Source organism: Rhipicephalus sanguineus, chromosome 10 (genome assembly GCF_013339695.2).
Source record: "Rhipicephalus sanguineus isolate Rsan-2018 chromosome 10, BIME_Rsan_1.4, whole genome shotgun sequence".
NCBI lineage: Eukaryota > Metazoa > Arthropoda > Arachnida > Ixodida > Ixodidae > Rhipicephalus > Rhipicephalus sanguineus.
Genome location: NC_051185.1, coordinates 48,714,041 through 48,858,219, shown reverse-complemented (window position 1 = coordinate 48,858,219; position 144,179 = coordinate 48,714,041). Strand labels below are relative to the sequence as shown.

The window sequence follows — 144,179 nt, the reverse complement described above, 5'->3', positions numbered from 1 at the left end:
CGAGTAATAAAGAAACGATAAACGCCGAATTTCCGCCGAGAAAGTTAACTCGGAAAAACACCCTCCAAATTTCAAGAAAAATAAACTCCGAAAATACGGAGCCCTAGATATGACTATCTATCTATCTATCTATCTATCTATCTATCTATCTATCTATCTATCTATCTATCTATCTATCTATCTATCTATCTATCTATCTATCTATCTATCTATCTATCTATCTATCTATCTATCTATCTATCTATCTATCTATCTATCTATCTACCAGAGACACAAACTGTATCCCTACGGTAAAATCATCTATTTGAAACATCACTTTTTGAAACATATCTGCAAAGTGATGGTGTTTTACTCGCCACCGGTCTACTAAACACGACGGCAACAGTTAGCCCAACAAATAGCTGACGACGTTAGTGGAGGTAAAACACCCTTCCCAACATGCAGTAGGGAACTGAAACCGGGAGTGTAAGGAAGAAGATAAAGAAGAAAAAAAAATCACAGCATATCCACGGAGTGAATGATGATGAGTGGGCGAAGCTGCGGAGGTTCATCGGTAAACCGTGAATCTTCCGTGAATTCTGCCCAGTACATCATCACCGACGTGAGATCGGGCGGGTTTATACTAAAGGTTCGATGGGAGTTATGACGACTTGCAGCTCACTTTAATTTTACATGTACGCTGTGAATTTTCATTGTTTAATCACGCACAGGAGAAATCGCAGGAGAGGAGAAACATCTGGCGTCTTTCGTTAAGCAGCTGGCGTCTTTTCGTTTTGCTTTAGAAACATCTGGCGTCTTTTCGTTTTGCTTTTAGAAAACATCTGGTGTCTTTCGTTGGTTTTTTTTCATCAATCAACGGCGTTTTTAACAAAATTTTTATTGTTTAATCATGCACAGGAGAAATCTCAACAGGCACTACCTTGGAGGTAAACAATGGCTGCTAATGGGAATGAGAGACAGAAGAAATCGGCTTTTAGCTAACACTTCCACTTCTACTTCTACTAACGTTTCCTACTGGAACATGCCAATGGCTGCTAATGGGGAATGAGAGACAGAAGAATTCGGCTTTTAGTTAACGCGCACGCTGCGAATTTTTTATTGTTCAACAACGCACAGGAAAAATCTCCCACCGGCACCACCTTGGAGGTCAAGATCTGGTACTAGCGTTAAGACTGGTTACGCACTACGACGGGGACGAACGGGTGCCGCTCTAAGGAGCTTCGCCCCTAAAAGAAGCACCTTAGGGTAAGCTGTATTCCAACGCAGTTTTCCGACGACGTTAGTGGAGCTGAAACACATTTCTCTATATGCCTGGTTAAAGCTGGGTACTAGTGCCTCATCAAAGAAATCTCTTTCAAAATAATCTTGCAAATTACCTTGGTCAGGCCCATATTCTTCTTCTTCTTCCTCTCTGTCTTCTTCTTCTTCTGTCTCTCATTGCCCATTAATAGCGATTTTGCTGTGGGAAACACAGGCGCACACTGCATGCCTCGCCCCTCCCCAGGTTTCAAGTTAGTGGAGCTGAAACACACTTCCCTACAACCTTCGCCTCTCCCCAGTTTTCTTCCCTTGCCTTCTTATGCGTTGCTGTTCATAACTACGGCTTCATGTTTTCGGACAAATCCGAAAAAATCGCATAAACACTCATCGCTAAAATTTTTGACAATTGGAATTTATCCGAAAGCTCCGATTTTAGAAGGGAATTTTCAACGTTCAAAGGGCATTTTCAAAGCTGAAAATCATCAATTGACACGAGGGCACCTCCATCAGTGGCAGCAACCTCGCAAAGCATGCTTGCGCCTATTACAAGCTTCAATGTTGAAATAGGAACAAACGTAGTGTATTTTTTATTTAAGTATTTGTGCTAGTTTGTTTATGTGATTGGGCGTTCAAAATTTCCAGACATTTGAAATATACTTAGTGTGTTCACATGTTATCGTGTTCAGATATCATTTCATCTAAGATATCGGAGTATTGAGAATAATATTAATAATAGGTGCTTCATTTTTCATCTAGAAGATGAGGGAGGCTGGGAGGAAAAGCTGAGAAGCAGCTTGACTAGCTCCTGCGCGCCCCAAAAGTACACTTTGGCGAGTTTACAGCAGTGCACATCAACAACCTAATAACAAAGAAAATTAACAGCAAGTGAGAAAAAATGAAACGATGGAAAAACAGGATTATCAGCGACAATACAACGCATTTGCATTTAAAATAAAAATAATAAAGAGACATTAAAATAACTTATAATTCAAAATGAAAGATCGAATTTCGGAGAAATGGAGATTTACGAGAAATAAGCTCCGACAAAGGCCGAATTTTCTCCAACAAAAGTTAACTCCGAAAAGCACCCTCCGAATTTCAGGAAAAATAAACTCCGCAAAAGCGGGGCCCTATTCGCAACTACCGAGGGTATGTATATTTCAAATGCGTAAGCATTTCTACGCTGACTTAGCACAGGCATAAGTGTCTAGTGTTACCGGTTTTCTTGTAAAGCCGCTAATTCTCGGCAGATATTATTGGGGATCGTGTGATCAACACTGCTCTGGATGCGTTATTTTCTTCGGAAACAAAGATCTCTTATTTTAGCACATAGACATTTACCGCCCTTCAGCGTCATCAGAAAATTCGTGCCAGCCGGCGTTTACGTCGTTTCATCTCGTTCAAAGACAGGCCGTAACGCAGCAGCTCCTTGAGACGCTCAGACATGGCGGGACACAGCGCCTCGCGCACTACACAAATCTCGTTTCTTTTACCTCTTTTTAGATGCGAAGCATCTTATGGCGGAGTTCAATGCGGTGGTGGTGTGCGGCGTGACCACCCTTACTGCGCATGCGCAGACCCTCTCCACACACCTCCTCTCCACTCCCCTATCCCCCTCCCCACACAACTCCCCCTCCCCCCTAGCCCTCTTCACTTCCCCTCCCCCTCTCCTGCGCAACGCCGTGATGAGCGCCGGCGCATGCGCGTCCTCTCCCCCTCTCTCTCCTCTCCTACGCTCCCCCCCTCGCGCGCCTGTCGACCGCGTTCCCCGCTCACCCTGTGTGAATTAGCGGCCAGGCTAGAGAGAAGACAGGACGCGCATAGCGTTCCTCTTCATGTTGCACGACGCGAGGTCGGTAGCATGCCCAACGAACGCCAACGGAACGCGATCGTGCAAGTGCTCCGGCTTCGCATCGCCTCATGGTCCCCTTTAGCGGGAGATGGTGTAATTTTTTTTATCTAAAGGTGCGTGGCTGTACACCTACTATACCAGCACACATTTTTTTGGCAATGAAGCGAAGGCCACAGAGGCAAATCGCGTGTATCCTACCGCTAACGAATGTAGTCCTCCAATTTCGCCTGTATTTTCTACGTGAGATATCGAAAATACTCCTCCATCTAACACATGTAGCTCTTTGAGAGAGGATACAGCTCACACCAGTGAGATACTTTACACCTTGTCACTTTGCGTTTTTGCTTGCGTGAGAAAACCGCGCCTTTTACGCGTACTTAGAACGCTAAGCGGCGTCTGTGCCGGTATGAAACGCTGAATGCGCGTAGCCATCATTTTCCACAGCGCTATGAAACGCGCCCCAAACCGGACTCCTTCGCGTAGGAATACATGTGCAGAAGCTCCGCCGCCTTAGCTTTCCCTTAATTGCCAAGAAAAGTTGTCCGTGGCTTGGACGGCACTGTCAACACAGCGTTCCCGCTTGTGCCCGTGCGTTTCAGCGCGACAGAATTTTTGTTGTTTATCGAGTGGCCGTGGTCTAGTGTCACATTGAATACAATTAGAATTGCAAGAGTTAAGACAGATAAGGTAGTTCACTGCTCCATTTTTCACTGATGTTGGGCCTGCTTATCTTTATGTTCCTAGAAAAAAGAATGTGATCTTAGAATAAAGACTTACGCGGAGGTTAGTTTCCAGATGCGTTGCCTGATTAGCATTATCGTGTGTTCTTAAGTTCTTCGGAAATGAGGAAAAAACATAGGTCACTGCTGCAGAGCATGAATGAAGCTCTCGAGAAATAAGAGCATGCCATTTCCTATGTCTCATTGGCAGAGGTGCGACTTCGTTCGTCTATGAAATAAACTTTTTCTAAAAGCACCTTAGGGTGTCCGCGTGCATCGTCGTTTGCTGTCAGGACGGTCCATTTGCTTGAGCGCAAGAGGGCGCCGCCACCTCAGCGCTCGCCGTGTGGCGACAAAAAGCGAACGGTGCGCGTTGACTATGTAAACGCTCTTTCTGCAATGAACGCTGAAGTGCCAGCTCACGAAGAACGAAAACGCGCTCTCGCCCGTGAGAGACAACGCCGATGCAGGCAGCTCCTGCTAGCGAGTTTCTTGACTTAGAAAACCGACTGCGCGCGCTGCACAACCGTTCACCGGCCATCCCGTATAAATGGAACTGGATCTTGACTTTAAATGTAGTGCCGGTGGGAGATTTCTCATGTGCGTAGTTGAACAATAAAGATTTGCAGCATGCACGTTCACTGAAAGCGAACTGCGGGTCTCTGTGTCTAATCTTTCTTCGGTCCCTCATTGCCCATTAGCAGGGATATTGCTGTGGGAAACACCGGCGCACACTGCATGCTTCGCCCCTCCACAGGTTTCACGTTATTGGAGCTGAAACACTTTTATGTACATGCTCTCCCCTCCCCAAATTTCTTCGTGACAGGGACGGCGTACTGCGCTCCCATAGTGGAGTACTTACAGATATTAATCCAAATCGTTCACCAGTTGATAAAAACACATCACATAGCGACGAAACCCACAGGCAAAAGCGTTAACGCTGTGTAGACAGTTCCGTCAGGGTTGGCGCTATTAGACGTATAGCCACGCACATTTAGAACAAAAAAAAGAGGCAAAAAGACAGGGCTGTGGCGTGCGCAAGACGTTGTATCCCGCCATGCATGGGCGTGACGAGGAGCCGCTGCGTTTCATGGCGTCTTCGAACGAAAATAAGTGATCACTACGCCGCGAACCACAAATTTCCAGGCATTGCAACAGCAGGCATTGCAACAGCACGTGGTGTCGAGAACGCCTTGGGGATGGAAAAAGCCAAGGGGGAGTATCAATGCACCGGGAACAGAAGAAAAATAAAAAGAAGAAGAACAAGGAGAGAAATTCGGCCTTGTTGTTAAGACATTAGGAAAAATTCAGCGCAAAATGACACAAGGACGAGAAGGGGGGCTTTCGAAGAAGAAGAAGAAGGCTTTCGCGTTCGGGCCGTCTTCGGCGAATGTATGAGCGACCGTGTGACATTTAAGATTGAAGCTTTACTTAACCGACCCTTCGCCGTCCGCTGGTGTTCGCTCAATGCTGGCTGCGAGGTCTTGATGCACTCTCTAGCCGAGCGAGTGGCGAGGGTAATACTCGGTTGAGAGCCGATGGGAGGCGGGCCTGTAGCGGCGAGGGTAAAGCCCCCTCATCTAGGGGGGGGGGGCTTTAGGCGAGGGTGATGCTCGGCGGAAAACGCGTTAGAACGCAGCTCTCTGCTAGGAGTAGGCTCAGAGAGGGAGTTTAAAGGTGGTTGCCGGTTCTGTGTGGTGTTCGCTCTTTGAGGATGGCCAAGGCTACTTGTACTACAGAGGAAGGCACTGCGCGACGTGTTACAACACAGAAACACTTAAAAAAGAGCTGCAAGATATGATAATATTTATAAGGACTTGAAAAGCATAGAAGTTTTGGAAATATCCCGGCGAGGTGGGCGCATCAGTCTCGCCGTTTGGATTTCTTTCACTTAGAGTAGCTGGCTGAACTTCTTTTCCGTCATGATATCTTGTTTTGTGTCGTTTTCGTTGGATAAAACCTGCTCGCCAATAAAAACGGAGCTCACATCCTTTGTCTAGTATGCACGAGGAATGAGAGAAATAGCAACAGCCGAACATATTGCACTTGCGTTTAACTGCTTAACTATTTAATTTTAACTAGCCCTTCTGGCAATCCTCTATCGCAGATCGTGCAGCGAAGGTCGAAAGGTTGCGTCGTTTATTGCTTTTGTTTTCCGCACCTGTTGCCCACTTCAAACGCGTATGAACAATGAGGCGCCTGCCTATAGTCTTAACTCACTAGATGCACTACGCCATTCAAATTGAAGAAATACCTGCAATCACAGGTGCAACGTGGGCGGTTATGTCAAAGTACTAGTAGACACGCTGCAAAGTACCCCCTTTTGTTTACTGGCCGGCAGAGAAATATGCCTGGCGCGCAAACAAGCGTTTCCATTCAACTCAATCGAATTTGTTCACTAACAACACGCGAAGGCGCTAAGTTTTAGAAAGCACGTAAAGCTTGTGAAAAAAGTACACTTCGTCGAACTCGTATCCAAATCTTGCTAGACTGATGTAATTCCGTTTCCCGAATGCTTCGCGCAGAATTCTATCGATTGCTAACAAAAAAAAGAACAAGAAAGAATAAAAAAGATAGTCAGGACTCTCAATCCTTTGTGCGATGCAGCCAGGCACCTGGCTTTGTTCAATCCCCGTCACTCCCGAATAAAACTCACGGATCGTTGCTCGCACAAGAGAAGTTCGAAGCTTTGTCTTCGTAAAGTAATAAATGGTAACGCACTGGAACTGATCGACGCGCATGGCGGGTTCTGAAACCCGCGTGTTTGTTCCGGTTGATTATATCCTCTCCCGAAGTGCCATGCTGTCTCAGCCAATCAAAAAGAAGAGCGAAGCATGCGAGCAAAGAGAAAAAAAAAAACCAGGTACTGCGTGCGCTTCGCCGAAACTAATCATGCAGTCGAGTTCGGCAGGCCTGTCGCAACTTTGCAAACGCAAACAGTCGCCGTTGGGACGCAGCAACCAGGTGAATGCGTAGGTGACAGGTTGTAGTTTTATCGTCGTGCAGACTGAAATACGGGGGTGGGCGAGGTAGGCGGCGCTGGTAAAATACGCGGGGCAGTTGTGTTTCTCTTTTTACCGGTGACGGCTTGTCAAACGAACTGTCATACAAATCCATTTCACGGCTCGCAGACTTCTATGATGGAGTGTGACAGATATTGCCACGTGCGCCCATTTCTTTATACAGATGTCAATGACTGGTAACAGTCATTGTGGGCTTCACCCACAAATGACTGTTATCACCGCTCGGCGCAGGCCATGCCACAATATCTGGAAACCTTTTCGATTGTTTTAAACTATTTTGATAAGACTGCGCGCACGACATGATAACGTGCAGTGTTATAAATATATTGTAGTGTTTCCCGTATCAGTTTACATTGCTCTGAGATTGGCTGACGGATCGGCGCGCCAACTATATGACTGGTCCTTCGCGGTAAACGATAGAAACCTCGACTAAGGAAACACAAAGGACTTTTCTCTATTAGAGGAATCATCTTCGGTGTTTCGAGTGTTTCTTACACTTAATACATTCGTTTATTCATTGTCTCGTCTTATTTTACTGCGTAGCTGTGCGGAGAACCGGGTCCGCAACAAGCGTGTCTTTGGAGGCAGCGTAGTTCACACGGGAAAACAAGTGCTGTCGTAGGCAACATACCGGTAATTCGAGTCTTTTCTCAGGCTTTACTGCTCTCGCCTAATGAATACCAAACTCCAGTACACATTAAATAAAGCAAGAACGCGTGCTTGTGCGGTACTTTGTGCTTACGTTAAAAGACGGCACTCCTAAGGTGCCTTGGTAGGATTGCCGTTTGTTCGCGTACCGTTATAAGTTTCCACGTCCGTGAATTGGCGCCTTATTTGATGTATTAAATATGAACCAACTCAATGCAACAATGTTCCAAAAGCTGGGCGAATTCGTGATTGAAAAACAAAGGTTTCCCCTGACTTAACATAACAGGTTAACAAAAGGTATAGACGTTTCCAAGGACGTGTGTGGCGAGCAGCATGTTCCATCTCCCCTCGTTTGTGTCAGTGTATGCTGAAGATGCCACTTGCGAAGGTGGCCTTTTGATGTTCATTAGTAATTAAGTCGGAGTGAACCTCCTAAGGCGAAAGCCATAAGTATCTCGTTGAGCCCCCTTAAGCGAAACATAGAAGGACAACGAAGTGGTACAGAAACCCACGTGACCTACCTCACAATGTTGCGGCATGTTGACGTCACCGATTGTAAAATTTATGACGTCACCGTCACGCTATCCTGGCGTGAATAATGACTTCATCGCTTGACGTATAATATAATTGCTAGGATTTAACGTCCCATAACCACGATATGATTATGAAAGACGCCGTAGTGGAGGGCTCCGGAAATTATGACCACCTGGGATTGTTTAACGTGCGCCAATATTTAAGTACACGGGCTTCAAGCATTCTCGCTTCCATCGAAAATGCGGCCGCCGGGGCCCGTATTCGATCCCGCGACCTTCGGGTCAGCAGTCGAGCGCCATAACCACTTGATCCCCGTGGCGGAGGTCGCATACATCGTCACACTTGGTCAAAGGTAGGCCAATCCCGGAGGCAGTGTGGCGCTGAGTGAGGGGCAGAAATCTTCATGAGGGGGGGGGGGGGAGGAACAATGCAATCGACTGAGAATGTTAAGGTAACACAAAGCGTGTCTCTAACACTGCGGCTCATGTCTTACAAGAGGTCTGGTACCCTATTGCATAACTTAACGCATTACCACTTGGGCAGCAGGTTTTCTTCTTAAAGTGTTACAGCCTATACCATGCTGCCGAACTTTTTTTTAGCCATGAGCCGAACCAGACAACAACATTTACCAACTTTTTGTAAACGCTTTAAAGAAATTTCACAGACGTTACCACGAGACATTAAACTTCATTGTCTGTCTGTCTGTTACCACAAGCAGTCCAGATACCTCGTCAAAGAACACGGCATCTACATCCGGCCACGTGACAGTTCAGCTTTCGCGAAACTCTGTTCTTGCGCAAATTCACATCCTCGCGTTTTCTGCGCACGTCACAAACGAGATCGGCACGATTGTTTGACGTGACATTCATGCCGACCAGAGCATCGCCACTGCACTAGTTTAGTTCTTTCTCCGGTATGTGCCGAAACGGCATCACTGAGCTATCGTTCGGCAGAAGCTACGTATTTTAATCGATGGCCCTTGGGATATTAGCTTCGCAATCCTCGGAGCAAATGTGATCATTAATCAAAGCCTCCAGGGTGCCGTACTCCTTCACGCGTCATACGTGCGCTCGGTATAGGGCGCTAGCTCTTTCGCTTGGCTGTTTTTGTCGCAATTAACAGGCCTTCAAAGTTCATGTTAGAAGTTCATTTTTCTTTCTTTTGACGTTTAGAAGCAACGCGATCGACTAAATAAAAAAATCACAGTTTCGCCGCAAGGGCGAAGCAATGAATGCGATAGCAAGAAACTAACGCTATACGAAGTGAGGCTCGCCAATGGATACTCTCAGTTTGAGCAGCGCTCCTGTTGCAAAGGCGGCCGAAGCAGCGAAGGAAACTAGCGTGCTTCAAGTGTCGAGCTGTGACACTTGATAGTCCGCGCTCATCTTCTGTTTGATCGTTTAGCGGCGTCCCTTGAGCTCAAGTGACTTTCGTACGCTCCGTAACATGAGTGCGGACATCACGGTGAAAACTTGAAACATCCCTCTTGCCTTCACCACGAGAAAACCGTGCGAGCAGACAGCGGAAGGCCAAGGTTCTTCCTGCGCAAATATAAGAAGCGAGCGAGCGAGCCGACGACTTTTAAATGCGCCCGTCGCGCTCCTAGTGCCATCTTGCTGGTAATGAAGAAACGCTTATAAGCGCCGGCCGTCTCTGAGTCCGTCCAGCGGTAAAGGGTGTGTATATAATGCTCGCCGTTAGCTAAGTGGAGGACCTGCGTTCCGTGGCGTAGTGGTTAGCGCCACTCGCTGCGGAGCAAGAGGTCCCTGGTTGCCTGGTTGCGATTCCGTGCTTCGGAAGCATTTTTCTGAATTATTTTTCTTTGGGCTTTATATATATATATATATATATATATATATATATATATATATATATATATATATATATATATATATATGGACAGTCTCGGCTGGATTTTGCCGTCGCCGTCATGCACCGCATATGTATATATTATGTATGTATAATATATATATATATATATATATATATATATATATGGCATGTGTGGTGCGTCACAATGTAACTATTGCTTGCTAGCAGAGCTCTGGGCTGAATGAGGAGCGCATGCGCGCACGTGTGCTTGCCGCCGCCGCTGGCAAGTCCGGCGAGAAACCGCCTTCGCGGGCAGCGTCTGCCCCCAGTAACGCATAGCTCAACCGCGCGAGCGTCGCGCCAAACTTGATCTTGGGTTCCCTATAGTATCGTAGTCAATCCACTACAACATGCAGCGTTCCTTTCGCAGAAGTTACACGTAGCACGAGCAACCAGTGAGACTCTTGTTTCTCTTTGAAGCACTTTTGGTCGAGCACTTCCGGCTTTCCAAATCTTCAGAAAAATATTTAAAAAAATAAGAACTGGCACGAAATCGATGGTTGTCGTTCATGTTAAGAGTTATATTGGATACATATGATATAGCATAAGTTTACTTAAGATAAGGGTCAATTAGCTGTCAGGATAATGAATGAAGATTAATTCAATAAGTTCGTTCGGTGGTTATTGTACCCAGAAAAGTTTGTAAAACTTGTTGGCAGCCATAGGTTCTGAACAGTGCATAGAAAGAGCGCGTATCCACGTGCCGTGCAGCTAGCCAATGACGCAGATGAAGGATTTTGAGGTGCTCAGCGAAATCATGCTCGGGCACCATGACAGAACGGAACCACTGTGCACAATGAACGCCTTGCAGGTCCGTGACCGTTGTGTAGTGTTACTGCTTGTTACAGCGAACAAAGCATTTGTGCTCCGCAAGACGAAATGGGGGCATTAGAGATATAGTTTCGTGTTGCATATGTTTACGGCCACAACTTGCTGGTGCGTATTAGACCTTTTGTGTTTTGCTTACGATGCTCGTTCCTAGCAGTGTACTCTTGGCATTAGAGCACGCGCGTTCAAGTGTCATTCGCACGCTTGCACCGTGTACAAGGTCACAGGTTGCACAATGCTATCGCCGAGGCGCTTTTTTTAGAACATAGGTACGTGACCGGGCGCCGCGTGAGAGACGCCATCCAACCATCGAAGCCGGCGCGTGGCTGATTGTGTTTTCTGCACAGCGCGTGAATAAAAGTCGTATGAACATTGACACCACGTGCCGTCGTCCGTGCGCCTTTATACTCCACGGCGTTTTATTGCGCTTGCCTCCTTGTCGACGCTCTGTTGCCGGCAACATTTCCCAGGTGCGTGGCCGCCCGAAACTTGTTGAGTATGTTAAATCGATTCATTAGCCACGACCAAAATAGGTATTTTTGCTCTTAAACTGAAAATGGTTTAGCCATGGATCTATATGTCGGAATGTACGCACGTAAAGTGGGGATGGAAAGACATCATCAGAGTTTTCATCGCGCTCTGACCTTGGTGGTAATAAAACGACGCTGGAGTGGATCTTGATTGTATCATGGTTTACTCTAGTTGCTTTTTATTACCATCCAAGTTGCAACCGCTTGAAAAGGAATGCGAAACAGCAGATACTCTAGATGCCGCTCTGTTCGCGTTACTTTCCATCCCCACTGTACGTGAAGTGCCAGTGATGCCAGTCATCGCCAAGCATTCTTCAATGCCGTGAGATTGCGCGGGCTTTTTCGTATCCCCGCGCTAGCCGGCAGGCCGGCTCAAAGCTCGAACAGATGAAAACAAAGCAGCAGCATAAAACTAAAGCGTTTTTAAAATGCTATGCAAATTGCAGGCGCTTGGTCGTCGGAAGAGTAACTTGGCTGCTCCGATAAAGCATCTTTATTTACACATAAACTAATAAAAGCAAGATATTACAGTATAACTTACAATGCTCATATCAACTTTCAGCTCAGGAGAAGAATACTCAGGCGAAATGATTTCGCCAACGTTATCGCGGTGGCCCAGCGTGCTGAGCTCCGTTCCCTTGGTTTGGGATCGCCACGGTACGCGCGCCGCGCAATCCACGTGACTTTCGAACCGCGTAGACACACGTGGCTTCTACTGCGGTTTTCGCATGTAAAGAAGTGCGGAGAATCTGCTGGGTCAATATGGCCGACTGCCGTCTTCACCGAGGCTCCACAGAGAATGGCGTCAGGGACTGTCGTCAGTTTTTCCTTCCGCCGAGATTAGCCACCAGTAGCGGACTTTGTGATTCTCAACGCGAGATAGGCCTGCCTCTCGCTGTGATCCGTACTTCTGAGCAAGAATAAAGGATAAAATATTTGCTTTCAGGGGATAAAGTAATGCACCCTGCTAAAAGAAGCAGTGCTTTGCTGGAATTTTTATTCATCCGCTATCGGCATCACGTTTTACGTAAGCATCAGTGGTGTATTTAGCGGCAAGCCGCATGATATAGGTGTGAAGATACCGCGGTAGAAGAGGATAAGGGTTAAGTATACTATTTTCTGTTGAGCGGCCTCAAGCGCAACCGAACAGTTCCGAAGGCGTAGGGGTAGCAGCACACAGCTCTCCCATATTGGAGTACATAGTACTGAAAAGTATTCACACTTTGCTGTAAACTGGACCTGTGCGCCGCCGCCGCCTGTTTTCGCTCACGCCGCAGAGGTCCCGGGAGTGGTCACGCCGCCACCGCCGCGCAATAATTGCGGCGCGCCGCCGTTAGTATTTTGTTTTAAGGCAAACGGGCAATGCGGACACAAGATACATCACTTCACCGTGGGAGCTCTTCTCGATGTGTCTATGTAATGTACTGTATATTTAAGCGGACGCTGATTGGCCGGAGCTCGGCGAGCAGCGCACCCTCTGTTTCTGGTTTTCTTCTGCAACGTCATTTTGACGTCGCGAAGCTTTCACAACTCTCGACACAAACGAGAGGGACGGAATGCGCTTCAACCATTGTAGAATAAAACGGATACCTGAGCTAGTTGTTAAGTATTCATGTTAAAAAAGACAGGACGTGCAAACACAGGCACAAGAGAGAAGTCAAGAGAGTGAACATTTATTTCTCACGTAGACCGTCACTCGCACCTGGTTGATAAGTATTGCCTCTTACCTGGGATTGCATAGATGAGTATTTGTGTCTACCTTGTTTTCCTCCGCTGTATGATTTTTCAATTGTTAGCGGTGCTTGTGGTGTCTTGACTACTCTCTGCTGTCCGTGTTTGCATGCCCTGTCTAGTTAAAGGGCCCAGAAATGGCCTCTGAAAATAGAAAAAAATGTGGGCAGTTTGCACTCAGGTCACGCAGAGCTTGCAGAGCGAAGCATGGGCCCGTCGCCGCTCGCACGCCCCGTCGACCGACACGTCTAGCTTCGAGATGCACGGCTTCCTCCTCGGGTGTACGCACTTTTTCTTAGGACGCCCCATGACTCTCTCGACTTGATCGGGCGCAGCCAGGCTATGCACTATAGACCGGAGGATGCACGCGATGTCTCCGTCGGTAGGCTTTGCTTGCTTCCAAGCCTGCCGACGCGATGCTTGCTTCCTCTTTCTTTCTATCTTTTTTCTCTCTCGCTACTTCTTTCGCTCTTTTTCGTTAATGTTCTCTCTGTCTCTCTTGTTTGTTCTGCATTTCATTCGCTCTATTTCTTTCTTTCTCATTCTTTCTCTGCTACGCTTTACTGTCTTCCCTCCTCCTTTCCCTCCTCTTGACCATCACATCTCTCCTCCTCATACTCGCTTCTCTTTCCCTTGCTCCACTATAGAATACAAGGCTATGCTATGCTCTGCTAGCGCGCCTGAATCATAGAGTTAATATACGGACTCTAGAGGAAAAGCTCCCCATGGGGCCATGCATTGAAACCTATAACCGCATGGGTTCCGCCATGATGGAACAAAACGAACGTTGCCAGACCCTGAGACTCTCTGTATATTTGACAGTAGTAATCAGTTTTAATCTACCAACCTAAGTCAGCTACGCGCTGTTGGCGCTATGTCAGGGAACACAGCTGTGTTGTGATGCGTGAAGCCGTGTGTTAGTGTAGCGTTGTCTGTGCAGCTGGCCCGATTTATGATAGTTAAAATTTTCACCTGTTTGTGCGTGGTTTTTACTAGGCACGCCTTACCAATAATGCATAACGAATAAGGTATCTCCGTTCGCTGGCACAAGGGTCACCCGACATATTAGCACCTCGAAACAAAGAGCGCAGGCCGTGGTCGCGCGGTGCTTCGACTTGAAATGACGAGACACCTGTATCCACGTTCTTCTTCAGCTCATTGCTGCCGTACTTCAGCGCAGAGATTCATAAAGCAGAAAAAATCACAGCATATCCACGGGGTGAATGATGATGAGTGGGGCGAAGCTACGGAGGGAATCATCTGTAAACCGTGAAACTCTTCCGTGAAATGCGCCCAGTACATAATATAAAGAGTGTGAAACATCGTGTATATATTAAACATCAAACTTTTATTGTACTGTTGGTTTACGTGCTCCCTTCATTATCACTTGTGATCGGTGAAATGCAAGGAAGAAGTCCGCTCCCGAGCGAAAGAGCGCCAAGAGCGACCGCATCACTGGTAGGTCTCTTCGTATACCTCCCATAGGGACGCGTAATTCAAACGTTCTGCGACGCTTGCGCCGAGAGCGCCAAGAAAGCCGTTGAGTTACGGCCCTGGCGAGTGGAAGCGCTGTAATGGCGGCGATGACGCAGCGGTTACGTAACGATTGCGTTTTTACGTCGTCGGGGCAACAGTAACAACAGCCGCTCGCTTCTTCTCGCCCCCCCCCCCCCTTCCCCCTCTTCCTCACTCGCACTCCTCGCGGCGTTTTCTTTTTATTTTTTCTTCGGACGCGCTTGCTTTTTCTCCTCTCTCATGTCGGGTGCCGTTTTTTTTTCGCCTTCTTTCCTGGCGGCTCCTTTTTCTTCTTTCATGCCGCGCGCCGTTTTTTTTTTTTTTTTTCGTGTGCGTGGCGCGTTTTTTTTTTTTTTTTCGCGTGCGTGCGTGCTGTGCTTGGTCGCGCATTTATGTTTTTCTGCCCGCTCGTGGTGCGCAGTGCGTTTGAATGCTCGCAGCCTGCATGATCCAGAGCATAAGGGATGACTTCCACCCACAACATATCTGTGACTTCGTTTTATTGCTCCGTTTCCAAAACTCAAGATTTGCACATAATGGGGCACGATACAAGTTCCTGAGAAGAAGAGAATTAAAGAATGCACAGTGTGTCCATGATTAAACAGCACAAAAGTTCATTGTAAAGTTCAGAAATTGGAAATTAAAAATCGAACACACTGAAAATGCAGGCCCTTTAACGTATACACATATAAGTAGCACGATGTGTTTAGTACAATACTGACCAAAGTGCACAAGAGCTGTTGATGTGACAGAGTCATGAAATTTAAAGAAATGTAGGCGAAATGTAAGTGCATGGTAAAAACAATAAAGATGCGCAAAATACCTAAATATGGAATAATATTGCAATGAACTACTTATTAACCACTGTACTAATACGAAACACAAAACAACTAGATATATATAAGCAGTACATCGCACTAAAAAGGGAAATACACATTATTTGGCACTTGACCACTACTTGACAGTTAGATGGCGGCAACGGCTTGAAGGCGATGGTCCGTTTATGCAACAGCACATATAACATTCGAAGAAACGCGTATTACCCAATGGCCAGGTGAAATAAGTCTACTACACAGCCTTTCTTTCACCGCGAATACAATGCATAGCTGTAAGATAACGTCACTGAAGTGAGAATGTCATGCCCTGTACACTGAGCACTTCATTGAGATAAACACAAACAATAAAATTCTGCATATTGGACACTTGCAATACTCAAGGCTCACCAGAAAAAAAACAACTCTCATGTCTACACATGAAGGTTCTTCGAACGGTTTTTCTATAGGTAATTACAGAGGTAATACATAAACACAAAGAGTACTTTTTCAGCTGTAAGTACATATAATGAACATAACATTCACGCACCGAAAGAAAGCACTGGGGGCAGAGTAGAAAGCTGGTGCACTTGAGGTTGCGGATCGAGACTTCGCAGAGAGCAGATTCTATAGTTATTAACCCTTCCTTGGGCAAACGCGTCACTTGTGGCCTTCTCCATAATTCAGAAAACGTTTACGTCCTGCAGAAAAGCAGTTGCAAACCGAATTCAAATGACAAAAATTACGCAGTCACATCACGCAAACGTAGTTTCGTCGTCTCGGTATAGTGCAAGTTGAGATACACAGACTCAGAAACGCGTATTTAAACGAAGGCGAGTGATAAACAGGCCAAAAAATGCAAAAAGCACTTCCAAGGAAGCAGTCATGTCAGAGACGCAGAAGTTAAACTATGAGTCTAAAGTGCTTTATTTTCGTTACTTCTTGGTACAACGATGCAAAATCGTGCTCTTCACGATTCAGTCACGTTTAAAAACAACTGTTGTCCAACTGCAATGAAGCTATATATGTGTGGCTGCGAACGCAAACCGCATACTCACCTATAGTTTTTTCGAACAGGGAAGAATCTTGCGGAACTCGGTCTTGAAGTATCCGTGCACCGCTGCATGATGTACGAATGGCGTGTGCCGTTAACCATCACGGCGGCAAGAGAGCAATCCACGGAAACACCGCAAAAACTGCACACGCCGGCCAACGGTCGCTTCATGTAACGGAACATCACGAAACTTCACATCAAGGCCGGCGACTACGACGGGCTCCGATGTGGCGGCGGCGGAGCACGGCTGACCATAACGACCGCTCCAATAAGTCTCAAAAGCGAACAGTGATCCGCCAACCTCAACGAGAGACTTGCAGGTGTCCCCCAAGCATAGCCTGCCTGCACGGACAGCCTGGTGCCCGCGCTCAACGCTCGCTTCATGCTACAACGGAACTTTCGAGAAATTCAAAACTAGCGTTGCGGCGCGCGCGCGGCCTCGGCGGCCGGCGCGGGGCGCACAGCTTTGCCGGCACGGCGGCGGGCTGCCATTGGCTGCTTTCATTTTGACTCGCCATCGACTCGAGCGCCAATTTCGCCTTCAGTTATCGCACTTCTGGTTGGAAGCTCAGTTAGGCTCAGATTCAAGATGGTGGTGATGACGTAACGATGACGTAATTCTTTGGGACTCTTGAGCGGCAGTGTTTCCGACCGTTGACCGCATTCCCCGCTCGCCCTGTGCGAATTAAAGGCAAGGCTAGAGGGAAGACAGGACGCGCGTTCCACGACGCGAGGTCGGTAGCATGCCCAACGAAAGCCAACGGAACGCGATCGTGCAAGTGCTCCGGCTTCGCATCGCCTCATAGTTCCATTTAGCGTCCCAAAACCAAATATATTGCTCAAGGTGTGCCTTGCGTTTTTCGTAGAAATAATTTCTTTATCATGTACATTAAGACGAAAAGTTGAAAGCTCACTAGAGTGTATCGCCCGCAAAGTATGTCTTTTAGTGTGATTTAACTCTCGTACGGCAGGGTCCTCGCGCCGTTGCCGGTCCACCTCGCCCGTTGACGATCGGGCGAGGTGGCTACATACAACTACTACTACTATACTTTAAGAAAAACATCTGGCGTTCTTTCGTTCTGCTTTTACAAAACATCTGGCGTCTTTCGTTGGTTTATTTCATCAATCAACGGCGTTTTGAACAAAATTTTTATTGTTTACTCACGCACAGGAGAAATCTCACCAGGCACTACCTTGGAGGTAAACAATGGCTGCTAATGGGAATGAGAGACAGAAGAAGTCGGCTTTTAGCTAACACTTACACTTCTACTTCTACTAAGGTTTCCTACTGGAACATGCCAATGGCTGCTAATGGGGAATGAGAGACAGAAGAATTCGGCTTTTAGTTAACGCGCACGCTGCGAATTTTTTATTGTTCAACAACGCACAGGAGAAATCTCCCACCGGCACCACCTTGGAGGTCAAAGCGTAAGACTTGTTACGGACTACTACGAAGGGTCGGTTTCTTCGTATACCTCCCATAGGACGCGAAATTCAAACGCTCCGGCGACGCAAGTGCCGACAGCGCTGAGAGCGCTATTGAGTTACGCCAGGTTACGCTCCTTGCAGAAGGCCGCCAAGCTCAAAGGGCGATGACGTAGCGATTACGTTGCTTACGTCGTCAGGGCAACAGTAACAACAGCCGCTCGCCTCCACCCCCTCTTCCTCCCTCTCCGCGCGCCGTTTTCTTTCTATTTTTTTTTGTGCGCTTGCCTTTCCTCCTCTCCCATGCCGCGCAGCGTTTTTAACACGAAAGTGTTTTATGCCGGGGCCCACCAAGTACATCCGTCACGGATATGACGTTGATAAAATGGACACCAACGGGTGATACAGAAAAAAACCAAGAAAAAGATACCCAGCTGGGAATCGAACCCACGACGCTGCGGCCGCGACGGCAAGCGCCCGACGCGCTACCCACTAAGCCATCTCGGGAGATGCTAGGCACGGCGCGACCGCGCCTTATATCTTTCATACATTCTCTTTCGCGGCGGGCGGAGCGGGGCGGTGCCGCCGTCTGTGAGAGGTGAAACGAAGTAATACTTCACGATCGACACTTACTAGCGCTTACTCCGAGATTGCACGTGATATCTGAGGTCATGGTTAAAACGTCTCGATACCAGAGAGGTAGAGTGACCGCGCTGGCGTCGCCGAGGCACCCTTGACGCAGTTACGTTCTTTGCCTTTGGCTTCGTGTTAGCGTGCGTCGGCTCATCGGAGTAGTGCATCTATAGTGTACTAGTACACTATAAGTGCATCTTTCACGTGCACCAACGGGATTTCTCCGCCGCCGACTGCTTCAATTGCGAGAGCACCGACTAACAAAACTGCGGCAAGGACGCGATTTCGACGGGCGAATGTCGTGCCTTGGTGGAGCGAAAGCAGGGCCTGCGAGACAGAGGCCAGCGGGACGCACGCGTTTGCGGCTCAGGCTAGGAACCTCTACCCCCCGTGTTGCTGAAGCGCAGTGCGTGTTATGTATGCATGAGCACAGGCGTCGGCTACCCATTACTAGAAAGCGCACACCGTGCCGTTTCTCTCCTTAATTGACGACGCTTTGAAGAAGTGCATACCGGGTACCAGTGTTGATTATGAGCTTGTTGATATCATCCTTACGCGGGATTCACGATTCGCTGTGTCCAAATATATGTTCACACCGTCAGCTACAACAACAGTTTAATCATGATCATGGGCGTTAGTCGTCGCGATAGAGAGATGCTGTCAACATGGGTGCATCCACGTCAAACGGTGCTATAGCTGCCAAACACGAATAGACATTGTACAAGCTCTGATATATCATTACACAATAAGCACTACTTCTGTGTAGACACGTTTCACTTTCGTGTTATACCGATTCCTATGACGGAGGGATCAGCCATGTTTTTTTATTTCTTACGCTTGCTTTTTCTCCTCTCCTATGCCCCGCGCCTGGATTTTTTTTTTTTGTTCGCGTGCGCTCGCGCGCGTGCTGTGCTTGGCCGCGCATTCGCGTTTGCCTGCAGCCAGCATGTGCTAGAGCATAAAGGATGAATCCACCTACAACATTTCTGTTACCTCTTTTTATTGTTCTGTTTCCGAAACTCAAGATTTGCATGTAATGGGGCACGATACAAGTTCAGGAGAAGAACAGAAGGGAAGAATTCACAGTGTGTGCATGACTAAACACAAAAGTTCACTGTAAAATTTAGAAATTAAAAAATCGAACACATTGGAAAGGGTAGGCCCTTTCACGTACACACATATAAGAAACCCGATTTTCATTTGGTGCAATACCGAGCAAAGTGCAGAGGAGCCTCTGATGAGAGGTAATCATGTAGTTTAAAGAAATGTCAGTGCATGACAAAAACATAACGAAGCGCAAAATATGTAAATATGAAATAATATTGCAATGATTTACTTATTAACCATTGAAATGATACGAAACACAAAACAACCACTTACATATTTGCTCAGATTTTGCACAAATATACATGAAATGCTGGACAACTTCACCAGATAAACAAAATGAAAAAGATAAGATTTAGCACAGTAAGTAGTACATTGCGCTAAAAAGAGCAAGACACAATATATGGTACTTGAACACTACTTGAAAGTTAGTTGGTGGCAACGGGATGCAGGCCATGGTCAGTTTATGCAGCAGCACATGACATTCGAAGAAAAGCGTATTACTCAACGACCAGGTGAAATAAGCCTATACGCAGCTTTTCTTTCACCGCGAATACAATGCCTAGCTGAATATAACGCCACTGAAGGGAGGACGTCATGTTGGGTACACTGAGCACTTCATTGTGATAAACACAAACAGTAAAATTCTGCATATAGGACATGTCTCATGCCTACACACGAATCCTTAGAGCGGTTTTTCCATAGGCAATAACAGAGACAATATATAAACACACAAACTACTTCTTCAGCCGTAAGTACATAGCATATTCACGCACCGAGAAGAAGCACTGGGGGCAGTGTAGAAAGCTGGTCCACTTGAGTTGCTGATCGAGACTTCGCAGAGCGCCGATTCTACAGCTGTTAACCCCTCCTTGGGCAAACGCATCAGTTCTTGCTTTCTCGAATACTCCGAAAATGTTTCCGTCCTGAAATAAAGCAATTGAAAACTATTAATTCCAACGATACAAATTACGCAGTCGCATGAGGCAAACGTAGTTTCGTCGTCTCGGCTCAGTGCAAGCTGCGATACATTAGGCAGTTTTAGAATAGCGTACGCTATTTTAGCGTTTGCGGCTCGCTATTTCCGTCACTACGGGAGCCCGCAAGCGGTTATAGCGTACGACGCATGACAGTTGCGCGGAAAGCCAATGCAAAGCTTTTCGTACGCTATTCTAAAACTGCCTATTGAGTCTCAGGAACGCGTATTTAAACGATGGCGAGTGATAAACAGGCAAAAAAAGCAAAACGCACTTCCATCACACAGTTCTGTCATAGACGCAAAAGTTAAACTATGAGCCTCAAGTTCTTTAATTTCATTCCTTCTAGGAACAGCGATATTAACTGCAACATCGTGCTTTTCACGATTCAGCCGTAATTAAAAAAACAATAACTGTGTTGTCCAACTGCAATTCGTAAATGTGTGGCTGCGAACGCAAGCCACATGCTCACCTTTAGTTTTTCGGAACCTCGAAGAATCTTGCGGAACTCGGCCGGTCTTGAAGTATCCATGATGTACAAACGGTTCCATGATGTACGAATGGTGCGTGCCGTTAACCACCACGGCGGCAAGAGCGCACAACACGCAAACACCACGAAAACTCCACACGCCGGCCAAAGGTCGCTTCATGTAACGGAACATCACGAAACTTCATATCAAGGCCGGCGACTAGGACGGGCTCCTGTATGGCGGCGACGGAGCACGGCTGACATAACGCCCACTCCGATAAGTCTCAAGAGCGAACAATGACCCGCTAACCACAACGGGAGACTTGCAGGTGTCCGCCAAGCATAGCCTCCCTGCACGGCCAGCCTGGTGCCCGCTCTCAGCACTCGCTTCATGCCACAACGGAACTTTTGAGGAATTCAAAACTAGCGTCGCGGCGCGCGCGCGGCCTCCGCGGCCGGCGCGGGGTGCACGGCTTTGCCGGCACGGCGGCAGGCTGCCATTGGCTGCTTTAATTTTGAATCTCCATGAACACTAGCGCCAATTTCACCTTCAGTTACGGCCCCTTTTAAAAGGCCGCCGAACTAGCAAATTATTCAAGATGGTGTCGGTGACGTCATCATGACGTAATTCTTTGGGACGCCGGAGCGGCAGTGTTTCCGGGTATTGCTACTACGATGACGACGACTACGAGGGACGAACGGGCGCCGCCTTAAGGAGCTTCGCCCCTAAAATGTCGATTGCAGCATGCAGCGGCGAATGTGAGTGAGACGTCACCCGAAAGCTTCAGTCAAAACTAGAGATACACGGCACACAAAATTTTAACGCCGTTAAAAGGCTAAAAAAAAACTTCGGTTGCGCCTAGTTGGTACATAACTTTCAGTGCTTGTCACATCTCTCCTTTGCGTCTGCCCCGGCTTGCACTGAAGTTTTCAGCTTGAAAGAAAAAAAAAAGACTGTCGCATGAAGTCGAGTGGTACATGGCGACAGAAAACGCACACAACGGGACACTATGACAACTACCAGATACACGACGTAAACGAAATTTCAGGGGCTTTAACACGACGCGGAAACCAGCGCAATCGGCCGCGAGCGCACTCTCTCGAGTGTTGGTGTTGATATGATGGTGCCATGTAGTAAACCAGCCTGCAAACGCTCCTTTCCGCGCACAGTAAATTGCATAAATAGCCGTCGTATTCTGTCGAAAAAGTATTCAAAATGAACACAAGACAATATCCGCCCGTTTTTAATTGTGAAAATGCTTCTTTAGGATTGATATGTGATGGCAAGAATAACAACGTTCCAAGATGTCAGCGTTCTTGCGGTTAGCGGTCTCGCGGCCCAGCTTTTCCTCTAGAGTCAGTATATTAATATTATGGCCTCAATAGCCGAGTGGTAGGACACTCGCCTACGGATCGAGGGTACGCGGGTTCGAATCTGGCCTCGGCAGGAACTTTACCCTTTTAGATGCTAAGTATCTTATGGCGGAGTTCAATCCGGTGGTGGTGGTGGTGTGCGGCGTGACCACCCTTACTGCGCATGCGCATACCCTCTCCCCTCCCCCCTCCACTTCCCCTCTCCCCTCCCCCTTTCCACTCTTTCTCTCAAACGCGGGCTAGACATGCCGAAATTCTCTTCTGCGCAACGCCGCGATGAGCACCAGCGCATGTGCGTCCCCTCCCCTCTCTCTCCTCTCCTACGCTGCCCCCCTCTCGCACGCCTGCCGACCGCGTTCCCTTCTCGCCCTGTGAGAATTAACGGCCAGGCTAGAGGAAAAGACAAAACGCGCGTAGCGTTCCTCTTCGCGTTCCACGACGCGAGGTCGGTAGCATGCCCAAAGAACGCCAACGGAACGCGATCGTGCAAGTTCTCCGGCTTCGCATCGCCTCATGGTCCCCTTTAGCGGGAGATGGTGTAATTTCTCTTTCTTTATATCTTTCTTTGCGCATCTCTGTTTGTTCATCTCTGCCTTTCTTTCTCTCGCTCTCTCTCTGTACTCGTTCTCTCACACATCAGGGTTACTATACAGTACAGGCCACGCCGTAGCGGGATTTGCCCAAATTCTGAGGCTCGTACTAGTTCATGATGATGATAGTTTTCGGGCACGGTCAGACACTTTAGGCCGTGCTAGAACAGCCTCGCTGTTAAAAAACGAGCACGCGTTACCCTCTTGGCGTTTCTCGTCTTTTTGGCGCACTTAGTGACGTCAGAAGAGTGATCCACGCGACACCATTGGGGTACATATTCTCGATTGTTCCATATACGAGAAATATCACTTGTGAATTGTCTCTCACCCTGCTTTGCCATGCAGTCGCCCACCTTGTCTTCCTTGTCTCGCATGTACATCGTGCGCGATCGGCTGCTTTCGTTGCATTTTGAGCGTTTTCGACTACGCAAGCGTAGACAGCAGGGAGCCGACAAGCGCGATATCCTAATGGGCTCAACGCTTAGTGCTGACGTTGTACGCGTGTTTCATAAGGAAATAAGTGGCGAGGAGATATCATCTGTAAGAAGAGTAGTGAAGGCGGGAATGAAACCAATGGAAAAGGCGCCGGAATATTTCATTCTTCCAACGGACGAACTCTTTACAGCGGAGACAATGCAGGTATGCAGAAAAAAGGCGAGCTCGCATCCGCGGTTTTCCTATATTTTTTTCTTGCGTAAGCATTTATATGGACACTTTGGAGAGGTTTTCATCGACGCCGTCATGTTCCGTATAAAGTCAAAATCGATAACATCGCTCCGCACATCGTGTGTTCTACCCACGAGTAAAAGTTGGCGAGCGCTTGCGAGGAACATGGCTGAAGCAGAGATGAAACAAGCTGGTCATCTCCGTCGCACGGAGAGCGCATGCGATAACATCAGCCCGCGTGCGAGGCGTCCCGACGATTGCTTCTCAACCAGAAAGGAAATACCCCGCCCGTCTTTTGGTGGGTGAAGGAGCATGAAGGGACGCTGAGGGAGGGGGGGGGCCGCGTGGCTCGAATAGAAAGTGTGAACATTCACTATTAGGGCGCGGCCGGGAGTACTCTCGCGCGCGCCAGCGCTCGCCCCGACGCGGGAAAGCGCCCCGACCCGGCGCGGGAAACGGCTCGTATACCCTTCTACGCGCTGCGATGTCACCGCTTGGTGCTGTGAATAATGATACGACAAACTGCACGAAAACCGCTTCTCTCCCGGGAGCGGCCGAATTCCAATACACCAGCGCTTTTTAGGGTTACGCGAGATCGGATCAAAAAGTTGGCTGCTAGCCATAGTTCGTATAACATTAATACAGGTTGCTGTCGCATTCACAGCTTCGATTTTCGTTGAAAGAGATTTTATTTTGGAAATTCCAGGGACAAACTTCTCGCCCCGCCAACAAAACAAACTCTGTCTCTTATAATTACTCTTTCTGTTCTGCATAGAGTAAACACTATGCAGGCGCATGGAACTTAGAATTTATTCATTTATTTGCAACTTGCTTATAGCCTGAAGACCAAGCTAGATAAGGAAAATACTGTGCTCTTATTTTTGTTTTATTGCTCATTCAAAATAACATTATTCATTGTTCAATAATAAAAAAACCATGTTAATAATACCGCTTTTCTACCAGTTGGCTACAGATGAGGCGATAACATTAACTGGCATGGCTACTATGGCTACATTTAGCTTGAGTTGTGGCTCCTGTTTGAATCTATCCAACAGCAATACTGCTTGCGATATTGCGTAGCGCGCGTTCTCACTGGCAGAAAATACGTTCTTGTGTGATTACAAGAGGCATGAACAACGTTTTAGGCTTCCAACGTCGTAGATATAGGCACAATAAGTTTTTACACAAATTCAAGTAACATCAAACGAAGACGTGCGCGACCTGTATGTACGACAGGAAAGCAAGAAGTGGTGTTGTTGATGATGACACAAGGGCACTAACAGTTAAAAATAGCCGTCCTTTATCCCGCACGGTTCACAGAACACGTTATCTCAGTTTATTTTGCAGCATGGTGTGTCAAGTGTCCACTCTCCAATCACCACACTCCAGGGTGTCTTTCTTTTCGTCATGAATGGGAAAGGTAGAGCAGGAGCAGATAGCAAGACAGATAAAATGCCAGAACGGAGGGATGGCTTTTATGGGCCGGGTCGAATCGCGTAGAGCCAATTTCTCTCCTGACGGTGAATATCTTAAAATGTAAACCACAAACAAAACAAAAGCCGTGTGCACATCACATTTTTCTTTCTTCTTTTGCTCTTCACTGTCCTTTCCCGGCGGCTCTCCGCGGTTTCGCATTCGCCAACCACTCGCGCCATGTAAGCGCGGTGGCGTATACTGGCCGGCGCGTCCCGCTTCACTGCTGCTAGCCAATGTTTTCCGGGAGTTGCTTGAAGTACAGGACTAAGTTGAACCCCCTAGAGTTCTGAACCGTCACCGTTGCCCGGAAACATGAATAACGGTCTCATACTGCACGCAAAACGAAACTTGAGGTTGAGAATAGCGCTCATATAGGCACCGATTTTGAAAATAGGCATTTAAAAGCATTTATATGCATTTAGGCAACAAACGCCCAAATTGATACTTATTAGCACTACAAAAACACTGTAATAGACCTTAACCGCTAATTCATGTTCATAAATCAAAGTGGTTTGATAGGAGCGCATGGAATAAAAAAATAGGGGTGCGCGAATAGTGAATTTTCGAACCAAATCGAGCACGAATGTAATACTATACGAATAGTTTTTGAATAATGGGCCAATTTTTGTTCTTCAAAACAGCTTTCGCAGTTCACTACATTTTATTTGCAACAAATGCTTTCAAAGATTAACAATGGAAAAGTACGATTGCTTTTAATAAATCACAAATACTCCAGTTAAGTAACCTGATGTAAGCTGGTATAGTGCACTAACTGTAGCCTTCGAGATAGTTTGGAAGTGTAAATTGCAATAAAGCATTGGCTACAGTATTCAAGGTGGCATGTACATTGCCACCAGCTTTTCAATAAAGCGGCGACATAAAGATTTAACAACGTAGAACCAAACACCAAACATTAAACTAAATATCTATAAAACAGGTAAACCACTTATCACAGCATGAGCAGTCGCACCAAAAGCAGCTGACCATCAGTGTCGAATAATGCGAACAATTTACACAAGCAAGTCACTTGCGTCTGTTGTTATTCATGTAAACCTGTGCAAACGTGCACTTCTGAAGCTAAATACAGCTGCGGTCCTCACCTTCTCATGATGATGATAGTAGATTGATGACGCCTTCGTTTCGGCGACACTGGAGTTTTAAGCAAGAACGCCTTCATCCGGCAATTAATATAGCGTCGATAGCCCGGCAAAAGCTGGCGATGTCTGCACCTTAGTAAATCAGTTATTAAAACAAGAAAGCAGACCCCTCGTTATTCTAGCATATCTTTCCTTAGGGAGGTTTCCCGTTCGGTCCTGACTATTCGAAAAAAAAAAATATTCGATAAATATGCGGTATTGCGAATATGCATGATTCGATTCGTAATTCGAAATTTTCGAATATTCGCGCACCCCTACAAAAAATGCATTTGCCTAAAATACGCTGTTGTGTGATTTCTCTTCCTCCGGCAACGCACCATTGCTATGACCGTCCCATTCGGGCTAAGAAAGAGCACGATACATTGAGCTTTGGGTGAACTGAACCTCCTGCATAGTGAATTTTTCTTCATTTAACTTCATTTTGCAGCGTACTGTTGCTTATGACCACTTTGCTGAAGGCACCACCATATTCGACGAGTCGTTCGACGTGCTGCTTCCCGCGACCCACGTCAAAAGTATAATTTTCTTTTGCCCAACATGGACATCACCGAAGACGAGTTTGCGCTTTATCTCTAGCATGAGATTTAATTAATTCTGTTTATGCAAAAACAGAGCATGAATCGCTTCCGAATAAATAAGTATGTAATTACAAAGCAATTAGGAATGATTACTATAACACACATAAATTAACGTATTATTACAATATTTTTGTTGCAATACAGTATCGAGTGCCTTGAAATAACATTGTATCGATATGACGCATTTATAGACAGTTCTTCATAGGTGGCGTCTGAAAGGGTTAAGGAAGAAGTTCTGGAAGAAGCAAGCTCGAAGAGCTGAGAAATTCCTCAAGACTTCGAAACTTTAGCTCCAGCGACACCAGTTGTTCAAGTAATTTTCACCTCTTTGTTTCTTACTCCTGACGTTCGCAGTTTGCAATCATTATTCGCGCTTTTTAGCACCAGAGCTGTTTAAGCCGGCTGTGAGAACTTTCCAGTCCGCAGCAAACCACAGGTGGTTATGCGCCGCAGGAATTGCGCAACCCCACCACCGAGTACAGCAGGTGCGAGCGTTAAACAAAAACCCTGCTTAGCGAAGTGGAGCGCGTGAAACACGCGAAAAAGAGCAAGAGATAGAAAGAAAGAGAAAATAGAGAGAGAGGAAGCAAGAGAGAAAGAGATAGAGAAAGTGATAGAAAGAAAGGGAAATAGAAAAATACACAGAAATAAATAGAATAAAGACATAAAAAGATAGAAAGTCACACAAAGGTATAGAAAGAGGGAAACAGAAACAAAAAAGGAGAGAAAGAAGCAGAAAAATAAAGAAAAATAAAGAAAGGAAAGAAAGTGAAATAAAGATGGAAAGAGCGAGAAAAAAAGAAATATATAGACAGAGAAATAAAGAAATAGGAAGCAACAGGTACAAAAAAAGTAAGTTTCACCGCAAGGGCGAAGCAGTGAATGCGATAGCAACAAATTGTAATGCTATACGAAGCGATGCTGGTGGCAAACTCTTTTGGGTCCCATCTCGCGTAACTCTGAAAAACGCTGGCGTAAGAGGATACGGCAGCTCCAGGGAGAGATGCTCTTTCTGCGCAGTCTCTTCGCGTTGAGAGCGTTGAAGGGGGTATATGAGCCGCCCGCTGATAGCGCGCACGTCAGCGATTGCGACCGCACCCTTCGAATCAAAGCTCAAGGTTGCTGCTCGAGTGACGCCCCCCCCTCCCCCCTGGCGTCTTTTCACGCTCGACGGCAGGACTCCCGAGCGGGGCGATATTATCGCATGCGTCCTCCGAGCGATGGAGATGGGCCGGCTCGTTTGATCTCTGCTTCAGACGCGTTCGTCGCCTCCGCTCGCGCGCTTTTACCCGCGCTAGCACATACGATGAGCGGGGGGATCTTATCAATTTGGACATTCTACAGGACATGACGGCGACGATGACGACGATGGCAAAAACGCGTCGAGCTTGTCTATATAATTGCTATCGCAATAAAACCTATACAAGAAACACAGAGAAAGAGAAAAAAATAGAAGAAAGAAAGAAAAATAGAGAAAAACCGGGAAGATCACCTAGGTTCACTCTTCGTTCAGGCTTGACACCACTAAGGCGAAGCCGTCCTAATTGCGCCCCTTTAAAGCGTGCCCCCCCCCCCCACTTTACCCCCACCGCAATCCCTGCGGGATATTTGCAGTATCAGAAATAAATAACTAAATAAATAAATAAATAAATAAATGTACGCCGCCATGTTACATCGGAATTCCAGCCAACAATGTGCCAAAGTCGTGTTGAGGAATTTTGGAGTAACCTTAACTGCAGTGATGAAACGTTTTCAAGTGCGAAGAGCACTTCTTGACTTAGCAAGGGTGTGTGCGTCACTCCCTGTCCCATCCTCGTCGATTCAGTACTGCGCTTAACGTTATACACTTCTTGACCTTTCAAAATGGGTTTCGGATAGGTGATGCGTCTGTGGGGTGACGCACACACGAACACACGCACGCACCCACAAAACACACACGTGCTATGCTAACGCTGCATACATTCACACCAGATATACATCAACAATAACGCTACAATGATTAACAAGTGGGCCCTTACCCGATGGTCTAACCACAATGCCGTTGGTGGCTGCCTCATCAGAATGAAGAAAAGTTCGGCAGCATGTTGAACGCTCTGTAACACCCGAAGTAACACCTTTACGCTCTGTAACACCTTTACTTGTGGCAATGCATTAAGCTATACAGTCACTGACCAGCCTTCTTTCGACAAGAAACCAGCTGTGGAGTGGGAGACACGCGTTAGATTACATTGAAGTCCTCAGTCGTCGCATCGTGCCCCCCTCCCCCCCCCCCTCCTTAACAGCTTTTAGCACCGTATATGGTGTGGCGCTTCCTTCGGTGACGGTGCATTGTGTCGTTATGTGGCGTCGCATTACATGAAGTCAGGAATTCTACCTGTCTCGTCATAATAAATTCAACATGCCGTAACTGGTGGCACATGTCAGGTTGGTTTTTGTTCCACTCCATTCGGCTGCCGTGTTTCGCTCAGGGGGCCGCGAAGCGGGACAGCTAAATCTTTCACCTTAAAAAAACAGATCCCTGCGTCATAGGAATAGCTATAACACGAAAGTAAAACGTGTCCTAACAGAAGTAGTTGAATGTTTACTGTACATTGATATAAGAGGGCTTGCACAATGTATGTTGATGTTTGGCAGCTACAGCAACGTTTAACGTGGATGCACCCACGTAGACGCTCGGTGGCACATCTCCAACCCGACGAATAGCGTCTATGATGAATGAATAAACAAACATTTGTGGTAGCTGTAGTAGTTAACAGTGAGAGCGTAATCAGAGAAAGTGGTGTGACAGCCAGGAGAGCATCGCTGATTGGACGCAGAACTTGGGCTAAGATCGCCATCCCAATTGAACGCCACGACCGGACTAAAGGGAAACGCAACGCGCATCGGGTATCCGCTCTAGCCCAGCCGTGCTTTTTTTCGGGGCGACCGTAAGCGGGGAACGCATTGTTACAGCCAGGCGAGGCAGGCCAAGGCAGGCGTGCGTCGCAGAGCTATTTTTAATACGGACGGATGCTATGAGGAAGGATGCTATGAGGTCAAGGGTAAGGTCGTCACCTCGTGGTCTGTCAAGGCATTCACAAAGTTGCAGTTCTCATAATGGAAACCTGCCGAATGGGAAGGATGGGTAGCAACGACGCGTTGCAGGTGTTAATCGCGCATGTCACGTGTATCATGCATTACTTCACTTTACCGCTCCCAGACGCCGACATGACCCCGCCGACCTAGAGCACTGCGAGAGGAAGTGTGAGATATAAAAAGCGCGTTTGTAAAGCCTCCAGAGTGTGTGGCCGTGGCGCAGGGGATAGCGTGCTCGGCATCTGTTGTCGCGGACCGAGAGGTCGTGGGTTCGACTCCCAGTGTCGGAACTGTCTTCTTTGCCATCTGATTATGTGCATTTCTTTTCACGTCATTTCCGTGACGGAAATACGTCACTGAAATCTTGGTGGACCCCGGCATACAACACCATCGTATTGAAAAACGTTCGAAGAATGTCCCGCGTGCAAGCAAGCGCGTACAAGACACTTGGCGCTTTTCCACGACGCAGTCGAAGTGTTGCCGAGTCACCGTTACCCTGTTCGCATGGACGATGATAATTCAGACCAGAGAGTTTACGCTAGAATTTTTCGCTTAGCCGAACTTGGAGACTGATGTGTCAGAAAAAAAAGAGGAGTGGTGTTCGGCGGCACTGTTGCCTTTTTTAGGATTTCTGATACTACAGCGCTTCTCGGCTGTAACTTCTCAACAGACTGTTCAACAACTGAAACACGTGCCCAAATAAAATAAAATCAATAACCTAAATTTTATGTTGTATACAAAGAGAGAGAGAGAGAGAGAGGTCGGTAGATGAAGTCTGGAAGCAACCCTGCCCTAAGGTGGTCAAATAGGGGTTGGAAAGAGGGCGCTGAGAGGGAAAGAGATAGATAATGCTTGAGAGAAACGAGGAAACAGGAAAAGAAACTCTTGCAAATATATTTAATTAGCCGACTGCAGCGGAAATTGTGATTATTAATGCGAGTGAGGTCCGCCTCTGGCGGCAATCTATAGATATGTGTAAGTAAAATGAAGAAAGATATGCTTTCAGGGAACCTAGCAAGGCACTTTGCTGAAAGAGGCAGTGCTTTGCCAGAAGGTTTATTCATTTTTGTATCGCCGCGCCTATCCCGCAGGCTGGCTGAAAGCCCGCACCGATGAAAACAAAGCAGCAGAAAACTGAAGTGTTGAAAAAAAGCTTTGCAAATTGCAGGCGCTTGGTCGTAAGAACAGTTATTTGGCTGGTCCGATAAAGCATCTATATTTTCACATAAGCTAATAAAAGCAAGATCTTACAGTATCATTTACGATGCTCATATTAGCTTCTTTCAGCTCAAGAGCACAATACTCGGACTAAATTGTTTCTCCAACGGTATCGCGGTGGCCCAGCGTCTTGAGTTTCGTTCCAGCCGCGCAACCCACGCGGCTTTTGAGCCCGGGAGAGAGACCTGCCTTCTATTGCGCTTTTAGCATGTAAATGAGTGTGGAGAATCTGCTCAGTCAATATAGCCGACTGCCGTCTTCACCGAGGCATCACAAAGAATGACGTGAGGGCATGGAGGAAGGAATTTCCTCCATGAGTCAGGGCCTGTCCCCAGTTTTAGGGGCGAAGCTCCTTAAGGCGGCACCCGTTCGTCCCTCGTAGTCGTAGTAGCAGAGAATATCTACCACTTTAGAGAACGGAAACTATACCTTTGACTGTAGTACAGAAATAAGGGTAGCGGCGGCGTACTGAACTGCAAGAGCGAGGCGAGATGGCGCTGCAAGTACCATCATCATCATTAGACAAACGCGTTTTTGCGGCTGGTTCGCCCTGGTCGCGCTACTGCGCTTTTTGCTCTCTGTGGTATTTTGTTCTTTGTCGTTGCTAAATCGCGGCTCGTGTGTGTAATAGTTATCGCCAGGTGACCAAACTGGCCTCGACTGGCAAAAACAGCGTCAAGCAGGTAAGGTTTGCATCGTTTATTGTGAGTGCCCAAGCTGGTACAAGCAATGTATACAGTCAGGTTCAAGCAAAACAAGTCACTCATACACGTCGAAAGCTTTCAACCCGTACGTGTGTAATCAGTCTGAAAGCTGACAAATATGTGCATATAACTGAACACCGAGATCGCTGAAAGAACGTTGCTCTCATTGTGTAGCAGCGTCCGAGTTTAACAGCGTAGCTTTAGGACAAGGGTCTTATCCTTCCGTTAGTTATGCGGCGCTTGCCAGGTTGTGTTGATCTTTGAGTGCATGGTGTGGAGTCGGAAACGAAACGTGCGCTACGCCGACAGATAGTTGGCGCAGTGAGAGCAATGTAGTTTTGATTAATCTTTTACGTTAACAATCGCGGATGCGTACAGTTCTGCATCTTTCTCGCTCTGCGATGCCACCTTGAATGCGTTACAAATAAGGAATATCGCGTTGTGTAACTTCTCGGCAAAATTCTCGGCCGTGAAGTCGTACCATAGGTATTACGTATTCAGGTAATAGGTGGAAGAAAATATTTCAGGCTCGTTTGTTCCTAGTCATAGTTCAGTTACACAGTTTCTACCGCTAGAATTTCTTGGCGCTAGTTGTAATTTGACTGCTGAGTATACATCGTAGATGAATTCGAAAGAAACAGAGATATAGGGCGAGTGCTTACAGATTCTAGAAGCACAATTCTAAGAAAATAAGCTTTAGGCATGCAGTGTACATCTTTGTTGGTGTTCGCACAGAACACTAAACAACTGCTCAGCCGTAAGCACAATCTCTATCACATAGACATGTCGATACAACTAGCACTCTATTGCGAGCAAACACTTACGAAATCAAACTGTGGGGCATGATGTGAACGTGTGCCAATGCTGGATAAATAAAGGTCATACATATATTGCATACTTGTTATTGTGTTATTTACTTTTTCAATATATTTGTCCTTGGAAGCTCAAGTATGTATTCTCCCTGTACTTTTAGAAGCTCCGGCTTGAGATACTTCACACGCGCTCCTTTCTTTCTATGTTTTCTGTCATTGGTCCATTGCACGTGTAGTTTTACCGCGTTGCGCAAACCGCGCCAGGATGTCTGGGAACATTCCAGATTATTTTAGGATCTTCTGTTAGGCTGGAGCGCGCAATCGCGAGCAGCTCAGTTTATTCTCGAACTAACGCAGCGACCAGCAATAAGGCTCGAATGTTCAATGCCACAGGTATAAATGCCGATGCATCTTGCCACGGATCAGTTTATTGACGGCCAACGCTCTGTTCGCCGCTGTCAGTGTGCAGTGTGTATTGCTGTAGTTTGACTTTTCGTTTCCCGGCCAGAAGTTCGGCCAAATGAAAAGTTTCATCCAAGACACACCGACTGCTGCCTTCGTTGACGTCACGACCCCGTGACAATACGTAAAATCTTGTAGTGTGGCTGTGGATAAGTCAAGTTCATGTATGTTTTAAATTACCTCTTCAATTTCCTAGGTTTTTTTCGTGACTTTAGGTCACGGACTTCATAGTGGTGGCTGCTATATTTGTGACATGTTAATTTAATCAAACAGCAGAAGTAGGTGAGCTCAAAGAAATTTGGGACGTTTCTCTGCTATAAAAAAAAAAAAAACACTACCATATTCAATAAACACAATCTCACTCATCACGTCAACGTGAATGTGCTTGGTGAAGCTGTGCAGGAAGAAGTGCTCGTCACATTTCTATAAATAATTTGAAGGAGCCCATTGAACATGTGCGCAAAGGCTAATGTAATTGAGCACAGCCTTGTAAAGCTTTGTCGCATCTTTTTGTAAACTTCTATGATCTTAACACAGATAATTAAGGCAAAACAGTTTTGAGCGTAGTTTGTAAACTGTCTCATAAGGCACAACTAAATGCTGCATTTATGTTGCGTCGTGGCTGCATTTTCGATGGAGGCGAATATGTTTGAGGCCCGTGTACTTAGATCCCAGGTGGTCGAAATTTCCTGAGCCCTCCACTACGGCGTCCCTCATAATCATATCGTGGTTTTGGGACGTTAAACCCCAGATATTAGATGTTGGAAAGACTGTTAATTCCCTTCACTACAGTGATGTTCGTTTTGTAATGTGATTTTTAATTAAAAAAACTCACCCTACGTTTCGAGGCCCGTTCGGTCTCTTAGTTTTTTTAAACTAAAAAGATTAATGACTAAACGTGGCTGGAGAGTATTTTTATTCTTATAATCTTGCCCAACCAGACAGACTTCTGTCGAATATGTTTACCTTTACATTTATAATTTCTGATGATTCACATGCAAACCATGATATGATTATGAGTCATACAGTAGTGGGCAACTCTAGATTGATTCTAACTGCCCGGAGTTAAACAAACGCAGTTGTAGCCTTGAAGGAAACAAGACTGCTTGTCGAAACATTTGCTCCAGCGACACCTCTTGTTCCCAAATTTTTCGTCTCTTCAAGCTTTCGTTTTTCACTGAACTTCAGACGCAAATCTGACCACACGAGGGTCCTTGCATTTCGCCCCCAATGAAATGTGACCACCGTGGCTGGGTATAAAACCTGCGTCGTTGAGCTCAGCAGTGCCACGTAATGTAACTAATGCACGGAGATAGCGTTCAGTTTCAAAGCTATTGCGGTGTAGATTGCATGACACATGACACAGTAAACAGCTAATGCTTGTGGACGATTGTAAGCAGCCCTCCATGAGATGGCTGGTAAACCATTCACAAATACAACATTGCAAGCATGAGGTTCAAGATGACCTGTTGTAGCAGACATTCACATGTTTCACCGCACTTGCAGAGTGGACATTCGGGGGTAGTCATCCTGTCGTTGCCCGGCAATCCTGGAAAAACAATGACATCACCAGATATTGATAAGCATAATCAATGAATATTAAACTTTGCAAAAGTAAACATATAAACATAGTGAACAAAAAACAGCGGTTTGTTATACATATATGTAAACGTACCTTATAATGCATGTTGTTTCACTCGGGCTAACTTCTTTACAGGCGTGCCATGTAACAGGTGCCTTGGTCATTGCACACAGCTGTTTCCTTGTCAGGCCAGGACAAAACAAAAATATTTCTGATTATAGTGCCGGTTTCGTTATCACAATAAAGTGAAAGTGCACTCATAATTATGTGAAGCTTTCGTTTCACTAAATGTGTAGTAAAAATAACCTAAACTGACAACAGGAGAAATGAGACCTCTAAACCTGGCTTCTCAAATGCGACTGCGGCAAAATATAACTCGTATCTTTTTTTCACTGATATGCGGGCTAGTTACGAAGATACATGCGAGGCGTTGGTGATGCAGTTGCCTTTCTTTATTGCAGCGGCCTGGTTAATGTGAACCGAACGATAAAGTCGGCAACTTGCTCCCACTTGAAGCCACGCCGCAAAGATCGCACGTTTTCTCATCGACAGAGTTTGACACGTTGAAAATTTTAATATTGCAGTGCGTCGCCTCCGTGTGACACCCACACAGTCATTGGTAAAAAGCTGAAGCAGTGGGTTTTTATACTCACCGGTTCGTATATTCTCGGGCTTGAAACGAGTGTTCATCTGGTGAACGCTTCAACCGTCCCTTCGTTCTCCCGAAGTCTGCTGAATACGCTTCGCGAAAGCATTTCAACGAGTCAAAACAAACAGAACGAAAGCGAGTGTCTCGGCCGGCAGTGGCTGGAAACTTTTACAGCGAAACGAAAGAGCGCGAGACCCATCCGAATGCACCATGAACCATTACCTGCCGTTACGCCGCTTACGCCGCCGTATATTTTGAAATGAAGATAATGATGTCGATAGGCTGCTGACAACTACGAGTCAGCTGGAGCAAAAACTATTACAAAAGATTGATGCCGTGGTACCTGTCCACTTGATATTGGCCACTTGATATAAATAGCCATTTGTTTTATTGAAGTGTAGCATTACAAAGATGTAGCCTTCGGTTATTTGAAGATTATTTTGAATTGATAATTGGCTCCGACGAGGGCGCCCCTACGAGAAAGTGCAATAGAGCGAATGGCGGCGCCCATGCGACCCTAACACAGAAGTTAGTAAATCCACTCCCGGTGTTTGAAGCCGGAACGCGCCGCGGTTGATTTTTTCGCCCTCTGCGGCGATCGCTGGAACTTGAGACTTTCCGGGGCCTGGTAGTAGTGCGTAACCAGTCGTAACGCTAGTACCAGATCTTGACCTCCAAGGTGGTGCCGGTGGGAGATTTTTCCTGTGCGTTGTTGAACAATAAAAAATTCGCAGCGTGCGCGTTAACTAAAAGCCGAATTCTTCTGTCTCTCATTCCCCATTAGCAGCCATTGGCATGTTCCAGTAGGAAACGTTAGTAGAAGTAGAAGTGTAAGTGTTAGCTAAAAGCCGACTTCTTCTGTCTCTCATTCCCATTAGCAGCCATTGTTTACCTCCAAGGTAGTGCCTGGTGAGATTTCTCCTGTGCGTGATTGTTCAAAACGCCGTTGATTGATGAAAAAAACCAACGAAAGACGCCAGATGTTTTCTAAAAGCAGAACGAAAGAACGCCAGATGTTTCTAAATCAAAACGAAAAGACGCGAGCTGCTTAACGAAAGACGCCAGATGTTTTCTAAAGCAATGGTTTTCTAACCAATGAAAATTCACAGCGTACATGTAAAATTAAAGTGAGCTGCAAGTCGTCATAACTCATCGAACCTTTAGTATAAACGCGCCCGATCTCACGTCGGTGATGATGTACTGGGCAGAATTCACGGAAGATTCACGGTTTACCGATGAACCTCCGCAGCTTCGCCCACTCATCATCATTCACTCCGTGGATATGCTGTGATTTTTGTTTCCTTCCTCCATGATTAGCCACCAGTAGCGGACATTGTCATCCTCAAAGCGAGACAGGTCACCTCTCGCTGTAATTCATAGTTCTGAGCAAGAATAAAGGTCGAAAAATTCACTTTCAGGGGATCCAGAAGGCACTTTAATAAAAGAGGCAATGCTTTGCTGGAACGTTTTATTCATCCGTTATCGGTATCACGTTTTAGATAAATATCAATGAAGTACTTAGCTGGAAGCCGCATTATAGAGTTGCGAAACTATGGCGGTCGATAAGGATAACGATTAGGCACAACATTTCCAGCGAAGTGGCTCAAAGCGCAACCGTCGGGCCCCGGTATGCAGTGACAGCTGCGTGTGATGGAGTACGTAGCGTACGTAGTACTGAAAAGCATTCACACTTTGCTCTAAACACAAGTTCAGCTTCTAAGCGCTCAGCAGGCCGTAGAAGCGCAGCACTGTTCGTGTAAGGGTGCCTGTGTACAGCTCTCGCCAATTATACAGGTTGTTTCAGATAAAAACCACCAAGCATTCAAAAATTGAACATATGCGCTACGCGTCTCACATTAGCGCAGTATTATTCTGTGCCATATGGAACACGTCCGAAATTTTTTTTTCCAATAAGCAAAGCTCGGCAATTAACAGATTGTTTAATGAACTTCTTTAAATATTAGCGCTGCAGAAAAAAACTTCAATAGAAAAGGTGTAGCGCTTGTTCAAAAACATCGAATTTTTCAATCAATGGTAAGATACCTCCCCTGCTTAATTTTTTCCTTTATAGCGCGACAATTCTTTATAGCGCGCGAATTTCAAAAAAAAATACCACGTGACTGCCGCCTAACGCGCGGCGCTTTTAGTGCCCTAAAATATAAGTTAAACGAATTATCACCCCCTGCTTCGCGCACGGATATCGATTGAACAGGGTATCGGTGACTGCGATGGACTTTAAGCGACAAAAATAGCATACCGTTTCAACAACAACAACAACAACAAAGAATAATTCAATGAAAAAAAATCACGCCGTATCCACGAAGTGAATGATGATTGAGGAGCTGGCTCGGAGAAAATCAGGTTTTGCCTGCTTTATTATCATCAAGGCTTTCGAAGAACAAGATGAAGAAGACTTCTCTTTCGCGAGCGTGCGCATGCTACAGTTTCCTATGCTATATGTGGTTTTGCCGGCGTAATGTCATCATCAAGGCGCTCGAAGAACAAGAGGAAGAAGACTTCTCTTTCGCGCGAGCTGCGCCTGCAGCGATCGCCTGTGGAACTAAGGTTACGCTTATGGCGCGGGAATTTGCCCCAGCTTAGTAACCTGTCGAGCCAGCTGCTAAAAGCGGTAGTGACGAAGCAAGTGCCACATTAGACCGCAGGCAGCATTTGATGCAGCGCAGTCATTTTTTTTAGGTGCGAAGCAGCTCTTGCTCTGGGCTGTGTCCGTCCATTGGCGACATATAGGGAACCCAAGCTCAAGTTTGCGGCGCGACGACAGCGCCGCGCCAGCCGCGCTGCGGTTCTGTCGGAAAGCTCTGAACCTTCGCGCGGCCGACTCAGCCCCTTTCACGGTAGCGGTAGCGCACGTGCGCACGCGTTCTTCTCTCGGTGCGGGTAACTGGGGGGCCGTCAGCTGGGTACGTTGAACCGAGAGGCTTGCTGTGCGAAGCTGCGCATTTCCACGATGGCAGAAGCGACCCCGCAGAAGCGCAAGCGTGGTCCGAAGTATTGCGGTTTAGTGGCCAGCCACAACAGTGCAGACAAGGCACACTATTCACGTGTTAAACTGTATCGGTTCCCGGGCGTGTCGCACGATAAATAAAGGCGGCAAGCGTGGATAGCTGACAGCGCTGTCTCGCCTTCTATTTTGGCTGTCTGAGTTCATTACTTTCGTTCGTTCCGACTACCTGAATCGGTAAGTAACGGGGCGCATGCACGCAGCGACTACAGTAATGATTACTCGCTGTCTTCTCGCATTGTGAAAGTCCGGTTACGGTTGTATGTGAAGCAACTTTGTGTTTTGATTCCCCGTGCTCGTGAGACCTACCCGTCGTTGTTGAACGTTCACATTCGCGTTATACCGTTAGCGTTGCGCGGTTGGTTGAATTCAACTGAACTCCGCACAATGTCAGAAGTTCGGCGCCTGCATTTACGCGTCGGGAAGGCTGCTTTATCACGCCGGAACGGACGTCTGTGCATTTTCAGCAAGCTTGACATCGTTCTGCAGGTTTGCTTTGTTTTTGTCACTTTATTGGGGTGATATATATTTAAGCCGCTAAATATAACTGGCACTTAATACATGCATTGCAATTGCAACCTTGAAGTAACCACCTTCTGACTTTGTGCGATTTTCTAGCCGCGTTCACGCAACAGGTTTTATACGCCTGTCAAGTCGATATCATAAAAAGAGACAGCAAGCATGACGCGAGAGCCGAAAAAACGAGGCGAGCAGTTCATCTTGCTTCACAGTGGTTGAAGCTCAGCTAGCTGCCTCGCGTGTTAATCGGCGGGTGATTCTCCAGCGGCACGGAGGACGTGACTCTAACCTTCTCAGGAAGCAGTGCCATGGCCGTATAATCTTTTTTTCGCACGCCGCAAACGTTTGTTCACGTAAGTACACGGCTGCTACTGTAAGCATGCCATATCAAAACAACAATCATATGATTCGTAGTCCACGCCGCAGAACATCGATAGCGCGTACGGCTTCATTTCGGAGTGCATGTGGACCATTATTCATCTTTAACATGACAGAATGAGACTTACCTCGAGGTATACGTCCTGCACGGTGTAATCGCGACTTGGGAAATGCATTTCGCTTTGAGTCGGGCGTGGTTGTCGTCGATCGTCTGCTCCTCACCGTTAACGTGATTGACGAGCCTTTCTCATTTTATCAAGTTCGCTTTTCGGAAGTGCCAGTCAAGCTTGAAAATCCTTTTGAAGCCGCACTGCAAGCGGTACGTTGCGAGGCGCCGAAAGTGCACCGCGAGAGCTCTGCACGTGCACAGAAGCGCGCAGCAACGCGGTGGAGAGAAGGGAAAACGCGCGCTGCGAACACCCCAGTTTCTGTTTTTCTGCCAGAGATGGCGCTGCCTGTCAAGAGCAGCAGCGCCGCTAAGCGTTGCTTGGGAAGTCTATTGAGCGCGCGCTCGCGCCAATGAGAAGTCTTCTTCCTCTTGTTCTTCGCCCGCCTTGATGATAATTCGTGCAAAGCACCTAAAACGCGCGTTGAACCAACGCGTTGTATCCTAGTCAGAACTCGCTGGCACGCGCTAGCGCGTTCGGGCCTGTGTAAGGGGCTGGGTAAGACGCCGTGGCCTCTCCCTCCCCCTTACGCTCTCTCAGCAATCACGTGATGGCGTCGGGAAACGAGATTCTGAAGACGCGCGATGAACCCGCCTGGCCTGCTCCAACAAGAGTTCGGGACGAATAATAGCAACAGATACTACAGTGAATTCATGGTGTGCTCCACTTGCAAGGACGCGTTAACCTCGGGCAAGGTGCCCGTGTTGAACGGAACTTAAGGTCGACCCATGCGCTGCTTCGCATCGCCGCATGGTTCCCTTTAGTGGGAGATGGTGTAATTTTTTTTCTTTTCGCACGAATGAAGAAACACATTGAAAGGTGTGCGGGTGACTGCGTGATGAAGGACCGAGATAAAAGATTCACTCGTACGTGGAGGCCGCTCTCTGGTAGATCGACTTTAGACGGTACGCTTCTACCGTCATTTAGCGTCCATCTCAGTCACCGATAGCCGGCTCAATCGACCGTTTCGGACCTTAAATTTGGGCAGAAAGTCCGAAAAATCGGGCGCCGAAGATCTTTAGCGTCCGAAATTTCAGATCATAACATTGACGTCTATAGGATAGATTAGGAACTCCGGACTCGAAGGGAGCGCGCCCTTGTGCGCCACATCAATTGGGCTTCCACATAAGTTGAAGGAGGAGGAGAGGATGAGGAAGTAGCGTCTTTTCCTTTCACGTGTAAAGTGTTGTCGACACCACAATGGTGGCACCATATCATGTAAATAAATACAAGTCGGCCTTTGCATGGCTTCATTCTCGAGAACTTGTGAACACCACCCTTCCAGCGCTTCACCAACCTAGCCAAAAGAAAGAAGCACCTCCATGTTGCTATCTCATAAGGATATGCTTAGGGATCCCCTGCAACATTGTTAGATACGAAGCAGCTTATGGTGTAGTTCAATCCGGTGGTGTGCTGCGTGACCAACTTTACTGCGCGTGCGAACCCTCTCCACACACGCCCTCTCCTCTCCCTTTCCCCCTCTCGCGCGCCTCATTCTCTCCTGTGACGAGTAAAGCCCCTTGATGTTGGAAAGTAGCGACGCTCCTTTATCCACGCCGGCTCATCCTCGCCGCGCCGTCAACCTCCTCTTTTTTCACCCTCTCTTTCGCGGAGCCGGCGCATCCGCAACGCTGAATGGCTGCGACGCGCGATAGCTCCCAGTCAGGTGACCCTGACGCCACGAGAAGCGAGCGCAAGCAAACTTCGCGCGCTTTCAGCTGCTCACGCCCGCCATGAACCCTCCAGGCGCCAACCCTCCAGGCGTGTGTGTACGGGTGTGTGCAGGTGTATGCGTGTTTGTATGTGCGCATATGTGCGCCTGCGTTTGTATGTGCGTGTGCGCACGTGTTAACGTGTGAGTGCATGTGCGTGCGTTTGTGTATTCGCGGTGTTTGTGCGTGTACGCACGTATGTGTATGCGTGCGCCTGCGCGTGCGTGTCTGTATACTCTGTATCACTTGTGCATGCGCGTGCGTTTCTGTATCGCTGTGTATGTGCGTGTGTGTCTGTATCGCGTGTGTATGTATGTGCCTGCGTCTCAATATCGCGTGTGTATTTATGCGCGTGCGTGTCTGCATCGCGTGTGTATGTGTGTGCGTGCGTGTCTGCATAGCGTGTGTATGTATGTGCGTGCGTGTCTGCATTGCGTGTGTATGTATGTGCGTGCGTGTCTGTATCGCGTGTGTATGTATGTATGTGCGTGCGTGTCTGTATCGCGTGTGTATGTATGTATGAACGTGCGTGTCTGTATCGCGTGTGTATGTATGTATGAGCGTGCGTGTCTGTATCGCGTGTGTATGTATGTATGAGCATGCGTGTCAGTATCGCGTGTGTATATCTGCGTGCGTGTCTGTATCGCGTGTGTATGTATGTATGTGCGTGTGTGTCTGTATCGCGTGTGTATGTATGTATGAGCGTGCGTGTCTGTATCGCGTGTGTATGTAGGTAAGAGCGTGCGTGCCTGTATCGCGTGTGTATGTATGTATGAGCGTGCGTGTCTATCGCGTGTGTATGTATGTGCGTGCGTGTCTGTATCGCGTGTGTATGTATGTATGAGCGTGCGTGTCTGTATCGCGTGTGTATGTATGTATGAGCGTGCGTGTCTGTATCGCGTGTGTATGTATGTATGTGCGTGTCTGTATCGCGTCTATATGCGCGTGTATATGTATGTATGTGCGTGCGTGTCTATATCACGTGTGTATGCGCATGTGTATGTAAGTGCGTGCTTGTCTGTTCGCATGTCCACGCACGTGTCTCTATAATACGTGTGTACGCGCGTGTGTATGTATGTGCGTATCTATATTGCATGTGTATGAGCGTGCCTGTATCCCGTGCGTATGATCGTGTGTATCTATGTGTGTGCGTGTCTGTATCGCGTGTGTATGCATGTCCGTGTGTGTACGTATGTGCGTGTCTTTATCACGTGTGTATAGGCGTGTGTGTGTGCCTGCGTGCATGCATCGTGTGCGTGCGTGCGTGTCTGACAGCGGCATTGACACAAAAAGGCTTCGGGCTCACTCATTTGGCCCAATTTTAGTAAACCACCACATTCCTTCTTGGGGGCCTTCTTTTAGCTCATCAAGACCACAATTATGAAAAAAAATTCTCGCCTATACTTTATGCTGGTTGCATTAGATGCGTTAATACACCATGTTAAGGACAGCCCAGGCGGCGACGGGAAGGTAAACCGCTCAGCCGCCAGTTGATATACTCATTTTTTTTCGAAGCGCTTATTTGTATATACCGAAGCGTCTTTAAAAATATATTTGTCACTTTGTTCTATCGGAAGCCCACTTTCGTCATGACTATTGCTTAAGAAACAGGTTCTCATTTGACGCTTCAAGGGGCCGATTAAACAAGCGCGCGCAGTGATTTTAATGCGGCTGCGGCGAGCCAGTGGAGGGTTCAGTGTGCCGTGCGCAGCGCGCCGGCCAGGGGAGGGGAGAAATCCGAGGAGAATTGAGGAGGAAAACGCGCGCGCGGAGGAGAGTGTCGCTACTTTCTAGATCAAGGGACTTTAGTGACGAGTAGAGTCACTGTATATGCTACCTTTAGGTAGCAGAGTTGCGCATAGGTCCGGCTAGCAACCACAACTATGCGGTGAAGTCGCACTTCGTTTTTGCAGGCGGCATGCCTACCGTGCCGCCGATTAACCTGTCTGGCGTGTCGAAGACCGGCGATAAACATTGGCTGTCGATGGCGAGTGTTAGTTCAGTTCGCTGCAGTGGCGGCGTCGAGAAATAAAAAAAATGGCCCAAACGGCAGCTTCTCCGCAATGCATGGTTGCTAGCGGCGTTGGAAGACAGATGCGCAACTCTGCTACCTAAAGGTAGCATATACAGTAACTCTAGTGACGAGTAGGCAGCAGCGACGCCTCCGGCGTCTTGACAAAACAGAAAGAAAACATGCGTCCGACTCGTCGTGCCCGGTCTCTGAGGCCCCCACGTCGCAGCGCCTCCCACGAAACTGCGGCCGGCGCATGTACTACAGCCGAACGTTGTCTGGGCGCGCTCTCCGTCGCGGCGGGCGGAGATTGTCATCTAAATGATTTTAGATGCGAACCACCTTATGGCGCAGTTCAATCCGGTGGTGGTGGTGTGCGGCATGACCACAGCTACTGCGAATGCGCGAATCCCCTCCCCACACCTCCTCTCCCATCTCCACATCCCCTCTCCACTCCCCTTTCCAATTTCCCCCTCTACACTACACGTTTCCTCTCTCCACTTCCCCTCTCTACTTTCTCTCACCCCTCCCCGTCACCCCTCCCCCTCCGAAACGCGGGCTCGACATGCCGAAACGCTGCTTCGCATCGCCTCATGGTCCCCTTTAGCGAGAGATGGTGTGATTTTTTCTTACTCCGTGGGCTCTAGACGCGGGGCGCTCGTGCTCTCCTTCCTCCTACGACGAGCAGGCAGCAGCGACACCTCCGGGGTCTTGACGTGGCGCGAGCGGCCGATGGCCACCTCAACTTCTGTGGCTCTAGACGCGGGGCGTTGGTGCTATCCTTCCCCCGCTGAAGAATCGCACGACGACACCAATGGCATGGACTGCACAGAGGCAGACGCACATGATCTTGCGACTTTGCGGGAGTCGAATACCTCGTACGCCGGCAGTTCCACGCAGCGGAACCGGAAGACAGTGGTGATTCTACGCCAGAGGAAGGCACAGGCTCGAGAATGCAAGAAAAAAATACACCATCTCCCGCTCAAGCTAACCATCTCCCCGCTGCTTTGCATCCATACATGGTTCCCTTTAGCGGGAGATGGTGTAATTTTTTTCTATAGTTTCCTTTGAAGCATTCGAAAAAATATTCGGGAACTATTCGAAAAATATTCGATTCGATTCGCACTCGAACTTTAATATTCGAATTCGCTGCGCACCCAAAATTTTGCTATTCGCACAGCTCTATTTTCAAGCAAAAACACCTTCATCCGGTAATCTTATAGCGTCAATAGGCTGCAAAAGGGCTTTTGCCGGCTAAGGCGCTAAGGCAAAACCCTTGGCGCCTTAGTAGTTGAATCATTAAAACAAGAAAACTCGCCCTCGCTGTTCTAGCTCTTCGTTCTTTGGCGGTTTTCCCGTCGGTCCTGATTATTCGAAAAAAAAAAAATATTCGTTAAATATGCGATATTGCGAATATGCACTACTCGATTCGAGCATCGAATCGAATATAACGCTTGTCGATACGTTATTCGAAATTTTCGAATATTCGTACACGCTTAAAAAAAAGATTTTCCTCAAATGCGCTCTTCCATGATTTCTCTTCATTTAAGGAAGAAGTGCAGGAGAAGAAGGAAGTGTGAAGAGCTGAAAAATTCTTGAACACGTCGAAACGTTGTCTCTAGCGGCGCCCTTTGCTCATGACTTTTTCTTCTCCTCGTTTGTTACTCTTGATTCCCTCAGCTTGAAACCATTATTGGCGTTTTCTTTTTTTTGATAGCGGAGCTGCTTAAACCGGCCGTAAAATCTTTGGTATCCGCAGAAAACCACAGGTGGTTATGCGCCACAGGAACTAGGAAAGGCCCACTACCGAATGCAGCAGGTACGAGCGTTAAACGAAAACTCTACTTTGGCGAAGGGGAGCACGTGAAACACTTGAAAGAGAGAGAGAGAGAGAGAGAGGAAGAAAGAGAGAAATAGAGAGAGCGAAAGTGATATTAACAGAGAGAAATCTAGGGAATCAGGACTTAAAGAGATAGGAATACGGAGGAAGACATAAAAAGACAGAGAAATTGGAAGAAAGAAACCGACACGAAAAAGAAACACACGAACGCACGCACGCAGCCACACAACGCACACGTGTGACGTCAACGCTGCACATACTAACATCGGCTAAACATGAGCATCAATGTTACAGTGGTTAACAAGTGGGTCAGTACCCCCTGATCTAACAATTACACCGTTCGTGAGCGCCTCATCAGAATGGAGAAACATTTGGCAGCTTGTTGCACGCTCTGTCACACTTGAAGGCGAAAGCCTCCTTTGCCCGTCGTAAGGCATTAGGTTATACAATCACTGACCAGCCTTCTTTCGATACAAAACGAGCCGTGGTGTGAGAGACACACAGTAGATTACATTTAAGTTCTCAATCGTCGCATCGTGCGCCCAGCCCCCCCCCCCCCCCCCTTCCCTCCTGCGGTTTTCGGCACCTCACTTGGTGTGGCACATCCTCAGGGATCGGCCCACCTTTGACCAATTGACGAAGCATTGTGATGTCGCAATGTGCCGTCATATTATACGACGTCACAAATTTTTGCGGTCTGTCTCGTCATGATAGAATGAACATGTCGTCATTAATGACACATGTCAGGTTGGTTTTTGTTCCATTTCATTTCCATTCGCTCAAGGGGCCGCAAAACGGCACAGCTAAGCTTTTTGCCCTAAAAAAGAATGCTGTGAAGAATGTCCCGCGCGCGAGCAAGCGTGTCCAAGACGCTTGGCGCGTTTGCAGAATCCAGAAGTATCGTCGAGTCACCGTTACGCTGTTCGCGTTGACGATAATAATTGAGAGCAGCTAGTTAATGCTGGAATTTTTCGCTTAGCCGATTTCGGGGACTGATACCTCAGAAAAAAAAAAGAGGGGTGGTGTTGGTGTTTGGGGGTACTGTTGCCGGTGTTAGGATTTCTGATATTGCTACACGGCTTGAACTTCTCAGTGTGCTGTTGCAACAACTGAAACACGTGCCCCAATATAATGAAAATCAATAACTTAGATTTTATGTTGTAGAGAGATAGAGAAAAATATAGGTAGGGGATGTCCGGAAGTTACCCTGCCCTGGGGCGGTGAAATAGGGGTGAGAAATAGGGCGCTTAGAGATACATTAGGGGGCTGCGAAGATTGAAAAAGTTCGAATAACGAATTGAATAGCGTCCTCTTCGATTCGGCACTCGAATCGATTAGTGCATAATCGAAATACCGAATATTTTTCGAATCACCAGCAACGATGAAAAATGCTCGAATGAACAAGACGTTACCTGGATGCATGCAGCCCATATACTTACGGGACTGTCGACGCGATGTTGTTGACCGGACGAAGGCGTTTCAACTTAAAACTCCAGTGTAGCCGAAGCGATAGTGCCATCAGTCCACTACATGACATGATATGACACCAATGCACTGCCATCACAATCATGACAATGTTAAACCATGAAACTTGCCTAATATTTATGTAACAGTTTATTTAAAAGCTGTTGACAAAATACCACCTTAAATACTGCAGTCACTGCTAGATTTCAAACTACAGTTATAAAACATTTCGAAGGCTCTAGTTGCTGCTGTGTAAAAGCTTGCCTCAGTTTAAATTAAGGCATCTTCACCCTAGTGGTGTCAAGCCTGAAGGAAGTCCGGAACTGGGCAGCCTTCTTTGTTCCTCTTCGCTTTTCTCTTTGTTTCCTCCTCTCTTTCTTTCTTTTTCTCTTTTCCAGTTTTTTTTTTGTTTTTCTTTGTGTCTGTATTTCTAATTAGTTCTCTTTTTATTCCTATTATCCCTTTCTTACTCTTTCTTTCTATTTCTAGCTTGCATCCTCTGTTTTTCTATATTTATACGTGATTACGCCAGCGTTACGCCAAGCGACGACAGCATACGACAGCCCGGGCCACTAAAGTGCTCCGCGCACTTTAGAACAAGAGAAAGAACAAGAGGAAGAAGACTTCTCCTTCGCGCGAGCGTGCGCTCAACATGCTACAGATGGCTGTGCTGTACGTGGTTTTGCGCGAGTTATGCCAAGCGATGACAGCATACGAAAGCCCGGGCCCCTAAGGTACTCCGCACTTAATGATTGTGGTTTTCTTTTCGTTCAAAGTAATCGTATTGTCTTTTTGTTAGAGCTTGTCAATATTTGTTTCAACTAAAATCTCGTGTAATTCTTTGGCTGTTTTAAAAATTGTTACCTTACCAGTCTAGGGCTGCTTTGCGTATGGTTGTCTTACTACTGGAAAACTATTCTATAATGTTCTAAAATTCATTATTCGCAGACCCCTAAGACATATATATATATATATATATATATATAGATATATATATAATATATATAGATATTGTGTGTTCTATCCACCTCTCGTCAATATATAACAAATTGCGATATATATATATATATATATATATATATATATATATATGTTCTGCCCCTCCCCTTGTGTGTGTGTGTGTGTGTGTGTGTGTGTGTGTGCGCGGCCGAAAGCTCAGAATAAAGTTATGTTTTTCACTGTGGCTTCCTCTCATATATATTTAACTGATAGCCAGGAATTCTTTTGAAACCCTAGACACAGGAAAAGAAACTCTTGCGGATATATTTAATTTTTGGGAGTTGTGATTCTCAATACTGGTGTGCTCCGCGTCTGACGGTAATCCATATATATGCGCAAGTAAAATGAAAAGAATTTCACTTTCAAAGGAACCTAATGAGGCACTTAGCTAAAAGAGGCAGTGTGTTTTGCCAGAAGGGTTATTCATGCGCCGACGGCTATCTAGTTTTAGATAAATGTCAACGGCGTTGTTAGCGGAAATCCGCATGATTTATTTGAGAAACTATGACGGTAAAACAGAATAAGAACTGAGTACGACGTTTGTAACTAAGCGGACCTTCGATCGCTCTTGTAGTCACCACAAAATGAGTTCGGGGTAGACCACTGACCTCCATTAAAAAGGCTGACGACAGCTGCACACAGCTCTCCCACTCTGCGAGACGGGCGCTTGTGCTAAAAGCCATTTTCAGGCGAAAGGTCCCCTGTTAATGTCTCATAGTCGCGGCGTCCAAAGCTGGCGTCTTCATCAACCAAAGGTCCAGGTCTCAGATTTCGTACAGGCTTCTCAATTCAATAGACCATATTCATACTATCAATCAGGTTGATAGAGAAATGCGCGGAATACAACCAACCCCTATACATAGCCTTCTTTTTTATAGATTACGAGAAGGCATTTGATTCGGTGGAGACATCAGCAGTCATACGCAGGGACTGCGGACATCAGGACGCATCGACGAACGCCTATATAAGACGATAATGGAATGAAATCTACAGCGCATCCACAGCCACTATAGTCCTCCATAAGGAAAGTGACACCGAATCCCAATAAAGAAGGGCGTACGGCAGGGAGACACGATCTGCTGTTATTCACCGCGTGTTTACAGGAGGTTGTCAGGGCCCTAGATTGGGAAAATTAGGGATAAGAGTATGGAAGTATCTCAGTACCTGCGATGCTGATGACATTGCATTGATGAGTAACGCGGGAGACGAATTACAGCTCATGATTAGTGAACTGGATACGGAAAGTAGAAATAGGTCTGAAAATTAATATGCATAAAACTAAAGTAATGTGGAACAATCTTGGCAGAGAAGACGACTTTTCGATAGGTGGCGAGACACTGGAGTTGTAAAGGAGTCGTCTACAGTTGACAGGTAGTAACCGCGGAGCTACATGAAGAAATAACTAGAAGAATAAGGTATGGGGCTCATTCAAGTATTATTTAAAAAAAGAGGAGTATATAAAAGCTCTCTTCCGTACTTACCTACGGAGCAAAAACGGCGGAATCTTCCAAGGTGGCTTCACGCCCGCGTGCTCGATGCGCCATCCAGCTCGTCCTAGTGGAGATCAGTGGTCGTGACCTTGCGGGGTAGACCGATAGCTGACGACAGCTGCACACAGCTCTCCCATTGTAGGGGACAAGGTGCTAACACCATTTTGAGGCGAAATCCTTTATTGTCTCATACTCGCGGTGTCCGTCCGTCCGCCCGTGTCCTGGCACGGTGCAAGCTGTGGCCTCTCCCCCTCACACTCTCTCAGCAATCACGTGATGGCACAGCGGCGCATAGCAACAGTTGCACGTTGCGCAACGAGGCGGCGGCGTCTGTCGGCGGCGTCCGTTCATGAACGCGCAACAGTTGCGTGTTGCTCCTTCCAATGCACGTTGCTTAACTGTTGAGCAACGCGGCGGCAGCGTCCGTCCGTCAACGCGCAAAAGTCGCGCACTGCTCCTTCCAACGCGCGTTGCGCAACTGTTGCGCAACGCGCGTTGGAAATATGCGGTTCTCTAGCTTCCCTCAGTTCGAGAAATTCAGGTTCCCTTCATGTTTTATTGCGAATCACGACGTCACTACCCAGTCAAACGTATGATTTTTGATTGAAAGGAACATCACTTACTTCCCAATGTTCCCAGCATTTACATTGGTAGAGAGAAAGTACTCCCACTTGAAGCCGAAATCGGCTGGCGCGACTCTCTCACGGAGCCGAAGGGCACGTGCAGTCAATTCATTGACTGCAATGAGATGAAAAAGAAGACGGCTTTCGCCTTTTAGTCGTCTTAAGTGAATTCATAAGAGACCGTGTCAGTTTTTTGTCTTAATATTTATACGGTGTGCATAAGAACGCGTGGCTCTGACGTCACTTGCGGCGTGCGCGGCTGCGCTGACAGCTGCCACAAAAACGACGTGTGGTGCGCAGGCGTTAAATGACGTGACCCGTGAGGTACATCACCCATTTGAAACGCATTTTGCTACTTATAGAAATGTCATTCGTAATGTATAAGACGAACCACTTCAGGTTGTTGCTTATGTGTAGGTATACGCATGCAGGAGCGTCCTTACTCCGACATATGTGGCCAAAGACACAATTTCTGCTTTTGAGATCTCTTTACATATTCTACTCTCACGACAGGAAAAATTAGGGGATCAATGATGAAGTATACATGTGCCTGAAAGATTGCAGCAGCTTACAGAGGGTGTTTTTTTTTTTTTTTACAGCACCGACCTCTTTTTTTTTTTTAAGTACGCAATGTATTTCCGCACCTGTCATCTGTGCAGACTAGCTCTATATCGAGGCCGAAGTTTCAGTATCGACACCTCATCACGGTATCGCATTGCAACAAAAAAGGACAGCTTTTGAAACCACAATAATGCCAAGGAGGTGCGCTGCAAGTTTGTGCTAGTATCTGCCACGTGCCATCACGCAAAACACACAAAACCATTGGTTGTCGACAAGCGTTGGCGCCCTGTAAGGATTCTAGTTGTGTCCCTGACACAGAACTAGAATCCTCACAGAATCCTTAGCGGATAGAAAAAGAAAGTCACGCGATACCTTATGCATTCGCTTAAGACGACTCGAAGGCGAAAGACATCCTGTTCTTATTTCTCTTCTCAGCCGATCGTATTTACTATGCTCCACGAAACCACTCTGCGCCTCACGTGGTTTTGCAGTGTCTCTAGGATCGGCCCACCTTTGACGGGGCGACGATGTCATATGATGATGTCATGATGTGACGGCACGTTAAGTGACGTCATGATGGCGGCATAGGGTGACGTCATGCTAGTTATAGACCATGATAGATAGATAGATAGATAGATAGATAGATAGATAGATAGATAGATAGATAGATAGATAGATAGATAGATAGATAGATAGATAGATAGATAGATAGATAGATAGATAGATAGATAGATAGATAGATACGCTAAAAGTCGCAGAAGCTCGCTAATTGATGCTTCGCACTTAAAAATAGGTACGCGCATCAGAGACGTTTGGCGCGTCTTATCGACAATGACGGAGCGTCGTTGAATTGCCTTCTTCCTATTCGCATTTTCTGTATCAATTGACACCTGCCAATTTTTGCTGTAATTTTAAAGCGACGCTTTTTATATATCACTGTTTGTGTTCGTGAGTGCCGAAAACGCACTGCAGGAAAGCCAGCTTTCACAATGAAACTATCTGCGCACAACTCGCAGAACTATCCGCGTACGTATCGTAGAACACTACAGTCTACATTTGAAGTTCTACCGATAAGAAGAAGGGTAGCTACAACACCATGCTACCCAGCCGAAGCTTATATAGAGAGAGTGCATTACGCGCGACGCTTCCGATCGACTCTGGTTCGACAATGAGGTGTCCTCACTCTCAGGCATTCGTTCGCACGATCAGCCCGGCAAGCATTTCGACGTTATCGCGAGTACCATCCGGGTCTCGGCGATCCAGCTGGGGTTCGAGCGTGTGGCACGTGCAAGGATACCTTGTTGTGCGGCACGCTACTTACTTCAGCACCACGAATAGTTAAGTGTACCCTCCGATGCTACATAAGCTAAATGCCGTGGAGGAGCGACTGGTTGCGTCTGCGCTGCCGTTCATGTGGGTTCATGTACGTGTGAATGATCGACGATCTGTGGCTTGATGCAGTACTGACCGTGGTTATGAGTCAGGCGCCGGATGTACTCGAACGGCAGTAGAGGCGCAACAAATCACTCCTCCACGGCGTTTAGCTTGGCTAGAGCTTCGGGCATGGAAGGCTACGCGTAACCGTTCGCGGTGCTGATGGCAGGTAGTTCGCCGTTGACCTTGTAGGGAGTTGATCACGTTACGATGGCTGAGCCTCTGCCCGTCCACCACAAGGATAACAAAGCAATACTGTGTAAGTGTAGAGTCTTTCGTGAAAGTGTGTGCGTGTAATCAACGACTACGTGATCTAAAATAAAAACTATGCAGTTTAACGAAACATCTCTTCATTTAACTTCATCCATAGGCGTGCGCACAGGGGGGGCAGGGCTGGCGGCCGCCCCCCCTAATAACCAAAGAGGGGGGCGCAAAATCTGCCCCATACACTGACCCCCCTAGTCACCTAAGAGGGGGGGGGGGGTGCGCAAAATCTGCCTCGTACAGTGACTTACAAGGGGGGGGGGCGCTGCGATGAACCTTCGCCCCCCCTGATGGTGAACCCTGCGCACGCCTATGACTTCATCGTTCAGCAAACACGATTCTAAACAAGCAGTCAAATCACATATACATCGCTCAGCATTTCTTTGGTTTCGTTGCATGGTCATTGGTTTTGGACTCTTGACTGTGATGCAGTTTGCATGGGGGAAAGCTTCGCGTTCAACCACCTTTCTTTAAAAAGGGGTCTTTGATTGTTTCACGTATGTCTGATCTGGCTCCTTGCCCATTGCAGTGACACTGAATTATGTAAGAGTTGAAAATTATGATCGACCATGAAAAGAAACTGCTTCTGGAAGGTTCTCTTGTCCAGTGTTCGCTGATGCGCCGAAGTTCTGACTGAAAGTGGCTCCAATATAAAATGCCATTTTCCTTTTAAAGGAAAGCCAAGAGAACGACGTGTTTATTTTCTGTGTCTGTAGACGAAGATTAAAATACACCTGCTCTTAATGTAAGTAGAGCCTCATTGACACGTTCCTGTTTCGTACGATTGCCCAGTGCTAACGTTCGCGATATCGTTATGAAGGGAAACGGGGCCATATTTTAGTTAATTCAGATTGCGCGTTCTTCCTCATAGTACATTTCTAGAGTGAATCGGTCCCACGCTAGCCTGTGCCGGAGTAGTAGTAGTCGGCGTCCGGAGAAAGCTCTTTGGCTAAGCCGGCAGGTCGCGTGATATTCCTTTGACCAATTGGGTGTAAGCGCGCACATTTCAAAGCTGGTGACTGATTTACGTGATATCGCTAGCGAATCATAGACTCGCGCGCTTTCCTAACCACACGAACTTCGCTCGGCCCCTAAAGGGTTCTTTAGGGGGCGATTTTAGGGGCCTAGATGGTTCTTTAGAGGCATTTACAAATAGGAGGTCAAGCACGTGCACTGGTGTACGTCTAGGCACTCTCACATCGCGCCCATCTCGCGAGTATTGTCGGCCGTTTGTTGGGTAAAACCATTACTGTTAAACTATTTTTTTTTTCAGTGAAGGTTCATAGCACCATCCCCCTAATCTGAGAGTTCGCGTTCTCCTATATTGGCAATAAGGCTGACTATTTGGCCCGGTGACAGAGTAACCAGCGTGTCGCCGGTTCGCCTTTGTCTCGTGATGGCGGGCACTGCCAGGGGCTCCCGGGTCGCTTCGGGTCGTGGCTGTCCACGCACTGGCCACTGTTGCCTCGTGGGCCCAGGAAGGAATTGGTTTACGGCCAGAGTCACCGGTCGCACGTTGCTCAGCCGAAAGCCCTTCAGCAGCCTCTGCACGCAGGGACACACACACACTCATCGTAAATAACAATGACGTCTTCTACGACTAAAAAAAATTCAGGCAGCTCCACGCTGTGAAAACCATGGTGCAGCAAAACCGTAAGCGCGCGAATGTATGTTATTGGCTAACGGGATCACGTGATGTCGTAAATCCGCCGCTATAGATTTGAAGTACGCGCTTACAACTGATTGGGCAAGGCGAGATCACGTGACCTGCGGGTTCAAGCAATGCCATTTTAGTGAACGCCTCGCCGTCATGTGATTTGCCGCCGGCGCAACCGGAACCTTGCCAAGTGCGCGCTCCCTGTTATGTACTACGTGCCCTAATACGCGTCCATGTGACTAACCTTTCTTTGCTACAATTTATGCAAATAATAAAATTGCGAAATGCTTTCCCGCTACTTTGCACCGACAGCCATCCTTATCATTTCGCTCCGAGGATGTAGATGCGGTCACTGACCAAGTGAAGGTGATGAACACAGAGACGGTTACATCCGAGAAACTGGCAACTTCACCAGGAGATTAAAAGAACATCAAAGGGACGTGAGCAACAAGAAAGCGTCAAACGCCCTTGCTGAGCACGCCGATAATCACGGTCACTTCATCGATTGAGACAACGCCGCTATAATAGCCAAGGAAAAGAATTCGACCCCGAGACTACTTTTGGAATCTCTTTTTATCCAGACGACTGAGGACACTATCAACAGGACAGACGTAAATCTGCCTGCTAGTTACACCCGTTCGATACGTCACATTTTAGCATAAAAAAGCGACACACGGCTCTTGCCTGCTTAGTGTGAACAAGGAACCCGTATGGGTCCCGAAACGTCTCTGTGTTCTAGCTTCACCTTGACTTGGTCAGTGACCGCATCTACATCCTCATCATGATACCTGACCAAACGAACTTTCGTCGAACTCTTGACTACTATCATTTCGCTCTCCTCATAACTGACGGCTTTGCGCGCATGAAGCTTCAGGTAAAATTACACAAGTAAATGTTAATGTATTCCAGGTAGTACATGTTTTTACAACTAATATCGCACGAGGTCGCACAACTCGGATGCTCATATGACACGCAATAGGCTGCTTACAAGACACTAAACAGCATGTTGAACACTTCTCCCCGTAGTAAAAGTACGACTGATATCACGAGCACTCTTATTACCTACACAGCTAGGATGTAACTTACAATAACCTACCGTGACGTTGACCTGCACCGCGCGCTGCTCGATGGACAGGTGTTCTAGTCGCAGGAGAACTCTGGTACGCGACAGTGCTTCTAGCGTCAGAAGGTGCACCGTGGTGGGCAGCACTGACCGCAGCCCGGAGAACTGTTAAGGAGATCAATGTTGCAGCTTCTGTAGCTTCACTAAGCCAAAAGTCTGAGATGCCTCGTCAAACGCGAAAAGTAACTGGTGGTGTCTGCTTCAACACGAAGTGATGCAAAAACAATCATATAATGATGTCATCATGATGTCACAGATCGCCGAAATATGTGACGTCATCACATCACATTGTCGTTTTGCCTGGGCCGATCCCGGAGGCTCTTCAAAAACCACATAAGGTGCGGAAAGGTCTCGACAATGGGGGGTGGGGTGGTCAATACAACTAACTGTGAAGAAGTAACAAGTTGCGATTCGCCTTCGGGCCGTCTTAGGCGAATGCATAAGGGACCGCGTGACATAATTGCACAACACTGCAAGAACTGGCATTGCAGTTGGATGTGCAGGGAAAAGTGCATTCACCTAGTCTACTTTGGTTTCTCAGAATTATTGAGAAGCTTTTTTTTTTATCTTTTTATCAGTGCGGAACATGCTGTCGGATGTAAACTGGAGTTTCAGAAGCAGCTTTCGGTTCAGCATCAAAAAAAACTTAGAGCTAAATTTTGGGTGGCGGTCCGGAAATCTTTAATTAGTAAAGGAGGACATACATGCTGTCATATAAAAACTAATCAAGGGGAAATATACAATATAACTGCTGTCGATTTTGAGAAATTACACAGCAGGAGTATGTTGGAAGCCTAGTATGCTGGCTCGTGTTGGCGCAGGAGTATGTTGGAAGCCTACCATGTATACTTGCATATAATACTAACAATGCCTAATGCTGACTCGTGTTGGCTAGAGCTAGATACGGTTGGCGATCCGTTCTTATAACGATGTAATAAAACAATACATCTCTACTTTCTACATTATTTCTAAGTCACTTCACTAAACATTCTTTCTAAACATTATTTTCTAAACATTCACTGAACACACTTTTTCTGCCTTTTGGCGTGAGGTAGCACGTGACGCCAAAAGGCAGAAAAAGAGTGTTCCACACTCGCCGCCATGGCTGCGATCGGCGCTGACTAACACTCCTAGGTTTAAATGCACATATATACCCTATAAAATGTACGGGGGATGACCGCCGCCGTAGCTCAGTGGTAGAGCATCGGACGCGTTATTCGAGGGTCGCAGGTTCGGTCCCTGCCGGCGGTAAGTTATCTTTTCGTGCACTTTACTTTCTTCACATTTATATTCGAATTATTACAATTAACATCTCTTACACTTTCCTAGGTAATATTGTCTGTTAGTTCTGACAAATGCGCATATGTAATCTGTAGGAGAGCCTTAGGATGGAATAGCAAGCGCAGAAGAGTTAACACAGCTGCGTACCATCTCTCTTCGGGGTTTCCACTGTGCAGCTGCGAACGCGAGCAGCGGTCGGTAGACGAGCTGCAGCGCCTGCGGCCGGAGCAGTCGCTGCGCCTCGGCGGCCGTTCCCAGGAACACGCGGTGAGTTCCGCTCGCCACGAAGTTCCGCTGCGTCATTGTCGGTTCCCACGTGCTCTCGGGGTTCCCGAGTTCGTCGTTTGTAGTGTGCCAGCGATTCAGCTGCACAGGATGGGAGAACACGCAGGTGCACGTCAGAAAGCGTAAATGAACGACTTCTACGGTTGGGCAGTTCGTAATGCCGCTGTCATATAAATGCCGTATATTTACGTAAGGACATATTGAAATATTGGAGTGGCATATGAAACGCTTCACTAAGCCTATTTTCCTCATTTACACCAAAACAGGCTGGTTCATAATTAGAGTATAAAATGGCTGGTCAATTTGTCGCTCTTTTTAAATTCGCGCCGTTATCTCGGGGCTATTACGTCAGTATATCGTCATGAATTTTAAATTGTCTGTTGTGTTTGGGACGTTGTGGATCTGTAGATGCTATTAATACTTCCAAAAGTTCAGTCTTTCGAACGTTTAGAATAAAATATTCCTCTGTGCGTGCCGTGACGGCCCGGCAAGGTGCTATGGTAGCGGTAAGATTCTCCGCAGCGTGCCCACTCCAATTCGTTGCACAGAGAGATTTACCCGTGTGGTCAGCTGTAGTATGTTCGCCTATCAACTATCGGAACCCACCATAAGCTCAATGTGTCCTTTCTTCAGGCTGCTGCCGCCTTGCGGGCGGTCCGGAAACACCGCCATGGTCAGGTCACGGCTGATGTCCTGCGGTCAAGAACACGGGTGAGTCGTGTCTCGCAGTTACTAATTTATTTATCGATTTGTTATTGCAACAGCGATTATATGAGCACACCAAGGGCTATAGCGTCGAAGGGTGACAACGTCGCCCCGCGCGTCATGTGCTCGACTGTGTGCGACTGTGCGACCGTGTGCCACCGTGTGCGACTGTGTGCGTCATGTGCTCGACTGTTTGCGAGTGAAAATGTTCCAGGGCAGTCGACGATCGAGGCTAAAGCGGCCAGGAAATGCGCCGGCCGTCTTCTGCAGCGTGAAAGGCCATTGAAGGAGGAGGGAGGGCCCGGGAAGTAACTGCGTACTGTGATCAAACAAGCGTGGTCGCGCGCGCCCTGTCTGGTCAGGGATTACCAGGCGGCTCATGCCTTTGAGCGTGGTGTGTTCTCACCGCTCACTTTGAGTTGGAGGGACAGACAACACGAGGGTCGCTTTGCTGGCTGCGGCGGCCGCGTTTCTTTACGCCAGCGTTTTGTTGTTTCATCAGGTAGGATGCTTAGGAGTTGGATGCTAGCCTTACTTCGAATAATATTCTAGTTTGTCACTATTACATGCATTTATTCGGCCATGCAGCGCAACTGTGGCTTATTTATTTATTTATTTATTTATTTATTTATTTATTTATTTATTTATTTATTTATTACAAACGTTCCCAACTTTCACTTAGCGGTGTTGCATAGCTCATTTTCTGCTAAACAGACAGATATCACTTAAGGCAATGACCCGACAAATTCACACACGCATGCAGGTGCGTACACATATGCATACAAACGCACAGGTTTGGATGTATGATCAAAAATTGCGAACACGTGGAAAGATGAGGAAGCACAACTCGCCTGAACGTAGATCCACGAGACCACCGGATAGTAATTGGATGGAACGGGAAGCTTGTCCTCCTGCAAGGTGACACTGCGGGAGATACAAGCGAGCACGTGACTAGGTTCTCACACAGGAGGAACAGAGAATGTAGGGAATTTGATTGTCGGGGTCGCCTAGCCTTTGGGCCTTCGAGCTGCGCCGTTCTCTTGCACTCTCAGCGCTTCCTTCTATTAGACAGCCGCCGCCAAGTTGAGTACTAAAAACGCAAGAGCTGAGGTGTGTAAGCTGCTTGTGGGTCCCGGCAAAAAACTATCTACTAGAAAGTTTTAGTGCCGAGGATAAACTATCTATGCTAAAGCTATGTGCTATATATATATATACTGATATGACGACTGCATGGTTGGCTGCAGTCGGGGCGTATGGACGATGTCGGCGTACGCAGCCGGCACACTCGCTTCGAAGGCCTGAGGCCTGGTGACGGCTACAGCGTATGTTAGCGGGGGCACCACAGGGAGCGCTGGGGGCGGCCTGGCTGCAACTTGTGCGTAACTGAGCGGCGCAGACGCCGGAGGGGGCTGGTGGTATTCCGGCATAACCTCCGCGATTTCCTGCTCGATAGCCCGGCGTAGGGGAGGCAGCAGTGTGGTCGACGACTGTACAACATCCTGCGGGTGAGAGAAGGCCAGTAAGGAGAACTGGCGGGCAATTTCCTCCCGCACGAATTACTTGATTTCGGCGAGTAAGACGGAGTGGTCCGACACGGCCGACAAGCCAGCGAGATCGGAGTCGCGTGATGGAGGTCGACGCGTCATCAGCCGCTGCCGGCGTAGCTCCTCGTAGCTTTGGCACAGCGTGATGACCTCTGCCACAGTGCGAGGGTTTTTGGCGAGTAGCATGGTGAAGGCATCGTCGTCGATGCCTTTCATGACGTTCCGGATCTTGTCGGCCTCAGACATGGTTGCGTTGGCTTTCTTGCACAAGTCGAGCAAGTCTTCAATGTAGCTCGTGAAAGACTCGCCGGACTGCTGGGCTCGTTCACGTAACTGCTGTTCGGCTTGCAGCTTGCGAACGGCAGGGCGGCCAAACACGTCGATGATGGCGGTCTTGAAAGCGGACCACGTAGCGAAATCGGATGCGTGGTTGTTGTACCATAGACTTGCCACACCCGCCACGTAGAAAACGATGTTGCTCAGTTTGCCTGCCTCGTCCCATTTATTGGGGACGCTCACACGCTCGTAGATCGCGAGCCAGTCCTCGACGTCGGTGCCATCCGCGCCGGTGAAGATAGGAGGGTCGCGGATGCGGGGGACACCCGGACATGGCGTCGGTGCAAGAGGAGGCGTTTGCTGGGCGGCGTCTTGAGTCATGGTAGCAGGCACGGTACGGGATCGAAGCTCCAAGGGCATCGAATGCGGACCGTAGTTGTTTAAAGGGCACAGCACTCTCCACCAAATTGTCAAGACGTTTATTAACGGGGACCCAACCACCACTGCGGCAACGTCCATATCGCGTGTCGCCAACAGAGCGTCGTGTAATTACCGAGCAAGTCGAAGACATGCTTCGCCGCGATGTTATTCGACCCTCAAACAGCCCGTGGGCGTCTCCTGCCGTTCTCGTTGCGAAGAAGGACGGCTCTGTGCGGTTCTGTGTGGACTACCGACGACTCAATAAGATCACCCGTAAGGACGTCTATCCCCTACCTCGAATAGACGATGCCATTGACAGCCTGTAAGGAGCAGAGTTCTTTTCATCGCTCGATTTGCGCTCAGGGTACTGGCAAGTCCCCATGGCTGATGACGCTCGACCGAAGACAGCGTTTGTCACACCCGACGGCTTGTACGAATTCAACGTCATGCTGTTTGGGCTGTGCAATGCGCCCGCGACCTTTGAGCGCATTATGGATACCGTTCTGCGCAACTTGAAATGGCACACGTGCCTATGCTACCTCGACGACGTCGTCGTTTTCGCCCCGGACTTCTCAACACACCTTCAACGCCTGCGGCAGGTTTCGACGAGCTTGAGCGACGCTGGGCTACAACTGAATCTCAAGAAGTGCCGATTTGCAGCACGCCAGCTGACGATACTAGGATACGTGGTGTCCAAGGACGGCATCCTCCCAGATCCAGCCAAGCTTCGGGCCGTGACAGAGTTCCCCAAACCTACGTCCGTCAAAGAACTGCGCAGTTTCGTAGGACTATGCTCCTACTTTCGGCGCTTCATCCGAAACTTCGCGACTATCATATCACCGCTGACGAAGCTGCTTGGAAGTAACGGGCCCCTCAATTCGTGGCCGTCAGAATGCGACGACGCTTTCGCAAAGATCCGTCGTTTGTTGACGTCTCCTCCCATTCTACGCCACTACGACCCTACGGCCCCTACAGAGGTACACACGGACGCCAGCGGTGTTGGCCTCGGTGCTGTCCTTGCGCAGCGCAAACCTGGGTTCCCGGAATATGTTGTCGCATATGCAAGTCGTACGCTTACTAAAGCCGAGACCAACTACACCGTCACGGAGAAAGAATGCCTGGTAATCATTTGGGCCCTTACAAAGTTCCGACCTTATTTGTATGGTCGCCCATTTGATGTCGTCACCGACCATCATGCACTGTGCTGGTTGTCGTCATTGAAGGATCCCTCAGGCCGTCTTGCCCGTTGGGCACTTCGCCTGCAAGGCTACGACATCCGCGTGCTGTACCGCAACGGACGTCAGCATGCTGACGCCGACGCCCTGTCGCGCTCTCCCTTGCCTGACGACAATGCCCACAACTCAGCGTCTCACTTTGTCGTTTCTTCCATCGATATTCACACCATCGCTACCGAGCAGCGCAAGGATCAATGGATTGCCTCACTGATAGACTTGCTGACTGATCCATCGGCCACACCATCCACTCGCTTGTTGCGTCGTCAAGCCCACCATTTCGCAGTTCGCGACGACCTGCTCCACCGACGCAATTACAACGGCCACGGCCGCCAGTGGCTACTAGTAATACCCCGCAGTCTGCGTTATGACATATGCGAGTCGTTCCACTCTGATCCGCAGTGTGCACACCCTTGGGTATCGAAAACCTACCACCGCATTCGCCAACGTTACTTTTGGCGAGGGATGTACCGCTACGTGGAGAAGTTCGTTCGCTCCTGCATCGATTGTCAGCGCCGCAAAACTTCAACGCACCTATCGCCAGCAGGTCTGCAACCTCTACCTTGCCCTGACCGACCGTTTGGGCGCGTTGGCATCGATTTATATGGGCCACTTCCTCTGACGTCCGCTGGTAACCGCTGGGCCATCGTCGCTGTAGACCACCTCACGCGATACGCTGAAACTGCTGCCCTCCCTGCGGCTACAGCGAGCGATGTGGCCTCTTTCCTGCTCCACCGATTCATGCTGCGTCACGGTCCACCCCAGGAGCTGCTCAGTGATCGAGGCCGTGTCTTCTTGTCGGAAGTCGTCGAGGCCATTCTCAAAGAGTGCAACGTTGTTCACCGCAAAACTACTGCTTACCACCCGCAGACGAATGGCCTCACCGAACGCTTCAACCGCACGCTAGGCGACATGCTCTCGGTGTACGTCGCCGCCGACCATACGAATTGGGATGTCATTCTGCCCTCCGTCACGTACGCCTACAATACCGCTCCTCAGAGCACTACTGGTTTCTCACCATTTTTCTTACTGTATGGCAGGCACCCGTCGCACACCATTGACACAATCCTTCCCTACAAGCCGGATCGATCTGAATGTGCGCCTCTTTCTGCCACAGCCAGACTTGCTGAGGAGTGTCGCGAGCTCTCCAAGACCTTTACTACGCATAGCCAAGAGCGGCAGAAAAGCATTCGCGGTGACACCACCAGTTCTGCGTCCACGTTCCTTCCTGGAGCGCTCGTATGGCTCTCGGTCCCTACCACTGCACCTGGCCTCTCTTCCAAACTACTGCCCAAATACGAAGGCCCCTACCGTGTCGTCGAACGCACATCCCCGGTGAACTACCTCATCGAACCCATCGACCCATCCTCGGACATGCGCCGTCGAGGGCGCGACATTGTCAACGTGGCGCGCTTGAAGCCCTACCATGACCCGCTCATAGTGACAAGTTGCTAGGTCGCCAGGCGGCTCCCTTTTCGTAGCCGGGGTAATTGTAGCGAAGCGTTCCTACTGAGTAATGGGTCGTCCTCTCGAGCGCCTTCCAGTGGGTCGTCCTCTTTTCTGAGAGCACGCTCCTCGTGCAGAGAGTCGGCCCCGCTTTGACTGTCGCTGCCGTGCGCCGTCGCTGAGTCCCCGTTAATAAACGTCTTGACAATATATATATATATATATATATATATATATATATATATATATATATATATATATATATATATATATATATATATATATATATATATATACTCGCTTACAACGTAAGAATAAGTGCAACTGCCACCTGCAGCCATCACTGTCCTTCCTACATGGAATTTGCATAGACGCTCCATCCAATCACATTTGCTTATTCCCATGGCGTCAAGCACTTTCCGCCTGCTTCAGATACTGGGTGCTGCCATGCGTACGCATTTTCGTGTAGCTAGCTTTAAGTCGGAAACTTGCCCTGGCAAACTTCGGTAGAGCTGCTGACGTCACTGCTTAGCCGAAGGTCATATTTTAGGTAGGAATGATGAACATTTAGTTTTCAATATGCGTGACATTTACGTTAGCACAGAGAAACGTACTTACGCTTTGAAAGCGAGCCAGCTTGCGCGACTCTCTTAGATAGGTGACTGACAAGCGCGCCGCGGTTCTGTGAGCGGAGCTTGTAATTATTCTTGCGTTTTAAGCGACTATAGAACGTTTTAGTGGTGTGGCCTCCAAGCAGCCTACACAAGTTCACCTAGCAATAGTCGCCCCTCAGTTTGAGCTTCGTTTGAACCGCCTCTGCGCAAGGCTTACACAAGAAGCCCCGAGCTGTTTAAACTAGAGGATTCGGATGTTATCTATTCTGAGGCACTTGGTGGGGACCATGAACGTCATCGACGCGATGCAGTGAAGAAGTTTTGACATTGACTAACTGTGTTTTCGTTAGTATACTTAGCTACATCGTCACCTATGGTATTTGCGTTGGTGTGCGGATGATGGGTGAAAGCGTAACACCGCGCTTCAAAAGATTTGCGCTGTTATGAAGGTGGCGACGATAGACTCACACCCTGCGCATATTTCTCCAGCCGTTGCCGTCTGTGTAGAACCCCTCGGTGTCCAGGTCGCTCTCGTACCGCACGACTACGTCTTGTCCGATGTCCTGGGCATAGCTGCGCAGAGCGGATATACAAGTCATAACGGTTGTTCTTTTCTCAAAGTGTGACTAGATAGCAGCGCTTAATCAGTTTTGGCTGGCAAAGTACACTATGTAAAGTAGAGTTATTTTGGGATGGTCAGGAGGAGTTCCATTTCCATTTTCTGTGACGTCTCAGTTCAGTACACGCAGCGCTCAGAATATCTATCTGAACTTGCGCTTTATTCATCCGTACTTCATTACGTTGTTCCTGAATCACTGCCGATTTTTAAAACAAGTTTGATTCCTCTTCGAGCTGACCAAAATGCGCAAGAGTAATTGGCTGACACATCTACACATAATTATGTCTGAGCTTCACGCCGGTGTATCAAATTGGTAGCGCTTTTTTTTATTGCGATAGCAATCATATGGACACTCTCAGGCAGATTTTGGCCGTCGCTGTCATATTCAGTATAAGTCCGAATTGATAACACTGCGCCACGCATGGTATAATCTAGGCGCGATTAAAAGCACGCAAGCGCTGGGGACGAACGCGGCTGAAGCAGAGATGAAACGAGCCGGCCATATCCGTCGCACGAAGAGTGCATGCGAGGTGGAGGGACTCTAGTCTGGCAGAGATAATCTGCCTTTAGTTCGTTAAACCTAGGCAATATTTTGTCTGAATAAATTGCACTGAATTGAACTGAATAACATCCCCAAACGTGCGAGGCCTACATTAGGTGGCTCTTAGCGCAGCGAGGAAACGCCCCGGCCGTCTTTCGTCTGGTCTGGCGAAGAAGCGTGAGGAGACGTCAAAAGGGGGGGCGCGGGGGGGGGGGGGAGGCAGTTGCGTCACTCGAGCAGCAACTGCGAACTTTGCTTATAAGGCCGTGGTCGCGAGAGCTGGCGCACGCACTATCTCGACAGACGTCAGGCGACGGCTCGTAAACTTGCTGTGCTCTGACCGCTTACTTCGCGTTGGGAGAACAGACAGCGCGAAAATCACTTCGCTCACTGGAGCGGCCGTATTCTCTTATATCACCATTTTTTGTGTGTTTTTTCTTGTTTTTTAGATACGAGCGATCGGATCCAAAACAGTTAGCTGCTATCCTTCCTTCGTATCACGTTTCAGTTTGTTGTTATCGCATTCATTGCTTCGCTCTTGCGGCGGAACTTGATTTTTTTTTGTTAAATGTGTTTAGGGAGAGCTTGGTGCACAGGGTTGTGGCTTCGGCTGCTCCTCTTCTCCCACATAATAGTTTCCATCGTAGAAGTTGTCAATAATCACGAAACGGTACTAAATTTACACATTAATGGACATTCACAAACATGATCCTAGTATGATATTGTTGTCCACGCAGCAGGATTGTTCACACGTGAAATGCTCACACGTATGAAACGTCCACACATTACCGAAGAGTTCATCAAAGTGATCACAGCTGGTCACAAGTCGCATCGGAGAAAACAATGGCGTGAGTTTCTCGCTTTGAACGCCACCCGTAATTTGAGCGCCGGCACTTCATCGAAGGCACGCCCCGTTGCGACCCGAGTTAGTCGTTCGCGCACAAAAAAATTTGATTAAACTGAACGAGAAAACGTAAGCCTACAAAAGTTTTTCAGACACACGTGGCTTACGCGGTGGGCGGAGGCCCAATTGTCCAGGTGAACTCGATGAACTCCGAGTTCTTGTGAAGGGTGACAGCTTGGGAAACGTAGTCGTTGAAAATTTGGTGAATTTCTTGAACCAAGGGACCCTAGGTGAGAGATAGAAATTAAAAAAAAGAAAGAACCAGCTACGTTGTTTTGTGATGATGATAATAATGATGATAATGATGATAATGCGCACGCATGCTGCGGAAAGAACAACGTAGTGCCGATTCATTGTTGTTAATTCGGAGGGAGATGGTGTGTGTGTGGGAAGGGGGGGGGGGGGGGGGCTTATACCGTAGCGCTATCACAAGTGCATGACAATTCTTGACGTCATTGTAGATACAAGCCAGTCTTCATCTGAGTAAATATTTGTGCAGTTCGTAAAACAACACTTTCGTTATTAGCGGCACAAGCGCCAAGTGACACACTTTTTTTCTCTACCGCGCATTTCCAGTTTTCAGAATACTCAGAAAAGGTCTTCTAAAAACAAAACTGGTACAAAATCGAGGGTTCTGGTTCAGCTCAGGAGTTACGTTGAATATTTATGATATCGGAGCCTAAGTTTACTTTAGATAAGGGCCAATTACATGTTAGGATAGTTGGTAAAAGTTAACTGAATTGGCTATTTGAAAGTGCACGCGCTTCCCTTGATAGCAGCTGCGATTGCTGCGGCACCTGGTGGATCAGATCTCAACCACGCGCTTCGTTCCAGGTGGCCTCTGAGATCCGCTTCGTCAGCGTGACGAAACACAAGGTTAAACCTAGGAATACACTAGGGCACATGAACGCCGACGTGCGAGTGCCATTACCAGACATATAACTCTAGGAATCATGGTTTCCCCTCCATAATTTTTTTTCTCCTATACATTTTATAGTACTTGTATTTCCGCATCTTGTCAAGAACTGTGACGCATTCTTTTCTTTTTTATTGTATTCATCCTAACACCTACACTGACACATTGTTGAATTGACAGTATTAGGAAGCAATAATAAATAATATTAATTCGAAGCTCCCGCATACGTCAGCGTGGGCGAAGGGCTCATCCGTCGCAAGTTAAAGGGACCGACAACCAATTTTTGTTACCTGTTTTCTTTAGCTGAACAGAAAGCTTAGTGGTCCGAGTGCCTAATCACGGAATGGTAACGCGGGAAACGCCATGAAACCTTTATAATCGGAGTTTTCGGTCTGCGGCAATTATTACGTTGTACACACACAACGCATGCTGCAAACCGTGGCAGGTGAAGAAGACACGCAAATTACGCGAGTTGGTGAGGTTCCATGGTAAAAATATAAAACAGAGCTTTCTTAAACACAAGACGAAGGAAGGAAGAATATCAGCGCTGTGTGTGTCACTTCTTCCTTCGTCTTGCGTTTAAGAAGCGCTGTTTTATGTTTTTACCAGTGGGAGGTGAGCGCGAGAGCGGGTCGTATTTCCGGCTCACTACGCATACGTGTATTCCGCGTGCACACGCCACGGCTCGACATGTTCCACTAGTTGCCGCAAACGCAGCGCCGCTTCTCAGCGTGCAACTTTTTAGGGGCGAAGCTCCTTAAAGCGGCACCCGTTCGTCCCTCGTAGTCGTAGTGCGTAACCAGTCGTAACGCTAGTACCAGATCTTGACCTCCAAGGTGGTGGGAGATTTTTCCTGTGCGTTGTTGAACAATAAAAAATTCGCAGCGTGCGCGTTAACTAAAAGCCGAATTCTTCTGTCTCTCATTCCCCATTAGCAGCCATTGGCATGTTCCAGTAGGAAACGTTAGTAGAACTAGAAGTGTAAGTGTTAGCTAAAAGCCGACTTCTTCTGTCTCTCATTCCCATTAGCAGCCATTGTTTACCTCCAAGGTAGTGCCTGGTCAGATTTCTCCTGTGCATGATTAAACAATAAAAATTTTGTTCAAAACGCCGTTGATTGATAAAATAAACCAACGAAAGACGCCAGATGTTTTCTAAAAGCAAAACGAAAGATCGCCAGATGTTTCTAAAGCAAAACGAAAAGACGCCAGCTGCTTAACGAAAGACGCCAGATGTTTTCTAAAGCAATGGTTTTCTAAACAATGAAAATTCACAGCGTACATGTAAAATTAAAGTGAGCTGCAAGTCGTCATAACTCTCATCGAACCTTTAGTACAAACGCGCCCGATCTCACGTCGGTGATGATGTACTGGGCAGAATTCACGGAAGATTCACGGTTTACCGATGAACCTCCGCAGCTTCGCCCACTCATCATCATTCACTCCGTGGATATGCTGTGATTTTTTTTAAAGAGCGAAGCTCTTCAAGCCAGCCGTAAAACGTGCGCGTTTCACGAAACGTCATGCGCCGTAGCGACAACCACGGAGCTGCCATCGCTAAGCCACGCCCGGCAGACGGAGACACCTCGCGCAACCGACTTCCGCGAAGATTTCGCCTCTCGATCAGCTACAGCCATGGGACGCACAAAGAAAGTACGTACTCCCGAAGGAGCAGCGGCGCGTAGTGAAGCGAGGCTTGTCGCTCTACGAGAACGGCAACCGCAGCGACGAGCAGATCCAGAATACGCGGCCAGGGCGAGGGAGAACAAGAGACGACGAGAAGATACTGCCGATCACCGTGAGTGGAATGCTGCGCATGTGCGAGCCCCGAAAAGCCATGAAATTGGTCAGCTTGGCTGTGTCTCAAGCTTTTCGCTGCCTAGTGCACGCTTTCGCAATATTTTTTACCCTGTAAGGAGCACAAAATAGAGCGGGGATGAATATTAATATGCAGTCTAATTCTGAGCGCTGTATGTGGCGCGCATGAAAGCATCAAGCTACATAAAGCAAAATTAGCAAAGTAAACGACTCCATAATTAAGCTTCAAGGTTCTTCCGCTTGGCTGCGCGACATACCGGTTTCTTGTAAAGTCCCCCTATAAATATAGGGACCTTAGTTTCTTGTGGCTTTTTACCGCGATTTAAAAATAGAAATCCTGCTCAGATCGCGGCAAGAATGCTTGAATATGTCACTATAATTGACGGCGTTTTTATTTCCACCAGGTTCTAATCACATGCACGTTCTGGCCAATTACTCGTCCCTTTAACTGCCGTCTTCAACGTTTCGGCTCACTGGCTTTACTCAACAATAAAAATAACAAATCATGGACGTTTTTCCAGCTATGTGGGTGGCATCGTCAGTACAGAAATGGCGGCGGATCAAAGAATGCATCCTACTTATTTTATATCCGGTCGTAAACCTTCCGCAGGGGGCCACGATTACTATTGCATGAAGACCGATTGCGATGGATAAACCATAATTCCGCCAATTTTCTTGGGCCCTATTGTTGTTCCTGTGCCAGCGTCGTCACATTATCGAAGTCGATCACGTGTCCTTTTGTGAGAAAATGATCGACGAATTCTGTCTTAGCACGTGTTCCATGTGTGCAAGACATGCAAAGTGTGCAACACGTGCATGTGTGCAACACGTGATTCGTGCTTGCGCAGTACGCTACCGGTTCCCTGAGCCTCTTTGCCTCTTCTGTTCACCCTCATCTTCTTGCCCTCCACTACGTACACCTCTTTCCACGTCATCAATTTACGTCATACGAAGTCACTTCCTATGCCTCCTAACCACTTCAGTTTTACCAATATACCTTCCGTAATAGTCTAAACGCCTCTAACAGCGCAGCAAGATGAATAAATTGATTAGTTAGTATGCGTTCATCTTCAAAACTTATTAGATAGCTTTAGTGCCGGGGCCACAAAGTGGCTTACGCACGTAAGCCGCTGCGTTCTATTGAATTCTCCTTGGGTGCGGCTGGAAGTACACAGGAACGCAAGAGCGTGGATACGTAAGCGCCTTGGGGTACTCGGCCTTAAAACTTTCTATTAAACTCAATACGACACTGTTACGCCTACGTTTTGGAGATCTCTTCATCTTGACTACTGACCGATCAATACTTTTGTCCGCTTCGAGCACCAGCGTCTCTGAAAGGTGGACGCCATATACGCTGCGCACATATTCTGACATTACGTTATCATTGCAGTGATGGAACGCCGCTCGGCGCCCACCTGTGTAGTATGGCTAACCTTGATGACTCGGTATGCGACATGGTCTCCCAGGGCTTGCGCCTCGCGGTGCGCGCTGAAGACGTAGTGACCCGGAAACGGAACGCTGAAGTCTCCCTGGTCCTGGTCGTACGAGGCGAACGTCTGTCGAAGCGACACCGGCGTCCAGTCAGGAGAGTCACTCGGTGTGTCTCTCCTCCAATGTGGAAGCAGGATTACGCGGACCACGAGTCCGGACGCCGGGTCGAGCTCGATGCGGTACCTCTGCGACGGTAAGGGAGACGGGGAGAACCACAAAATCATCAACAACCATAGGTGCGCGCACGCGTTGGGGCAGGGGGCGCCCCTCCCTCAATGACCTATAAAAGGGGGGTGATTGGCCCACCTTTGACCAAGCGACGAGGACGTGTGATGACGTCATAAATTTTCGCGATCTCTAGGGCCACGATAACGTCATATGGTGACGTCATTGCGTATTGACTTTTTGCATCACTCGTGTTGACGCACGCTCACGGTACCTTCTCGCGTTTGATAAGGCATCTAAGGCTTTCGCTTAAAAAGCGTCTTTCGTTACGAAGAAGCATAAAACAATTTCGCGCAACCTTACTGCGAAGCGGTCGACGTTAAAGTGATACCGACACAAAATTTTGCGACTGAGATGGTCTGCGGGATCGCTTCTCGTGAACATGCGTACATCGTCTACAAAATCTCAACAACGAATACAGCTGGGAAGGTAATTTACATGAATTTTGAATTTTGTGCGCCCGATCCAGCGCTATATACGCCGCACCTCGCGGCACAGACATCATACAAAGCGACCTGAACGGGACCTCCAAACTTCCGTGACGTCACCACTGCGGCCGAACTCCGAGATGCCCAGTAGAGCACTGCACGGGCCGTAATTCTCGGCCCGGGCCCGGCCCGGGCCCGGAACTCGTTCAAATTTACCCGCCCGAACCCGGCCCGGTGACTCAAAATGAGACCCGGGGCCGGCCCGAACCCGAGAAAAAGTTTCGCCTACCCGGCCCGGCCCGGCCCGACCACAGATCAGGCCCGACTGAGGCCCGACCCAGTAATCTAGGGGGTGTTGCCCGAAGATGGAATCGACAGCAAGGTGTTTTAAGTGGCAAATATCTACGCTTTTTTTGGCGTATGTTTCGCTAACAATTATACTTTAACATAGGGTAATTTATTGTAAAAAGGGGCTCACGGTGCAAACAGTTGAGCGGACATATTGGATACAATGATTGTTTGTTCGGTAGTGGTATTCTATACCCATTTTTTCTGCAAATACACTGGGGATCGTGAAGGGTGCTTTGTAGCTGACATTGTAGCAAGGAAAGTGATTTGCAGCACGAGTTCACTTTCGATAGGGAGCGCAATAACAACAAAGGATGGATTGATGGATGGATAAACTTTGTTGTGGTCCATCGGAACGCGCTCTATCGCACGTTGCGGGCCGCTCCGACATCGGAGCGGCATGACTTCGCCGCCGCGTAACACGGAGCACCGCCAGAGCATGTGTTCTAGATTGGCTTGGCAGAGAACAAAACGTTCACTTCACTTTGTTTTTATTGCACTCTATAGCCTATTGAAATTTATAGCATGCTCTAACCACAAAGCCAATCGTGCACCGTTCTCGATATGTAGAACCTGTTTTCACCATTGTAGCACCTGTCCACAGCAAGAGAAACAAAGAAAAAAAGACAAAGTTTGACCGTTGTTGTAAATACACTAATCTATAGGTAAAGGTGTGGAACCGCGTGCACCACGTGTATGCGTATAAGCAGCCGAAAGGAAGAAAAAACTATTTGTCATAGCATGATTTTCATATACCGCACCACTGCTAGTATAACTATACAGTCTATAAGTTTGTTATGGCATAGTTTATAGTTTACTTCTTCACATGTTATTGTGCTAAAAATCAATGTATCAAGAGATTCCTGCTTTAAGCACGCCATGCGCTGTTGCATCACATATCTTTCCGCGCTAAAGCTCCTTGCACTGCTCGCGCTGGCCGCACGGGTGCACCACATCTGCCTTGCCAATAGCGAAGCGTCGGCAGTCGTTGTTCTTCCACCATTGGAGCAAATCTAAGATGTCTTTGTGGACCTCTGCAGAATGACCATAGGTGTCCAGCTCATGCCTTTCGTTCCCGAACATCGTGCCTCTCTTGAATGCCATCTATAAACCTCCTCTTTGAGATCTTCTCCTTGATTTTTCAGCAGTGTATTTTATGCACGGTTTGCACCGTTCTCGCTTTTTTTCATATTATAATGGCTTATGCCTTCCCAGCGATGTTGCACCGGTAGAAGGTGGCCATTGGACTACACGTTTAGGGCTGGTAGGAGGTGGACGAAGCGATTTCGATATATTTTCGGGGTTCGTTCGGGTTTGGTAATAAAGGTGCGACTAAGCTTCTCGAAACTTACTAATTGAATGCATATGGTTCGAGGTAAGGGGACATCACCCGGCACGGAATCTGTCATTGTCCTTTTTCAAGCCAGATATTTCGTCAAGCGAATATAGTTTACCCCACACCTTGTTTAATGGACTTATTCTATTCCTGCACCTTCCAACGCCGTTGCGGCAGTATCATGTAGCTCTCGCACTATATAGCGCACTATATAGGGCCTCAAACACGCGGCTCGCGGACCTCTCGCTAGCGGCCATCCGCCCGCACATGATTGTCTTCATCCCACTTTTTTTTTCTTTATAAGTATGTTCTTGAGCTACACAGACATCACTGATCTAAAGCATACTTTTCGTGAGGCACCTCCTGCGGTCACCGTGTGTTGATACATAACCGTGAAACAAAAGCTATATTTCAGAATCGGCGTCCACATTTTAGTCATTATGGGTGATACGAAATGACTGGCTCCCCAGACGTGAAAGAGAGACATCCGTTTAATTGTAATACTAAAGGCGAACTGCTGCGCCGGCCACGTGCACGTGCCTTCGATGCCCCTCGGTTTCCTCTTCTTCGATAGAGTCTGGCGCGCTCCAAGTTGCTCCGTTCCACACTATTTTGCAACAATGGGTATCGATATGTCGTTGGACTCCTGCCGCCAAATCCCCTTCAGAAATGGTCCCGTATATGAGATATGGGAAAGGTCTGCTACGAAATGACGGTAGTTTTTAAAACTTGTTCCCCCCTCCCACGCTCCTACCTTCGTCATTGCCCTAGCCCTTGCGGGAGTAAATTTTCGTGAATGTGGCCCGTTAGCTTAGGTGAGTTTGAGACCCCTGATATGACGGAACAAGACGAAAGCTCAGACGATAACAATGTGGGCACACAAAGCAGGCTGTGTACGTCCATCTCGCGCCACATGACCACTGGGAGCCGTCACAGTCACATAAAAGGAATATGCCTTTATAGGGATTCTATGTTTCAAGACTCCGTGCAGTCCTTTCGTTTTAAAGGGGGACTCTAACTTTCAATAACGTTTCCCCGCTTTGGAGCTCTATGATCGCTCTTGCGATTACATCTCATAGGTATAATTTTATTATATTACATTTATTACTGCGATTACAGAGTAACATTTGGGATATAAAATAATAACCAAAGCAAATAAAGCACAAAATAGCGAGATGTTACATATAAGCGCCTGTTCTATTTACTTTTAGCTCGCCCGTTTCAGATAAATCAAGTAGCTCATATGCAAGAAGCAAAAGAAGTTCAGCACTTATCCCTCATAAAACTTCTCCAAATAGCTTATCCACATAAAAAAGCGTTTTTTCGAGATAAAATATGGGACTTATATGTATGCACAGCGTATGCGGAACAAGGCACATTAAAGAGAAAAACGATTTTTCTAGTACCAGTAAATTACTCTTTTACCATTCCAAAAGCACCACGCTCGCCGCAACAAGACTCTTGCTAAGAGAGAAAACTAGCAGGAAAATACAGGTAACGACGCCAACTTGAAAATCACGCTGCAAACGCCGTGACGTCATAGATTCTGACGGCATCTACTGGGCCCTACGTAGTTTATAGTGGGTAAAAATGAAGTACATTGACCTCTGAGAGGCCTTAACAGACTTAACATACCAAGTTTCTGGAAATTTTGTTGAGCCAAGGTCCCCAAAATACGACGAATACAGTTTGAAATCCGTGACGTCACGTGCGGAGATTCCAGCGCGAAATTTCAAAATGGAAATTTGACCTTGATTTTCTCCTTTATTAGTAAACTCATTGATGGTGGAATTGATGACGTTCGGGTTCTCAGAGTACACTTTATCGGTCTAAACCAATTCAGTGTTTCACTTTAGTGTTCCTTTAAGAACGGAGCAAGGTTTAAGCCCGGCCCGACCCGAGCCCGCCACCTCAAACCCGGGCCCGGCCCTAAGCCCGGAGCTTCAGGCCCGAGCCCGGCCCGGGCCCGCCGTGAAAACTACTTTACCCGGCCCGGCCCGGCCCACGGGCCGGGCGGGCCCGGGTTTTCGGGTAGGCCCGAGCCCGTGCAGTGCTCTAATGCCCAGCTAAATAAATCATGACAATATAGTCGCCATTGCACTTTTGCCGTGCCTGCGCTGGCAGGCTACTATCGGGCGGATGCTTGCGTGTCTGTGCCCGTGGCGAACGCGTGGAAGCCTCAAGGAAGTCTTTGCCACCAGGTGATGATGATTACGATGACGGCAACGACATCATGCTGACCATGCCGCATGCGAAAGACCATGCAGGCAGCGCGAAGTGTATCGCAGTTGTGTATGCCGTTTCACACGCTAGATGGCGCTAATTGCACACGGCGGCTTGTCGTTCTCGTAGCTCTCCCAAACCGAAACTTAGACTGGTCGGTAACGAACAAGCTGTAATTATTTATCTGTGGAGCGCTCAATCGAGCGATGTGCCGTGTTATGACAAATAGGCCTCCATCAACATATTGCAGCAAAAAAACAGCATATCAAAATTTTTGTGCGAGTAGCTCAATAAGATAGATAGATAGATAGATAGATAGATAGATAGATAGATAGATAGATAGATAGATAGATAGATAGATAGATAGATAGATAGATAGATAGATAGATAGATAGATAGATAGATAGATAGATAGATAGATAGATAGATAGAGTGAGGTGTTTCCGTCTAGTTTTCTACGTTGTCGCTGAATCTTGTGAATACTATGGAACGCACCTAAGCGATACCGGTTTTAGCAATATATCGGTTATAACAATGATAAGCTGCTGCGCCGTCAACCTTTGTGTGTTTTATATGGTCAGATAACCCGCCTTCAACAATGACCCTATGCCGCATTATCGGTTTAACAAGAATGTCTGCTGCTGGGCGTCCGTGCCGTACGGTTATGAAATCGAACTCGCTGAAAAGAAACACGAAAACGAGAATTTTTTAATTATTTCTTTGTGCCCTCAATCTCCTAGTGCATTTTTCAACCTGTTCCCCTCTCCCAGAAGATAGCAAGTAGGCGAACTTATGCTGGATGAACATTATAATTTCAGTGAAGAGCTTTCTCTCTCTCTCTTTCAACGTATAAACATTCTATTTAAGTAGTATAAGGGACTCGCTTTCGTCTGCACTCGTATTCGTTGTTGTTGACTCTTGCGAATATAGAGAGTTTGAGAATTGGGGACCCAAGACGCTGGGCCCCCAAGCTGCGTTGGGCAGCCTGATCTTGCGTTCGGATGATCAGCAGAGTTTGAGAATTGGGCCAACGCACGCTGCGTTGGGTCAAGCGCACGGAGCGCCACGCGTGAGAAAATTTAAAATCATGCGAGACGCGGGCCATACTGCGCCGTGGCCCGCGCTGCGTCTGTCGTCTCGCTGGTGACCCAAGACGCCTTGGGGCCCCACGCTAGTTTTCAATTTTTGCGTCTCGGGTCAACGCGAGCGCAAGAGCCCAAGAGTGGCTTGGGTTCTGTGCATGCGCCCTGGCGGCTCGCGAGCTTCTTGGGTCCCCAAGCTCCTTGGGGCCCCAATTCTCGAACTCTCTTATATTTCATTAGCCTTCTGCAGTGGACATTGCGACTCCCAAGGCGAGTGAGGTCCTTCTTTTGCTTTTACCCGTAGCTCTGTGCAAGAAAAAAATGCCGAAAAAAAATACTTAAAGGGAAATCGAGCGATGCGCTTTGCTAAAAGAGGCAATGTTTTGCTGGAATGATTATTCATCCTTCATCATTATCACATTTTACACGAACGTGAACAGCGTGGTTACATGGAAGCCACGTCATTGAATTGAAAATGTATGGTGGTTGAATAGGATAAGGCTCAAGTAAAACGCTTGTTTAAGTGGCTGTATTTGAATTTCCTGAGTCAGGGACTGGTGTGTATAAATGTTTCAGAGGCGAAATCATTGAGCAACATAGCAAGCGTAAATAGCACACACTCTCATTGCACCATGCAGCCCGCAGGATTGCTAGCGTTCGTAGTGCTCGTAGCGGCCGGCATTAATCGTGCATCAACGCGCAGTCGCTGCGGAAGGAGAATCGAGGAGAGATAGAATAAACACTGACTACACGTTCCGTTTGTATTCCTGAGGATGAGAAGAGGAGAGGAGGGTATCGCCACTGTCGCTGCTTTCAAATATTCAGAGGCTTTAGAAGGAGTATCAACTCTGCCTCACTCCTCCATCACCCTGTATATTTGCCTACGCAGCACAGAGAAGGAAGTAAGGGGAAGAGGTCGCGCTATCAGCTGTTACAGATCGCACCACGAAGTCGCCCGCTACTGCGGCCAATTGCAACACACGTGACCATTGGGTGCTGCTGGGCTTGAACTCGACCGAACGACGGCAAGCCCGACTCTTTTGTGTGAGCGGTTAGCAAGAGCATGGTGCGTGGAGTTATCTTCTGCGTCTCGTGTGGTCGCAGGCCGGCGGGAAGAAAACGGCTAACACGGGGGCTGCTTCTGAGCCGTGTACCGCCTGTTTCACCATGCTGCTTCAGCGAGAGATCTGCGTGGAATGCAGTGTGAATTATTGCGATGCCTGTGTCCACTTTTCCTGTGTGCAAGGTGTATTTGCAAATGTATGCGCGTTATCATACAGGAGCTGCAGGGTCATTCATGTTGAACGGTCTGTTGCTGCCTTCGTATGCTTGTTTTGGCCGCACATGGAGTCGCCTGCAGTGATTACTTTATCTGGAAATATGTGCCCTGCTTCGAACTTATATCGGCTCTCAGTGGAATGAATTATCTATGACGGGCGCGGAACTTGAGATAGCAGGTGCCTTTTTGACTTTAACGCGTGTGCTGTTTCAGAGGTTATTCAAGCGCGGAGGCCAACTTGTGAGTAATTCAACTTCAGCACACCCACAGGTGCTGATTCAGACTTTCGTTTTGGTGCAAAATGAAGGGGGGGATGGGCTGTAAAGTTCAGTCGACTTTCTCACAGCGACGCTGTTTAGCAAATCCTTCCTTGTGAGTCGATAGCAGAAAACTGTCATCCTCTTAACGGGTATGTGCCACTGTGCGGCTACCTGAGAACGAGTACTCAGAAAGAAAGAAAGAAAGGAAAAAAAAAAGGAAGAAAGAAAGAAAGAGAAAGAAAGAAGGAAAGAAAGAAGGAAAGAAAGAAAGAAAGAAAGGAAGAAAGGAAGAAATAAATAAATAAATAAATAAATAAATAAATAATGTTAGGGAAAGAGAGCAATTCTTGCCGAAAAAAAATTCTTCACACTTCACGTGGGAGGGATCCGAACGCACGTACCCTCGATCCGAAAGCGAGCGTCCAGAACATTCGGTTATCTAGGCACGCTAGCAAGTCATCGCATAGCCTTGTATAGTAGTGCAGCAAGGGTGTGGAAAAGAGAAGCTAGCGTGAGGAGGAGAGATGTGATGGTCAGGAGGGGTGAAATGAGGGGGGGAGAGTAAAGCGTGGGACAGAAAGAATGAGACAGAGAGAAATAGAGAGAAAAATGCACAAAGAAAAAGAGACAGAGAGAACATCAACGAAAGAGAGAGAAAAAAGTAGAGAGAGTGGAGAGGGGTCAATCAAAGTGGAAGCAAGCATCGCGTCGTCTATCGACCACATACCGCACCACCTGGCCAAGCCGCGCATGCGCAGTAGCTAAGCCACGCCCACCGACGGAGACATCGCGCGCAACCTCCGCTCTATAGTGCATAGCCTGGCTGCGTAGTCCCCAGGAGGAAGCCCCGCATGTCGATGCTAGGCGTGTCGGTCGACGGGAAGTACGAGTGGCAACGGGTCTGTGCTTCGCTATGCCAAGCTTTGCGCGAATTAGTGCAAACTGCCCGCATATTTTTGGCCACTTTGCGTGTTTTATTCTTCTTTTTGCTCCTACTTAAGCAGCCGTTATGGCGTGAAATTGCTCGGGGCACATCGTATTTCACGCTGCCGCGTTAAAAGCGTACTTTTCCCGTTTTTTAAAGAAAAGTGTTGGGGCTGGTGTTCTCGTGAAAGGCGAACTGTGCTTTGAGGGAGTGGTAGAAAAGGTTCGGTCATTTTGTGATTCAAATATTCCATGCTTTTCTAATGCCCCGTTCTCGCCAGCATTATATAATGCATCTCTTGCAAAAATTTAGACCTGGCGCTGCTGCTATTTTATATTTGCTGCCCGGAAGGCGTGAGGAAGCTTTGCGCTGTGGTGTACAACATTACGACGGCGGTGGGGGAGGGGAGGGGGGGTTAGGGAGGGAGGTAATGGTGGTGTCGAGGGACAATTTCCTGTTAACCGTGCCGCCCACGCCACTGTTACATGCCATTTATGTTTGTATCAGTTGCGAATGCGGCCGGGGGGGGGGGGTGCTGTATCACGAGATTGTTAGCTCTACTCTGTAATGTCTGAAAACTTTTATTCTGTGGGCGGCTTTCATCCTTCATTATTCTTGCATTCAGTGCGCTGTTCTTTTTTTCCCCCCAACTTCATGCTCGCTTGCACGGTCTAGACTCGTCGCCTCGGGGTGTCTGCTCTACTGGAATGGTTGTGAACGGTGGTCTGATTTGGAGTTCTTTATTATGACGTTGCACCAGCTTTAATCCCGCTTGTAAGCTTTCTTAACAACAATGTGTATGAGGTTATGCGCGGGAAGATACTCACAGGAATATTGCATTTTTCTTGGGATTATTATAGGCGCACGAAGCCTTTCCGCAGGCATTCACCGTGATCGGCAGACTATTGCGAATATAATAATATATGTGATAGCATTTCTATGCATTCCTTTTATTTCCTGGCCTGAGGCCACTGCCCGGAACTGCACTTTGTAGTTGAGCCTTCATCTTTATGACGTTGTATGTTATCTTCCTGATGTAGTTTTAGCACCTGTAAGTGTAATTCCGACGTGAACAAATAATTTTCAATGATTTGCAGTTCCAAGAGCGAGTTTTGTGTTGAGATATAATGAAAGTACACTTTACGAACTTCACGAACGATTACACTGTGATTTAAAGATGAAATGTTATGTTGAATCCCGGTGGATTTCGCTATGGAGGACGCATGCGCGCTAACCACTCGCGCGCCTATGCGCGCAGTGATTGTAGTGCTCCCTAAGATTCCGCGTTTCATAGCATTTGGTCGGGTGTGCTGCCGCATAAAAGGCGACAGGGCTGCGACGATGGTGGTGGCTGTCTGATGACACCTGTTGTTTGACGCCGCACAAGCGATAACGGCTGCGCCTACTTATCGCTGTCATGAACCGCCGCGAGGGAAGCACATCGTTTTTATGCGGAAGGATAGGGAGCAATGCAACGAGTGCGCAGGCGGGCATGTCACGTGTTTTTCAGGTGAAAGCCTTAGATGCCTCATCAAACGAGAAGCTGGACCGTCAGCGTCCAGCGCCGGTGGCGTCTTGCGTCCCGCGGCGGCGTGGACGAGTGATGCACAAAAAAATCACGAGATGACGCCACCATATGACGTCACGATGACGTCACAGAGCGCCAAAATTTGTGACGTCATTATGACGCCACACGGTCGTCACGTGACGTACTATTACGTGATGACGTCATCACATCGCATCATACCTTGGTCAAAGGTGGTTCGATCACGGAGGCTATGCAAAACCACGTGAGCTACCTCCGATCTTGGAGGCAGTGCATTTCAGCGTTAGGTGCAGAAAGCTATCGAAGGGTGGCGGGGCAGCATCATTACATCGGCTTCGAGGGAAACTAAGATGGCTTTCGCCTTAAGGGAATGCATAAGGGACCCTGCGAGCTTTTTTTTTTTGCATTTCGCGGGGCATCTTTAGAAAGTGGAAAAATAGTAATACCTCATAGACAGGACCTTCAAAACTGTATAATCGGATGTCTTGCAAGGTGATCTATAGGTTTTTCATCGGAATTTTTGTCCAGCTTCGTTGCCTCGCAAGTTAATACATTAATCTTGCCTAATTAAGCAATTGAGCAGAACACAAAAAAAATATGGTGACTTACTCCATGCAGTACTCACCAACATTTAATCGAGGCATCATAGAGCGCGTCGGCATATTTTTAAACTTTCGCTAGTGATAGGTGGGACAACCTGTATAACGAATCACCATTAATGTGTCCACTTATGCTATTCGTGTTGATGATGGTAAATTACACAAGCCAATTTCTGCTGGTATTTTTTCGCTGAGCCGATGGACTGGTATCTGAGAATAAACACAATAGGGGTGCGTTGGTGTTGGACTGTTGCTAGTCTTGGTTTTTATGCTACTGCGACGCTTCTCAGCTTCAACTTCCAAGCACATCGTTAAACACCTGAAACACGTGCCTGAATATGTTTAAACTCAGTCGCTTAAATTTAATATTCCAGAGAGTGAACATGATGGAGAGGAACGATAAAAACCATACACACAGACGAAAACGAAAGTAGAAAAGAACCTCACAGGAAGACCGTTCTATTACAGTCGTTCAGAAAGGCCGGTGGATTGAAACAAGCGTAATAGCGCTTGCACAGCCTTCTTCGGTAACGTTAAGTCGTGTCGATGGCGTATACAATTCTTTTCCGACAGAGGTCAGCAGTCCAACTTTTTGAGCAAATTGCAAAGGAATGGTCTCCGCGCACTGTACTGTGGGCAGTCGAAAAAGATAAGTGCAATTATTTCATCATTTCCACAGTGGTCAAAGTCTGCGAAGGCGTTTCATAAACACTTATTTCATGCAGAGGAAAACAATCGAACAGCCACCTGCACTGGAAATCGTGATTGATGATCACTTTTTTAAATAATTCGCATATGTACGGTTGACCGCGCATAGCTTCAATGTATATGTATATTTTTTGTTATCGTTATACAGAACCTGTTCTGTTGAATGCACGATATGTATGTATCTGTATTGGAGTGTGTGTGTGTGACACTGTGGAACGCGCACCTACGGGTCAATAAGTTTTCTTTCAATGTATAAACATTACGTCTAAGAAGGATAGAGACGCACTTGTCCCTGATTCTTAAGAAAAAATTGAAGGACACTTTGTAAATTCCAAAGTGTGTTCGGCAAAAGCCTGTGGCCATTTGACTCCGCTGACAGCCGCCGCCGCGTTGCGCAACTGTTGCGCGTTGACGGACGGATGTCGCCGCTGGACGCCACCGCCGCATTGCGCAACAGTTGCGCTATGCCCGTTGGAAGGAGCAACGCGCAAATGTTGCGCGTTGACGGATGGACGCCGCCGACAGACACCGCCGCTGAACGCCGCCACCGCGTTGCGCAATAGTTGCGCAACGCGGCGGCGGCGCAACGTGGCGTGGCGCAACAGTTGCGCAACATGCAAGTGTTGCTATGCGCCGCTGTGCTATAGCTGTACCTTCGTGTGATTGCTAAGAAAGTGTGAGGGGGAGAGGCTACATCTGGCACCCACGGACGAACGCAAGTATGAGACATGAAAGGGTTTCGCCTTAACCTATTTATTCATCCGTCTGCAGCAAAAATTGTGATTCTCAATGCCACGTACGCCTCGTGGTGTAACCGCAGCTGTACGAAAAGAAAAACAAGAAAAATTTACATTCAGGAGAACCTAGGAAGGCACTCTGCTAAAGGAGGCAATGACTGGCCGGAAAGGTTAACCTTCCAACATCGCCACCACGTTTCACTAAACTTTCAACGTCGTAGTTACATGTAGGCCACATGATTGAGTTGAGAAACCATGGCGGTAGAATAGGATAAGGATCAAGTATAACGTTCACTTCCAATTGGCGCCTTTCTGAAGGTAGCAAGATCGAAAGATAAGGACAGCTGTTCACAGCTCACCGATAGCAGAATGTGTAGTACTGTAAATTTTTCTCCTGCTCAAAAGAAAAGCGCAGTTGCTGAGTACTCAGCCGTTAAGGGCTGTTGAGCACGTTATGTAGAGAACTGCATACAGCTCTCGCATGGTAGACCTTTTTAGTGCGAAAGCACTTTTTCTCAATCCATGGAAATTTCGCTGATATCAGGAAAGAAATATAGACTCCAGCTGGACTGAGTGGGGAGTTCATAGGCATGGCAATGCAACAAGCAATGCACAATTTGGCAATGGTCCGGCAAGATATGAATGCTAAAGCATGCTGAAATACGTTGGGCGTGTATAGGACATATCAGGGCTCACTCGGAATTTGACATTACATTGGCCTCATCCGAATTCGTAACTTCAGTTGAACTCAGGATGGAATAATTTTTGCCCTTGCCCAAAATTGGCCTAGGATTGTTCCCGGCACTTCCTTGGCCCACTTCGAAAATTAAAGCACAACGAACTTGGTCCACCCCCAAAATTTCAATTTTTCAATTTGCCGAATTCGAGAAATGAGTTCACCTTTGTCCACAACCACTTCCAAAATTTACTTAGCTCACTCTGAAAATTTTTGTTGGCCCACCCAACAATATAACTTCGACGAATCCAATAATTTTGTTTACCCACCACGTTCAAAACTGTAACTGTAACGCCTCGAGCCATATTACGCGCGTTAGTTAATCTGAGGACTGTACTTTTGCTTTATTATTGTACTTTCTTATGTGCTCATTGTTTATTGTACTATCTTGCTTGTGCTTATTGTTTATTGTACTTTCTTTCTTTATTGAGTTATTTATTGTTGCATGCATTGGCCACCTCCCCACCCGTTCTGTTTTAGGCACCGGGACGATGCTTTTTCAGAGGGGGGCATTGCCACGTGCGTTTCTTCTGATCACTTTTGCTGTATTCGGTTTTTGCCCACAAAGACTGTTAGCAACTCTCAGCGCAAACCGCGCCTCATTGTTCGAGAAGCTTCGCGAGTATTGTAGATCATTTTGTTAAGATTGCGCGCAAGACGCGAACACTCGAGCTTATTCTAGAGATTGTGCAACAACCAGCGATATCGCTGGAAAGTTCGATAGCGCCTGTATAAAAGCCGACGAGCTTCACCGCTTGTCAGTTGATCGACGGTGGACGCTCTGTTGGCCGTTATCAGTGTATTGCTGCAGTTTGACTTTCAGTTTCTCGGCCATAAGTTCGGCCAAATAAAGAGTTTCATCTCGGACGTGCTGACTGTTTCCTTCGTCGACGTCACGACCACGTGACAATATGCTACCTTTAGGTAGCAGAGTTGCGCATCTGTCTTCTAAACGCCGCTAGCAACCATGCATTGCGGAGAAGCTGACACTAAGGCCAATTTGTGTATTTCTCTACGCCGCCGCTGCAGCGAACTGAAATAACACTAGTCATCGATAGTCAATGTTTATCGCCGGTCTTCGACACGCCAGACATGTTAATCGGCGACACGGTAGGCATGTCGCCAGCAAAAACGGAGTGCGACTTCACCGCATAGCTATGGTTGCTAGCCAGACCTATGCGCAACTCTGCTGCCTAAAGGTAGCATATGCAGCCACTCTAACCTCCATTAACTTGAAGTGCGCCCTCGTGACAGGCCTCACTCGCTATAGTTTGCGAAAACCCCAAGCCAGGACCAGAGCTGACTTGAACTTAGCGTCAATCAACATGACGGCTTACAAGAGCGACGTCGCTAGAAGTATCGGTTCGTACGAATTATCGTGCACAGACATCGATGTCGTGTTCGGCGATGCAAATTCATAAGCGAAGTGCGTCACGGCCATGGCTGCGCGACAGATCAAAACCCGACAGAGCTATACGACAATGATGAGTTCGTTATGCGCTACTGCTTCACGAAGGATACAGCACTGGTCGACATGAGCCGCCATTTAGAGGCCATTAGTCAAAACGATCTCTCGTTCTCTCGTTTAGCCAACATCATCTGTCACTAGCCGAAATTAGCCATCGTTTAGCAACTATCAGCCAACATTTAACATGAACGATCACTTAGCCGGCACTAGCTGTCTTTATATAGTCAGCGCTAACTAGTGCTGCTAAAGTGCGAGTAAACACGGTAAGCCATTGCACCGTTCACAAAACATGGGAAGGTAAGCTAGAAGACATGCTCCTCCCGTATGTAACACCAACAAGGCATTTCGACTCACCTCCAAAAGTGTGATGAACCGGCCTGATTGGTACGTCCCTTGGACGGGAACAAGCAACGCTCGCCATTTCCCTCGCGTTGACAAGTATAGTCGTCATGCGAGTTTGTACCAAAATGACCGATGACTATAATCGTCATCAACAAAAACTCATCCCCCATGGAACCAATCAAGACTATACTCGTCATAGTTGTGTTTCTTGACGCTAGATGACCACACTTGTCCATGTTATGCCATTTGTGTCTCTGGTTTCATTTCATTGCCATATTTCATTGTGTTGCCATGAGGTGAAGCCATCTTCGAGCTATCTTTTTTAGGCAATTAATGAAGAAGGAACCTCATTGAACTGAAGGAATGGTACCTTTTTATTCAGGAAAAAACGCTCTAAAAGTTGAGCGAAAACAATTTCCGGTAAATTTGGTACAATTTTTTTTAACGGTAGGAAACTGGCTAGAGAACAAAGGCAAGGCACCGATTTTCGAAAAGTGTGGGGACCACAAAGAGCCCGACAAACTAGAAATAACTCCAGAAGTGCGCTGAACCGGGCTGGTCGGAACAGCGGCCTGTCTGTCGTTCTGTCACCGCCCCATCTCTAGCGCTGTTTGTTGCCGTCCTGATTGGCTCACCTCGTTTTCGATGAATGTGGCTGGCCTGTCGAGCTCCAAGAAACTTTCCGATGGCGAGACGGTTGTCTGGGGACCAGAAGCCGCCACCCTGTACACGCTGAAGCCCAGTGGCTTGATTCGTGCCTTGAACAACAATGCTGCCGTGGCATTCGTGAGCGCCTCGACGTTCTTTGATTCCGGGTGGCGGTTCAGTGGTACTAACTGCGAACACACAATTGGCGCCTGCGTTCTTATACGGTCTGTGAATATACCTGCCGTGGGCTAACTCTTGACTAACTGTTGCCTATAGTGTACTCTTGCTCAGTCTCTCAAGCCCGTTCTCAGCCTTCACTATTGTCATATACATAAGCGAGCGCAAGGTTCTCATTAGGGTCGGGGGGGAGGGGGAGGGGAGGCATGTTTTACCGCAGCACCACCGTCCCCCTCCCCCAATCGGGCGAGTCCGAAAGAAAACGGGCTTTGCAATGAATGTAGAATGAAAATGAGGCAATGACGTGCTACTCGCAACGGCCTACCTTTGGTCCCCCGCGCTCCGGGGTTAATGGTGAGAAGTAAACTATATTGCAACATAAGGGGTACAGCATTATCGTCAAAATCCTGCGTGGTCACAAACCTGCACTTTAAGCAGTGACGGGACAGCTCCGCCTGAATAAATGTAGGGGTAGACTTGGTACCTCCTTTGAGGAATTGAAGGGGGAAGGCTTGCCCCCCTGTGCCCACGCCTATGGTAACAACCTGTGAAGATGTTCCCTGACCTCCGTCCTCAACGTCACATTACCGCACTTGTGTTCTGAGAGCGTGGCGGCTCTGCCTGGAAAACATCTTGGACCTTTTAAGGGCGTTGCGATCATATTGCGGCCAGTGACGTTTTCATTATCATCAACATTATTGCTTTTCCGTTGACGTGTTTGTTCGGTCGATGTAGTGGCGTTGTTTGGTGCCAACCCATGAGAAGGAGACCGAGCTGGCCGCGAAACGTCGGTAGAGTCTTATGGCTGTGGCCATGATGGCAGTTTAGCAGAGGGGTTTTTCACTGTACACACAACATTTAAACCGTTTCCTTGCGCGTCAAACTGTACTTTATTGCATCTCGGGCCTTTTTTTCCCCTATGACAATTTTTGCGATACAATGAGAAAAAAAAAAGAAACAGGGATTTACTTACCTGTGATTCAACTTCGACGCCGCCAGGTGCCCTAACGGTAAAGTCGGTGCTCCGGCTGGTGTCCACTGGAAGCCTGATGTACGGCGACACGTCCACACTCGCCGGATTGTAAACGATGACTGTAAACTGCGAGTAACGCAGCAAGCCTTAACCAAACTCAATTACCTTATTTTGACGGTATGCTTCGCGTTAGATGCCAACTAATGGGTCGCACAGGTTGTAATTATCACTTCTTCGGGATTTTGTTAACAGTCGAATGCCTACATATTGCGGGAGTCGATCAAGATTCGCTTGTACTGCAGCATGCGGTACGTATTTCAGAGAATGCAGTGGTGATGCGTAATTGTTTGTTAAAAGATGGGTGTATTTCTCTACTAATCTTTGGCTAGCATCGGGCTGCGATTGTACGTCATTTCTACTCTAGTATTTTTCTAGTAGTATTGAAAAGTAACTGAGAACCTAAATTTACGGACAACCCTCGTACTTAGGCCGCTCTCAGGCATGCTTGTCTTGTTTTTTCAGGGTTTTATGGCCCCGCACATTCAATTATTTAGAAAAATAAATAATCCAAAGTGTCGTGTCAGCGCTCGTTTAAAGCAAAGCGCCTGGCACCGGCACCTGAGACTCCCTTTCGCTGTACGGGCAGTGACTTTCGTTGAGGCGGTGACAGAACCCGAACACCCATGGCTGCTTTTCGCGGCGACGACTTCGCAGTGGTCCGGTGCTCTTTGCAAGATTCGACAAGGCTGAGCTGATCACCTCCTGCGAACACAGCATTACGCCAGGACGAAATTGTTTAGGCGTTAACATTATTATCGCCCGAGGTTGCAAGCATTCATTAACTCGTCTCGATTAAAACAACGAATAGCAGAGTTTGGGGGCTTTAGGGCGGCACCGACTATTTCTTGTTACTTAGCAAAAAAAAGAGAAAAAAAATGTCGGGAAAACATGGTACACATTATGACGCGAGATGTGCAGCATAATTAAAAAATGACATACTTGAAACACAAGTTCTTGTGCAGAAGTTGACAGAACGTGAACGAGTACACAGGTTAGCACATGAAGACAGATACTTTGAATTTCTTATATTACATAAGAAACTCGGAGAACTTACATAGAACGTAAAGCACGCGATTACAACATCAGACGTAATTCTGTGAAAACATTACAAGGTTTGTATAAAGCAGGCAGTTTTAAGGACGCACTGAAATGTAGCATTTTTTTATGTTGTTCGATTTTTTTTTTCATTTGGAAAATTTTTCGGAACCTTTTTTTTTTTATATCGCCAGGGCTTCTTGCTGAAGGCTCGCTGTTGGCCATTCATCATTTTTTCTACAGAAGAATATTGAAATGTTGCGACCAGTATGACTTAGTCTTTCACCGGCTATATTTCTGACCTTGTATTTTAATTAATGTATTTATTTCCCCATATTTAGAGAATTTTCTGATCTGTCAAAGAGTGGTGGATACAAACCCACGACAATATGTGACGCTTGCCAACATACGATATATACCAATACCAATAAGCTTCCCACACAGACGTCTTCATTTTGTATAAGTACCTATGAATGAGCAGATCACTGCTGTTTAGACACTAACTGATTGTAAAAACCTAGTTGGCCGTATGCTTACAAAATACACTTGCCTCGCAACTGGCGATGCCGCTAGAAAGCCTCTCCGCGTAGTCGCTGGCAACACGGCTGACGGAAGTGCCCCTTGAAAAAAAAAGAAGGAATGTCGGTATCACTCAGTAAGAGAGTTTGAGAAAACCGTGGATTAAAAAACAGAAGCAAGTTCTGTGAAGATTTCTCGGAGCTATCGAGATTATTTATTTTTTTATTTACTACTTATTTGCATGCCTCCTGCAACACCATAGTGGCATTACTGCGGGGGGGGGGGGGGGAGGTTGCACATAAAAAGTCGATATAGTTTAATGACACCTCTGTAACAGGACACGGAAACAGAATGCAGAATGTTATAATGACAATATAAAATAATAGCAAAGCACAAAAACTTTTAGTACCATATGAAAGTAGCAAACGGGTAACTAAGGTGTAACACAAATGTCTCAAGTCACAACTAAGAGAAAAAAGCACTGTTGTCAGTTAAGTTTTTTTTTAATATTTTATTTGCAGCCCTTCTTCAGGAAGTTGATTCCATTCTCTAACTCTTTCTCTACATCTGGTAGAAGAAGGCATCCCTATATCCCTCTAGTCATCTATATATTCAAACACTTTTTATTCAAATAATATAGCTGCATCATTTGTGTTCGTTGTTGTTTTTTATGCATTTGCCTTCATAGAAAATCGCGAATGTGAAAAATAGCTGAGGCATATTTCGATAGGAGGAGAAGAAAAATAAGCACAGAAGAAAAAGTTCACCGACGATTACGATACTGCCTAATGCGAATTCGGAGCGCAGCTTCGTGTTGGGGCCGAACCAAATGTATTTCAAGTTCTGGCTATCCGCAGTTGTAGAAATGTAACATTCGTTACATACTGCCACAGAAGCTGCCAGCGCTCGAGGGCTACGCACACCACTCTGTGCATTGCAGGCTCCGCTTCACACATCACGTGCAACGCCGTAAAAGCTAACCATACTTCTTGCAGTAGATGCTTTTGCATGAAGAAGTAGTTCAATGTTCTTACTACCAAGAACTAAATTCTCTTGTTTTTCCTGCGAGTAGTACTTGAAGATGTTTTATGCTTTACAAACAAACAAATGCTGTTATACGTCTGTTATGCGTCTGAATCGAGGAGCATCTCTTTCCTTTCGTTTTTTTTTTTCGCATTTCATATGCAGCCCTTCGCGACGCGTCACTCGGAGCGTTGCTCGGAGACTCGTGCTCGTCGTCTTCTTTTCCCAAGCCTCGCAGGCCTCCCCACTTTCTCGTGCCCGTGCGCGAGAGGCATACGTTGAGCTGTCACAAGAAGCGCGAGCAAGCCCGAGGCATTGCAGACGCTCGCACAGCGGCTCGCTGCGCTCCGCATTCGCTCTCTTTCGTGTTCGTTCGCTCGATCGGTAATGCCGACAACGGCAACGGCAACGCCGCTCAACGCAGGAACGGGCGTCTAAGAGCTGCGCTCTAATACAATTAGGATAACCAGGACTGATTTCGGTTGACAACCCTGCACTGGTGGAGAGGGAAGGAAAGGAAGAGCTAGAGAGGAGGAAAGAAAGGCCACTGCTGTTGCCGGCAACGTGGTAACAGTTGCGTGCTTGATATCACGTGCTCTGAATCGGTCCAATAGCCTTGATAAACTTTATCAGCGCTTTCAACGAATGTAATAAGTGTGAAACTCAACAAGTGACACCTACGAACTGCACAGGAAGTCAGGTCATTGAAGTTGGAACTAAATAGTGTACCCATGACGTCATAGTCATTGTGTTCAACACACAAACTCGCACACATGTGAAAACTCCTTTGCGTTAGAATATTTTTAAGACTAACTTTTCTGTGCAGTCATGGGCCACATACGTGCGTTGATTATATTAGGCATCCGCATAGCAAGAATTGCTAGAATATAGTAAGAATGTTCTTCCATTGCGGACATGATACTTTAATTTCAGTTGTAACCATATCGTATAACTGCATACCACTGCTGGCATACCCAGAAACTTCTTCATTCATTAAACTGAGTGTGCTAAGCTTGCAACTGTAAAATTACTGGGGCCCTAATCTAGATATCGGCATGCATTTTGAAGGTGTAGTATTCTTAAACGTGCACTCAATAGCTGAAAGAAGCGCAAGGGTCCATCACAGCCAACAGTATAATTCTTAACGTTGTGCTGAAACCAGCACGTCGTAGCCATTCGGCCGCAGCAGCAGGTTGTGGTAAAAGCGTTATGCCATTGCGATTTGACCGCAGAGACCGCCGAGTAATAACTAAGCCAACGTCGACTTACGCGTAAGAAAGGAGATCTCATTCCACTTTACAAAGTGTGCTTGAATGAAATTGCCCGCAATATATTCCTGTCTTTGAGACCCTAATCTCCTTCCCCACGCAGATTAGCAAGTCAGCGATATGTATGCGCCGGCTAAATTCTCTGCCTTTCAATAAAGAGTCCTGTCTCTTTTCTATAAAGATCTTACGAGGCGACGTGATGCGTCCGCTTACGTGATTGCGTCGTGGTGTTGTAGCAGGGCCACTGCTTCCTCTGCAAAGATCGAAAAAAGCGAAGCAATCACTCACTTCCTTAAATGAGAAAAATGCCAAAGCGCAAAGTCATCCTTAGCATCGTTTCCTATGCAGGTGGTAGAGATAGACTACAACTGTGCAGGACGTTGCAAAAGTTTGTCAAGAGATACGCGTGTGATACCATTAATATAAATAGAATCGTCGCGACCCAGATGGGCAGCATACAGTGCCGGTGGGGGCGTTTTATACAGGATCGTCAACACCTAAAGCGAACACGTGTTTAGTATTCAAGACCGCATGGAAGCTGATGTTTGATACGCAATTAAGAAAATTATTTATGCTTATCGAAACCCTGATTAGACGTCATATAACGGATATTTATTTCGTAAAGTGGAGTAAACGCTCTAGTTTTTCCGGCTGGAATACTAATTAGGTGTTCACCATAGATGTGGTCGACCCTGAACATCGGCGCTCAGTAAATGTTGAGTTACGTACTAAGCGATTTTGTACTTAGCAAGATATACGTGCAGGGCGCCGCTAATGCGCCGCCCCTTTACTCAGAGTATATTATATTAGTTTGTACGGTATGGCGGTATACGCGAAGAGGTTTGCGGAACACCGGGTTACCGGGCCATGGTATAGACATCATGTGACGCTTCGTGCAACCACAATTATGGATAATTTTTAGATGCAAAGCAGCTTATGGCGGGGGCTTTGTCCGTTCCTTCTTCCCTGCGTCCGGCGTCCAACCCCCATTGCCTCCACCCCCACCCCCCCCCCCTCTCAGCTCTTATGCGCTCCCCCTCTCTCCCCTCCTGTGGCGTCCACAACCCCACAGCGCATGCGCGTTCCCTCGCTCTCTCTCCCCTCCCGTGGCGTCCACACCCCCACAGCGCATGTGCGTAACCTCTCCCCTCTCTCCTCTCCTACGCTCCCTCCTTTCTCTCCTCTAGGAATCCTCTACTCTACGGAGCGGCGCGCACGACAGATGGTGCGACAGCCGCATACTTCGCTGAGGGCGCCACGGTAGTTCCCCGGTACGAAAATGACGGGGCGCGCGCGCCTCATTCTCTCCTGCGCAACGCCGCGATGAGCGCCAGTGTCAACGTCGCCGTCAGTGTCAGTGTTAGCGGCAGCACAATCTCTCAATAAAGTACACCATCTCCCGCTCAAGCGAACCATCTCCCCACTGCTTCGCATCCATGCATGGTTCCCTTTAGCGAAAGATGGTGCAATTTTTTTGTTTTCGCGTAATGTAACTGAGGGGACAAAAATAATACAGAGGCAACTCATTCGCAATTACGCCGTTTCTCGGAATTCACACCAGCAGAGAAGTAGAATGTTTCTGGAATAACAATCCTGTCCTTGCCTGGTTCCGCTCTGCCCCGCCAGGTGGAAACACCTGCCCATCTTCTCATGTTTACGGCTATGGTAACCCGGCATAACGCTAACCTCAAGAAATTTGCGGACACAGTGCAGCTCTTTAATCATAAATGACCTCGGCATCCGCATTATTTGTACTCACGCAGGTTGCGAACTTTGGTGACCTGCTCTTGAGCACCAAGCACCGAGAGCTGCTTGCAGGCCTGCGTCAAAGCAGCGTGAATGTGTTGGTCACTAATAATCCCTCCGATGTTCTTTGTATTTTAGCGTCACTGGGTATACGTGGGTGATTGTTAGATATGTTTAGGTTACATTGCGTCTGCACGTGATAACGGAACCGCGTGTTGCTTGCCTGCTCCACCTTCTACTTTGAAGTGTGACAACTTCCGCGCTTGTTAATAGCACATAATGAATATAAGAACAGCGCAACAGACAAGGTCTGACGAAGATAACAAACACACCGCTGATTTTTAGCGACGTTTAATAGCGAAACGAAACAAGTACATATATCTGTGGAATGTAGGTATGCGTAGAAGAAGGTGCAGTTGAGGGTGAAGTCTTCGAGCTCAATCAACACGGGACAAGGGATTTGCTGTGGTTATGGTATAGTCATATATATATATATATATATATATATATATATATATATATATATATATATATATATATATATACACATCCACGCGCTTTCAACAAGCTTATGAAGCCCATACCTAAGCTTTCACGTTTGTCTTCATTCAAGAGAAAGAGAGAATGCGATTGGAAAATCAAAGTAGTTAACCAGTTGAAGTATTTCTACATGCGGTCACAAGTGAGTTGAAAGCCTACCATGTATAACCACGGCGTACCTGAAGGAAACCGTTGGCGTAGCGAGTCATCATTTTGAGGTTAGGTCTAGTCGTGTAGTAGCCGGTCCAGGTGTGCTTTGCCCGGTCCGTGTACGGCATCAGGTCATCTTCGAAGCGTGGCCACGTACGCGACTTTTCAGAGTGAAGGGCCTTCATCAAAAAAAAAAGAAAGACAAAAGAAACGACGGTGTGGGTTTTAGGCAATAGCTTTCGTGTACGTTATCACATCGGGAAGAAGTCAAACGCCTGTGGCGATTATTGTACACCTAAATTTGACCTTGGCAATCGGCCGGGACGGAAAACACATATCTTCAATCGAGTATCTAGCAAAATTTAAAACGGTGTATTTATGCAGATAATCAGTTCCTCTGTGAGCAAAAAAAAATTAATTTCTCTTTGTGTAGAGTTATTGTGCATAGCACACCTTGTTAGCGCACCTTGTGCTACGTCAAAGAAGCGGCAGAATTTGAAAAGCAATTCCGACGTTTTTCTTTTTAAATGCATGTTAGAATATTGCTGTTTTCAAATGGTATTGACAACCCTGTAAACAGTATGGCTTACTTTGTTCAGGAACTCACAAATAATTTCACATTATGGATGGGTCGAAACCAAAGCCTAATGGGTAGCTGGTTCATGTAATAACACTGATGATATTAGAACGTTAGTTAGGTTCGGCACATCCTGTACGACACTTGTACTGCCCTGTGCCGGTCACAGATACGCTAGCCCAGGAAATTCAGGGTTGAATTGCAGGCCGCATTGGAAGTCCAGTATTCAGCTTTTCCAAAACCTCGCACCCGTTCGCTTTTTTGACGGGCTGTACAGTGCTTCGGTAGAAAAAAAGAGTTCTCAGGAGGCTGGACTCATAATCCCAGAAAGCCAAATGTATCATTCTGCAATACTTGAAGGCAACTGACTAAGGAATCGTCGCCAGCTAGGCTGCATTCTGCATGTGAATTGTGAATCATCCAGGCTCATGCTTTTATTGCGATAGCAATTATGTGGACACTCGAGGCCCGTTTTTGCCGTCGCCGTCATGTTCCGTATAAATTCCAAATCCATATATCGCCCCAGGCATCGTATGTTATTTGTGCGAGAGAAAGCTTGCGAAGGCTGCAAACGGGCGCGGCTGGAGCAGAGAAGAAAGGTGCCGGCTGGCATGTTTTATCCCTGCTTCTCCCATGATCCCGTTAATTCTCCTCCCATCTCTCTCTGGTACCTCCATTCTCCTCCTCCCGTTGAGGGTAGCAAAACAGATAGCCTAGTTATTCTCCCTACTTAGATTTCCTTCATTTTTCGCTGTCCTTTCTCGTACACCTCTCCCCACCCTCTCCAAGTGTCGGGCATCAAACTTGTCTGGTTAGCTTTCCCGCCTTTCCTTTATTCTCCCCTCCCCCCTCCTCCTCGGTACAGAGCTGCGCGCCGCATGCAGCCTGCTTCGTACCTGCAAGTAGCAGGCGGGCGTCGAGTACATGACGTTCACGGGTCTGAGTTTGGCGCCATTGAAGAGCCAGCGCAGAATGTTCATTGGCCAACGTCCCATGCGGTTGGCACGATTCAGCAGGTTGTCTGCGTCCTGATAGTGCTCGATCGCGTTGGTCCAGGTCAGGTCGTCTCCCATCATCAGGGGAACCGTTTTACCGCCGTATGTTTTCGCCTGCGTAAACGGAACGTCGCTCTATACCATAAATATCTGAAACGTCGTCTCTAAACATTTTCGTGCTGATGGGTCTGCCGGTTTGTTCCACGGGCAACACCATTACTCTTCAGGAAACACTAAATAAAAACTGTATGCAAAATTAGGCTGCGAGAGCATTCTGGGAAAATTGTATCGGCGCTAGCTACACGATAACAAGGTGATTATTTTACGAGAAAAATAAATCAAATTTTCTTTCTAATAAAAAAATCAAATTTTATTTCATTTTTTTTTTAATTTATCACGGTCACCTCATCATGAATGTGTCACTAAGATGCCACGAATTTGAAACTATATTTTTCGTATTTGGGCCGTGTAGGCTGAATAAGTAAGTGGTTCCAGATAGTAGTCATGTGTAGTCTACGGGTTTCTCAAAGCACTACATAGCGCACTTCTCGCGACAAGCAAGTCAGAGATACTTTAAAGAAGAGCTCACTTAACATCGATGTTGCCATAACGTCATCGATGTTAAATGAGCCCTCCTTTAAAGGATATCCGAATTGTCGCTAGAAATGCGCTACAATGTGGCTTGACAAGCCCGAAGACCCAACATGACTACTATCTGGAACCACTTGCTTTATGCAACGGGGTATGGTGATCTCTACGAGGCCTATATTACCCTGGATTCCCAGGGTCCGTTCAGTGTGTGGCGCCTACCCCGACCACGTATGTATTTCTTGCGTTTGCCCGTAGTCGTCTGCAGCTGGGTGCTCTGAACAGCTGTAGGCGATGTGTGTGGGTACCTCCGCATCAGTCTTGTAAGCTTCGTTTTCCGAACAAGTGTGGTGCCTGGGCGCTCGTAAACGTGATGGGAAGCATTCACACTGGTAAAGTGACAATGCTAAGGTCTGTTACAATGTGAAGCTGCGTTCATGAATACTTCACACAGTTCGCACGTAACACCGATGATCAAAAAAACCACAGCATACCCACGTGGTGAATGATGATGAGTGCGGCGAAGGGAACTCGCGCTGCAGCACGGCGATGGCATTGGCGCGAGCGTGGTCCTTCTTGATGGAAGATATTGCGACTAGATTGTTTGAGAACCGCTATCTGTCGCACACACCGCAACTATGGCCGAAACTGTTATCAAGGAAGTCCCGCTGGAAGCGCGCATCGGCACCTTCGAGCAGAGCCCGCCTGATGCGTTTTGCAGCCACTTCACGTGCTCGCACAGCCTCGGGCTCTGCCTGCCGGTACGCGCGCTTTCTCGCCGCTTCACGGTCCTTCACATTTTGAAGATCCGATTCGCGCCGCAGCCGTGCAGCTTCGGCCTCGCGGGCTCGAACGGCGGAGTCTTCACGCCGCAGCCGTGCGGCTTGTCGAGCAGCTTCGGCCTCGCGGGCTCGAACAGCGGGGTCTTCTCGCCGCAGCCGTGCAGCTTGTCAAGTAGCTTCGGCTTCGCAGGCTCGAACGGCGGAATCTGCGTCGCGGCGTCGACGTGCAGCTTCGGCCTCGCGGGCTCTCACCTCGGGATTCAGTCTGCGAGCGCGCGCTGCCGCCGCCTTCCGTGCCCTCCGTTCCGCAGCCTTGTCTTCCATCTGGCGACTCCGAGCTAAAGAGAAAGCTTGCCAAGAGGGAGCCTCATGGCGCGTTACTTCTGAAATGTTGTCTTCGGGTGTCGTTGAAAACACGAGACGTAGTAAAGAAGAAAGAACGCCACACAGGCGAACACGCAACGAGAGTTTCACTCGTCAACGTCGTCTTCTTCTTCTACTGTATACCAGAACGCGCGCTTCTCACGAACTAGAGGTGGCTACTACAAACAAACAAACCTACAAACGGAGGATTGACGGACCCACGGCGTAAGGAGCTTCGCCCCTAAAATAAAAATAAATAAAACCAAATGGGCCGCCCGAGCACTAAGTACAAATGGTTAACCAGCGAAGCTGAAACGTGCGGCATCGGTGTTTAAGCAAACTTGTATCTATGTGGTCTTCTGTTGTAACTTTTCATTTCTCCTTCACCACATTTAAGAGGTACGTGCTTCAAACTTTGCGTTTGTTGACGTTTGCTTAAAGGATATTAAGAACACATAAAGTGTTTTGTAGGTAGAGATTCGTCCGGCGGCGGGTGTCATAGCTAGCTCTATAAGCTGTGTAGCTGCATTGCTTCTTCACTATAGTTTCTGCGCACTGACGGACTCACGGACCACCACATTTTCCCACCTCGTAGCCAGAACAATTCGCTGTAAAAAATATGAAATGAGATATGCGCTGCTGCAATGCTTACCAGTTGCTGTGCATGTTTCAGCAGGACGTTGTGCGCCCAGGGTCGTACTCCCTGCGATTTGTGACAAATTCACGCCGCGGTGATCTTTCACACACACGGGTAAGCAAGACACTGCTTGGCTGAATGAACGAGCGTTGCTTCATGCTTCACTCCGTGACATATTTGCGAGTGGCTACACAGACAGACTACACAGACAGACTCGCAACTGCATTGTTGTCCGTACACACTCAGGTGCACTAGCTCATCACGAAGAAATAACGGGTAGCTGGATCCGATGCAATTTCTGTGGAATATATTTACTAGCGCGAAAAACTTCAAATAAAAAAATTGCGGGACATGACGGAGCGCTAGATTTGAAATTGAAAATTTTATTCAAACAAGATCCAAAGAAGGCACCTTGTGCTAAAAAAAATTGCTCAGACAGATTCGCAAGCGAATTCTGTAACAAGGAGAAAAAGACATGCGCAATGTCACATATGGCAGTCAAGTGCCCGCAGCTTGCCAGTACCCTGAGAGGAACGTGGTAATCAAAGATTTGTAAAACATTGCCATTAACGTAACCTAGGTAAAACGATAGCCCTTACGCGAACGAAAAGGCTTTATGGGGAATCAAAACAACTTACACCCCAAATTCTGAAAATTACGCTTAGGCAAGAAGGTGTTTTCGTTACTTGAAGTCACTTTAAAGGTGCAAAGTGATTTGCAGTATAATTTGATAATGTCTTAGTTTTACTTCCTTTGAAGTGTCGTCATAGACTCTTCTCTTCCTTCATTCTTTCATGTATCCTTTCCTCTTCCAGGATACAGGGTATCAGGTTCCCGGATACAGGGTATACAGGGTGGGTGGATGTCTCCTCGGCTTAACCTCCCTGTCACTCCTCTATGTTTCTCTCTCTTGTGTGCTCTGTACACAGTAAACCAGTTTACACCCTTCATGAGATCTTGTAGTGTATATGACTAACGCCCTTACACAATAGTAAAAAGGCATTTACACAGATCAAAACACCCATATCACTGGGCGTTGCCAATCGCGTGAACAGCCTCATCACTGAAAAACAGAAATGTGAAGGCTACCAGTCAAGGAAGATCCAAATACATCAGCATAGAAGGCGCACTCAGGCGCCAAATCATACACAGTACATAGCAGTGTAAGACAACAATGGAAAGAGCGCGCGCTATACAGCCATTCACCAACCATATTGTATATATATATAGCCAGCTCCGACTCACAATTACAAGCACGTTTAGTGCGGCAGGCCGAAGACGCTGCCAGGGCCCACGGGATCATGGCCGACGTCTAGGTTGGGTCCCCCCTTCTGAAAGGGGGAGGGGGATCTTTCTGCTAATTAAATAAAGTTCGTTAATCATCATCATCATGGTACCTTGAGCTGCCGTTCAGTGCCGGAGGGCATATTCCTGTTGTGCATAATTACAGAATAAAGATTCACAGAATGCTCATAAATTGATTGTGCACTTATAGTTCTAAGACATACCGACCTGTTAATCTAAACCCTCCTAATATTTGACGCTTTTTTTTTAATTGACGAGTTGCAATAATCAGCCGTCACAATATTGTATGGGCCACCAGTGTATCGATAATTCATAACACCCCTATATCCTAATGGCTGTTAGGCAAAAGAGTGCCTTACTCGCTTGAAATGGCTTTAAGGATGCAAAGCAGCTTGCAGAGTACGTGCGATTGGAAGCAAATAAATGAGACGAGATGAAGAGGGCTACGTCACCTGCCGGTGAATGGTCCACTTTCACTCAACAGAGTCTTCTCTATCTCTCTGCCCGCTTGACAACACCACAGCCGCACAGTGAGCTCAAGGAGAAATAAGGCTTGTCTAGCTCTAATTAGAAAAGCGATTCTGTGGCGAGAAAAAAAAATCACAGCATATCCACGGAGTGAATGATGATGAGTGGGCGAAGCTGCGGAGGTTCATCGGTAAACCGTGAATCTTCCGTGAATTCTGCCCAGTACGTCATCACCGACGTGAGATCGGGCGCGTTTATACTAAAGGTTCGATGAGTTATGACGACTTTCAGCTCACTTTAATTTTACATGTACGCTGTGAATTTTCATTGTTTAGAAAACCATTGCTTTAGAAAACATCTGGCGTCTTTCGTTAAGCAGCTGGCGTCTTTTCATTATGCTTTATAAACATCTGGCGTTCTTTCGTTCTGCTTTTACAAAACATCTGGCGTCCTTCGTTGGTTTATTTCATCAATCAACGGCGTTTTGAACAAAATTTTGATTGTTTAATCACGCACAGGAGAAATCTCACCAGGCACTATCTTGGAGGTAAACAATGGCTGCTAATGGGAATGAGAGACAGAAGAAGTCGGCTTCTAGCTAACACTTACACTTCTACTTCTACTAAGGTTTCCTACTGGAACATGCCAATGGCTGCTAATGGGGAATGAGAGACAGAAGAATTCGGCTTTTAGTTAACGCGCACGCTGCGAATTTTTTATTGTTCAACAACGCACAGGAAAAATCTCCCACCGGCACCACCTTGGAGGTCAAAGCGTAAGACTGGTTACGCACTACGACTACGACTACGAGGGACGAACGGGTGCCGCCTTAAGGAGCTTCGCCCCTAAAAATCTCTTACCGGTTCTTCGTAGCTGCACGCATCGAAGCACAGCTGCGATGGTGTGGAGTAAGAGTTCCAGGGAACCCACGTGAACAGTTGGTCACCTTCGCCGGGTTTCGTGCGACCTGCGGGCGTGGGGTATGTGCGCACTGTCGACCCATTCATGAAAGGGGAACAGAGATGGCAATATTGCTAATAAAAAGTAATTAACACACAATAATAATTACTTTCCTCATATTTTCTTTAATTTAACTAAATTACGTTACAAATTGCAGTTGGACGAACGTACGCATATCACAGCAGATGACAAATAACGGATGCCCTCTCTTTAAGCAAGGGTTGCCGTTTGTGGCAAACTTGCGCCAAATTGGTTACTTTTCGACCCCGCTTGGCGAAGAAAATTTCCAGTTGGCTCTATGCCTAGTTTTTGGGTTCTTTTAAACTTCTTATTTGGTTCATTAAGGACCATTTCTCTCTTTTTGGCAGATAAAATACATTTTTGAAGCTTTTGTGTCGTTTCAGATGATGCGCGCGCGTTTCAACCTATCTACCCACCAGCAGGCTAATGCGCATTGAGGCAACACTTACACAACGCTTGGCGCGCCTGCATATACGGAGTGGCGAGGTTGCTTGCAGGTTGGCAAACACGTGACCAGCACGCTGCTCATCCTACCCGCCATCTATGCTGATACTACGCGCAAAATTTTCTACGAGTGATTATGATGCGTAGAGCGTGTTCTCGTAAACTCGACAAAAACTGAGACCTACAACAAAGTGAAGCTGGTGTGGTCATCTTGAACCAGATTTCACTATCTGAAGCTGGACTTGTATATGTTAACTCTACTAACCAAATTCGGTCTGCAGCATCAAGGAAAAACTGTTTCAATATTTAATGTTCCTACTGACTTACTGGCTGGCATGTTATTATTATACGTATCTGTATATGGCAAGAACTCTATATTTTCAACATAAATTATATGCACGCGCAATGAATTGATTATAATTTGTTTTTTTTTATTTCCAGCTTATCTGTGACTTGAAGACCAAGCAATAAGGGAAAAAGTGTGCTCTTATTTTTACAATCTTGTTTATTTATGATGATATTGATCAATGCTAAACTCGCTGCTCATAATACCACTTATGTTCTGTTTGGCTACAATTTGCCGATAATATTAAACGGCCTGGCTACTTCTGGCTCCTTCTGGCTCAGTTCTGGCTCCTTTTCAAGTCCACCCAACAGCGACCTTGCCTTACGCAGACTTATTATTGCAAAACTTAAAAGTAAACAGCATAACGAGGACAAAACTATTACCACCCGTCTTCTCATATTTCGTAACTCTTGCCGAGCAATGTGTCAGCTTCTGCGGCATCTAAGAATCAAGGGTGTCATTGTGACGGCGTATGCGTACCATTTCCCGAGGTGGCTGTCCTCCAGACGAAGCCCATGTGGTGCGATGCCTTCCACTGCTCCAACGTGTCCATGGAAACTCGACCGACCATCATGGCGCTAAATCCCATCTGCGACGCGAGGAGGCAAACAGTTTCGATGTCGGTGAATAACGACACTGGAACTTAGATTTAAGTGAACGTTAAAGAACACCAGATAGTCAGAATTTCCGGAGTCCTCTACTACGGCATCCTTCGTAATCATATTGTGATTTCTGGTCGTTAAACCCCAACAATTATTATTATCTTCGCCAGCGCAGCTCTCCTTCTCGCGTCAAGCACAGCCTCGCATTGGTTACCGTCTCTCAGACACCTCTGCCCTCCTCGCGCCCAGCGCAGCCTATCATTTGCCTCCTCTTCCCCGTCCTCCTATCGCCTCCTCCGCCTTCGCGCATGCCTTTCGCCGAGCTGCGTAACGACAGCTGCGTCAGCGAAGAACAGCTTCGCTTTTAATTCGCGTCCTGCAAGCTTTTCCTGGAGAGTGTACGTGTGTAAAGCGAAGCACTGCGTGATTCTTTGCAGGGCGTATGGGACCAAATCGAAACACGCCAGGCGTCTGAGTTTCCCTTGGTGGCGTTATATTGCATTGTTACCGGGATTGGGCCACATTGTTATGAGGCTATCTGCAGGAGTGGGACGATCCTGGAGATTGCACAATACCGAACTTTACCTAAGCGGTGAGAACAGACGGACCAAACCTGGAGCACCAGTATAGCATTCATGGATAGGTTTCCTTTATAACAGAGTCATTGTGCTGTTTGACACTTATATTTACGGCTCGGCAGCTATTGAGCTACGGTTCATATTTTTTACAGCGAAAGTTGTTGTGAGATCAAAAGTACCGTTTTTGGCGCCGTTGTTGTGCGCCGCCTCCGCCGGTGTCCGTAACCACTATCGCTCGAAATAAAAAAAAAAACAAGTAAGAAAATTTTCCAGGATTGAACGAGGTTCGAACCTGGGCCCTCTGCGTGGGGATCCCAGTATTCTACCTCAGAGCCATGCCGGTACTTGAAACTGTCTTGCAAAAAGACCCCATACAGGCTTCATATCATGAAGTAACCACATTAACATATGTAATATAGCGCGGTAGAAGAGTAAAATAACAACCAATCGTAACAGAACGCGAATTCTGTAACCAGGCGTCACACAATGCGAATTCCGTAAGGAGTAGGTTGCTGAATGCTTCCAACCCATTACAAAGGGCTCTGCCATAATTCTTCGTCGTCATCAGCCACAGCATCAACAAAGAGCTCATAATGCCTCACAGGTGTTTAGCTGGTACCACGATCCTCCGCAGAATGACAAAAAATTGCCTACTAGCTGCATCCCTTCTTCACAAAAATTATGATGTATTATAGCGTAGTGTGTTCCTCGCAAGTGCACTTCTATTGGTAGCCAAGGAAGCCAAGGCTCCCGTGATCGATTTCCTCAGGATCTCCATAAAGTTAGTTCCCTCTCTCTCACACACACGCACACGCACGCACGCACGCACGCACGCACGCACACACGCACACACACACACACACACACACACACACACACACACACACACACACACACACACACACACACACACACACACGTTAACGCATGTTATAAAGCGTGGTAGGAGAGTTAAATAACAACTGGGACTCACACAATGCGAATTACGTAACTAGTCGGTCCTTTAAAGCTTACGACCCATTACAAAAGGCCCAGCCGTAATTCTTCATCGTCATCAGCCGTGGCATCACCAAACTGCATATAATGCCTTACAGGTGGTACCTCGCTTCTCCGCCGAATGACGAATAATGTTGTAGTGGGTGCTTTCCAACCTCACAAAAATTATGATTTGTGGCGTAGTGGGTACGTCGCTAGTGTACTTCTATTAGTAGCCACAAGAGAGTTTAAATTGAGCTCTAGAAATGCCGCTCTTTCAGCTTTCGCTGTGACTGTGCTGCGCTTACCGCGCAGGCCTGGCGTTTTTTTTGTTTTACTGCGTAGTTGAGCACAGAACGTAGTGACTAACCAATGCGGCTGCGGAAATAGTTTATATGAGGGCCATATACAAGTCCGATCGAATTTTTGTTTATGATAGTTGTGAAGTTGAGCCAAAAAGGTTGCTGGATTGGCGAGACAGAGGGACGTCGAACTCTATATTCAAACCGTGTGCGCAGCATAATAGAGAATGCAACGCATTAAAAAAGGGCAGCTTCACTCGAGACCGATAAACAAAAAATTGCAGTGGCTTAGCTCGGCTATGCCAGGATATACGTAGCCTTAGCAAAGGTTCAGCTGATTATTCTGAGCTTTCCAGATTGTCTAGGATTAGCTTGATTGTCATGCTTACTGCTGCTCCAATGACACTAATTCGGCCACATCGGTCAGAACCGGTAGACCTGGCGGCATGGCCGAGTAACGATACCCATTGGTAACGCTAAAGAACGGAATGTTCTGCTTAATGAGAAAATTCTTGCACGTTGTACAAACCCGCGCCACGGTTTCACCCCACTCAGGTGCCGCCACTAAACTCAATGTTTCACGCATGGCACTACTTAGCGGCGTCAAGTCTTTCACGTGCCATAGTCTTTCACACACGTCGCACACGTATCCAAACGGATTGTTTACGAAGTCGGTCTCGAAGGTCCGAGTCGCACTGGCGCTTTCGCTAAGTTTCACAGTATAGGCAGTCGATCGGCGAGCCTTGACGTCATCGACGGCGTCTTGTTGTTGCTGCTGCAGAGGTGGTCGGGCATGTCGCTCAGCATCCTGGCGACGCCGCTTTGCTAGACGTTCCTCCCTTTCCTCCAGTGTCTCCGCAGCACGTTTAGCCTTCCTCTGTTCATTCTTCGTACGCTGAACCGCTAATTGCCAGGCAACTACTTCGGGATCCGATGACATAAGCTTCTCGGCTCTTCTGCGCCGTTGAGCAGCATTTGCGCTCTCCTTCTCCATGGCGTTACCCACCTGCAAACGCCAGTCAGAGGCGCTATCAAGCGGCATCAGCGCATTTTCAGACGGTGACTGCACAGCGAAGGCGAATTGCTGCGCGCGCCATGGCTACGACGTCACCCCTCTCGAATGCGCAGAGCAGCAGCGGCGAGTCGAGCGCGCTGGCGCCAGTCTGTCTGCCGGACTACGACGCCACTCCTCCCGGCCTCCGCCACCAGCAGCGGCGAGCCGCGCACGGCGGTGGCGGAGAGCGCGTGAGATGCCGGCTCCGGACTCATCCTCGCGCATGCGCAGCACGCCTCATGATGACCCACGCGAAACCGGCTCCGGCTAGGCAAGTGTAGCTAACGCTACAAAATCAGGAGCGCTTGCCCTATCGAAGATTTTGGGCAAGCGAAGCTTGGCGTGTGCATACCTAGCACATAGGCGCGCGCACGGAGGGATGGGGGTGGGAAGGGGGGCGCTCTCCCTCTAGTCACCTAAGAAGAGGGGGGAGCAAACTCTGCCTCATGCATTGACTGAATTGGGAGGGGGGCGCCGTGATCACCCATTCGCGCCCCTTGAAGGGGAACCCTGCGCACGCCTATGCCTAGCACACTACCTTTCTTTCTTCCTATCGCATTGCGCAAGCCTCTCTCCTAACTGTTTGCTTCCTCCATGCCAGGAATTGGACCGACATCAACGCATTCAGCTGCGCAACACATCTGTGGCTACCGCCGAAAACGACGGTCATGCGTTCGTCTCCAGGCAGCAATGAAATGCAGAACCGTAAAATCACAAGTCACCTCGATAAAAGATCACATTGTCGTGCAAGAAGTGGCTGATCGCCGGCAAGCTCATGTTCCAGAGAGCATCAATTATCGGAAAACAGCGCATACCAATACGGATGTGACCGGCGCGCCTTCGAGGGCTACATTTCATTGGGCTTGTGAGCGCCCGGCTACTTAAGCTGTTATGAGATCACAACAACGGTTATTTTTGGTAGCGTAGTTATCCGCCGCCGGACTCCATAACCGCTTTCGCGCGAAAGAAGGAAAAAGATGGCTAATCCCTCCGTCATAGAAATCAGTATAACAGGAAAGTGAAACGTGTCGTCACAGGTGTAGTTGATTGTTTATAGTGCATTGGTACATGAGAGCTTGTACAATGTATATCGTTGTTTGGCAAATATAGCACAGCCCGATGTGGACGCATCCACGTTGACGCCTGGTAGCACATCTCCGCACCGACGACTAACGCCCATGATCATGGTTTAACCCCGGTACAGTAGCTGACGTGGCCACGATATACCTGGACGCCGCATATGGTGTGTCCCGCGCAAATATGGCATCAACAAGCACATAGTAAACACTGATACTCGATATGCACTCGTTCCAAGCGTCGTGAAAGGCGAAGAGAAACGCGACCAGCGTCGTGTCTTCCCTCTGGCCTGGCCGTTAATTCTCACAGCGCGAGCGAGGAACGTGGTGCGACAGCCAGGCGATCGTCGGAGAGCTATTTTTCGATATGGATCGATGTTATGAGCGAGGCTTGGGCTAAAGCCGCCACCTCACGGTGTGTTAAAGCGTTGACGAAATTACACCTCTCCTATTGGAGCCAATGTTCTGAAGTGTTCAAACTGTAACGGACCCCACGAAGATTCCTCAAAAGAGTGCCCGAAAATGAAAACATAAATAACTGTATTGAGACAAATGGCGAGGGACAATGGATCGCATCGCGAGGCTGCCGAAACCGTCAGAAAACGGCGTCATCGGCACCGAAGTTCATCAAAGAAAACCAATGCATCTGCATCTGCAGCGCTCCTTGGACTCCCTGCTTCACCACCTCCCTTGCCACCCGAACTCCTCGCGGCTGGTACAAAACAAAATGCATCAAAAGGCACGGTTGCTGGGGGTTTCACTTGGCCTACATTGCCGAAGCCACTGCCACACCGATCTGCGATAGCCGGTAAAAAAACACGGCTGATCCCTCCGTCATAGAAATCGGTATAACGGGAAAGTGAAACGTGACTTCACAGAAGTAGTGCTTATTGTGTAGTGATATATGAGAGCTTGTAAAATGTCTATTCGTGCTGGGCAGCTATAGCACCGTTTGGCGTGGATGCACCCTTGTTGACGCCTCGTGGCATGTCTCTATCGCGACTAACGCCCACGCTCATGATTAAACTGTTGTGGTAGCTCAAGTTGTCAACATATATTTGGACACAGCGAATCGTCAATCCCGTTTAAAGATGATATCAACAAGCTCAAAATCAACATTGGTGCCCGGTGTGCACTTCTTTAAAGCGTCGTCAATTAAGGAGAGAAACGGCACGGTGTGCGCTTTCTAGCAATGGGTGACGGACGCCTACGCTCATGCATTTAGGGAGATGGGGTGGGGGGGGGGGGGCGCTGTGATGAACCTTCGCCCATTCCCCCCCCCCCTGAAGGCGAAAGCTGCGCACGCCTATGACTACCGATGTGTAGCCGGTACCACGGTTCTCCGCAGAATGACGAATAATGGCGTAGTAGGTGCTGCCCAACTTCACAAAAATGGTGATTTATGGCGTAGTGAGTATCTTTCTAGTGTAGTTGTATTAGCAGCCCCAAGCGGGCTATAAAAATGCCGCTCTTAGAGCTTTCGCTGTGACTGTGCTGCGCGTTCCGCGCAGGCCTGGCGTGTTTTTTTAAAGACGATAGTGTTTCTTGGGATACTTAAACGGAGAAATTTTGTTCTGTCTGTCTGTATTTCTGTTTGTCGGCACGTCACTCGATTCAGCCACTCGGCCAAAGTTGAACCACTTGCCCAAGGGTTCAACTTTGAACGGCTGACTAGGTTCATACTTGTGTACATTGTCGATCAAAAAAGCAATCATTACGCATATCTGAGGCGCAACATCACTAGTTAAGTATTAGGTGGTGTGTTCCTTTAACAGAAAATGTATACATACGTAATTCTAAAGACCCTAGTTTCTTAAGCTGCGCTGAAAATGCAACTGCGCTGAAACTGGCCTTCCTCCGTGCTCTCTGCACGAGCTCATTGTTGTGTTTCGGTTTCGGTTCTGCATTGCACTGTACGAATGCCATGGGGCGCCGCTCTGGCATTCCTGTTTTACCCAGGCGACGTGTAAAAAAAAAGTGTGTGGAGAGTACTCGTTGACTGCGGACGTTTCTTCTGCTTCAGCGCTTCGTGCCCAACCGCGTGTTCGAGCTGGCTGGCGTCCCCGCCGGTCGCGTTGGTCACCGCCGGTCTTCGCCTGCTGCTGCGCCGGGACTACCAGCCCGCAACAAAGCACTCATGTTTCCCGACGTATTGCCAGATGGCGTCCATATCTCACGCAGCGCCTCATCTATCGTCTTTAGACCACATTTGCAGCGAAGCACGCAGATAGGCGGCCAATTGTTTTCTTGTTTTAGATGCGAAGCAGCTTATGAACGAGGCCTGTCCCCCCTGGCATGACCAGTGCGTGTCACTAGATGTATGGAAGAAATTAGTGAACGAAGTTTTCGCACGAGCGGAGAGCTCGCGCATGGGTTCAGAAAGGAATGTTTGCCTGACATATGGACGTGCGATACAGCGCTCGCTCCACTGCGGCGCGTGCTCTGGTATAAATCATGCAAGGTACCCACTTCGCCATAAATCATCGTAATTCATGCAAGGTAGACACTACGCCATAAATCATCGTCATTCATGCAAGGTACCCACTACGCCATAAATCATGCAAGGTACCCTTAGATGCGAAGCAGCTTATGAACGAGGCCTGTCTCCCCGGCGTCGCGTCGACGTAGCCAGTACCCCAGCCGATCCGGAGCGGCGGGCTCACGAAGCCGAAGCGGAACGGGCGCGTTTACATCGCATTCTCAAACTTCAAGTTGCAACCTTTGCAGCAAGAGCCATTAACTTTATACTTTACGGACCACAAGGTCGTTACACTCAAGGGAAAACGTTCCCCTGAGCCTAAAGTCATATATGACGAGTAGCAACATCAGGGAAACCTCGAATAGAAGGACCATGAACAGTGATGAAGAAAATAAAGCATTTACAGAAATCTAAGTCGACTCATGGTTGCTTCGCATACTACTCAGGGTTCCCTTTACGGGTAGATGACGGAATTTCTTTTTAATGTGAAGCATTTCTTAGCGAACCCAAGGCACTTTGAGCGTTTCCATCTACGTATCTATCTATATATCTATCTATCTAGTCGCCTACGTCTGGGTGCTCTCAAGATCGCCTCCTTAACTTGGTGTAGACAAAAATTGGCATGGGAGGGTAAGAGGATTTGACGAATATTACTGCCGGATCATCACATGAATAACGTGAAAATCCTGTCACGTTACGTCGTGAAACCCTTTCCGTCTGAGACGTGTGGCCCATACCCTTTTACCACGAGCCGCGGTGTACGTGTATGCGCCACAGGTGATTGACAGTTTATATCTACCCAGTAACGGCGAGAACAGACATTGGTAATTTAAATGCCAGAGCGTTAAGAAAAACGTTAAGAAAAACCGACATCGGCAGCGTTCACCCGACGAATGGAAAGAATAAAAATTAGGATCCCAGCTGAAATCCAACCCGGCAATCCTGTGTGGCAGTCAAGTATACTACCACAGAACCACACCAGGTCTAGAAACTGCTTTGGAAAAACACCCTGTGCAGGCGTAATGTCGGTGCAACGTCAGTTGTGCTTGTGGTGCTGGCTATCTAATTTTACAAAAACGCAATAAACACTACATATATACTGCTACGATACAGGTGTCATTACAGGTTAACGTCTTTGGTTCCATTGTTGGCTCCGCTTTCATAGCTAATGAACATTACACTTGTATTCGTATGATTCAGCAAGCTATTTTCAAACGTTGCTTGACCCCGGAGGAATACGCTAACTAAAGTTACGTGTGATGTTCACATCATCGCACCGTAAAGTGCACTTCGTTTCGATAATAGTGAAGTATGTGCTCTAACGTCAGTGCTGACCATATCCAGCTTTTGTGGACACATCACAGCCAGCGCCCCTGGCGGCCCCGGCGCGAAGCTAGCGCGTCTTCAATGGAACTGGCGAGTTTTTCCCGAATAATTAAGTGTAGAGGGTGAATGTTGAAAAACGCAGACCACAGAGCGCTTCTGGGAACCTAAACGGACGAGAAGACTGCAGCGATCATGTTGCAGTGACTTCAATTTTGTTCCCAGAGCAGGTAAACATTGTACAATGGGAGTCTATGGAAACGGCGAAAAATGTGGCTTGTTTTTCGTGACAAAAACGGTCACTGTCGTAAAACTAAGCAAGTTACGGTAATGGTCAGAAAATCACATGTAGTCCTGACAATCAGCTTTCGTTTGAAGCCAATCTCAACTTGCCGCAATTGGCATAACATTGTTCCCTAACGCGTTTAATGAAGCGCGGTCGCTCAAATGTTTGTGGTAAATTGATAAACCCTTGCTTACCAATGGCACCAAGGCATTCACCGTGGCCGAGCGAGCTAATCGCTCAAGTTCAGAGCGCAGCGTAACAGCGCCGTCATAGGTTCGATTCCTGGCGACGGATCAGCATTTTTTTTTTTCACCCCGTGACTTAGTTCTGCAGGTTCGCACAGGATGTCGCTGCCGAAACAAAAAAGAGCTTTTGTTTCGGTTTCGGTTCTTGACTGTAATCTTGAGCTGCCGTTTCTTTTTTTCTCTTTATTATATGACTTTTTTAGTGTATGTATAAACACTCCACGCGTATCACATCGTTCAGATCTACATTTGTAATTCTTACTTTACTCTTTTATAAACGTCCTAAGGAACAGAACGCCCGATCAAGTTATGGTGAACAAATCTCTTTCGAACTTTTGTACGCGTATTGTGGTGGAAACCTATTTCTCCCTTCTCATGATGTCGTTACGACCTTCTCAGTTACCTACAATTCAGCAACGTAAAGGAAGCGAACTAAGCTTAGACAAGCGAGGCATAGTAATTAAATGACAAAGACGTTTTTGCAGTTGCTTTTTACTTTAGGGCTAACGCTAGTGTTTGTCGTACTCTTAACGAACGAAGGGGAATTTTTCGAGGGGTTCTGTTTTTTTTTTTTTTTTTGTTAGACACTACTAATGAAACCAACAGATAGTTAAGCAAATCAAAGAATAGGAAAAATTATTTGTTCTTTTTCAAACAGCAGTGCAATGATTTCACCCTAACTTAAATGAAATCAAAATCGCCATCTCGACAAGCATCAGCGGACGGCTCATATACCCTTCTATATGCTGCGCTCTCAACTCGAAGAGACTGTGCGAAATCCCCTTTCCTACCTGGAGTGGCTGTATTCTCTTACAGCACCATTTTGTAGAGTTACGCGAGACTGCATCTGAGTTAGCTGCCTGCAGCTTTACTTCATTTGTTGCTATCGCACTCATTGCATCGTCCTTACGGTGAAACTGGGATTTTTATTCATCTCTTGTCATATCTATCGCCCTACGTGAACAGAAAAAAACCAGCATGCCTTCTCCTTTAACATCACATAGCACTGTGCGCTGCATCGGATAGGTCCGTGTGATATGACGTGTGTGGATCAAAGCTTTCGGGAAGTCCAGGGACTGGTGCTCCCAGTTACAAAACGAAAATCCTGTGATTCAGCAGCTTTTCGCACGCACTCGCAGCCCACCTCAACGTACCGCAATAAGATGCCATTTTAAACATCTGTAAATGAAAATGTGCGCAGCATGTACTGGCTGCGTAAGGCTGGAACCGAAAGCGGAGCTAGCGTTCGACCTAGCTTCTTCTAAGGTTTTGCTAGTAATACCAGGCTATTGCTCGAGGTGCAAAGTCTTTGCTAGTATAGTATTATAGGATATGGCTAAGCTTGGATAATCTATTCTTCTCAGGTTTCGGTCGGTTCCCCAGACTACGCACTTGTTGCGTGGTTCTGAAGGGGAAATGTCGCGTCACTAGTAGTTACGTGATGGGATCTTAGTCACGTGAGAGAGAAAGTACATCTCTATTAGAGTCCAGTGCGGACGCTGAGGTTGCCCCGCGCCACCCGGTTGTTCCGAAGTTTTTGGCGCCAACAGGTCACGTCAATAGTTACCTGACGTTACGGGATTTTAGTGGCGAGACTAATTACTTGATTTTACGTGATTTTTGTCACGTGGCTAGTTGTTACGTGATTGTAGTCACATAAGTAGATGTGCGATGTTACGTGATTTTGGTCACGCGACAATTGCAGGCGTGGTGTACAAAAAATTGTAGTCGCAGGAAACAAGTTAACAACCCATCATCGATATCACATATATTTTACGATTACGAGAAATTCACGTTCGTTGCTCGGAAGCTGCACTCGTGCACTTTTTATCAGGTTTCAAAATTGTTTGGGCTTCTACAATTTTTAATGGAATTTTTTGTATGCTTCATTTGCTCAATTCTTTTTTCTTTCCTGGTGAAGAGCGCATATATATTGCTGTAAGTTTGAAAATATAGTCAGTTTTAAGTTCAGCGCTGCGTGTGTTTTCAAATGTCGTCTTCGTTCCTTGCGCTGGGAAACATCGAATTATGGTCTACAGCGCATTTTTGCAAACAGAAAGCAGCTGTTTTCACTTTTGCATTCTGTTCCTGCTCTTTGGAAGGTGGGAACACTTGCAAGGAGCGTTGCAAGGAGAGTTTGACCGTAGTATCTTTATAATAGCGTTCGTATCACGGGATAGCCGCCGCGCGCTGTGGCTGAATGGGTTGATGATCCATGCTGGCTGTTTGCGCGCAATCGCTGGGGCCTTGGTTCGAATCCCAATGCGGTTTTTTCTTTTTTTTTTTGTCTCTCTCAGAATTGCCTATGTTTGCCGTGGTGGTACAGCGGTTACGGTGCTCGGCTGCTGACCCAAAGGGCACAGGTTTGACGGCGGCTCCAGCATTTTCGAACAAGGCGAAAATGCTAGAGGCTCGTGTAACTTGGTTTTAGATGCACGTTACGAACCTGAAGTGGTCGAAATTTCTGCAGCCGTCCTCTACGGCATGCCTCATAAACATATTATGGTTTGGGCACGTAGAACTCCAGCAATTCTTATTACTAGTACAACGCTGTTGAAGATTTAGTTGCTTGTTTTTTTCGCTGGAGCATTGCAACCAAGATATTTGCTGCAGTTTCGGTTTCGCTTTTGGAAATGGAGCAAGTAAACTTCTAATGTTTTATTTTGTATTATCACACAACCCATTACTTAATAACGAAGAAAAGGAACCCAGATTTTAGTTAACCTCAACCGACCGGAGCCACCTAGGAGTCCAGAGGCCAGGCCCGTAGCTAGGGGGTATGTCCCAAGGGCCCACCTCCCCTCCCAAAAGTTTGACGGAGGCGGTGTTTTACTGAGAAGAATAATGAGAATAGGTGTTTCTCTCAAACTGTCAAGGCCTTCAGCAAGTGCCCCCTCCCATTACCCAACACCCCCCCCCCCCCTCGCTGACTGGCGCAGGCTGGCGGCGGGGAGCGGTGTGCACGGAACAAACGGCGAAACGGTAGGCAAGCAGACTCGGAAGCGAGCGCGGCCGCTGCCATAGCATCGACGCAGAGATCTTAAACCGGCTGCTTTGCTGCTGGCTTGCGTTTCCTTTCTTGAATTCTCGGCACTCGCCACTTTCCTATGAAGAATGCTGTCTCACGCTCATAACGTGCATGCCATTTGTAACCTGGAAGTGCCGGGCGCGCGGCGATAATGCAATCGAGAGGCATGCACGATATCAGGACTGTTTTTGTGAGGCGAAACGACACCCTTTCAACACGTTCTTTAGTGTACGCTGCTTTCCTGAAAAGCATAGGTAATTTCATAGAGAATATTAGCCGATTACACACTACCTTGTTGCCGCAACGCCACAATTCACGCCGTTGAAAGAGTAATAAGAGGGAGTAACTAAGAGGGAAGTCCAGGCATGGACACATGCATGTTGTCTTTACTGATGACTTTCCCTTAACAGGTACCCATGTTAGCAGCAATGTACAACAGAGTGAATGAAAACAGCGAGGAAGAAGACTTCAAAACTAACAAGCGCTTTTCGCTTTACAGTTCTGCTTACCGATTCAATGAGACAAGTATTCGGCGCTCACTAGATTGCCCTCCGCATTGTGTTCCCGAGCCAAGCCTAATTACGGTTCATCAAACTAATGAAAAGATCAAGCTCGTCTTGCTTGTTCGCCTCAGGTGTCGATGTTATGCGAAGCATGCGGCGGGTAGGGGACTGTGGCGTAACGTTTTTTACTGTGCGACACGTTACAATATGATGCCAAAGATTTGTATAAATTTTATACGCACACATGTATATGCCGCAGAGCCGCATATGTGTTATATAACCAGTTGTTTACGGTTACGTATGCAACGTGGGTATTACCAACACCAGTAGCGGTAAGCTGATACGTAGTGCTTATACGTGTCTCGAGAATGCACGCACGTTTCACGAACCCGTGTACAAGTGTGCAAGAAGTTCTTGACAGTTCTTGGACGAGGGCATCATCACCGTAATTAGTGAGCACCAGCAGCTGGTCGTGACTTGTTATATTATCCGGTCGTGATCGTGGTGACGAGGGGTCCATGTGTAGTGAAGTATGTGGTATAGGAGAGCTGTTGGAATTCGTGGATGCCTCGGTCATTTCGTCGACAAATTGTCTGTCGACAGAGCCGGCGACATGTCGGAACCTGAAGCCACCCATCGCATTGGTGAGGTATAGGCCGTCGAGGCTGGTAGGCCTCGACGGTCGTATTCGTAGAATACCTGGGTGTGTGTGGCCTACGTAGCCTAATCTGCAAAGCGGCTGTCAATCAATCAGGCATCATCCTCCGTCAGCATGAGGCCATCACCCAGCATCGTAAGAAATGAAGAGGACACTGCGCCGTTCTGGTGAACGAAGTGCACTTTACGGTGCGGTGATGTGGATATCATATGTAACTTTCGTTAATGTATGCCTCCGGGGTCGAGCAATGCTTCAGTATAGCTTGCTGAATCATAGAGATACAAACGTAATGTTTATTAGACTGCTATAAAAGCGGAGCCGACACTGGAACTACAGACGTTAATGTGATATGACGCCAGTATCGCAGGAGTACATATCGTAAGAGTATCATGTAGCGTTTATTGCTTTCTTGTAAAATTAAATAGCCAGCACCACAACCACAATTGACGTTGCACAGATATTACGCCTGCGTAGGCTATTTCTTCAAACCAGTTTATAGACCTGGCGTGGCTCAGTGGTAGAATACCTGATAGCCACGCAGAATGCTTGGGTTCGATTCCTGCTGGGATCCTAATTTTCATACTTTCTATTTGTTGAGTAAATGCTGCCGATGTTGGTTTTCCTTAACGCTTTAGCATTTAAGCAACCAATGTCTGTTCTCGCCGTTCCTGGGTAGATATAAACTGTCAATCACCGATGGCGCATACCCGTACACCGCGGCCCAAGGTAAACGGGTATTTGCCACACGTGTCTAGTGGAAAGGGTTTGACGACGTACGCGACAGGATTTTAACGTTATTCATGTCATGACCCGGCAATCATATTCGTCAAATCCTCTTACCCTCCCATGCAAATTTTGGCCTACACCAAGTTAAGGAGGCGATCATGAGAGCACCCAGACGTAGGCGGCTAGATAGATAGATAGATAGATACGTAGATAGAAACGCTCAAAGTGCCAGAGGTCCGCTAAGAAATGCTTCGCATTTAAAAGATGCCTTTACTAACGTTTCAGCCGTGACACCGCCTACGTAGGTCAGTGTCTTGCGAAGCCCATGCCACAGCCCCAGCGGTATGGAATTCCTTTTTCCCGGTTTTTGATGTGTGCTACATGGAAGTTCGTTCAATGTAGAAAGCGCCGCGCGCATGCGCCATTGCTCGACATGCGTTCACTAGTAGTCGCGAAGGCAACGCCACCTCTCAACGTCAACTATTTTTACTCTTTTATAAGCACAGAATAAATCGAGAATGCCTAATAACGTGCGGATTAATTTTAAACGCATTTTTTTTTCTTTAGTAAATAGCAGCGGACTGCGTACAGCATTCTGCACATCTCATTCGTGCACTATGAAGGCTTGCCCGTCAGGCAACGCGACATGCCGTTGTGACTTTCAAAGCGCAATTCAACAATGCAAATCCTAATTATATGGTGAAAAAAAAAACTCGTTTATGTCACTGTAATTCACAGCCAGGGTCTTGTGACACATTTCGATCGGTTGTCAGTCCCTTTAAGAAAGCACATCGCGAATATATATATATAGTGATAGAGTAAGTATTTACTCTAAAAAGGCGTGACCTCACTAATGCTCACCTCATGTTCCACGATCCCAAATATTTGTCCATAAGTAAATATTGAGAAGGTTATTGTGTATACATATGTGAACTTTCTCACTATCAAGGAGGTAACTTCCGCGTCCCTACAAAATCTGCCCTAAATGGTGGCTCTGCGCTGTACAGCACACGTGTGCGCTGTACAGCGCAGCTCCCTTACAAAAATGGCTAGTAATATTGAGTAGACCACCTAGTAACCATCTATTGACATTGGTGACCGTCTAGTAACATTTGCGATCTAGTAACATTTGCCAATAGACCATCTAAAGACCTCCTTCTTACTTTTGTATAAAGACTATTTTATGTAGACCGTCTAAAGACCTCCTTCTTGCTTTTGTATAAAGACTATTTTATGTAGACCGTCTGAAGGCCTGCTTCTTACTTTTGTATAAAGACTATTTTATGTACACCGTCTAAAGACCTCCTTCTTACTTTTGTATAAAGACTATTTTATGTAGACCGTCTGAAGGCCTCCTTCTTACTGACCTCAAAATTCGCTAATTAAAAAAAGTCGTTGAATGTTAGGCGGATTTTTAGTAAAAGATAGGTGTGCCTCAGTGGTATCTATACGCCCACCGCAAATTTGTACGTACGCCATGAATGTTTGTTGCTTAATTACACGGAAAGGAAGTGTCCCTTCTGAGCTACATTGGAGGTCAAGATGTGGTGCCTATATATACTCGGTGACCAAAGTTTGGTTGTGAAGAGCGGGTGGCGAGCGGTTGTCAGTGTAAGTGTTGTATTACTTTGCGAATGTTGTGTGCATGTTTGTGTACGTGTGATCGAGTTTGCGTGTTTCGATGCTAATTTAATTAAAGATTCTCTGGCGCATGGTGCGACAGCGAAAAGCTCCCCTATGGATGCAAACAAATACTCCGCTCAGTCCATCCAAAACCTCCGTCCTTAAAGGGGGTAAATATTTTACTCCCCTGGACGGAGTATATAAAACCCCCATAGGGGCGTGCGCTAGAGGACGAGTCCATTTACTCCCATCTCGGCTTTTTTTTGCTCACAGTGATAGGGTGTCTGTTGAACATTGTTGATAGGGCGTTACTACGAGGTCACCAGACAACCTATGAACATGAGTCTGTTCAAAGTTGGTGGCCAATTGCAGCCAGAGCGTTGATTGATTGTTGGCACAGACGTCTAAAGACAATAGGTAGACACTATTTTGATTGTTGGTAGGTTCTAGTAACAATTGTCTTTAGACCGTCAACTTAATGTTACCAAATATTTTTGTAAGGGAGAGCCACCATTTAGGGCAGATTTAGGGCCTAATCTAAGAAAAAAAATAACGTGTTATCAGATGACAGGAATTCAATTCTTTGAGCTATTTCCACTCAGACAAAGCTGAGAGGGAATACCATGTCTAGAGGGTGTTTTCTAAAACGCATGCATCTATGATAGCACTGTGCTATTGATGCGCGTTAACCAGACTTCACACCTGTGTGCAGATATTCCTATTATTAAAGTCGAGGCTACATGCCAGTTATCGTGTCTTCTTAAATATTATTAATTTTTCTTAGTCGCTTTCGCGCGTATTTCTATTGCAACTTTTATGTTGCAGTAAAATTAATATTTAATTATATATTTCTTACTATCTATTTTACTATGATTTCCTTATCTACAATAGAGATAAAACTACCCGGTACAGTGGAAGGGACTTTCAAGGTGGGCCTACACGTTTGAGCCAAAAAAGAATCCCAATCAGGAATGTCATCGCAGCTTTGACATTCCTATCAAGCCAGAAGATTCCAGGATTCAATACGCGGCTGATATTTTGCATCATGAAGTACAAAAAAAGCTCCGGTTTTGAAGACCCTCGAGCGGAGCTTTAATCATTCTATTCGACATGGGTCATTTTCCGTTGGGCTTTCAGAGGAAGAAGACTACTGCTTGGAAAGCAGTAGATGTTAAGGGAAAAAAATTACACCATCTCCCGCTAAAGGGGATTATGAGGCGATGCGAAGCCGGAGCACTTGCACGATCGCGTTCCGTTGGCGTTCGTTGTGCATGCTACCGACCTCGCGTCGTGGAACGCGAAGAGGGACGCTACGCGCGTCGTATCTTCCATCTAGCCTGGCCGTTAATTCTCACAGGGCGAGCGGGGAACGCGGTCGACAGGCGGGCGAGAGGGGGGCAGCGTAGAAGTGGAGAGAGAAGGGGAGGGATCGCGCATGCGCTCGAGCTCATCGCGGCGTTGCGCAGGAGAGAATTTCGGCATGTCTAGCCCGCGTTTCAGAGGAAGAGTGGAAAGGGGGAGGGGAGAGGGGTATGGGAAGGGGGAGGGGAGAGGGAAAGTGGAGAGGGGGAGGGGAGAGTGTGAGTGGAGAAGAGGTGTGTGGAGAGGGTATGCGCATGCGCAGTAAGGGTGGTCCCGCCGCACACCACCACCACCACCACCACCACCGGATTGAGCTCCGCCTTAAGATACTTCGCATCTAAAAAGCAGATCTCGCTAGGCTTTATCTGGCTGAAGACTGGTATTTTTCAGTCATTAATTTGCTACGAGCAAAAAACTACTAATCGAAATTCCTGTGCGCATAAACACCATTGTTCTCTTAAGGGAACCTCCTGGAAAGAAAGGCTTAAGATTTCCTTTGGAACGCCTGCACATCTTCGTGGCCACAGAAGGAGCTCCACTCACAACTGAAGAAATTTTCATATGCTGGGTGAACGAAAGAAGGGGGAATTAAAGGGTTCGCTTTTCTCTGAACTCTGATGTGTCTTGTGACCCGTTGTTGAGCAAGTCAAATGCATTTTGTATTCTACATCAGGAGTGATACAGAATAAAGAAGTGATTTTGAGAGATTGTAGGAATAGTTGCTATATTATTTTGCATTAACAATCGTTGTTGTCAGCGCAAAAACGCCAAAATTGGCTCTTCTGAATTTCTTTGTGCTGATCAAAGTGGACGATTGGGCCAGTAGGTGATTCATGACCGACTTTGTGCTTGCTGTAGTGCAAAGTTGAAAGAGACTGCGCCTACAGAACATGAAACGAGAGCTTCAGGAGAACTTCCGGCGCCAACAGGATTCAAGACAATCACCTCGAGCATATGAGTCAGTCGACCGTGAGAAAAAAAGGGAAAAAAAGAGCGAGAAAGAAGAAATGCAAATATGATAGATAAGTGCCTTTTTTAGCGGGATAGACGGCTGATCTAGAGATTATTACACAACACGTCAGTCGTATATGTTCTACTATACGTTCATTCCTAACAAAAAAACTAACCAAGTTCACATTTTCCGGTGTACAAGATCATCTTTCAACGACTGTATCATTTTTGCACACCCGCTTTGACGGCGCCATGCTTGCGGTGGCAGCGACATTGCAAGAAGAACTAAATGAAAACAAATAAAAACTATCATTAACTTCCTTTTTTACTCTCATTCCTAGCGTTCTCAAACTTATCCAGTTCTAATTTGAGGTAACGCAAGGAGCAAACAATCATCACCCAAGTGGTACACCAAAGGAAATTTGGTTATTATGCAACCACAATATCCTGTTCGTACCCAAACATAATGATTCCCGCTAGCTGAAAAAAGAAACTCGGAAAGCATGCTGCTTCAATATCCCACCGGTACGGCAGCGCAAGAAACTAAACAAACAAATAAAAGCACGATTCTCTTGATGTATCGCGGGCGCATCTATAACGGCTATACATTTGGCGTGGCACGTCTAGAAAAACTGCCGATTCATTGCCAGTCGTCGCCGTCAAGATAACGCCGACACACAGCGCTCTCTTTTCTGCGCACTGAGGTGAAGCGACAGTCTCGGGGCGTGTGTACTGTTTCTTTTGATTCTCTTTTATTTAGTGCCACGTCACTGCATACGTCATGGCGGGACTTTTGAATTCTTTAAGGTCGATACGCCACGTGGTGTCGTTCACGCGAACTAGGCCGCTGGTGTCCAGAAAAGCTGCATATGGTTACGTGAGAGTATAAGTTACCATTTAAACGCCAGTGTTGTCGACGTGCCTGGTAAGTCCACAATGTGATCACAACCACTACTCTTACAAGAAGTCTATCCACCTCGTAACGCTTGGCTCATAGGCAAGAAATGCAGTATAGAATTACTCGCTGGTTGCTTCGCATTAAACCGATTCCCAAAAGACGTGGGATCTGCCGAATGTTTTTTTTTCTTTTTTTGTGGTCACACATGCAACGCCGACGGCACTTTTGAGGCAATAGAAACTTCGCTTGAGAAAAAAAAAAAGCGCGGAGAACTTAGGTTACCAAGTACTCTAGTCTGAGCGAGTGTCAAGCTGCAACCCCAGTGAAGGCTTTCAAGAAGTAGGGGTATTAAAACATAAGGCAACGTACGGTGTTCAGACAAAACGTGGTTGACGATTTAAAACACTGGCAAAGCCGCTCGATTGAAAAAAATGTACGGCCTGTTGCGTCGCGCTGAAACACATGGGCACAAGTTGCAACGCTGTGTTCACAGATTCATCCGCATTGGCGCTAAGAGACGTCCATACATCCAGACGCCTTGAAAACTAAAGAGAGATAAAGAACGAGGGTTCTGGAGTGTGCGAGACGCTGCATCGAGCATGCCGAGGAGCCGCTGCGTCTCGTGGCATCTTTTAACGGCAAAAAATGATGCCAACGTCGGCTACCACGAATTATCGTATGACACTGAATGCTATTGATGGAACCATTGGATGGAACTGACATCTTTGTTTTCGAGGGAAGTAATGTGTACATGGGAGTGTTGGTGACCTGATTGCCAATAATATTTTCCAAGAGTTCGAAGCTCCTCAAGAAAGCGCGCAACACAGGAACACTCGTGTTTTCTTTAAACAACCTTGGGGCGACGCGTCTTGTGGCGCCACAGCAGCAAAACACTCAGCTAGGTGGCTCCCGCCGCTTTCGGGGTACACAACAGGCCGCACCTTTTAGAGCGCAGCTCTTCAGGCGCCCGTTCCTGCGTTGAGAGGCGTCGCCATTGGCGTCGGTGTAACCTATAGAGCGAACGAGGACAAACAGGACAAACGAGATCGAACGCGGAGTCTGTGGATATCACGAGCCACTGGCTTCTAACCTCACTTTCTTCCTCCGTCACGCGCGCTGGCCCCTCGGTCGGAGTTCATGCGCATGCAGGAGCGGCACATACATGCTGCGGTAGGCTTCGCTTGTCGCAACGGGGCTGTCGCCGTTTCGCTTGGTTCGCGACGCCTGCAGTGCACAGAGTAGTGTGCTTAGGACTCGAGCGCTGGCAGTTCCTGTGGCAATATGTAACAAATGTTACACTGCTACAACTTCGGATAGCCAGAACTTCAAACATCATTGTCGTTGCCCCAACACGAAGCTGCGCTTAGAATTCGCTTAAGGCAGTTTTGTAATCGTCGGTGATTTTTTTTTTATCGAGCGGCTGTGGTATTGGTATGTACTATATGTGGGCGAGCGCAAAGCCTTCGCGAATGTGCTTATATCATAAATGTTTTTGTTTAGGCAAAGTTTATTTCATCAGAGGACGCTTCTAACTGTTGGGTACAGTGTCGTAATCAAGGGCAGTAACATATACAAATGTCTAAACACTATGTACATGAAACATTTTTACACAGATGTCCAAGTCCACAGGACGTCAACACATGCCACTGTGGGCTAACACACACATACAACCCTCTTATTTTCACATAACATACATGACTTCGTGAACATACCAGCAGATACGTACAACAGATGTTATGGCGCAGGCAATGTACGGAATTGAATATTGTTAGCATGAAATATATATATATATACAAGGACCCACACGGATACGGGAACATGCACACACAGAAATAATAAATACATTCATATTATATACATTCGTCAAGCTCTGTCTGATGAACTGGCTACAAGAACCAGGCTAGATGGAAAACCAGCCGCACACGAGCACGGCGACGGTGACCCGCCGCAACAGCCTCACACCTGTTACGCCACAAACAAAAAGCCCCCGCAGCGACTAGAAGGCGAGAGAAGCGACTACGCGGCTAGATGTGACGAATGGATCAGCGGCTAGATGTGACGAAGCGAAAAACTCCAAGGCCACGGAAACCAGTGTTAACGGCTCGTCAAAATACCCTTGCAATTACACACTGCTGCAGCACATGCTGGTTGGACTCTTGTAGCGGACAGTTCGGACAAGTGGAAGATGGGACCATGCTCCACCTCTCCGTCTGTCTCGTGTTGGGAGTACTCTCCATCCCAGCCGCCATATGAAGTTGCGGAGATGGCCAGGCAGAAAGGATGCCGTTATCGCGCTCCACGAGACACGACTCGAACGTGTTACACGGTCTGGAGGAACCAGAGGGACGAGCACCGCCGCCGTTGTATCTACAACACGGTTTTCTAGAATGTCTACATCGGGTAAACCTGCTGAGCGTGGCGATAAAATGCTACTGCCGTGGAGTAAAATGCAGGCATATTAAGTGCTTGCGGCACAGAGTTAAGCCTTGGTCCCGGTAACTAATAGCGTATGTTGGTGCCTAAGAAATAGCAGGCAAGATCACGCGCGGGACACTGATCACCCTGTAATAAGCGAAGCAAGAATCACACAGAAAGCAGCCGGCAGCGAACAGACACGGATGGGAAAGCGAATCCTTTGTCAAGCCGTTAGAGGCTTTTTGCTAGCACCCTGTAGCCTCACCAGAGTTGTATTCTTCCCTGTTGATGCTGAAATAAAGTTGTTTGTTTGTTTGTTCAACCTGTGTTGCGTTGTTGCCCAAGCGCCGCTCGGCAAACCAGCTCAGTCCCACCTGACCAGAAAAAAGAACCAATAAGGGGCCTGGTTATTCGCAATGGGGGCTGTACGACATAACAAATGTACCATGCACGGCCGCAAAATACAGTTTTTGCTAAGTACCTTCTCTCTAACATTGGTAAATCGTACTCTAGCGCTTCCCGGACGGACGTGTCGTTTTACATCTCCGAGTACTGAAACCCACACGGAGGCTGATATGCCATAGTAGGTATAATCAAGCCCTAGAATGCGCATATAGTCGCTTTTTGCGCTGAGCTTTGTCCCTAGTTCCATTGGCGATCGTCCGCTTTCTAAAACCTACCATAGCCATCTGTAACATACTGAGAGCGCGCTCGCGCCAAGGAGAAGTCTTCTTCGTCTTGTTCTTCGACCGCCTTGATGATGATACGTGCAGAGCACTTTAAGGGCCCGGTATAGTGAACTAGAACCAGCTTCCTAGTGGCGCGAACGGGAGGATTCAGGCGTTCCTCTTGGCGAAGAAAAATCCAGGTGGCGCCAGTGCAACTTTTTCTAGTCGCCCCGCCCCTTCTACTGTAGGCGCTTGCGCGCGTTTCTTGCGTGCATTTCTCCGCGTTCCGCGTCGTTGTAGCCGTGCCGTGCATTATAGACAGTTTTAGTTGAGCGCCCGCTACATATATGTGGACGCAGCCTGTCATAGGGAATGGCTGGCAGGCTGCGTCCGCAGAGCTGCTGCGGATGCCCAAATAAAACTGTGTAACGCGTTTACCAGAGAACGTGTATGCCGTTCGCTTCCACTAACTTCCAAGGAATATCGTACTCGGCTGTTTCAGGAGGTTGAAACAACTTACACATGTAACTGTACCGGGGATTGAGAATAATTTCATTCTAATTTTAAGCAACTTGCACGCTGCGAGTGCGTGCGATCGAACAGTGGACCATACGCTGGGGATGATAATTTTCGTCCTTATTATTTGCAGGTCAACACATTAGAAGAAAGAAAAATAAAGCGCTTTCCGGTGAGGACGTACAACTGCGGTGTCTAAGCGGCGTCTGCAGTGAACTGGAATCGTTATAATTTATTATCATACTCTTATGTTTTTCTTTATATTTAACTACTGCTGCTTCGACTAAGGCGCAGCGACCATATTTCAGACGCCAGTGAAATACCAGCTCACGGCGTCTCACCGTTCTTCAACGGCGGCGCCAAGCGTGCTGTCAGCACTAGACGCTTGTCAAAAAAAAATGATAACTTCGGGGTGACAACAAAAAGAGCAACGCATAGTGAGTCCACTATAGGCGAACGCATCGGAACGCTAGAAAAAAGTGCAGCCGCGATCCTTGCGGTGAGGCGACGCGTTCGGTTTCAGCCGCTGCATTGCCAGGCTCCTCCGTTCGCACCACTAGGATACATGTTCTAGTTCAGTATAGGGCCCGGGCTCCCGTATGCTGTCCTAGCTTGGTGTAACGCAGACAAAAGCACGTGTGCTTGCACGCGCTCTCGTGTTCGGGCCTGTGTAACGGGCTGTGTAAGACGCTGTGGCCTCTCCCCCTTACACTCTCTCAGCACTCACGGGATGGCGTCGGGGAACGAGATTCTCCAGACGCGCGATGAACCCGCGTGGCGTGTTCCAACAAGAGTTCGGGACGAGTAACCGCAACAGCAACTACAGTGAATTCATGGTGTGCTCCACATGCAAGGACATGTTAACATCGGGCAAGATACCCGTGATGAACGGAACTTTAAGTCGACTCATGCGCTCCTTCGCATCCCCACATGACTCCCTTTAGTGGGAGATGGTGAATTTTTTTGAAGACCGAAAAAGGGTCTTGGGCAGATATCTGGGGAACCAATGAACAAATATCGACATTTCGAAAAATTTAATGCAGCACCTGAAATAGACCCATACTCAACAAAAACTGTAGACAGCGGGATAAGCTGTACTCGTTCTTTAGATACAACATCATGTCATCGGCGAAAGCTGTCACTTCACGGTATCACTACCAGGTAGTGGAAGGCCTCGAATATAAGGATCTTTAAGTAGGGAGCGCACGAATGGTTCGAGGCTGAGTACAAAAAAGTACTGGGTATAGAGGACAACCTTGGCGAAGACCGCGAATAACAGGAAATGGGGCACTTTCACAATCATCAACGAACAACACGCTGTGCATATTTCTATACATATTTCTCAGAAGTTCAACGAAGTCTTGTGAGAACCCAAACGCTTCCATTACGTTAAATATGTAGCTACGTTCAAGGCGATCGAATGCCTTTTCTTGATCAAGAGAAACCAAGAGCTCAGGTGCTGATCTCGCCAACGAGTACGTAGTTATATCACGCGTAACAAAGGAGAGGCTGAATTTACCTTCCAGAATCAAGCACGCCTGATGATGTCCTATTAAGGAAGGCATCAGGCTTCTCAAATGCCGATTGACAACTGCTGCAAAAGATTTTTAATCGACGTTGAGAAGCGTAAGCGGTCTCCATTCCCCTGGGCGAACTGACAATGGGTCATGTTTAGGTATTACCACAATTCGACCATCGTGAAAGTTATCAGGGAAATCAAAGTTCTCGATGCAGCGGCAAATACAGAAGTGAAAGTGGCCCCAGTTTTATCCTAAAAGGTTAAATAGAACTCAACTGGCAACCCGTGCGGCCCAGGAGCCGAACCACGCTTCGTGGAAGACAATGCATCTTTTACCTCATCAGCTGACGAAGTTGCACAAAGTTGTGCAGCTACCTCTGGTGGAACCTGATGCAGCCCACTAAGCATTGTGAATGTATCGGTCGTACCATGATGCGCTAACATAGTCGTACGAGCCATGTTTTCAAAATGAGCTACGAAAACTGATCTATCACGCGCAGGTGGCAACGCAACGGGAATGGCCGCAGCGGCCTGAGTTCTCAGCGAACTCGACTGTCTGGGAAGAGAGCTTTTCGCAAAGCGCAGAACTTTGGGTGAGCACATGGACTACGTCTGCAACGCCAAGGAGACGCCGACAACGACGACGCTGCAACAACGCGCTGGAAACGTCCCCGTAACTCTCTCTGCCATGTGCGCATCAATGGAGTTAGTCGATTGACCCGAAGAGCAATGCGTAGCTTTGTGGCAGTGTCCACTAGTTCTTCCGACATACGATGTCTAAGGGCACGCCCTTCGAAGGAGCAGTGTAGACGCCACTGTACCTTGAGCTCGCCGCACGACTCTTGACCGGATCCGAACAGGGAAGCACGTAATACTCTAGATAAACTGGAGCGCGAACGCGTGTCATGCAGAACGCGGATGTCAAGACGCCATGGTCTCACTGACGATTCTCCATGCCTCGATTCTGAGCATCTTGCACAATCTTCCGCTCACGGCCTCGGTCGGGAAAGTCTTTCAAAAATTCCTCCTACCGTCTCGGGTGCCACACCTTTGTTGAGGGCGTACGTCATGGTTCCGGCTCTGCAGCTTGCTTCAACAATGTAGTCGATGAATACACACACACGAGGAAGAGGTGGTAAATGATTCACAGGTAGGCCCGATGAACTAGAAATGTACTTAAGAAAAACTTGGCAGTGGGCTAGTTGGTTAAACATTATCGATGATTGAGGCATAAAAAAGAGCAACTTCCAGAAGATGGCAGAAGGCCTCCTTTCATAACAATGGCGCACATGCACACGGTGGCACACCTAATCAAGAAGGTCGCGGCAAGGTACGGCGTGAGGACGGTCTTCACTGCGCCGAGAAATCTCATCGGACTATGCGCAAAAGTGAACGGCGACCCCGACAGGGACAAGGAAGCAGTGTGTTTGACCAAACATGCAAATAGGTTCGTCGAGTGCGCGAAAAACGTGGTATCCAAAATTCCACTGTCCTGCGGAGCTCATTACGTGGGGCAGACGGGAAGGTGTGTCAATGAGAGGCCGAAGGAATATAGACACAATTGTGGCCTCCTGCAAGCTCTGGGGCATCTGGCGACGCACTGCAGCAGGTGCACGTGTCATCCTGTGTTTGAAGAAACGGACATTTTGCACACGTCGAGCAAGCGCACCAAAAGGGAGGTCGTCGAAGCCTTCATTATCAGAACGGCAGCAGAGGGCGAGTGTGTAAGCCTGCCTTCTATTGCGCTTACCGATATGGAAATCAAGATGATAAAGGAGAGCAGGGGGCGTCGTAGCTAGGGCAGCGCTGCGCATGCGTGGGTTACCGTATATATTTCATTCCATAGTTCTAATAAACAGTTGTTAGTTTGCGCTCATATGTGCCGTCTGTGTGCTCTTACTCTGTTCCCAGTCACTTTTTGTAAAGTTTGCGCAAAAAACATCATCGAGCACTAGGAAGCGTTCGTTGAAAGAGGCGCCCAAAAGGGAGACACTTGAGCGCGTCGATGTGTCCAGCTTTACGCCATTAAAATTACTACGCCGTGTACTCTCGGCGCAAGAAATGCATTCGCATTTCCTCACGATTCCCTTCGGGGAGGTGGGGGCATTTTTTTATGTAAGCTAGAATGCTCCTTAGACAAGCATGTACGCGTGGCTTGGTGTTCAAGGCACTCGCTTTCAGAGCGTGGGGACCCGGGTTCAAACCCCAGCCCCGGGAAGAAAATTTATTTTGTATTATTTAATATTTCTTTCGTGCGTGCCAGCTGTGGGTGAGGAGGGTTTTTCAGGCAAACAGTGTATTGACTGACCTGTGTACTCCAAAAAAAGCTCCTCAAACACAAAAAAACCTCCTCACCCACAGTTGCTGCGCGCGAACCACCCGACAGTTGCACATCTCCTCTGCGAGGGCCCCGCCCTTGTCGACGCACGGAAGCGGCTCAAAACTGAGTACCACCGCCACGGCCTGCCCCGTGTAACCCTACAGGACTTCCTGTTCCCCACCGGCTACGAGGATCGCCGCCGTGGCGCTCTTGTGGCCCTGATCTCCTTCCTTCAACGCGCAAACCTGATCGAGCGGCTTTTCTGAGCCGCTCGATCAGGTTCGCCTGTTGCAGTTTGATCGTGTTGAGGAGGCGGGAGGAAGGCGTCTCGTTTGCCGTTCTAAGCCGCTCCACACGGTAGACCGGGCGCTTCTCTCCCGCCTCCGTTCCAATCACTACCTCATCCTCTTCTCTCTTTCTACCGCCTTCATCCCCCCCCTAGAATGTTTTGGTTGAGGTGTCCTACAGAGAGACAGTTATCGAGCACTCTTCCCCCATTTTCCCTCCTTTTCCTCTCTCATACCCCTATACCAAGAATAATAATGAATCACATCCTCCACCCCGCGGTCCGAACGCGAGTGCCCTGAACACTAGGTGACGCGCCCTTTGCCTTGAATTATTGCAACTAGGCCACGCGCCCATGTTTGGCCAAATCTGTATTTGTCAGCGCAGTTAACAAGCGTTTACGATGAATGTCAACCAACAAGCCCGACTTGGGGCTCTACTTCGGCATGTATCCTCACCTTTGCGAAGAGCGACGCCTGCGCGATGCTGTGTCCGAACGGGTCTGCCTGCCATGCTACGCTGGGCACGCCGCAATCGGGACCGAACGTTTCATTCAGGAAGCGCAGGCCCAGCGTCATCTGGTCGATGATGGCTGTGTAATGGGTGACCGCCTCGTCGTTCTGAACCCAGCCGCCACCCACGAACTGGAGCCGTCCTGCGAGATATCCATAGTCGCTGGCGTGTTCTATAGCCATGTGAAGTTATGTATCCGTTGTACTCAAGAAGGTTTTAAGAGGAGTTGGGGGAGCGAAAACTGCGCCTGGAGAGGGAAGCCGTGCCCCCGAATTAGGGGTGTGCGAATATTCGAAAGTTTCGAATATTCGTCGAATATTACATTCGGAATATTCGTATTCGATTCGAAAATCGTGTATTCGAAAAGTTTCGAATATTCGATAACTTCGAATATTCGATAACTTCGAATATGCGATTCGATTATCATGCATAAAATAACTAGTCTTCCACAATTCTGCTGCGTTCGTATCGCTAAAAACGTTACCGAGAGGAGCGATAAACATCGTAAGTACACGGAGGCATGATATCTGCCTGCGACGAGCGCCCCAATACGTATGATTTATTGCTGGTGCATCTCCGACGTGCAGCGCTGTTGGCGATCATGTAACCGTACATTTTCAATATTATGCGGCCGTAACGTGCCGCACTACCACTCTTTCACTATGCGGGACCACTTCTGAAGAAAGGCAGTGACCCACGTGACTGGTTGCGGACTGTAGGCACCTTCATATACCCCAGTCTGGCAAAGCTTTGCCCCATGTAACTCCCTATACCAGCCACTTCTGTTCCAAGCGAGCGTGCCTTTTCAGTGGCAGGGGGGGGGGGGGGGTTGTCTCTGTTACAAGGGAGCGCCTGCTGCCTGATCATGTGGAACAACTCATGTTTCTTCATGATAACATGTAGTAATTACTTTCATTGTGCCGTGATATTTGCTTGTGTTGTGATGTGCATTGTGCTAGCCTGGACATTGTGTTCTGGAGATAGCAGTGTATGTTGTGTTGCCAGTCAGGCTGCTAAGGTTTTTTTTTTTTTTTTTTCAAATAGCTACATGTTAAATAAAATATTGTTACTATGGAGGCATTTTTTCTTTGATATTCGATATTCGATTCGATATTCGAAGGTGGATATTCGTATTCGATTCGTATTCGAAAAATTTGATATTCGCACACCCCTACCCCGAATAGATGGTGGCTATGGCCGCCATCTTAGTAGGGGCACGATAAAAACAGCGTTTGTCAAAGAAAAGGGGGCGATTTCCTCTATGACACTGAGAGCTTAGTGTGGCAATTGCTGGTATAGTTGCCAATGTTAGGGAGCGGTCTATATGGTATCCCACGGTGTCGCTTTGCAACGCAAAAACAAAGGATCAGGCAAGAGGGAAACTGCAAAGACAGTCGCTGCAATGTCAGAGTATAGTTTTCATGGTGCGTAAAACGTGTTGCACCAGAAATAAGCATATCGTTAGAAGTTAGCGCTTCTCTTCTCGGCTTCCTTCTTGTCTTGTCCCTTGTACCAGAGTTAGCAGCAGTAATTGAAAACGTCGTATCGCTGCAGTCCTCGCTGTCACTTAGCAAGTTCGTCCTTATAAAATTATAATGTCTAGGTTATTACGTTCCAGCACCACGATATGATTACGAGGCACGCAGTAGTGAAGGGCTCCGGACATTTCGACCGTGTAGCGTTTTATTAACGTGCACTGACATCGCACACTACACGGGCCTCGGCCATTTTTGCCCCCATCTAAATGCGACCGCCGGGTCTGGGACCGAACCCGCGGCCTTCGGGTCAGCAATCGAGCACCGTAACCACTGTACTATTAATAGGTGGACCATTTCACAAGTTGCCCAAGCAGCAATTGGCAGAAGGCAGCTCAGGAAGGTCAAAAGAATGCGTCAGGGGTTATATCACGTGCAAAAATGTACGTAAACCACGAAAGTAAACACTACGCGTTTCATCAAGCTTGTCTTCTTGTGTGATAGAAAAGGCAAGAAACTGATATTTACTCATTTGTTTTTGCGCCAATACGTAACTCCCCCCTACCCCCCTTCTCCCCTCCCCCCTCCCCCCGGCTTTAAGCATTGCACCAAGGCCTCGCTTACCCGACTGCACTAGCTGGTGCACCCGGCGGCGTACGGCCTTTGGCTGTTTCTCCCACCAGCGAGAGAAGAAGATGTTCTCGGCCGACACGTAGCGCCGCTTGCGGCTCTGCTGCAGGGCCTCGAGCACCGTGTCGTAGATTAAACGAACCGCTGCGTGCGCACAGAAAGAAATGACCACGATTATTGGTGAGCCATGCATTTCTAACCTACGTTAGAAATGCATGGCTGAAATGCGGGAGAAGGTGGCGGCTTAATGAGAAGAAATATCCTTGAACATCGGGTGTCACCAGAGTCAGCGTTGCAACAAGTGGCCTTGTCCTCTTCAAGGCTGCCTTCAAGAAGACAAGACGACTTGTCACAACGTTGGCTCCAGCGACAACCCCTATTGAAGGATGTTTCATCCCTTCAGGGCAAAGTATCCCAGGCAGCACAGCACATTGGTCCAATATTGTTTATACGTTGGCAAATGATGGCCCAATGATGGCCCATACAAACCACTATAAAACCAATGTTGGCAAGCCAGCCTACAAGGATGCCAATAATGGTCCATCTTTGCCAGCCAACATACAATATTGGTCGTGCTTTTCTTTGAAGTTGGCAACAACGGCCCATGGTTCCCGATGTAAATACGATATTGGCAGAACCAGGCCGTATGGATGGCAATATTGGGCCAGCTTATCCGTTGGTAAAACAATATTGGTTAAGTAATGTCAGTAGATTGGATATATTGTCCAGTCAATTTGACTGGTTAAACAATATTGGACGGCCAATGCTACGCGCCGGACAATATTGTCCAGACTTACACGTTGTCGCTCCAATGTCTTAAACACTGGCAAGCATATGCATGATTAATCGGCAAGAATGTTTTTTCCCCTTTTACCATCACTGAGGGAAGGTTAGCCCGAATCGAGCCACCACCTGCATGCACGCTATTATGAAAATCACTTTGTCCGGCATCCAGCGCACCTCAAAGAAGATTTCTGGTTACCTATCACCCTAGGCGTGCGCAGGGTTCCCCATTAGGGGGGGGGGGGCAAAGGTTCGTCGCAGCGTCCCCCACCCTACTAAGAGGTTCGTCCGAATTAACCGGGTTGCGGACAGGTATGGCCGAATTAACGAGAGTGTGATGCCGTTAAACAATAAACATGCTTGCAGGGACCAGAGAACGCGTCCTAATTATCCGAGTTTCCGAATTAATAAGTGTGGAATTAACGAGCTTTTACTGTATAAAGATGGCAAAAACAGTCCATCGTTGTCAGCCAACAAACAAAACTGCAAATTCCAATCTATAAGAAAGGGAACAATGGCGCACACAGGGTCTCGATTTTTAGGTTGGCATTTGGTGTGGCACAAAATATATGCAAAATAGTTGGAGAAAATTCGTTTTACAGATGTTGAGCAATGTAAAATAAGTACCAAGTTCTCAACTGAGTTTTGCGCGCTGTTGGAAATACATCTATGAGAAAGGAAACACAAAACAAAATCTCACTTTGCAATGCTTGTTGAAAGTTAACGTTAATTGTGTGATACAGCCAGCGTATACATCGCAACTGTATAAAAACAACCAAAAAACCCTACTTTTACATTGATTGAAGCTGTACATAGCGTTGACGAGTTAATGGAGTAGAATAGAAGTCATCTGCTTCGCAATGGGCCTCTGCGCTGGTGCGCCTTCTGCGCACCGCACACGCACCGAAATTATTCTCACGGCTTTATTAGCGGCAAACAATCAAAACATTTCATGTGACTTCAACCACGCTGTGTATTTTCGTGTTTGCTACACGACTGGTTGAATTACAGGATTATAACTTCTTTGTGTGCGCGCTACAGCGACGTGCTGTCCAAGACTACGGTATCGCCCGCGGAATCTTTAAATGATCGATGAGTTATGTTTGCACTTTCAACGCTTCACACAACCAGACGTGTTCACTTTGAATAAATGTTCTCGGTGATCGGGAGGCCGGAGAAGCAGCGCGGCGCCATGTTTTGCTCCGGAATTTGTCCTCTCCTCGCGGCAGTGGGGCAGCGCGGTGGTCGCTGGTCATAAAACACTTGTCACTTGACGGCTGCTCCGCCCACGACGGTTCGCTTTCAATGCCTGTGACAACGAGGGGGGGGGGGGGGCGTTGAGGGAGATGGCGGGAGACAACGGCAGCTCGGAAGATGCGTACGCGTTTCGGCCCCTTCTGGCCGGCGGCTATTCTTCGTCAGTCAGTGGCGGTTACTTTCCCTCGTTCGGGCTCCCAGCTTCGGCGGGCGCGCGCCCCTCAGTATTCAGTCGAGAGTCATCGGGAAAAAACGGAGTCGGATACCGAGACAGGATGCCACGATTCTACGGATACCGAGATTCGACGGCGATGCCACAGTGAGAAGGCAGCTGCCCTGTTCTTCATCGGACCTGACTGTTTTGACTTTTGAAGAGCGATCCGCAGATGAGCGCCGATGTGTTCTGACAACTCGCAAACTTTCCGCCGGATTTTTGTGTTCGTATCGCGTTCAGTAAGTCGTTTTTCTCCTTCGTCGCATGTTACTTTCCGTGTTGTTCGTAAGTGAAATGTGTGCTGCGTTTATTATTGTCTACATTACCGCGTAAGTTTTTTTAAAATTTGCTAGTTTGTGAATACCGATGTGGGGGGCTTTATTGTGCGCTTCGAAGTAGGTTGGTTAAGTTCTCGCCCTCAGCGATGTTGTCAGCATTTGCGTGTGCTATTTTGTTCTTTTCTCGCGTTGTAGTGCGTCAGCTCAACACCCTTTTTTCATTTGCCCTTCGCCGCTGGATTCGCGCAAAGAAATGATGGATTTGTAACACACAAATTTTTATTAGTTGTGAAGTTGTCGCAGACTTTCAAGCTCTTGCCGCAGTCACCTTTTAATTAATAAATAGGCGATGAACTTTCTGGTAGTTCAAGGTGGTTATGGATCTCAGCTGTATCGAATGTCTGTTCACGTGTACATGTTCATTTATTTCATTTTGTATCACGCTTCGCTTTTCACTGACTTCCTTTTGAACCTTCGGTGAACTGACAAATCAAATAAGCGCTAACACCTAGGGAGGCTGTGTGTGTTTGTGAGTGGTCCTGTTTCCCCGATTTCTAATATAAGGACGTTATTGAAGGTAATTAGTGTAGGTTCTGTGCAGCTGTTATCTGCCAGCAAGCGGTCAGCAGAACAAAGCGCGAAATGCGAAATTATTTTCAAAACTTGCAGTATCTTTGCCATATGTATACATGCAGAATAAACTTGTGTGTACTCTCAGCTTTTGTACGCTGATTATCCCTGCTGCTTGCCTAAAAGCAAAAGCGTGGGCAACATGCATTTATTTACGTGCACAAAAATCTACCTCACGTTAAACTACACATTCAGTGGAAAATGTTTTCATTTCCAGCGTTAAACGCTGGAAATGAAAGAACGATGGTGCAGCCAACGATAAAGGCTGGCAAAAAATATTGGAGCTGCCAATATTTATACAATGTTGGCGATACGTACGACGAACAATGTTGGCTACAGCCATCCTTGCCATTATTGGCGATATGTTGGACGGACAATGTTGGCTACAACCATCCTTGCCATTATTGGAAAATAATTGGCATCCAATATTGGACCAATGCACATTTAGGTGTAGCAAACCCCCAAAAGCCAACGCAGGACCAATATTTCTGCCAATGTTTACCAACATTGTTCCGAGATTGGTCCAATGCCGGCGTGCTGCCTGGGATGTGCTGGTGGCTTCTTTAAGGTGAGAGCAAGCGCTTACATCATGTTCTTTAAGGTTAAGTTTCCGTTCTTCTTCTTTAAAAGCACTTAGCCAGACATGTAAAATGAGAGATTTATAAACAAATAGTACAGACGGGTAAGATGATACTCTTTTCTAACAAGCCAGTAAATCGTGAGCAAGTGGGAGTACAGGAGGAAAGGTGTTCAAGGCAGCAACACCTGTTGCTGACTTGAAGGAGACGACACAGCCCGTCGAAACTTTGGCTCCAGCGACACCTTCCCTTCTAGGATTCTTCATCTTTAGACTCATAGAATGTTACCAAATCGGCCAGGCCAGTAGGCTACTCAGCAAGGAGAAATTATGGTGCGCACAATCGTTGTAGGTGATATCCAGCGTGTGCAGCCAGCCGGCGTCGTTGTGGCTGTGGCAGACGACGTGAACGTTGATGTGACCAAACTTCGGCTTGGGGCAACCCTGCGGTAGTGAACACAAGGCGGGCCTTAATTGTGAGGAGCAAGGAGTTTTTTTGTGTGTGATACGTGATTTTACGGGGATGGCAAATCGTTGAACATGGAGTGTCGGTGTGGTCGACGTTCCGACAAGATGACTCGTCTTCGACAGAGTAGCAGAAGCTACGTTTTCCCACTATTGGCCCCAGAGACCTTCCGCGTGCACCCATTTCTCTTCACCGCAAACCTCCATATTATTCTTAACTTTATTTATTTATTTATTTATTTATTTATTTATTTATTTATTTATTTATTTATTTATTTATTTATTTATTTATTTATTCATTCATTTATTTATTTATTCATTTATTTACAAATACTGGAGTTCCTACTCAGGCCCCTGAAGGAGTGGGTGCATCGTAGGAAATAAAGAAGACAAAAATACCTCAAAAATGCACATTTGCAATGGTGAATTACGCAATAGCATGCAAGAAGAATAGGCGATTAAATGTGGTTCAAACTCAAAAAAACCAAAAAAGTCAAGCAGTTTTTTGACATACAAACACAAAAGTTTACTCCTTTCGGCAATACACATCGTATAAATGAACACGAAATGAAAAGGAGCATTGAGTAATTACCTTCTGTGCATTAAGTAAAGTAAGTTGTAACAATGAAAATAGTAATTATTCACAACTTCAACGCAATTGCGCTGTATTAGTGTTAAAAGCTTTTTCTGGTAACTCGTTCTATAACGAAATATGATAAGGAAACAAGAAAGATTGATTTATGATTAAGTGATAGCGATTTCTTTATCTTGTAGCGAGATCCGATATATTTTAGCACGAACTTGTTAGTGAGGCTCGACGTTTTTTGCTTGGAACTTAGAGGGATACTAAAGTCGTTTACCAGTTGTCAAGAATTCTGCAAAGCACGCTCCGCCGCTGGTGATAACGTGAAAATTTTATGACGATGTGCTCTACAGGGGTGTTTCAAATGGCACCGTGGGTTTTCGTGTATCCGTCTTTTATGTACAGATCCTATTCCTTGAAAGCGTAGCTTTCCCGCAGTTTCCACATCTCCAAATTCATGAAAGAGCGTACCGATGCAGAACGAATTAGGAACGCTGTCAGTTTATTTTACAGCTGATGTGTTATGGTTGAATTTTGCCGTGTGTCGTAGATAAAATGATCACCATCAGGATCCGGCACGCGCTTATTCACCGCCAGAGCACTCTCCACGGTTGGTTGATAAGAGAAGCTACAACTTGCGGTCCCTAATCGGTGTTTGCCGCCCGTGTGTCCTCTTGTTAGTCTTTAGTGGGCCATCGAGGTGAGTAGTGAGATTTGCCCAATATCTGTGGCACATACGGGCTATAGGAGTTTTACCGCAAAACCGCTATGGTCGAGGTTTGCCGTGTGTCGTCGATAGAAAATTATCATCATGATAAACCGGCACGCGCACAATCAGCGCCCGAACACTCTGACAAATTAGGTCTATTACATCACAGCTGAAGGCGACGAAGGCACTGCTGAGGTTTTTAGGATAGACGAAGTTGGACAAGCGGCAGTGACAGAAATGTCGCGTACCACGCAATAGTGACCGACTGATTCTGTATCTGCTGTGTCATGTGCTATCTTTCTATCTTTCTCTCTCTCTCTCTCTTTCCTCTCCATCTTTAAATCTCCCCCACCCTGTCCCCAGGTGTAGGGTAGCAAACCGGTTTTCCTAAACTGGTTAACCTCCCTGCCTTTCCTTCTCTACTATTTCTTATCTCCTCTTCTCTACGTCGATAAAAGATGAGACTGCCATATCAGAAATAGGTGACCGCCGACGAGCCTCGATCGAGGGAGCATCAATTATAGAAAAATGGCGCATACAAGTACGCATGCGACCGGCCCACGCTCGAGGGCCTATTTGTGTACACCCATAGGCGTGCGCACAGGGGGCAGGGGCCCCCCTAATCACATAAGAGGGGGGGGGGGGCGCAAAATTTGTCCTGTACATTGGCCACCCTAGTCACCTAAGAGCGGGGGGGGGGGCGCAAAATCTGCCTCGTACATGACTTAGTAGAGGGGGCGCTGCGATGAACCTTCGCCCCCTCCCTGATGGGGAACCCTGCGCACGCCTATGTGTACACCCGCATTTCTGTACTTTCGCCCGCACCCCGTTTCTCGCCAACTATGCCACCGCCGCCATCGAAATCTGTTACTCATAAAAGGTCCACAAAAAAATAAAATAAAATCGCACCTCGATGACTCACCTTGAGTTCGCATTTGTTTCCTGCCTCCATTGGTGGACACCCTTGCAGAAGCAGCAATACAAAGAACGCGAAAGTGGCAGCCGGCGGCCTCATCTTGCTGCGATCGCGATGGAAGTAATCCGAACACGACGCCGCCGTCTGCAGTGACAACGGATAGCGTGTTCGAAGGAGCTATGTCGCGTCGCCTTTTGTTTTACCCATGGCGGCGACGGACCGGCAGCTCGCGATACTGGACACAAATGTGGAGTCTTGCGAAAAGCGCGCAGGTTTCATGGACTAAGCTCTTAGACCTTACAATCCGGAACCACGCTTCTTTATCTCTTAATGTGTTACCATTCTGTTCTATTCTAGCTGGTGTGCTGTGGAGATGTTGAGGTTTATATGAGCGCGGCTACTCTATTTCCATAAGTTTTGCAGGGGGAAAATGTGGTTAACAGAGAAAAATGAACAAGTAAAAAAAAACTTGGAGGACGGTTGAGCCTCGCTTTCAAGAGTAGAACGTGATAGCTTAATCGGGCCCCGTGCCCAACGCCTTCAAACGTGTGGCAAGTAAAGAAATCGTTTGTGCGCGTAACATTGGCCGATTTAAACTATCCTAGATTGTCTGCTGGATACACAGTTGCTAAGTGTCACTATGCCAAAATTCTTCCTTTTGCAAATTGGCGAAGTACCCACAACCCGTGCGTAAGGTACCAAGCGCACCTGCGCAAATGGATACTTTGTAATGAATGGGCAGCTTTAAACCACCTACTCGTTGCGCAGTTCGCCTGTTTTTATGCCTTGTATGTGCCACGCAGTATCTTATACCTGGTGTATGTGCCACGGCAGTATTACGCGCGTTAATGAAACTGTACTAACGACGTGACATTCTTATAGCATATTTTATTACGAAGCAGTTTCAAACACTGGCTAGGCTTTCTGGTAAACACTTGCTTGCCACGCAGAAGGCAGAAGGATGGACAGTGCGGTAGACCGTGTGTGAGCAAGCGTGAAGCCAGTCGTACTTACCCGCCTAACACCAACTTTGTTGGCCAATGTATTTGCATACATTCGTGCAATGAAATCCCAAGATCTTGCGCTTCGAATATTCTTGCGGTTTATTTAGAACCGTCTTTCTAAATTTCGAGACATGCATAGAAAGTCTTCTAAAGAAAGCTATTCATAACGTCGTTTGTTGCGCCAAATGAAAGTGAACAAGTACATAGAAGATGAATGTGTACACGCGCAACCTCCGACCAAGGTTGATGAAGGGGTATGATGGGAAGAGGAAGAAGTTAAGCGTATATACAGTAAGCCTTTCCCCTTTCCCTTGTGCCGAGTGGCAGGCTATAGCGCAGTAGCTCAGGCCGACCTCCCTGCCTATCCAGTTATAACAAGAAACCACGAATTGTTGCGCTTGTGAAAGTTTCATCTTTGTTCTAGTCCACTTTGATTTGGCGCGAAAAACGACGTTATGGATAACCGTAACAAACTATCCCGAACCCGCACCCCATTGAGATAATGCAATCAGTATCTGCACGCATGTGAAATATTCCGAAATTATATATTTTACGATGTAATGCGATGTTCAAGCTTTTAACCTTTGCGAAGTGTCAAACGCGAGCTCTTAGATCGTACGAGCCACAACCACCTCTTTTTTTTTTCTCTGTCTTTGTGCGGTGTCATTACGAAGAGCGTTCTGGCGAAAAGTACGCGAGTTTTTTTTTTAATCCTGTCGCATTTATTCTCCTAGTGCAATCATTGTTGACCAATGTACATGTATTCGTGTAATATTTGTTCTGGTGCTTTGAAAATATTTGTGACGCGTTACTTGGAGCCATCTTTCTAAATTCCCCAACAAATATAAAATCTTCCAAAGAAAGCAATGCAATTACTATCTGCCCAGATGTGAAATAATTCCGAATTACAGCTTCTAAGAAAGACAGAAAAAAAAATCACAGCATATCCACGGAGTGAATGATGATGAGTGGGCGAAGCTGCGGAGGTTCATCGGTAAACCGTGAATCTTCCGTGAACTCTGCCCAGTACATCATCACCGACGTGAGATCGGGCGCGTTTATACTAAAGGTTCGATGAGTTATGACGACTTGCAGCTCACTTTAATTTTACATGTACGCTGTGAATTTTCATTCTTTAGAAAACCATTGCTTTAGAAAACATCTGGCGTCTTTCGTTAAGCAGCTGGCGGCTTTTCGTTTTGCTTTAGAAACATCTGGCGTTATTCTGTTTTGCTTTTACAAAACATCTGGCGTCTTTCGTTGGTTTATTTCATCAATCAACGGCGTTTTGAACAAAATTTTTATTGTTTAATCACGTACAGGAGAAATCTCACCAGGCACTACCTTGGAGGTAAAGAATGGCTGCTAATGGGAATGAGAGACAGAAGAAGTCGGCTTTTAGCTACCGCTGCGAATTTTTTATTGTTCAACAACGCACAGGAAAAATCTCCCACCGGCACAACTTTGGAGGTCAAAGCGTAAGACTGGTTACGCACTACCACTACGACTACGAGGGACGAACGGGTGCCGCCTTAAGGAGCTTCGCCCCTAAAAGGAACGAAACTCGGAGGACGCTGGAGCGTCGCCTGGAAGAGTAAAACGCGACAGCGTAATCGGGTCCCGTGCACATCGCCTTCTCAATCGCCAGTCTGGCTTCGCACCTCGGTCGACACCTAAACCGTGCCGGAAGGAAATGAACGCCTCTGCACCTGTAAAGAGGTCCTTTGAAACTATCCTATAGAATGCCTACTGCAAACAGTTTTGAAGTGCCCACTACGACATAATTTTTCCTTTTACGAGTGACCCACAACGAGTCTGTAATGCAACACGCCCACCTGCGCATCTGCACACGCTGTTGATGCTATTGTCGGTAATGATAATTAGTCATGCCTGCGTGCTTTGTAATTGGTGGGCCTTTAAACTAACCACTCGTTGCGCAATTCAGATGTCTTGAGGCCTAGTGCGATTCAACCCTTCTGCCACGTAATATTACATTTGTTCATTTTTCACACCACATAGCATTCATAACGTGTTTTCTTCCGAAGCAAGTTCGAGTACGGGCGTGGCTCTATGACGGAACACTCGTTTGCCACGCAGAAGTTTTGGGTTCGATTCCAACTCGCACCAAAAAATTTCAGAATTTATTTGCGTCTATCTCGAATTTTAGCTCACGGATAACGCTGATTTTTTGCTCACAACCAAAGACGCCGACGCCAGCACCGGAATTTCTGCGGAACGAGCTCTTCAACGCTATCGCGTTAAAAGTAGATCAGTCACGGACACGCCAAGACTCGCTGGCCCCCATTTTCCCGATAAGGGAATGGCTCCCGTGTTTATTATCGCTAATTCATTCGTCGACGAGGGTTGCCTGAAACGTTACTATTTGTCGTGGTTTTAGCCTGACCACGTTGTCCTTGCTGCCCGGCGCCGTCAGAATCTCGGGAGCGCTCACTCGCACACTCTTCACTTCGGGTCGCTGCTCGCCGCTCGCCGCCGTCGGCCAGTGGTCTCGCGTGGCGTTCGAGAGGAATTGGTTTGCCGCTAGAGTGAGTGGCTTCAGGTCGCGCAATAAGTGACCCGCCAGCAGCCGCTGCAAATCAATCAATCAATCAATCAATCAATCAATCAATCAATCAATCAATCAATCAATCAATCAATCAATCAATCAATCAATCAATCAATCAATCAATCAATCAATCAATCGCGGAATAAGTGACCCGCCAGCAGCTGCTGCAAATAAATAAATAAATAAATAAATAAATAAATAAATAAATAAATAAATCAGAAGATCGGAAGATGTGACTAGCACCTTGAAGCAACATTTACAGGCATTTGTCACGCAGTGTAGTGATAAATGCACCTTGACTATCCCACCAAATAGGAAGATAAAGATGCTATGCCCTCGCACAGATGTTATTGATTTGATTTTTTTCTTCAACCACCTCATATGGAACTGGCAAAGAGACGTTGCGTACTTGAACGTGTACGCCATGCTTCAATCTATCAGTCAGTGAAGCTTCATTAGCAGCACGTTACGATAATACTATACTGGTATATATGCAGAAGAAGGTGCCAAGGTTCGAAACCGCAGGTGGGACCTCCTATGATTATACACTAGAAAAAATAATAAAACGAAAATGTGATAATGAAAAAAATATTTTCCGACATATTAACGAACAAAGACTGCGTCAAATACTTCAGTGTTTATTAATAATTAATGAAATGCAGATAGTTAATAAAGTTAGTGGTGCGCAAGAGTTATACACTCAACAAAGACATCTTCAGCTTTCGTCTGAGTACATTAAAATGCATTATTTCTTTTAGTTAAACGGGCATGTTAGCTTGCATGAGTGCTTACTCGTATGCCGAAACTCGAGATCATATAAGCAGATAATTGTTAATTCGGGTGATAACAATTGTGCGTCCACTCCGGTTCAACTAAGCACCAAGAGATGACGGTATTTACCGCGACTGCCTCTCCATTGATCCGGCATTCGATGAACGGTAATTAGTAATTACATTTGTGGACAAGCTGCAGAACTCTGTACGTTGTGTGTCAAAACTTACGGTCACGTTGAGCATGACGATGGATTTGGTGATAGCGAGATGTTCGAGGCGGAGCAGCACTTGGTTCGCCGAGAGCCTCTCCAGCGTTAGCACGTGAATTGTCGCTGGAAGTGGCCTACGTAACCCCGAGATCTGCAAAGAGCCGTAATATGACGTCACGCGGTTGCTGGAGCCCCTGATAAAAGCCCTGAGCACATTTCAATGCTGTGGTTCTGATTCCTCGCCACGAATACCTCGTTTCGATGGCGGCGTAATGCAAAACAAGCATGTACCTATTCTGTGTACGTTCAAGAACTCTTATATAGAAGACCATTCAATGAAAACAGTACAAGGTACATGGCCAACAGCCGGCGTTCAGAAAAGCGCGCTTGTCGCTTTGAAGAAGTTTCTCGAAGAAACGAATATTTTATGGAAGTATTTAGGTACACTTTACACTGAAAGGAAAATGCGTAACAGTAAATCTTGTGTCTTCCGAATTCTGTAATGCTTTGATCGTGTGTTTTACGTTATATGTAATTCTTCTCTTTCGTGTTTTTCCCGTGAATCTCAAGCTATACAGAACCTTGGACTTTATACGTGTACATGCAAACTTATTTTACTTACCTAACTCCTGCTGGACTATATGTGACTCATGTGCTGTTGTTCTGTACGCGCCTGTATTTGCACATCTTGTGTTTTAGTGTATGACATATTTGGTGCCCTTTTTATTCTTTTTTAGTATCGTATATTTCGTTTGCTAGGGAGAAGGAGTAGGCAGCTGCCATAAAAGTACCTTCTCCTATTCATCGTTTCAAATAAAAAAGGCACCGTTGTAGTCGAAATTAATTAGGCATTCTTTACTGCGACGTGCCCGAAAAACGTGGGTTCGATCCCTGCCGCGGCAGTCGCATATTGAGGGTGGTGAAATGCTAGAGGCCCGCCTACTGCGCGATGTCAGTGCACGTTAAAGAAACGGAGGTGCTCCGAATTGCGCGGAGCCCTATACTACGATGTCGCACGTAGCCTAAGTCACGTTCGGACGTTCAACCCATAAACCAGCGGCTTTGCTCTTTCCTATGACCACGAATTAAGGATTTGTAAGAGCTTGAAATCAGAATGGCAACCCGTGGCACGGATCTTACAGGAGCCTTCTGTACCATCGCACTTATCGAATTGTGACAGGACGTGAAAAACAATGGGAAGTACGTTGGCTTTGCTGCATATTTCGGTATATTCCTGGTGTTAGTGTGAATAGCCAGCTCTCTGAAATAAAATTCAGTTGATAGCTGGGAAAAAAAAAATCTACTCCAGTTCCGTGCAGTCGAAACCGTCGGACAGCGAAACTGTAAGTGTGCGACTAAGACAGCTAGTCTGGTTTCGAGCAGCATCATCATCTTTTAGCATAATCATCATCATCATAAATATGAGCATAACGATCATCATCATTTCGTTTAATTTATTTATTTATACTCCCCCCTTGTGGTCACGTGACCTGCGTGACTACTGCTGCTACTACTACTACTACTACTACTACTACTACTACTACTACTACTACTACTAATACTAATACTAATACTACTACTACTACGACGATGATGGAACAGCGTAGAATAAGAGAGCTTGGCTGCAAAAAAAAAAATAGCGCACTTGTCGCCTTTCACGTCCTGTCTTTCCAGCGCTACGGCGTCATTAATGCCGATAAGCCGCCAACGACCACGACTACTACGACGTGCCTCATGACCGCATTGTTCTTTTTGCTCTCAAATCCTCATAATTTGATTATGATAAACACGCCCACTCTGCGTTGTCGAAAGGGTGTTTGAACTCTTGCGCGTACGATTACCCTTTCATTAACTGGCTTCCACCCAGCGGGAGCGAACAGCAGGAGTGGTCTGTAGACGAGCTGCAGTGCCTGCGGCCGCAGAAGTTGTCGCGCCTCTGATATGGAGCCAAGGAACAGCCGGTGGGTGCCTTTCACCACCAGGCCAGCACCGTCGCCGCCAACTTCTTGCAAAGAGTCGCCCACGCCCAGATTGTCGTTGGTCATGTGGCGGCGGTGAACCTGCATCGAAGACGCGCCGCTGACGTTTTAAGTATATGCCTAATGCGTCATTCGCAGACACCAATCACTCTCGCTCATTACACCGTGCGTGTCATGGATTATGATAATAATATTGACTATGTTAACCCCAGAACTAAAGTACAGTAAGGATAGGTCAGTGTGGTAGTACCTTGCTGCGTTCCCTGCTAAAACTCTGCATCGCAAATTATGTTTCTATACTCGGGGACTACTTTCTTTGGCAGTGCTTGGAAGCTATAGAACCGAAACACATGCTTGCTAGGGCACCACGCTATAATGCCTAATTTAGCAGTTTGTTTTGCTATTTGCCTTGCTCAAATAAATCATTTGTTACGGTACTATATCAGTAACGGGAAGTCGGAGGTAAAGCAAAATTATTGTTTCCTTTAAAAGAATTTCTTCTTTTGTTTTTCATTTCTTAGACAGCACCTCGTTTTCTGCGCGCCTGTTTTCCAACGTAACCGTTGCGTCCCTGACGTGTGTTTGTGCGTGTTCGGCTTAACTGCCGCTTAATTCCCCAAGAGAAGTATACCCAAAATGTGGCACTGCAACGTACACTGGACAACCTCTCCCCCATTCACATTTTTTATGTCTATGTTTCTTTTTTCTAAACACGTTAACGCTGTGAGCAAGCAAAACCGATACAGGAGCTGATATCCGCCAACTGCCCTGGTAATAGCGGAATAACACGAGTGTGCGGAAGCCCCGCCTCCGCAGACTTCGCTCCACTGCCAAAATGAGCTCACCACGAGTATACAGAAGCATTCATGCTGATGTATACAGCTCTTCAGCAGCACCGGGCACTGCAGGCGGTCACGAATACTCCGGAATATTCGGTCATCTGGCCGTACATCAGAGGGCACGTTCTTCATCTGAATGTTATTGCTTCGTGTCTAATCTAAGTGACTGCAGGTCACGTCTAATCAGTTTGCTGAAGTAAAAGCCCGTTACCATGAGTTCGAGTTGGCCCGAGCGCAGGCTGCTGCCTCCCTGTGCGCGGTCCGGAAGAACCATCATCTGCAGCCCTTGGGTTCGGTCCTGCGGGAAGTTGAAACGCAAAACATAGCTTGCTGCTTCGATAGATTTTATTGAAACCGCACTGATTGCAATCGAAAGCCGACCGACGTGTTGCTGCTTCATTCTGATGTATGGAACGAATATCATGAAACAAAACACGCCGACGGTGCACCCTTCCTTCCCCTTGAAACCTACGCTCAGTTACCTTTACTGAGTTTGAACGCTGCATATTCGGCAACAAGTCACAGTGACTCATACATTGTAAAATTTGCTTTTGTAGTCTCTAACGAAGCGCTTGAATATCTATGCTATTCATGTTTTCTCTTGTGATTTGCTGACGTGTATGCATGTGCACGACATTTCCTTTGCTCTAATTAGGTATCAGTGATTTCACCACCTGCCGAGTTTGTGAATGTTCTGAGCTGTGCTTCCGTTATACGAAAACAAATAGCATGTGCAACGGTGCGGTGTAATACAAACAGTGCTCAGCGTAGCGTTGTAGTATTCAATCAGGCACGCAGTGCAAAAAGCTCAGCTCTATCGCGAGCGCATTATTTATATAATACGCTCACATAGAGGCAGGTATCAGGTAAAGAGCGTTGAGATCTTCCGAGGGAATGCCTAACCTATCGTGATGGGCACAGAGGCTCTTAAATATCTGCATGAGTTCGTTTATCTCGGTAAATCAGTGTCGTGCGACCTAGATAACAAAAACCAAGAAAAGCTGGCCTGTGCAGGAGGAAAGGTTCCTCTCTCGTTGATGAAATAAACACAGAAAATACGCTTAAAAACATCGTTGATTCCTCCGTAACAGGAATCAGCATAGCGCGAAATTGAACCGTCTCTTCACAAGGGTAGTGTATTGTTTATTGTACATTGATGTACGATAGCTTGCACAATGTCTGTTGGTGTTCGGCAGCTATAACACCGTTTGACGTGGACGTATCCACGTTGACGCCTGGTGGCACATCTGCATCCCGACGACTAACGTTCATGATGATGATTTAAACCTTGTGGTAGCTGAAGTACTTTACATTGGACACACATTGGATCGTGAATCACACGCAAACATTGCATCAGCAGGCATATAATAAACACTAGTACTCGATATTCACTTATTCAAAGCATTGTCATTTGGCGAGAGAAACGCCAAGGTGTGCGCTCCCGAGTACCATGGTAACCTACATCTGTGCTCAAACATATATATATATATATATATATATATATAGATATATATATATATATATATATATATATATATATATATACCACACAGCTCTTCAGGAACGCAAGTGTTGCGTGAGACCTTGACGGAGCCTACCGCATTAAACACTTCCATGTCATGTTAAATTGTAGGGGTCCCTTATGCGGTTACCTAAGGGAAATATAACGGCAAAATCCATGGGCGGCTTATACACCGGGATTACGAGTACCTTTATCCACTATGAGGTATTCCCATTCAGATTAAGGTGCCTCTATGCCAGCGTTCTTTCATATAGGGTGGTGACACGTCCAGCAGCGCAACCATATTGTGTGGGAGCTTTAGGGACGCGCTAAACTGGCAACACCACACAAGACGAAACACAACGCGCGCGCACGTGTGTCCGCGTCCACGGTCCGACACAATACGGCGGCGGCGCGGTCAATAAGTGTATTGCACGGAGGAAGACTGTATGGGTTGCTACCATCTTACACCGTCGTTGCAACTTCGGCTTGGTCCTACGTCGCAACGTACCTTGATGTAGATCCACGAAGTGATGGGGTAGTTGGAAGGAAATTGGTAGTTTGTATTTGTGCAGCGTCCTTCTGCGGGCGTGCGGATAAACAGAAAAGAATCCTCCATTAAGGACAAAAGAACAAAATGGTGGGGTTTTATGTGCCGAAACTACGATAGAGTTAAGCCTTAATGGGACACTCGTGATAATTTCCGGCTACCTAGGCTTCTTGAACATGCACCTAAAGTTAAGTAAGTGAATGATTTGTTGTTTCGCCACTATCGACACATGAATGGCTTCTCTTGCAAAAGAAGCTTCGTTTAAAGAAAATTGGGTGTCGGACCAGTCCGTGGAAAATACACAACCACAGTTGATCGTGCCACATACAGGCCTCATGACCAAAGCACTCCCATAGTGAAGTCCATATAGTACCATTTCCCTATGATAGTACTTCAAATCGTTCATCTTAGTTCGAAACAAGTGCGGCCCCGGTGCTTTGTCAGGAGCTAGAATCTATTGAAGTGTATTCTGTAATAGCTTTTAGATGCGAAGTATCTTATAACGGAGTTCAATCCGATGGTGGTGGTGTGCGGCGTGACCACCCTCACTGCGCATGCGCATACACTCTCCACACATCTCCTCTCCACTCCCCTCTCCCCTTTTCCCCTCTACACTTCCCCTCTCCCCACCCCCTTTCCACTGTTCTTCTGAAACGCGGGCTAGGCATGCCGAAATTCTCTCCTGCGCAGCGCCGCGATGAGCACCAGCTCCTGCGCGTGCCCTCCCACACTCTCTCCTCTCCTACGCTGCCCCCCCCCCCTCGCACGCCTGTCGACCACGTTCC

General features: G+C 47.2%; 2 protein-coding genes and 1 long non-coding RNA gene across 3 annotated transcripts in view; all 3 read right to left on the bottom strand.

Moving 5' to 3' along the window:
• Nucleotides 1–53,096: 53,096 nt before the first annotated feature.
• Nucleotides 53,097–54,693, bottom strand: LOC125760159 (uncharacterized). The gene is made up of 2 exons (XR_007417799.1): nt 54,567–54,693; nt 53,097–53,358 (listed from the first exon to the last, which is right to left on the bottom strand). It is a non-coding gene; the product is annotated as an uncharacterized LOC125760159 (long non-coding RNA).
• Nucleotides 54,694–54,871: 178 nt separating this feature from the next.
• LOC119406376 (lysosomal alpha-mannosidase-like) lies at nt 54,872–134,072 on the bottom strand. The gene is made up of 19 exons (XM_049420067.1): nt 133,980–134,072; nt 131,642–131,744; nt 127,556–127,705; nt 125,402–125,598; nt 99,032–99,140; nt 97,641–97,747; nt 92,539–92,751; nt 91,095–91,244; nt 90,389–90,449; nt 85,365–85,486; nt 84,725–84,850; nt 83,562–83,762; nt 68,627–68,869; nt 64,568–64,686; nt 62,865–62,969; nt 57,716–57,788; nt 56,766–56,852; nt 56,022–56,240; nt 54,872–54,913 (listed from the first exon to the last, which is right to left on the bottom strand). The coding sequence occupies exons 1-19, from the start codon at nt 134,070–134,072 to the stop codon at nt 54,872–54,874; spliced, it is 2,520 nt and encodes an 839-aa protein (XP_049276024.1).
• A 5,753-nt stretch (nt 134,073–139,825) lies between these two features.
• Nucleotides 139,826–144,179, bottom strand: part of LOC125760240 (lysosomal alpha-mannosidase-like) — a 13,743-nt gene continuing 9,389 nt past the window's right edge. The window contains exons 8-11 of the mRNA XM_049420066.1: nt 143,356–143,426; nt 141,555–141,641; nt 140,367–140,585; nt 139,826–139,894 (exon numbers count right to left, since the gene is read on the bottom strand). Of these exons, the coding sequence (XP_049276023.1) occupies nt 139,826–139,894; nt 140,367–140,585; nt 141,555–141,641; nt 143,356–143,426 (446 nt within the window). The remainder of the gene's footprint in view (nt 139,895–140,366; nt 140,586–141,554; nt 141,642–143,355; nt 143,427–144,179) is intronic.

Excerpts from the sequence above, each read along its gene's own strand:
- LOC119406376 (XM_049420067.1), bottom strand. The coding sequence starts at position 134,072 with ATGAGGCCGCCGGCTGCCACTTTCGCGTTCTTTGTATTGCTGCTTCTG. Across the intron at positions 131,745-133,979 it reads GAAACAAATGCGAACTCAAG|GGTTGCCCCAAGCCGAAGTT; the intron begins GTGAGTCATCGA and ends TCACTACCGCAG. Across the intron at positions 84,851-85,364 it reads CTCAACGAAAGTCACTGCCC|TTTACAGTCATCGTTTACAA; the intron begins GTACAGCGAAAG and ends CGTTACTCGCAG.